This window comes from Lampetra planeri, chromosome 15, assembly GCF_965212315.1.
Source record: "Lampetra planeri chromosome 15, kcLamPlan1.2.h2, whole genome shotgun sequence".
In the NCBI taxonomy this organism is placed as follows: Eukaryota; Metazoa; Chordata; class Hyperoartia; order Petromyzontiformes; family Petromyzontidae; genus Lampetra; species Lampetra planeri.
The window spans coordinates 805,764-938,704 of record NC_136121.1 but is presented as its reverse complement, the minus strand read 5'-3'; the positions used below and the strand labels follow the sequence as shown (position 1 = coordinate 938,704).

Sequence of the window (132,941 nt, the reverse complement as noted above, 5' to 3'; positions counted from 1 at the left end):
CTTTATCTCTTTAGTTTGTGTGTGTGCCAGTGTAGCCGGGAACGGCAGTGTAGCGGTTCGCGTGTTGTGCCATGAACCTGCGGACTCGAGTTCGACTCCTGCTCAGGGACACCAGCACCATCAGTGACGATTATCCAAACCGATGCCTGGGCCTCCTCTAGGTCGACTCAGCCTCAAATGAGCACCTGGTGCGGTGTGTAAACATCGCCACTGGGGAGACAAAGGCGGCCGGGCGTGGTGTTGGCCACCCATCCCCTCGTGTGCCGTTCTCGCCTTCATAGGTGCTTGCTAACAGGAGAGCGGTACATGTGGATAACGGAATTAATTTGCCACTGCGTCTTCGTTACTGCTCTTATCCATGTGAAAATGTGCATAATAGGAGGAATTGTACAGTGCACTACAGGAAGACCACTTCCATGTAAAGCTCTATCAGGTCAACTTTGGGATAACCATGCATAATAAAAGTAGTTTCAGTCACTCTCAGGTTATGACAACAAAATCTGTGAAAATAAGAAAACATTCAAATAAATCAAAGGCCTTTCTTAAACCAACGACCCCCGATAATAGGAATGTCCGTGAATTGATTCATCATCATGGCTGGAGAAGAGCTGTCCCCGATGAGAGGCCACACACGCGACTCGACCGTGGGCATGCCACAAAGCTGAGCACAGCCCAAGGTCTAAGTAGCTGCGCATCAACTGGGATCAGCCTCGAGGTCGGCTCCAGTGCTGCGGTAAGCCGACGACGATGATGATGGTGGTGGTGGTGCACAGGGCTCTGCTGTGAGCAGTTGCGGCGTCCACCCAGGCAACGTTTCTGAAGAGGTGAATCTCCCGACCCTGACCATTTCAGTCACCGCCAGACATGCTTGTTCCCCGATGGACCTCGGCATTGGTGATGTGCTCGCTGAATTAGATGTGGAGTATTTTTATTTAAAGCTTTCGTGACTACAGGAATCCATACTCTTTGGTTATTTCGGTAAAGTCACGTAGGTAGAAATAAAATAAAACAAATCACGACGTTTTGATTGCAACACAAGCAATCGTCATCAGGTGGAACAACCACAGCAAGAAAAATGCTGAAGTAGGCGAGCGAGCTGCCGTGGCAAGAGGTTATATAGGTAAGAAAGGGGGAGGCAAGGGGGGAGAGAGAGAGGGGGGGTTGTGGGGCAGGGGAAGGGGGGCTGCGTGAGCGCTAGGGGTAGAAGGTGTGAGGCTGGGGAGGGGGAAGTGGGAAGCTGAGTGTGGGACACGGAGGGAAAGTAACTCGGAAAAAATCTACTCGTCAACGGCAGGTAGGATGGAAACCACAACCAGTTAAGGCTTTACCTGGTTAATAACATCCTTACAATGATTGCTCAATTTGTATCCATCTTCTAGGTTGAAGTTATGTCTATGTTTATATATCTGGATGGCTTCATGAACAAACCTTTGATAGTAGCCAGAAGGTTTGCAGAGTACCTTGGTCTCGGAAGAAACAATATCATGCGAGCCCACAGCGTTATAACAATGGTCAGCTACGGCAGAGGTATTGGTTCTGCCATGTTTCAGATCTGCCTTGTGTTCGCGAACACGGTCCGAGACATGGCATTTCGTTTCCCCAATGTAACTGCTACCGCAGGTACAACTCAGTTTGTAGACCCCAGGGTAAAAGATTTCCAAAATCTTAAACAAACACAAGATCCAGGTCCGATTCAATACAGTACACAAAATTTGTGATCTGTGATCCATCTGTGAAGGAGGTCATTCCTGACATGCAATACAATGGAGACTAAACAAAGAGGGATAGGGTGATAATCATCACCATTATCAATTATTGTAAGTAAAACATTTCAATTTAACTTTTTTTCTTAATATATTTTCCCTTATTCTAGTTACATGTTTAATGTGTCTGTATTTTATGTGATACCAAGTGGGGGAAATTCATATAGCATTCGTTACACAAAGACGGAGGGGATGATCATTTTAAGACTCAGGAACGCAACCCTTTTTTCCCGTAAGGTCTATTATAATTATTTATCGAACGCTGTTTTGCTAAGCAAAGCATTTTCCAGGAACGTAGCCCCACGTTCAGCGAGGTATGACTAAATTTAAACAAGTTGCCCAAAACCTATTTTATATTTTAAGTTCGTATATAATGAGGATAATACTAATATTAGAATAACCTATTGCTAAGTATAGTTTGCAATGCAAATATTAAGAGAATCCCCTTCAGCTGCATTTGAGATAACAGAGCATGCATGCTTTATATGGCTCCGTGCTATCACCAGGCGAACGGAGATAGCAATCGGCAGATCCTTACGACATTTCGACAAGCCGTGAGTGCAATCTAACTACGTTAGTTTATCTCTGCGCAGTTATCTCTTGGGTGTGTGCCATGAGGTGTGTGTTTGGAAATATATATTCACTGTGTAACATGAGGTGGTGGTACACTCTTAAATTGCCATTGCTTTTTTACAAGGCAGCGTTTTTCAGTCCAGATTTGCGAACGTGTGGAGGATACAATACCTCCATCGTATCCTCCACGTGTTGGGGGATACAATGCCTGTGGGCACTTTTGGTTGATCCTATTATTTGAATTTATCCTGTTATCTGCAGCAAGGCCGTAGCCATGGAGTCAACATTGGGGGGGACCAAATTTTTCAGGGCGTCTGGGGGTCCCCCCACCAGAAAAAAAATCTTCCACCCTTCCTCTTGCTCATGATGACACTCACTGTGAATGAAAGCTGACTGTAATAAAACTGCTTGCACTTTAATCAAAGAAACACTAATAATGCTATTTATCATAAGCAAGTACAGCTATACACTATACTATACGAATATGCAATAAATGAAAGCTACTACAAATAGTACACATGCAGCGCAACATAAATGATTGACACTTTATTCAGACTTCACGTGGGCTTTCTGACAAATATAACGTAATAAAGACATTAACGTTAGTTCAATACGCCCGTGAGCGCCATTGTTGGTCGCTGGGTGAATGTGTGGCTTATTAACTTTCCAAGTAACTTTCCAAATGGTTGATTGATTAGCAATCGCAAATCGGCCCGTTTTCACCAAAAACGTTTGTTTCAACTCGACAGTGAGATAGCCTACGTAACACTCATATTATATTCTAGTTTTCCACTTTTTAATAAATTTGAGAGTAATGAAATGGAGAGACAGCACAGTGGTTAACATTGATTGTACCTTCCCACAGCAGTCGAGCAACGGCTTCTGCTGGGGTACAGAAACACCACTGGGACCAACCACACGCAGAACTGCAGTACACCGAAATACTAGAACCGGTAGTAGTAGTAATAAGGGCAATTTGTTAAGTTTGGTTATGATTACAGTTGCTAATGATAATTTCGGATGGCGGTGCGTGGTTGCCTGTCATAGCATAGCAATTATTATGTTTTAAATATTTGTAATATCAATATATTGGGAGGGACATTTTGAGCATATTTGAATATTGGGGGGGATATGTTTCCCCCAATATATATATTATAATTACGGCCTTGATCTGCAGATATTTTCACATTCTACCCTTAGCTGTGCAAAGTAGAGTGGTTCGTTTGGAGAACGAAATACATTTTCCACCACTTCTTCCTGACTCCTTTTGTCCATGTGTAATAACAGCTATCGTGGGTTCACGTGGGGGATTGGCTTGCCGGTCCTGCTTGTAGCCAATAAGGGTTGAGATAGGGAGTGTGGGGCCGGCGTGATCACGGCATGTCAGCAGGAGTGATTGGCCCAGCCAATTGGGGCCCCAGCCAATGGGGATCCGGGTAAGAGGCGTGGTCCCGGGATTGACAGGGAACCATCGAGAACGGTCGAGATTGTCCATGAAGGATTGGCTGGGAGGACCACGTGACGAAGGGATTAAGAGGGAGAGAGAGGAAGGATCGAGGAGGAGTCTGGGAACTGAACGGGGGCGAGAGCCACGCGCGTACGGGGCTCCGGGTGCCACGTGCGCGGTGGGAGCTGGTGGGAGTCCGCTGCCGCTACGTTGCCTGCCAGCAACGGAGCGTGTGGGAGCAAGTGTACCGTCAAGTGAAAATAAAGAGGACCGATTCCGAATCCGTCTCCGGAGAATTATTACATTGGTGTCAGAAGTACTTCTGCGACTGTTTGGACGATCGTCAAGATGTCCAAGCACCCCAGAAAAAAGAACCTGCCTGTGCCTCTATCGGAGGAGGAAGTCGAGACGGATGAAGATGAGCTGTTGGGAGCTACAGCCCCTATGCCGCCTGTTGAAGATGTACCTCTCGACGTCTCTCAGCGTCGACCGAGGGCAGATGCAACCGCTGCAGGAACAAAAGACGAGTGGCGGCTGATGGCGGAGCAGATCGAATCATTACGCGCCATTCTGCTTAGTCTGGTGACCGCCGTGGCATCCTCACCAGCCGCGGGCCGCCAGATTGCCGATCAACTGGACGCCGTGGGAAGGAGTCCGGTGAAGGAACCTGCGTCCGCCATTCCTTCTGCTACGCGGGAGGACGCCGTCATTCTGGGTGGAGCAGCTGCGCCGGAGCCGTCGGCCGCCATTTTGGGCGCGCCTACTGCCACGCGGCCACCGGCCGCCATTTTGTCTGATACGGGTGGAGAGCGGGAACGCCAGTCGGAGACGCCCGCGGCGCGCGCTTGCCACCGCGGACATCGCCTTCCACAAATCAAAGAATTCATCGCCGGAGGTGATTGGAGTGCTTTCACATGGCGCTTTGAATCAGCTTTTAGATCCGTCAATTGGACGGAGGATGAAGCACTGGGAGCGCTACCTACACTGCTCGACGATGTTTCTCTGGGGGTCTTCCGTTCCATTCCGGCGGCCAAGAAGAAGACACTGCGGGACGCGTTCGTGGAGATGGCGGAATTCTATGACCCACCGACGTCAGCCACCAGAAAATTTATGTTACGTCGCCGAGCATCGGAGGAATCGCCGTTGGCCTATCGTGGGGCATTGATGGCGCTGGCCATGGCTGCCTACCCCGACGCGACGGCCGACCATTTGGATCCTCTCATCCTCTCCCGTATGCTGGAGTTGGCTCAGGAACTCAAGATTTCGCTGCCAGTGTGCGGCCACGAACCACTTACATCGCGATGGGTGGCGCGCTGCCTGGACGCAAAATTTAATATCAGGCGTTGGGACCAGATGGCGGCGTGGACGGGGAAACCGGAGATCGACGGGCCACCTTTGGGGTGGTCTCCACGACTAGTGGTCCATTGCTCCGACGACTCGGGCGACGACGACATGCTGGCTGCTGCTGTTTCGCACGAGAGTCCGGGACGGCGGCTGCGCGACCAGCGTGGCAACTACATGGGCCGTCCGCGTGCAAGGGCCGGGTCGTCCGACCGCCGGCCGACGTCGGCGGCTTGCTTCAAGTGTGGCAGACGGGGCCATTTCGCCCGTGACTGCCGCTGTCGGCCTCTGCTGTCGCCTCCTCCGACGAGGGGACCTCCATCTCCTCCACCTGCCGCGGAGCCGCAACAACCTCGGGCGAGTCGGCACACATCGGACACCCGGCAGGTCCTGTCACATCACCCATCCATTCGCACTCATTCTCACACTCCTCGGGAAAAATTTACTTCCCCCGCTACAGTTACGCGCTCTGCTACGCAGTGGAAAAAATTGGCTCGCAGGGTGGTAGCTGCGGCTTCGGGCTCGTCGACGGTACGAGGTACCATCGACGGTGTTGACGTGCGCATCTTGGTGGACACGGGCGCGTCGGCCACCATCATTTCTGATGTTATTTTCCATCTGTTGTCCATCCCTGCGTCGCAGATACGTAGGGTTAATGATGCGTGTGTCGCCGCGAATGGGGGAAGCATGGGTATCTGTGGCCAGGTGGATGTGAGCATCGCTATCGGTAATATTACCGCCGCAGGACCTGTGTTAATCTCTCGCTCGCTAGCTGTTCCATGCTTACTCGGTACTGATTTCCTGCGTCGGATGCCGCTGAAAATACGAGTCGACCAGGACTGTTTAGAAATGCCGGGGGGTCGTCGTATGGCGTTCCTGCCTTCCTTGTTGGACAGCGCGCCTACAGGTAACGCAGTCACTGCCGTTGTTGCTGCTACGGTAGAAGTACCGCCGGGAGCACAGATGTTGATACCGTTGCGTTACCGTAAACCCCTTCGAATGGGGAAGGGTGCAGAAGGCGTGCTGCTATCCCCATCTAATTCGGCATCTAAATCATTTTCTTTAGCGGCGGCGCAAACGATCGTGCGACCGGGTCAAGCACCTTTTATACAGGTGTTAAATGGGGGACCTGACCGCGTTATTGTTCCAGAGGGGTCGGTGTTGGCTCACGCCACTACCGACTTCGCCTCTTGTGACGCAGCGCCGCGCGCACGAATGCCCGCTGGTAGGCCCCCACACGATCGCTCTCAAGAACGTTGGATCGCAGATTTGTGCGGAGAAAATTCTTCCTTGTCGAACGAACAAAGGAACGCCCTGCGTTCATTATTGATACAGTACACTGATGTTTTCAGTAAAAATGATTTGGACCTCGGCCGCACGTCGCTTTTGTCGCACCATATTGACACCGGTGCGACGCCTCCCATCTCTATGCACCCTCATCGCATGAGCCCGGCGGAAAGGGATCACGTGCGCGGAGCGGTAAATGAATTGTTGGCGGCGGACATCATTTCGCCGTCCAACAGCCCCTGGGCCGCGCCCGTCGTTCTGGTAAAGAAGAAAGATGGCGGTACAAGATTTTGTGTTGATTTCCGCCGGTTAAACAAAATTTCGGTGGCGGATGCATACCCCTTACCGAGGATGGATGATTCGTTGGACGCTTTATCGGGTGCTAAGTTTTTTTCTACCCTTGACTTGTCCTCGGGGTTCTGCCAGCTTCCCCTCGACGATGAGTCAAAAGCAAAAACGGCATTCCGCACGCCGCAAGGTCTCTTTGAATTTAATCGGTTGCCTATGGGCTTGAATGCGGCACCGGCGACGTTCACGGCTCATGGAATTGGTGCTGACTGGACTGCAGTGGGAAACGTGCCTCATATATCTTGACGATATAATTGTTTTCAGCCGCACGTTCGAAGAACACCTCCAACGTCTAGAGGCGGTTTTTCAAAGAATGCGTACGGCTGACCTTAAATTTAAACCTAAAAAATGCCACCTTCTGCAACACTCTGTCCGCTACTTGGGTCATATCGTCAGTTCGGACGGCGTATCCACTGACCCTCTGAAAACGAAATGCGTACGAGAGTGGCCCACACCCACTTCGGTGGGAGATGTTCGGCGGTTTATTGGCTTCGCTTCCTATTATCGCCGCTTCGTTAAAAATTTTGCGACGTTGGCAAAGCCATTACATGTTCTGACTGGCAAAAATCAAAGGTTTCAATGGGGAGCGGAAGAGGAAAAATCTTTTATGGCACTTCGGAACCACCTCGCCACGGCGCCAACGCTGGATTACCCAGATTTCTCACAGCCGTTCATCCTCGATACGGACGCTAGTGATATCGGCATTGGGGCCGTTTTGTCGCAACGTAAGGACGGGGTAGAGCGAGTAGTGGCGTACGGCAGCCGGGTTTTGTCCCCTGCGGAAACACGCTATTGTGTGATAAGACGGGAACTTTTGGCAATTGTTCACTTTGTCCGTTTGTACCGGCCGTACCTGTATGGACGGAAATTCCTAGTTCGCTCAGATCATGCGGCTTTACAATACTCCTTGAAATTAGATCAACCGTCAGGCCAATTGGCCAGGTGGCTGGAATCGTTACAAGAATTTTCCTTTGATATTACATACAGAAAGGGGGCCCGTCATGCGAACGCTGACGCGCTCTCAAGGCTGCCGCTCCTTCCTCCGTGCGCTTGCCTGACGGGCACGCACCGCTGTGCGGCACCGGCCGCTTCGCCTTGTCCGGTTATGGGGGCGATAGCGGATGACGATGCAGGGGCGGAAGCGAAGGAGGACGACCAGCAAGGGTCGGTGGACACGGATGATATCTTGCGGTTACTGCACGCGGTTTGGCTACGTGAGCAGGAGGCTGATGCCTCGCTGTCTCCACTACGGAAATTGATAGGGAAACAAAAATCTCGATTGGCGGGTTGGAAATGGCAGATGATCCGAGGCAAGTCGGGATTGTTAATGTGTACTGACGGGTTGTCTGATCGACCACGCTTGGTCGTGCCTACTTCACTTCGCTACGACCTGCTTCGTGCTCTGCACGCTGATAAATTGATGCACCTCGGCGTCCAAAAGACTTTGGCCGCACTGCAGAAGGATTTCTTTTGGGCCGGTATGACAACAGACATCAATGACTTTATTCGCTCATGCCAGGACTGTGCAAAGAGGAAGCCGCCTCGTAACCCCTATGTACCACCGTTACGTTCCATTGAGGTGTCCCGCATTAACGAATTGGTCGCGCTCGATATTCTGGGCCCGTTTCCCCCGTCGGCGAGGGGCAATAAATACCTTCTCGTCGGGGTGGAATATTTTTCTCGATGGCCGATGGCCTGGCCCCTACCCGACCAGACGGCAGCATCCATTACTGACGCTTTCTTGAACGGGTATGTCATGGATAAGGGGGCACCTGAAAGGCTGCTCACAGATCAGGGGCGGAATTTCTCTTCCAAATTGCTTAAGGAAGTTTGTGACGCGTTGGGTACGAAGAAAATTCGCACTTCTCCTTACCACCCACAAACAGATGGTATGGTGGAACGATTTAACCGCACCCTCTCGGCTATGCTTTGTCACACGGTCAGTGAAAAGCAAACCGATTGGGACCTGCACATACCAGGCGTCTTAGCGGCTTACCGCATGGTTCCGCACACATCCACGGGATACTCACCATTCTTTTTGATGTATGGCCGTGAAAATGTTCCACCCATCGACGTGCAATTGGGTGAGCCAAGCAAACGGCCGTCCCGTTCCTTGCCTGACCACGTGCGTGACTCGCTTGAATGAGTGACGGAGGCGCGAGAGGCTGCCCGGTGTGCGACAGCCCGTGCTCAGGCGAGGAACGAACGTTATGCGCGTCGATCGCATACGCACATGTCTTGGTCAGTGGGGGACCGGGCGTGGCTCCACTGCCCCCAGGTACCGGCGGGCACATCCCCCAAACTGCACAGGCCGTGGCGGGGGCCTGTAACACTAATAGATGTTCGGAACTTGCAGAGTATCCGTGTTCAGTATGAAAATCGCCGGTGGTACGTCCACTCTTCATGGCTCAAACCCTATGTTGACGCGCGTGTCGGCCCTTCATCCCCATTAGTTGACCTGCCGGGTTCCGTCGAGCCGACCACGTCGCTTGCCACACCCATTGATCCCAAGGGGGACTGTGTTGTGCCTCCTACAGATGAACAGGTTCTGAGGGCTGAGGTGGCCCCAGCCGCCCCCCCTCCAAGGAGACCTGACCTGGACGTGACCAAGCATCCACAACCTACTTCTTCTTCAAGCCTACCACCTCCTGTCCATCCGGAAGCAAAGGGATCAGGCGCTGGGAGCGGAGGGGGTCCCGCGTCGCGTACGCGGTCGAAATCTCTCCCGTTTCGTTAACGTTTGATCGTTCGTTTAATTCCCTGTTGTTACTGCGCTGCAGGGGCGCCCTAATGTATGTCGTGATTTTGTTGTATGGGTGACTTTTTATATGTTGTAGGCGCAGGGACGCCGGTTCACCCTTATATCGTTAAACGCACCTGGGTGCCCTAATAATATGTTTCGGAATTGGTTTATCACCCTTTCCCAGCCGAGACGGCTATTTTTTTCACCGGGGGGGGGGGTGATGTAATAACAGCTATCGTGGGTTCACGTGGGGGATTGGCTTGCCGGTCCTGCTTGTAGCCAATAAGGGTTGAGATAGGGAGTGTGGGGCCGGCGTGATCACGGCATGTCAGCAGGAGTGATTGGCCCAGCCAATTGGGGCCCCAGCCAATGGGGATCCGGGTAAGAGGCGTGGTCCCGGGATTGACAGGGAACCATCGAGAACGGTCGAGATTGTCCATGAAGGATTGGCTGGGAGGACCACGTGACGAAGGGATTAAGAGGGAGAGAGAAGAAGGATCGAGGAGGAGTCTGGGAACTGAACGGGGGCGAGAGCCACGCGCGTACGGGGCTCCGGGTGCCACGTGCGCGGTGGGAGCTGGTGGGAGTCCGCTGCCGCTACGTTGCCTGCCAGCAACGGAGCGTGTGGGAGCAAGTGTACCGTCAAGTGAAAATAAAGAGGACCGATTCCGAATCCGTCTCCGGAGAATTATTACACATGCAAAAGGGTGCAGAATGGGATGAATTTATGCAGTGCACTTTAGGGACACGTCCATTTTAATCTCTTGTCAGGTCAACCAGCGGATAAGCGTGGACGAACGGAAGAAGTTTCCATTGATGCAATGCTACCGCACAAAATCTTAGATAATATGAAAATTGATGTTCGGATCAATATATCAAACGTTATATATGTAAAGGCGTCTTTCATAAAACCAAGGCCTCTGATCATAGGAATATCCACGGATTGATTCAGAAGTTTGTATCACAGGAAGAATAGTGACTGGAGGACTGATTGGAAGCTTCACTGTGTATGGTGAGCTAAACGTTACATAATTCTACTCTTTATCAATATATATTGTTCTTTAGTGGGATATTTATTGTATTATTATGCTTCTTTGCCCAGAAAAGCCTCACTGTCAAGACTTTTTTTCAGGGGGGTCCTGCCAACTTTCACAGTAGTGGGGGCGAGGTTGCTGCTGTGTAATCCCACGTGAGTAATTTGCAGGCAATTCTTTACCTGGAGGAAACCCATGACGAGCAGAGGGAGAACATAGAAACTCCACACAGAACGACACCCCAAACAGGAATCAAACACAAGTGGCTTTTGTTGTGAGGCATGACTGTCACCACTCAGCCACTGAAAATAATTAGAAAACCGCACAATAAGACACAAAATGTTCTTTTGAACAATTATTTTCCATAAAAGGTTGAATTTTAAAATGTACGTGAATGAATGGCAACTAAACGATGTCAGGCTGATAATGATTAAAAGCTGACACAATTATTTGCAAGATGTCACGATTGATGAAACATTGATAAACTCAATGATGGTGTCCTCATCCAGGGAGAGTGAGCTTAGTTGTAATGCAAGACAAGGTATTGTATAAACATATTACTAAATGTTACGTTTTATTCAGTCAGAAAATATATCAACGCAGATACAATTACAAAGGACCAAACGAAAATAGACCCTGCACCCAGACAGCAACATCCGTAGTTGCCTTAGGCTACAAAAAAAATCAGCTCCTCTTATCACGACAAACTGGATCATGTGGCTTGACCATGTATGTGTCCCCCGTGGCATTCTGTTTCCCCAAAGTTGCTGGAACTAATGAGACAAGATGCCCGGTGCACCCCGTCCTTCCAACCAGCAGAAGAGAATTTTAAAAAATCAAGAAAGCAAAAACTGTACATTTAAACTCGCAAAATACGTATGGGAAGACTTAAAAAAAACTTTTGTTAGTTGCCCACACAAAAACCTAATTATACAAATGTCCTCCTATCCACCAATAATGGCACGATGAATGTGGTGACACATGCAGTCACTATTTAACCACAGGTACAAAAGACATGTCAAGCAAAGCTGTTTTTTTTACTTTACATACAAAATTGTAATGAAGTTGAATGTCCTTAGCTGACATATTGTTTTACTGGAAGTTTATTATAAACCAGAGTACACAGCGTAGAACTTGTTTAATCAGTATGGCAAAGTAACATGCTGGCTGGCGACAGCATTGGGGATGATGCCTATTAACACCATAAAAATTGTCCTTAACCCAACTGTTCTCCTGGCTAGAATGTAAAACTTCATTTTATAAATACTCAGCATGCGCTCTCTTATCTCCCATCACCAGAAATTGGTGTAGAATTACAGATGCAGAGCCACATACGAGCTAGCTTTACTGGAACAGGTGCAAGATGTTATCGTGATTTCCACTCTCTACCTCGCTCTCTATATGGAATAGTATTCCTCTTTCCCTCCCCAACCACACCCACATGGTGAAAACGATGGTTCTACCTAAATTCTTCTACCGCCTGAGGACTATCCTTACCCGAATTGCTAGAGCCTTCTGCAAGACTTTGCACTCGCAAATTGCGTCCTACACATGGAATCACAGGGCTGCAAGGATTAATAATAATAATTTAATATTAATTAAAATGTATAAAGCGTCAACCAATCGTTCTCAGAACGCTATGCATGTGTAGAGTAATAGCGTTGGCTGCTGATGGAAAGTGGTACTGATAGTGTAAGGCAGTACACACGTCAGCAGGTGACAGTTTCTACAGGGGGGAAAGACAACTAAAGGAAAAGCTCAGGAAGAGTCCATCTGGAATCCCCGGGAACCTTCTAGTAGGCTCCAGAAGGGGGGCGTGGCCAGGGCAGAGCAAGGCCATGCTGGAAGGCAATGAAGAGGGCCCTTCCCCGTGTGTTGAGCCTCTGCATTCCTTCTTAGAATTGGTGGCAGCGGTGGGATAGTACATAACCACACCAAATAGAGCCTGAAATTGAAGGAATAGAGGACATCAACGAGGAGACTGAGGTGTCTGGAGCGGGAGGCCCTCAGAGACGCCCTGCGAGATCACCCACACGTTCACGTCGGTCCACCCAGACCACGGGGATCACGTGGCTGACCCGTGCAGTGGCCAAACGAGACCCGAGAAGAAATGTGTCCAGAGTGCAAGCGAAACTGGACAGTCTGTTGGAGGTAGTCATCGGGCTACTGCAATATCAGCAGCTGCAACAGCAACAGCTGCAACAGCCACCAGCTCAGCAGCTGCAACAGCCGCCATTGTAGCAGCAGCAACAACTCCCAGTGCAGCAGCTGCAACAGCCACCAGCACAGCAGCAGCAATGGCCACCAGAGCAGCATCTGCAACAGCCATCATCGCAGCCACTGGAGCAGCCGTGGTGCCTCGTCGCAATGAATACGTTTGTGACAACCATCAACAATTTGGGAACATTTGCCGCTTTGAAGAAATGTATAAAGCATTAGGTTGGTCAGATGCCGAGGCACTGGTTACACTACCAACAGCACTTAGAGACGAAGCACGCACCATTCTTACGGGCATACCAGCAGACAAGAAGACAACCCTGGAGGCCGTTTTCAAAGAAATGGGTGCCATCTTCCAGCCACCGCACAGCACTAAATCACGCTTCAAAAAGTGCCAATGGGAAATCGGTGACTCGCCGCTCATCTATAGAAGCATGCTATTAGCATTGGCGAGATAGGCTTTCCCGAAGGCAGTGAAACAAGACATCGATGCTATGGTAGCAAAGCACCTCCAAGAGTATACCTATCAAAACAAACATTTTTAATGCCGGGGGAGAATGATTTGCCCACTTCATAATGGCTGGCCCGTAACATTAGAGCCGCGGAAGACATGCGCGAGTCCCCACGGATGGTCACACAAGTCCCCGTCCCTGCGGGAGCCTCTACTCATGCCAGTGGTGACAACGCAAGTGCCAAATTAAACAAGCACAGGAGACAACCAACAAGACCCACTTAGAGCCTGCAATGGGAGAGATGGTTGCTGCGATACCTTACCTCCACACAACAGAATACAGTGAATCACATGCAGCGTTGGACGCCACACGACCAGGCACACACCTATCCGCGCAACCGGGATTGGATTACCTGCTTCCGCTTGAGTCAAGCAGAGCATATAGCTTATCTGTGCCAAAACAATGTTAAATATGCAACCTCACGGGACCAGGATCAACACAGTGGCAAAAACCCCCACGCCTGGCCAGTACCACACGTCCACTTAGACACACGTGCACTGACAGATACATGCATTGATAACTGTAAACAGGGAAAAACGACCCGAATGTACGCATGAATGATTGGTTCGTCCACCCATCCCGCCTCAAAACTTATGTCCATCCCCACCCAGACAGCTCATCCCCATGTCCTGTACGGCCGATGTCTGGTGTGTCCGAAGTGCTGGGGCGCTCAGTCAAGTAAACCGTACGCCAAAGAAAATGTGTTGTGTCGCCCACAGTTTCCGAGCCCCGGAGGCCCGGGGTGTCTCAAGGATATGCCACGTGGGAGGGACCGGTGTCTGGAGCCCGGTCAAATTCTTCAAAAGAAGCCAGGGATGAGCCTAACCCTTCAAGGCTGTTCTGCGAACCCTTGACGCCCAGAAAGGCACAAGATTCCGCCAAGAGCGGGGGACCGGCGCCGAGAACCCGGTCAAAATGCGTAAGGTTGCGCCATTAGACTTCACGCCCAACCCACGAGCGATGGAAGGGTTCCCTCGAGCAACGTGGGAGTGTGTTATGGTTATTGTTGGTATGGTTCTTGATGTCGGGTGAGTAGGGTCACACTGCTCACCCCTTACAGTAGACCCTTAAGATTGCAATCATCGGGTGTCGGAAAAATGTTGCTTCAGTTGCTGCCCTAACGCACGTTGCTTCTAAAAATGTATGTTAGCCAAGATGGCAAATTTTTTTTAAAGGGGGGGGGTGATGTAAAGACAGTGCGTCAACTAAGGGACAAGTGGTGACAACAGAATAGAGAGAGAGAAGGGAATGATTGCAAGCTCCAGAAAGGTTCGGCCGCAGGTGGCCGGGGGTAATCGACGACGCAGGCCGGTGATTGGACGAGAGGTATGGGTGTCTGAAATTGGCGCCGCTGTGTTTACAACAACAACGCCACGTGGCACTGGGGGCTGGGGGCGAGTAGCAAAGCGGGGGATGATCCAATTAATTAAGGGGAATTGGTTCAGGGATAAAGGCGGAGAGCTTGGAGGGAAACGGGAGTTGCTGCCTGGGACGAGTGACGAACGGATGGAGAGACGGAGTAGCGGATAGAGTGGGTATAGTATAAGGTAGCAGTGGACAAAGAGAGTATAGTATAGAGTAGCAGTGGACAAAGAGAATACAGTGTACGGTAGCAGTGGATAGAGAGAATACGGATAGAGTAGCAGTGGACGGAGCAAGTACAGCGCAGGATAGCAGCGGAGCATCGGACCTTGGTGGAGACAGCTACGATGGAGTGGGACGACAGAGTTAACAAAGAGCGACCGAGCTGGAGAGAGAGGAGCAGAGAGGAGGGTCGCTGGAGGAGCAGAAGGAGAGCGAGCGAAGCCAGCGGAGCGGAGCGAGCGAACGGAGGGACATTGAGTGATGTTGATGGGGAGTTGTGAGTTGAAGAGTACGGAGGGACATTGAGTGATGCCGACGGAGGAGATGTGAAACTATATGAGTTAATAAAGAACCGAGAAAGACAAAGAAGCTGTCGCGTCAGTACGAGTCCGACACAAGTATGGCGGTGATAACAACGCAGCACATTTGTGATTGCAAAGCAGATAATGCTGGTTTGGTGGTTTTCCTGCACAAATGTGGCTGCCTGATAATACGCGTTTGGAACAAATGTGAAATCTCCAATTTGACTAATTTCCCAGTTTACTATAATACTTGATTATGGATTTCCATCAAACATAAAAAAAACATCTTTAATTATCCCGATAAATGGTTGTTCTTTTTTCATTGTTCCACAGTTGAACAGCAAAAAAGCAGAGAAAAAAAGCTCAAATTTTCTGCTCGTCATTTATGTATTTATTGATGAGCGTCAGACATTAAGGCGCTCTCCCATTGCCATTTCTCGTGGCCTTGTGATGCAACAATCCATTTCGCTCCTGCACAACAGCTGATCTAATCGCTCCATCTCCACTGTGGACGGCCCTCTCGTATAAATTCTCGCCTGTGGGTACCTGAGTTCGATTCCTAGCCACGGTTAGCATTCACTGACCAGCGTGCTGAAGTATGGTCAAACAACACTCACGACGGGGACGATGTTAGAAGGCCTGTATCCAGAAGTGAATTGACAAATGATCATTACTAAAATTGTTTTCGGTGCACTTACACAATGTATACTATACATACACCATTTGCACACATAATAATAGACAATTAGGGTGTGTGCCAATGTTTACACTCTACAGTATGTACACATTGCCAGCACAGGATATATCATGCCCTATGAAGACAGATGTCCCCCCTATAGCCTTAACAGACTGTTGGGGCAAGTGCTGTTAGCGAGCACCTATGAAGGCCGGCATGGCGCGCGAGGGGGTGGGTGGCCGCCTTTGTCTCCCCAGTGGTGATCTTTACACACCGCACCAGGTACTCATTTGAGGCTGAGTCGACCTAGGGGAAGCCCATGACCGGTTTGGATAATTATCACAGGTGTTGACCGTGAGCGGGATTCGAACTTCGGATCGCCGGGTTCGTAGCGCAGCGCGCTAACCGTTGCGCCACCGCTCCCCACATGATCAGCGATAAATAGACACACAACCAGGCTCGATCAAGTGGAAACTCGCACAGCTCACTCGAGGGTACAGACGGTGCACACCACGACCCCGTGCCACTCAATCCGTCTCTCCGTTTACCCAGGGCGGCCTAGCAATGTCTCGTCATCATTCATATGTATGGGGCCGTCCATAAATGACGTCACGCGATTTTGGACGATTTTTTTACCTCCCCCCCCTTGTCACACGGCGTCACAAAAAGTCAGAACCCCCCTCAAATATGACGTCACAAAGTTCTGCCCCCCCCCCCCCACCATATTTCCATTTTGAAAATAAAACATGCTTCAGATCGCTTTAAACTATTGTCATTGTAGTGCGTATTTAATGTGGCGCTGCACTCTGATGTTGTAGGAGAGTTCTTCTTGGTTCTTTCGGTAAAGTCACGTAGAAGGGAAGTAATAAAATAATAAAAATAAAACATAATAAAATTATTCTCACGACGTTTCGGCCACAACGCAAGCAGCCGTCCTCAGGTGAAAACCAGGTCCGTCGAGGCGACAGAGTCTGAATGAAACAGCACACGAGCTTGGAGCATATATATAAGCTGGGCGTCTTGACAAAGGAATTTGCATATCAAGAGGAATTGAGCATATTTATGGGAAATACAGGAATGTGATTAGTACTACATATGCATGTGCATTATGCAGGATTAACAGCATCAAAGGGAGCTGCAGTTGCTGCTGCAGTTGCTGCTGCAGTTGCTGCTGCTGCTGCTGCAGTTGCTGCTGCTGCAGTTGCTGCTGCTGCAGTTGCTGCTGCTGCTGCAGTTTCTGCTGCTGCTGCAGTTTCTGCTGCTGCTGCAGTTGCTGCAGTTGCTGCAGTTGCTGCTGCTGCTGCAGCTGCTGCTGCAGTTGCTGCTGCTGCTGCAGTTGCTGCTGTTGCTGCAGTTGCTGCTGCTGCTGCAGTTGCTGCTGCTGCTGCAGTTGCTGCTGCTGCTGCTGCAGTTGCTGCTGCTGCTGCAGTTGCTGCTGCTGCTGCAGTTGCTGCTGTTGCTGCAGTTGCTGCTGCTGCTGCAGTTTCTGCTGCTGCTGCAGTTGCTGCTGCTGCTGCAGTTGCTGCTGCTGCAGTTGCTGCCTTATCCATTTTAATATAACACTATGTATTATTCTACCCACCCTAATGTGTATCACACTGCTATATATTTACTATACAATTACGACACCATACATTACTCTGCACACTGCACCATGCCAGTGAGTGGAACGCGGTCTGAAAGTCACCATAAACGTGAACACAATCAGTTAAGATCCGAAATGGTTTATTACGTCCTTCCAATGATTGCTAAGCCAGAATCCATCTTCTCGGTTGAAATTGTCTCTGTGTTTGTATATGTGGATCGCCTCATGAACGAATCTCTCATGATAGCCAGATGGCTTGCAGAGAACCTCTGTCTTGGAGAAGTCAATGTCATGTGAGCCCACTGAATTGTAACAGTGATCTGCCATGGCTGAGGTGTTTGTCCTACCGTGTTTCAGGTCTGCTTTATGTTCACGGATGCGGTCCGAGACATGTCGTTTGGTTTCTCCAATGTAACTGCTACCACAGAGGCAACTTAGTTTGTAGACGCCAGGGTACTGTATGTCTGGAACCACATCTTTTACAGACGGGACCAGATCACGGATTTTATGTACTGTGTTGAATCGGACCTGGATCTTGTGTTTAATCAGTATTTTGGAGATCTTTTTTTGTGACCCCAGCAATGTAGGGTAAGGTGATGGTCTTGAAAGGCTCCTCAACAGGATCCTTCTTGATGGTTGGAGTGATGGCCTTGCGGATTGTGTAGTCGGAGTAACCATTAGCCTTAAGAGCTTGGCGTACGTGTTTGAGTTCACTGCCAATGTGTTCCTGGTCGGAAATGCATTGGGCTCTATGGTATAGAGTCTTGATGAGGGAATTCTTCTGGGATGGATGGTGGTGGGAATCCGGTTTTAGGTAAGCATCCGTATGGGTGGCTTTCCTGTAGACAGAGTGGCTCATTGAACCATCACGTCTCCTTTTAATTAGGACATCCAAAAAGGGTAGCTTGCCATCGTTTTCGACTTCCATGGTGAATCTGATGGCTGGGTGTATGGAATTGATGTGGTCGAGAAATTGGTCTAGAGCAGGCCGGCCATGTGGCCAGATGACAAAAGTGTCATCTACGTACCTCTTCCATAAGGTCGGGCGTAGAGTGGCAGTCTTGATGGCGTCAGTCTCAAATTTCTCCATGAAGATGTTGGCTACAACCGGAGATAGGGGGGGGCCCATTGGGGCTCCCCCCTATCTCAGCTTAAATATATGCTCCAAGCTCGTGTGCTGTTTCATTCAGACTCTGTCGCCTCGACGGACCTGGTTTTCACCTGAGGACGGCTGCTTGCGTTGTGGCCGAAACGTCGTGAGAATAATTTTATCATGTTTTATTTGTATTATTTTATTACTTCCCTTCTACGTGACTTTACCGAAAGAACCAAGAAGATGAATCCCTGCAGTCACGAAAGCATTAAATCAAAATGTAGGAGAGTTGTTATAACAATTCAATATTTATTTAAAGTTGCGCATTTTGATGTGACGTCACATTTCTCCCCCCCCCCCCTCGTCACACATCGTCACAAATGTCTGACCCCCTCCCCCCCCTCTAGGTGCGTGACGTCATTTATGGACGGCCCCATAGAGTTATGTTGTGTGCTACAGCGACAAGCTCAGGGCTTGTGCAGGACGAGGGCAGCAGCAGTAGCCGCTCGTGACTTCCTCGATGTGCAGCAGCAGCAGCGGCGGTGGCGGCGGTGGCGGCGGCGGGTTCGCCAGGAACTCTACTCGTGAACTGTGAGCGGGTGTCAAAGTCAACGATGCGCGCGTGTGTGTGTAGATGTGTGCACGTACCTACACACACCTACACACACACGCCTACACACACAAACCTACACACGCGCCTACACACGCGCCTACACGCACCTACACACACACACGCCTACACACGCGCGCCTACACACACATACCCACACACGCCTACACACAAATACCCACACACGCCTACACGCACGCCTACACACACACACGCCTACGCACACACGCCTACACACACACCTACACACGCCTACACTCACGCGAGCGCTGTTGTACGTGTCGCTGTGTCTGTGCGTTGTTTACATACTGCCTACGTATGTGGCCTTTGTCTTCATAGGAACACATCCATCGTCAGTGCTTGCCAATAAGGACTTGCCTAGAACGGGAGTGTCATTTTGCATCCATAATACTACCCTCTTGAAACATCAACACTGTCGCCGCTGCTGCTGCCGCTGCCACTTGGATCGTATGGAGATGGAGGCGGCCGGTCTGGCTGCGTTGCTGGAGGAGGGATCGCGACCCCCAGCCCGGGTATGTGCGGTGGGCACCTCTGTGGTGGGGGGGGGGGGGCGCTGTGGTGGTGGTGGGGGGCTCGGTGGTGGGGGGGGGGTCAGCACGCTCCATTCCTCTCGTGTTGACGCTGTCACGACTGCACCGTGCTGCAATAGCGACGCCTCCGAGGAGATGGAGCGATGAAATGGGTTCCGTGTGCCGGTGCTAGGCGGCTTTAATAAATGCATGGTGAGAGATGCGGCGGGTTGGGGAGGATGTCCATCCAGCAGTGGAGTGACAATGGCTGATAACGACAGTTGCAGCGAGTATTGCTCTGTTGGCAGTTTCAGGATGATTTTGCAGTGCCATGCTGTAGGAAAATGCGGCACATGTACTGGAATGACATCGAGGTATGCATTGTTTAAGTCTGGGCACTTAAATTGCCTTTGGAAACTCATCTCATCCATACGGTGGGGCACCCCCAGTTGGCAGTTGTCCTGTCTCGCTATGCGTATATTCGATCAATGAAGTTTCAGTGTCACGAACTTTTGATTTTTTTCTACCATTATTTTACACAGAAAGCTAAAAATAAAGAAATAGATGCACCGAAATGAATGAATACATTAATTATTCGCTCTACAGCACACGACAAATAACAATACAATTATGTTTCATCATCCCTTTTATTTGTAAAAAAAAATATTTTTATATTGTGTACAGTATGAAAAATATAATTTTATTTTCAATATAAATTGTCTTTGCTTACAATCTGAATGATAAGTTATGAAGTGTTTATAGAATGAAATGGCAAGTCACGAAGGTTGGGAACGCATCCTCATCGTACTAATGTTATAAGTTATTCAATATACGTTTCGATATACAAACGAAGCTCCAGGAACGCGTCTACTTTGTATATCGAGGTATTACTGTATGTAATATTTGTGTTGTGGTGTTATTTCACACGGATAACTTATTTTTATCCTGTGTCACTTTATTCGTACAGAACTCATCACGTTAAACACCACGCATCTCCGTCACAACTCTTCCTCTTGCACTGCTCGTATGCTCCGCTCCGCTCTCTCTCGCTCCGCTAGCCTGCTATGTTGCACTCTGCTAGCTTCTCCACTGCTAGCCTTCTCACACTTAGCATTCCGCTAGGCTCTCTACTGCTAGCCTGTCTACCCTCACTCCTCCGACCTCGCCCGTGCCTCCAGCGGGGGATCAGCCAACACCGCTGGAGAGGACGCGGTGTGGAGAGCGAGGTCCCGGACTTCTCTTGAATTCACTCTTGTCTTCACTCCAACCAACTCAACCCAACTGCCTCACACGTTCCCCTTTTATCCTCCTCCTCATTAAGTGCCCCCAGATGGCCCTCATTAAGCCCGCGTCCTCCCCACGCCTCACGCACGTGTTCTCCCCCTTATCGCCACTATCTCTCGCCTCCATGGCGCCTACTCCGCATTTACAGCCAGCCAATCACTGCCTCTTTCCCTAATTGCTGACATCTCTCTGTCTGCTGTCACCCAGGCCACCCGCCTGCACCTGCTTATCCTTAGCTGACCTCACTGTCTGCAACCCCGTACATAATGCAACTGCTGTTTGCAAACTCTGCACGCATTACGCCACTACATTTGCATTTGTAGAGCGTACATCCTATTGCTGTTAGTAGCATCGTCTTCCAATAAACAGTGGATTACCTCTTGCAGAAAACAAGGGTAATTTGTTTTGGGGTTTTTTTCCCCCTTGTTACTTTGAGCGACTTGTTAGGATGTGGGTGAGGTTCCCTTGGTGCGGGGAGGACGCAGCGTGACACGGCACCATTCATTACTCTTGAAACGCATTTCCTCATTTGTACTGTGCGGTTCACGTTGTGCACGATCTTCAGCTGAAACGTGTTTATGTTTTATACTTCACTTCAAATGGCACCTTTTACCCGCACAGGCTGCGTAGCAACTGCACAAAACACAGCGAAACTCCTCCTGTCTGTGAACCTCTTATACTGTAAATTCTACTACAGTATTCGCAGCCACAAATGTATTCCGCGTAGAATCCCGTGAGCCTGCAGCTTGATTCTTCCTATGATCCACAGTATTTTACGGCAAAGAGTATTCGCCAGAAGCGCTTGTGGCTGGCAGTAATGTCCGTGCGGTTGTGGATGAGAGAAGCTTGGTCGTTGTTCAGCAGGCCATGACACGTTCCGTTGTTCATCATGATGCTGCGGACAACCGGGGAAGAAGATTAGGTCACCCTGCGTTCAGCTGACTCACAAAAACGCCTCCTATTCGCGATTCCCCACAGATACGAAAGCAGATTATGGAGTGTAACTTCTGGGTAGTGGCAGAAATTATGTTCCAAAGAACCCAAAAAAATGATAACAATGACGTAATAATTGTGATGCCATTTATCCATGAAATGTTCTGTGGTCATGAGTAGCTCGTCGCCAATATATTAGGTCCCTTGCTCCTCATGGTCACTTACGTACAGTACTCTCAACCACACGACTGAAATTGCTCAAGTAAAGTTAAATATGCAACTGAGAGTCTGAATCGCTGGTGGACCAGCTCAGGTTTCTTACATACTGGAAGAAAGGCTTCACATTTCAGTGAGTGAGTGTGTGAATTTAAATGCTTGAGTGTTAAACTCCACTTTTTTTTCTGTGTTCACAGTATCCGTGGTTGCAATGCGTCTGTGCGAAACGTCATGGGGCGCACGTAAGTACTGGGCCCCGTGTTCATTCTGCGCGCACACGCACACAAAGTCGTGTCTCTCTTATTCCAGTACCGCGAAAACCACTGCACAGTATTTCATTTCTCTATGTTGACATAATAGGCACGGAAACAAAAAAATTAGCAAGACTAAACCGACTGAATAGAAAACGCCGGGTTGGCACATTCCATTGCAGTTGATGATGGATAAAGTGAAGAGACGTCCTCCTTTGGCTGGGACAACTGAGGGCAGCCCTCGGCTGTCGTGAAGAGAAGAGGCTGTTGCCGGTGATGTCCTGAAGCAGTTGTAAACAATCTGGACTTTGTCCCATTTTAAAGTTTGCTGGCCCCCGGGCGAGTAGTGTTGGTGGCTTAACAAGAGCAACGAAGTTTTTCACGTTTAAAACATTGTACCCTCTTCTTGAACGCTCCGCCTTTAAATCTAATGGTACAGCACTTGTTGTGCTTTACAGATGGGTAGATGTGCATATGTACCTGTATGTTCAACTTCTTTTGCACCATACATAGACAACCGTGCTAATCGGAGGTGTGATAGAGGCAGTGGTAATGAATAAGTAACGAAGCTGCCTCGACTTGACTTGCTTTTAACCCTCCGTGATATTTAAGTATTATCAAGGATTAGAAAGTGTTCAATGGTGCTGCTGCTGCTTTGGCAGTAGTGCACCAGCACACAACAGAAGAAAAAAACCTCACATTTGTCAATAACGCTGATTGACACAACAATATATCATAGGCGACGTTTTGGGTAATGGCTCTTCTTCCTAGCACATACAATCACATTGTCAAGGAAGCTTAGCTTTAACCTGTGCGAGCATGAATCTGCGCAACATCGTACGTTATGCCTAATGGCAGTGGCGTGTTCATCATAGTGGCAGCATTAGGGTTAAGGCCTCCATCGAAAAACAAGGACTGACGTCTGTTGAATGCAGTGTAGAGTAGAACCCCTATTGACGACCACCCCTCTTAACGACTAATCGCTTAACGACGGGCCTCCATAGAGCCCAATGTGTTCGCTTACTGACCAGTCCCCTGTTAACAAGGGGCTGTTGTAAGTACAGTAAATATTAATTAATGCATTGATTAACCATGTTTATTTTAATATTATGTGTGTAAAATTCTGTTAGTATCTTTATGTATTAATTTCCATTGTTTAAATATTATTAAGTACGTTTTTTGGGTGAAAAGGGTAACTTTCGATGCTATCGAAACGAATTAAGCCTTTAACGTATAATTCCTATACTTGTTTAACGGCCAAATCACTTAACAGCCGGCTTCATGGAACAAATTACCATTGTTAAGAGGGGGTCTACTGTTCAGGGAGTCCTCGACTTACGAACGGCTCGACTTACGAACGGGTCGACTTACGAACAGGTCGACTTAAGAACGGGTCTCAGAAACGAACTAGGTTCGTGACCCGAGGACTGTCCGTACTGTATATAAACCCGGTAGCACGTGAGCGAGTATTGTAATATTTGCATGGCTCTAAAAAGAGGAATGCCACTGGTCTGGTTGTACGCAAATTGTCAGTTTTGAGTGGCTGAGAGTCACTGCACTAAGGGTGCCTTGACATTTTTCTTGCTCAATGTGAGAGCAGCTTCCATTATTTCACAATGTATGTCTGTAAAAAAAGCCATGTTGATTTAAACACAGTCACCTCACAGGTACATTATGTGCTCATAAAAGTAAACTAAACATGTTTGTGCAGATGAATATATTTTTAAACGTGAATCTGCAAACGTGAATCTATATATACAGGTATCTAAACGATTCTGCTGTATCAAGGATGAGATTAGATCTCGATTGCTTTCCATGTATTGGGCATGGAGTACTCGGTAAGTATTCATTGGGATCACTCTGAGATGGACAGGGTCATGCGAGTGACGTCATGTAAAATGGTGATGTGAAAGTCTAAGATGAACAATTAAAAAGATGTCTTGAGACCCACACAACTTATTCATTTGACGAATAAATAATGACGCGGTTTAAGCTTGCACAAACAAGACGCGTTAGCAGTGGGTGAGAGGTGGTTAATGGTGGGTGAGTGGTGCATTGATACTGAGAGGTGCAGCGGGTGAGTGCTGGTGAGTGCTGGTGTGTGATGGTGGGTGAGTGCTGGTGAGTGGTGGTGTGTGGTGGTGTGTGGTGGTGAGTGGTGGGTAAGTGGTGGTGTGTGGTGGTGTGTGATGGTGGGTGAGTGCTGGTGAGTGCTGGTGAGTGGTGGTGTGTGGTGGTGTGTGATGGTGGGTGAGTGGTGGTGTGTGGTGGTGTCTGATGGTGGGTGGTGGTGGGTAAGCGCTGGTGATGGGGAGTGGTGGTGTAGCGGTTAGAGCGCTGCGCTACGAACCCGGCAACCCGAGTTCGATTCCCGCTCACGGCCAACACCAGTCACGATTATCTGAACCGGTCTTGGGCATCCCCTAGGTCGATTCAGTCTCAAATGAGTACCTGATGCGGTGTGTAAAACCATCGCCGCCACTGGGGAGACAAAGGCGGCCGGACGTGGTGCTGTTCACCCACCCTCTCTTGTGCTATGCCGGCCTTCATAGGTGCTCACTAAAAGCACTTGCCCCAACAGTATGTAAAGGATACAGGGGGATCTTTGTCTTTGTGGTGGTGAGTGGTAGGTGGTGTACGTGATCGACGTGGTAAGGTCGCTGCAGACAGAGAGCTTCCTCCTCCCGTCAAGTCCTGTGTGCTGCCCCGTGTTTTGTTTCTTGTTGTTCGCCCGCAGGTTGAGTGCGTGAAGAGTTGTTTGAGAATGGGCACGTGGAGGTGGCGTTGTCTCCTGTGGGCCCTGACCGCGGTGCTGACCCTCGCACTCACCGGCTGCATCGTGGCCCTAATGCTGCCGCCACGGGCAACAGGTTCGCCAATAACCATGTCCCCTCCCACCACCTTTGTCCTTTCTCAGTCTTCGTGTCGGTCGTGAGGGATGTTTGAGCGCACTTGGCCACGCTCGTCAATGCCGGGGTTGGTTGGCGGAGTGCCCTGCGCCACTTCAGTTATCGCTCGCCACTGAGATCCGTCGTGACATTTGCAAAATGACGACAAAACCCATTGCAAGAGAAAAATAAATATATTTAACAATACGCAAGGATGTGCATTGTGTGGACAAAAGCTTTCGGGCCTTATCCAGACCAGAAGCTCAAAAATAACTGCATGTGTGGAGAATTTGTACTTTTAGACCACCAACTCAAAAGAGTTCAGAAAATATGGCCGTCCCACCAGGCAGCAGTTAAACAAAAACTGAACTGCAGACCAGTTTTTGTGATTATTACGACTCATCAGTCGTCACCCCTGCTGCCCTATGCCTCTGGGAGCCTCCTAAGGAGAGGACGTGTACCTTTACACTGGGGACACCAATGGCTTAAGCATCAATCAGTCAAATCTGTAATGAGAAAACTCATGGAGAAGAGTTAGGAGAATTAGCGAGGCTTTCCTGGGCAAACAAGCGTAATAGTAAGAGATATTCACAGGGACAATTTAGTTTTATATATATTAAAAGTCTTTGTTCACAGACTATGCATACACTCAGGTGTCGACCGTAAGAGCCAGTAACTGAGTATGAACACTCCCTGGGAACACGATGGCAAGACTTGTGAAGGATGAAGTTCTGGTTGGACTGCTCAGGCACGGCAGCGTGCGCTCATCGTGATCACACGTTGGACACGCATAGTGTCATGTTCCCAGTAGCGGGAGGGAAGTGGTGTATCATGGTGTGTTTCAGTTCCTCAAAATTAATTATTGCTGGCTCTTCAGAATTGTAACTGGCATTATTACGACTAGGATAAACGTGTAAAAAAAACTACCTCATGCAAATGTAAGCGATTCTTGACGTGAAAATGTTGATTACTTAACGAAACCCCCAACAGATGGATCACATGAAACGTTACCGTCATAGTTTTTTTTACATATCATTTTTTTATATATAATTTTTTTTATGAACGTTACTCACCTTAGTCCTGTAACCGACCGATTGGTGGACGAACAGAGTGCGCAGCAGCATTTAATGTAATTAAATTTGATTTGAAGCTTTCGTGACTGCAGGAATTACTCTTTGGTTCTTTCGGTAAAGTCACTTAGAAAGAAAATAAATTAAATAATAAAATTCCACGTCTAGATTGCAACACAAGCAACCGTCATCAGGTCGAACTACATTTGAGAGAGAGACAAAACACAGACACGGAGACACACATACAGACACACAAGCAGAGAGAGACCACACAGAGAGAGACACACAGAGAGACACATAAAATAGACACACAGAGAGAGACACAGAGAGAGACGCAAGCAGAGAGAGACAACACAGAGACACACAGAGAGAGACACACAACATAGACACACAGAGACCCAATGCCTCTGTGTCGAGGCCTTAAATAGAGAGAGAGAGGGGGCAGAGAGAGGTGGGTCTGCTGGTGGCTGCTGCTGGAGCAGAGAAATTAGCATGTCAATCCACCCCGAAGCGACCGAGGGAAAGAAGATATGGCTATCCGTTAACTGTGTGTTAGCCGACTCTCTGTGTTGCATTACATTACATTTCCAAAAAATTTGCAAAGTTTTTTTTCTCAAACTATTTCTTTCTCTAAAAATTTACCAGGCTCTCGTAGGCCCATTCGATCTTCTTTCTCTGCTTGTGTGTCTGTCTGTGTGTCTCCGTGTTTGTGTTTTGTCTCTCTCCCAAATTTAGTTCTACCTGATGACGGTTGCTTGTGTTGCCCTCGAAACGTCGTACTCCATTATTACATTTATTTTCTTTCTACGGGGCTTTACCGAAAGGACCAAAGAGTCATTTAACGTAATTGGCCAAACGTCTTTTTTATTTTGTCAACAATCGTGAAGTGTTTTTATTTTCCCCACAAGCAGGCGTCACTGCCTTGATGGTTTGGGTTGTATTCACAATCAAAGCTCTAGCTTTGATTGGTGGTAAAGTGCCACATTATATGCCATACAGCGATATATAAACTATGTATGCAGGTGCACGTACCATATTTTTTATTTATATGAAACTTATGGGTTCCAAATGGTTTTACAATTGTTTGGCAATCACGTTTTTATTTCATATCTGGCCTTATCTTTCACAGGCTTTTTCTTGCTTTCTTCTCTTCTGCTTTGCCCTGCACTTTCAGTACCCTGCCCATTACGATGCAAGCGACGTTATTGTTCAAAGCGGTGAGACGCGTTTACTTCGTCTGCGTTCTCCCACCGCGCAGAGAAGATTTGGAGTTTGGCCACCGACCTTTTGCCCCCGCCTGTTTTTATCGGGACGCGGTCTTTCGTTGGCAGTGCCGAAGCGTTAGTCGGATCGCAGCTGCCTGTGACCACTTCCTGCTGCTTCGAGCGTGACAAGGAAAGGGACATTGTTGACAGTCCGCGCACTTTGTCCGGGAGAAGGAAGCTCACGGGACATTTTTTTGGCAGAAGAACAGGAAGAGGGGGGTTAGCTGTTGACGGCCGCTTGTGTTGCGATTGAAACGTCGTAGTTTTTTGTTATTTTCTTTGAACCTATCTACGTGACTTTACCGAAAGACTCCAAGGAATATGAATTTCTAAAGTCACGAAAGCTTTAAGTCAAGATTATATGCATTTTCTTTGCAACTGATTAATCCACACCAGAGACAGCTTTCTTTAGAGCCTCGTCTCACACAGTGTTAGACCAGAGGACGCCAAAAGGCGACCAGCACAAAGACAATTCCACGATCAGGACATTGAGAACTAGGGGTGAGCAGCTACATCATGGGACAGCATGTTTTTTTTATCTTAATGTTCGCCATAAGTATATATGTGGTTAATGCAGACATGATTCCTTGCAAACGTTTTCTGTTTGGTGTTTTAACATCCTAACACAGCTGTTTTATTGCCAGAAAGGGTCAAACTTATCCTTAAGTCGCTTCTCTCAGCCGTATCACGAGGGACGAGTGTGACGCGCGGCGCTGCCCCTTGGGTTTCTTTCGTGTCCACAGCTGGAGACGTACAGAAGTGGCGCACGTGCACGACGAGCCACTGCATGCAGGCCGTGAGCGCCATGTGGGAGGCTCTGAACTCGTCGGGCGACCCCTGTGAGGACTTCTACGGCTTCAGCTGCGGCCGATGGCTCCAGGGGAGCGAGCAGCCCACGGGGAAACCTCACCGGGGAACCTGGCAGGAGCTCGACAAAAATAACCAGTTAGCCATGCACAGATTTCTGGGTAATAGCCGTTGCCCCCCCCCCCACGCCCCTACCCCCGTGCAAATGCGTTAGTCGATGACTGAAAGCCATAGCTCTCTATGTGATAATGAAAAGTTAATCTTCAAATAAGTTGGAAATAATGTGTGATTGTCAGATCAGGATCGTAGGTGGCACACAATGCACTTGAGTTGCCTGATTACGCTGCAAGGGCAGGATATCCGAAAATTTGTTAACTTTTCAAAATATAACCATAAAAAACGATATGCAATCCAATCACGTGGATTATGTTGAATCGTACAGCCAGGCTCACGCAATATCACTCAGGTCATGTGTTCCCAAGTTGATGTCAGTGCTGTGTGTGTGACGACATTGTTCAGAAAACGCTACGATCAAGGAGACTGACGCGGAGAGAAAAGTCCAGCGGTTTTACCTCTCATGTCTGAACAACAGCAGCAGCAGAACTCGGCTTGGGAGCCGATCACTCAACGGCATCATCAGCCAGGTAGCGGGGCACTGCCGTGCGAAGCGAGGCGTCCGTGGCGCCACTCTGAGCCTCACTTCGATGAGAGTGGATTTCAGGCAAGAGTGGGGGCACCTTCGCTGCGCTCCGAAACACCTGCGAGATGTGTTCGAACCAAATCTCCAATCGAGTTTTATATGAGGCCACTGTGGATTGCTTTTCAAATACAAAGGTGTGACTTCCCCCTACTCGTAGCGATTTAGAGTATGCATTTTGTTGCACGTACACTTTCAAAAGTGTCGAGTTTCACATGCGAAGCAAACGAAATTAAAAAAATTAACTCATTGCTCCGCCGCAAGCCACCGAAATTTTATTCCCAGAGGAGCCCTCGCGAATTCTGTGGTGTGGTCTGGCCGCCGGGTTGCTGGAAGCGCGAGCACGCACGGTGCTGCCTGTGTGTGTGCTGCCAGCTGGGCGGGTGGCACGGCGGGCTCCCCACCACCACCACCACCACCGGCGCCACCACTGGCGACGCGGAGCTGCAGCAGCTACTGCAGCTCCTCGGCAGGAACTTCTCCCTCGGAGCGTTCTTCAAGCTGGGCGTCGGCTCCCTGCCGTTCGACTCCAAGCAGAGAGCCCTCAGGGTGAGCGCTCGCTTCACGCGACACCCACAATGCGTGCCATGAAACCCGTCGGTGAACGTCTCTCCCGTGTGGTGTGGTGTTGGTGAACGTCTCTCTCCCCCGTGTGGTGCGGTGTTGGTGAACGTCTCTCTCACGTGTGGTGCGGTGTCGGTGAACGTCTCTCTCCCGTGCGGTGCAGTGTCGGTGAACATCTCCCGTGTGGTGCGGTGTCAGTGAACGTCTCTCTCACGTATGGTGCAATGTCGGTGAACGTCTCTCTCCCATGTGGTGCGGTGTTGGTGAGCGTCTCCCGTGTAGTGTGGTGTCAGTGAACGTCTCTCTCCCATGTGGTGCGGTGTCCCTGCCAGCCGTCAGTTTTAGCAGAATATTTCAGCAAGTAACACCTCTACACACAGTGCAGGTACTTGTAAGAGCGATAATACTCAAATGTTCGATTGCGACCATAGCTTCGGTCCTTCAATCACGTCACGTGACATCACCTCGGACGTCACGTGACACCACCATGTTGCATATGTAGTGTAATAGCGCCGGCTGGTGGACAGCGGCGGCAACTGTGGTGGACAGACAGTCCACACGCCGGTGAGCGTGAGCACGGGTGTGTTGGGAGAGCGGAGGAACGAGGGTAAGGGTCACGGAGGACCCCATCTGGAGGCCCCTGGACCCTGCTGGCGGGTTCTAGAAGGGAGGCGCAGTCAGGGCGGAGCCAGGCTGCACTGGGAGCATAAAAGGATCTGAGAGCGGGGGCTCGAGGCTGCCGGTTCTGGGAGTGGACTCGTCTCGTCCTTGCTGTCGTCTTGTCGCCGTCATCGCTAAACGTCTCCGCTAGATATTGCGCTACGAAGAACAGTAGTTGGATATCTCAGTCAGTGTTAGATGGCTAGCGTTGTGTACAGGCTCGGCTGAGCTCATGTGGAGAGTGCGGACGAGACCATGCAAGTTGATAATTAAGAAAGTGCCTCCTAGAAACTCTGTCTCTGAATCGTTGACACTACACATGTAAGCCGTGTTTTAGACTGCCCAGATGCACCCAGTATGGTGTTGTCATGTGACATGTATGACATGATGGGAGGAGAAGATAGGTGTAGGATTATTACGGTGGATTTTCCGGCCCGTGTGCACATCTCTGTCTGCTGGGTATCGCAACATGTTCAGAATGTGTGGGAATTGGCTTACTTACACACACTTGTGTTTATTAACCTTGCAGGCACAGCTTTGTGGAATGTATTCCCATTTTCTTCGCTCTGGCTTTCACGACTCACATGCAGTATTCCCCCGTTACCCTCTGCTTATCGGGGAGGGTACAGGGCTTAGCCACTTCAGAGGGCTCTACCCATAATGCCGATGTTCAAGCCCTGACCTGAAAGTCGAATCGTTTTGCACACTTCATCGTAATTTTATGATTGTGTGTAAAATAACAAGCACACAAATGCATACACATGCGCTTTTTGTAAGATACAGAGGCGTGGCGTGACACACATCTTATCGACCGTGCTGACGCCGCGTGCCGACTAGTGGTGGCTACGCACGCGGCGTGTGATCACCCAGCCCTGTGGAGGCACCAGCTGGGTTGGTGGATCACCACACAAACGTTGCGAAACTCCCTTACTGTGGGCACTGAGGAGGAACCGTACCCCGCCTCGTCAGGAGATGGCGGTACAGCTAAAATGTGGACTCCACCTGTTCCATCTTTATAGGATAGAGTGTTTCCCCCTCGCACACGTGAGTTTTCTCCGGGTGCTCCGGTTTCCTCCCACATGTAAACACTCGTTAATTGGCCGATGACACCTGAATATATAGAGGAGCGTAGAGCTTGGGCAGTTGTTGGCTCCGTCTCGTCGCGTGGCCGCCCTCCCGCTTGTCCGTGGCCACTCGCCCCTCTGAGTCGTCCTCTGTCTATGGCAGCGAGCGACTTGCTATGCGCGTTACGAGTTGAAATAATTAATATAGATAAATTGTAATTTTTACCATCCGTGGCGTAATTATCGTTATCTGGTTCCACTGTGGGAGGAAAACATTGCCGGCCTTGCTGACTCATCGTGTGCGGCCCTTATGCGCGCACGCGCGCCCGTGCGTGCGTGCGTGCGCATTTGACATTGGCCCTGTCATTTATTCCATTGGAAGAGTTGCTCACGGCACAGCAGATTAGCGTCATTAAACACGTGGTATGAAAAATAAAGAGTAGGGTTTTACCCTTTCTGGAAATAAAACAAGCGATAAGATTTTGAAACGCCAAATATAAATATATCTTTTGCAAGGAATCAAGTCTGCATTAGCCACACGTACTTATGGCAAAAACATGCATAAATAATTATCATAGCATGATTTGTTTGCATATTTTACCACAAGCATGCGTGGTTAATGCTGACTCGATGCAAGGAATCAAGTCTGCATTAGCCACACGTACTTATGGCAAAAACATGCATAAATAATTATCATAGCATGATTTGTTTGCATATTTTACCACAAGCATGCGTGGTTAATGCTGACTCGATGCAAGGAATCAAGTCTGCATTAGCCACACGTACTTATGGCAAAAACATGCATAAATAATTATCATAGCATGATTTGTTTGCATATTTTACCACAAGCATGCGTGGTTAATGCTGACTCGATGCCTTGTGATGGGTGTCTATTTGATGTCTTAACACCTCCTGTATTCTTGGCGGAAAGGGTAAAGCCTAAAATGTTACCTTGTTTGAGCAATTTTACACGTATAAAGACTTTCGCGACCAATATTATTCATAATAGAGGTTTTTGGGTTAGATCGCGTAAATTTTATTTGAACAAGTTAACATTTACCTTCTTTGAACAAGATAACATTTTATTCAGGGTCCAGGGACCACCCATTGCGTCGGTAGATTAAATTACGTTAGCGTCTTCATGAAGTTCCGTGGACAAATGTAAACTTCACCAAGAAATTACATGAATAATAATAGCGTAATAAAATATGTTATGGGTCTCATTCGACACCTGCAGTAGCTCCCGGAAAGCATTTCACTTCCAGATAGAATTGGTGTAGCGCTTGTAATGTTCATAATTTCAACTCGTAATGTGCACGGTAGTCGCTCACTCTAGTAGAGAACGATTCGAAAGGTGCGAGGAGGAACCACAAACGAACGTGAGGGCAGCCACAACAATTGCCCAAGCTCTGCGCTCCTCTATATATATGTGAAGGTGTTTTCGGCCAATTAATGCGTGTTTACATGTGGGAGGAAACCGGAGAATCCGGAGAAACACGCTATTTCGTACAGACAGAGCAGGTGGAGTCCACATTTTGTGCTGTACTGCCGTCTACTGGTAAGCCAGAGTACGGCACCTCGACGCCGACGGGAAAGGAGTTTCGCAACATTTGCGTGATCCGCCAACCCTCACTGCCTCCAGAGTGTTGGATTACAGGCCGCGTGCACAGCCATTACCACTGCCCAGCTAAACACGTGACATGTTTTGACGAGCCGGAGTGCTTATTTACGGCAGTACAGCTTACGATCTTTTTTTTTGCAATTTCCATTCACAGCTTTCAGTTCCAGACCTGGGCCTGCCATCTCCTGACTATTACCTTAACAAGACGGCAGATGATAAGGTACATCTGCGCACATTTCAGGGAATTAGTATTAAAGCTCAGATTTACACGAAGCTCTTGAACATACATACATGCGAACATACATACCTCCGATTAGCACTGTCGGCTATGTATGTTGCGAAAAAAGTTTAACATGCATACGTACAAAATGTGACTACACTCACACCTACTGAAACATGGCGCTTAGAACTGTGTTTGCAATGAGATGATCTTGTGGCAAGCAGCTTACACAATGGGACGTACACAATCCGGACGAGGTTTGTGTTGTCGCAATGGCTGATCATCTGTTTAATGCAGATCATGGTATTTAACTTACACATGGGTTGTTATTTTCATAAAATAAGGGATCTTTCTCTCCACTGAGGGTATTTTCAAACGCATGGTTTTGAATCATCACGGCTAATTGCTTGTCAACATGAAGTACACGAGGCAAAGGTTTAATCTGCTATTCACAGGGTCTCTTCATGCCTAAGAGCCTTCTTGTGCAAAATACATATTTGATCATCGTGATCAAGTATTTATCACGCGACGAAGATATTTTAATTGATTCTAGTGTTGTAGTCTTTTTTTACCCTCTCAATTGCATTGAGGTACGACAATGATTCAGGCCTCCATCCATTTCAATTCACGTTTCATTAATTCCCCAAGTGTCCTGATTAAACATACAGACAGCCATGAACTTGGTGCTATGCCGCACATAGCACAGTGTGCAAATCAGCAGCCGAATTTATTCCGTTCCCTCGCAGAAGGTCGAGCAAAACGTCAGACATTGTGCCAAACAAAACGTAAATACCATCGAAGGGCTGTATGGCAGCACAACCGCGAATACTTACTGTGTAACAAGACACAAACACTGCCTGGGCACGGCATTGTGGGCAACGAGGAATGCTGTGCCTGTGCTCTGGGTGAAGGGGAATGCTGTGCCTGTGCTCTGGGTGAAGGGGCATGCTGTGCCTGTGCTCTGGGTGAAGGGGCATGCTGTGCCTGTGCTCTGGGTGAAGGGGAATGCTGTGCCAGTGCTCTGGGTGAAGGGGAATGCTGTGCCTGTGCTCTGGGTGAAGGGGAATGCTGTGCCAGTGCTCTGGGTGAAGGGGCATGCTGTGCCTGTGCTCTGGGTGAAGGGGAATGCTGTGCCTGTGGTCTGGGTGAAGGGGAATGCTGTGCCAGTGCTCTGGGTGAAGGGGAATGCTGTGCCTGTGCTCTGGGTGAAGGGGAATGCTGTGCCAGTGCTCTGGGTGAAGGGGCATGCTGTGCCTGTGCTCTGGGTGAAGGGGAATGCTGTGCCAGTGCTCTGGGTGAAGGGGCATGCTGTGCCTGTGCTCTGGGTGAAGGGGAATGCTGTGCCAGTGCTCTGGGTGAAGGGGCATGCTGTGCCTGTGCTCTGGGTGAAGGGGAATGCTGTGCCAGTGCTCTGGGTGAAGGGGCATGCTGTGCCAGTGCTCTGGGTGAAGGGGAATGCTGTGCCAGTGCTCTGGGTGAAGGGGAATGCTGTGCCTGTGGTCTGGGTGAAGGGGAATGCTGTGCCAGTGCTCTGGGTGATGGGGAATGCTGTGCCAGCGCTCTGGGTGAAGGGGAATGCTGTGCCAGTGCTCTGGGTGATGGGGAATGCTGTGCCAGTGCTCTGGGTGAAGGGGAATGCTGTGCCAGTGCTCTGGGTGAAGGGGAATGCTGTGCCAGTGCTCTGGGTGATGGGGAATGCTGTGCCAGTGCTCTGGGTGATGGGGAATGCTGTGCCTGTGGTCTGGGTGAAGGGGAATGCTGTGCCTGTGGTCTGGGTGAAGGGGAATGCTGTGCCAGTGCTCTGGGTGATGGGGAATGCTGTGCCTGTGGTCTGGGTGAAGGGGAATGCTGTGCCTGTGGTCTGGGTGATGGGGAATGCTGTGCCTGTGGTCTGGGTGATGGGGAATGCTGTGCCTGTGGTCTGGGTGAAGGGGAATGCTGTGCCTGTGGTCTGGGTGAAGGGGAATGCTGTGCCTGTGGTCTGGGTGATGGGGAATGCTGTGCCTGTGGTCTGGGTGAAGGGGAATGCTGTGCCTGTGGTCTGGGTGAAGGGGAATGCTGTGCCTGTGGTCTGGGTGATGGGGAATGCTGTGCCTGTGCTCTGGGTGAAGGGGAATGCTGTGCCTGTGGTCTGGGTGAAGGGGAATGCTGTGCCTGTGGTCTGGGTGATGGGGAATGCTGTGCCTGTGGTCTGGGTGAAGGGGAATGCTGTGCCAGTGCTCTGGGTGAAGGGGAATGCTGTGCCAGTGCTCTGGGTGAAGGGGAATGCTGTGCCTGTGGTCTGGGTGAAGGGGAATGCTGTGCCTGTGGTCTGGGTGAAGGGGAATGCTGTGCCTGTGGTCTGGGTGAAGGGGAATGCTGTGCCTGTGGTCTGGGTGAAGGGGAATGCTGTGCCAGTGCTCTGGGTGAAGGTGAATGCTGTGCCAGTGCTCTGGGTGAAGGGGAATGCTGTGCCTGTGGTCTGGGTGAAGGTGAATGCTGTGCCAGTGCTCTGGGTGAAGGGGAATGCTGTGCCAGTGCTCTATCTGACTGACAAGTTGTCACAGGTGCTGACCGCCTACCTGGACTTCATGGTCAGGGTCCGACAGCTGCTGGACGGTGCGGACGAGCGGGCCGCATCGTCCGACATGCGCCTCGTGCTGCAGCTCGAGTCGAGGCTCGCTGGGATCATGGCTCTGACAGGCAGCAGCAGGAATCCCGGATTCATCACGTTCAGGGACCTGCAGGTACACACCCTGCCCCTCTGAACAGTGAAGGACCAATCCGCAATGCTCGACTACACGGCAACATGAACACATTTTGCTGGGTTTTTTTTTACTGGAGGTATATCACACCTAATTTGCTAGGAAAATGAAAATCTACCACGTGGTTGGCTGAGGCCACCAAGGATCTAGCGTTGATTGATGGATTGAGTAAGGGCATTTTGGTGGCGAGATTTTATCTCCCTCGCCTAGTATGCGTGGATTTTTCTCCAGATCCTCCGTTTTTTCCCCTCCACATTTAGACTCAATGTGCGTTTACAGTATTTGCCTGCTATACATTTTCCACATCATTAGCCACTTTGTTGAGTTATTGTTTGTGGCCAGGTCACTTCTGAAAAAGAGCTATATAGCTCAGTGGGCCTTACCTGGAGAACACGCAAACTCCAAATATACAACAGGCGTCGTCATGGTCGGGATTGAACCCACGGCCTCCTGTATACCAGGCAAGGTAGCTAACATATCCTAGCCACTGTGATGATGATAATGATAGAGACACGCAAACTCCAAATATACAACAGGCATCGTCATGGTCGGGATTGAACCCACGGCCTCCTGTATACCAGGCAAGGTAGCTAACATATCCTAGCCACCGTGATGATGATAATGATAGAGACACGCAAACTCCAAATATACAACAGGCATCGTCATGGTCGGGATTGAACCCACGGCCTCCTGTATACCAGGCGAGGTAGTTAACATCTCCTAACCACCGTGATGATGATAATGATAGAGACGCACACTCCAAATATACAGCAGGTGTCGTCAGGGTCGGGATTGAACCCACGGCCTCCTGTATACCAGACGAGGTAGTTAACATCTCCTAGCCACCGTGATGATGATAATGATAAGAGACACGCAAACTCCAAATATACAGCAGGTTTCGTCAGGGTCGGGATTGAACCCACGGCCTCCTGTATACCGGGCGAGGTAGTTAACATCTCCTAGCCACCGTGGCACCGTCTATTGGCTTTGGAAACGGATTGGCATTGCCATTATCCTACAGCTCAGTTGAATGCACCTTTCACATGAGGGTGAGCACTTGAGTGCGCACAGTGGATTGCATTTGTGAGCAATGTCCCGCGGTTTTATAGTCTGCTTCAAACAAACAGCTGTGATGCCCTGTAACATTCCGCAGCAGTCAATGACGCTCACCCTCGTGCGGTGTGGCTCACTGTGGCTCACTGTGGTTCACTGTGGCTCACTGTGGTTCACTGTGGCTCACTGTGGTTCACTGTGGCTCACTGTGGTTCACTGTGGCTCACTGTGACTCACTGGACAATGCAATGGCTGTCAGCCTGCCCAGCCAGTTCTGACAAAAAGCATCATCACAGGACCCCTTCACAAAGCACCACAAACCCCCGACGCTTCCACTCACCCCAATCCCAAGCTTCAAATATTATGGAAATTTGTTCCCAAGTAATGCATCGTCATGGACACGTGTCAATGTGGTCATCTGTCAAAAAGAGCTTCACAGCTCATCGGATTCCTCCAGGATAAATACAGATCATGAAAGTAAATGCATCGGGAAGATTACTTGCTTTTGGTCACATTTTTATTGTGGAGGGTAGAACTTGAGCTTTTACAATCCATGTGATAGATACAAAGTATACAAATCGTGTGCCACACACACACACATTCCGTTTACTGTAAGCAATAAATGTCTTGGTAAAGTTTGAACAAAAGTGATCATGTTGTAGTTTAATATGCTTGTTGTTTTTTTCATTTTATTTTTCCTTCCCCCTTAAGGATATGTTACCATTACTGGACTGGACCCAGTATTTCCGTGAGGTGTTCTACCCACTGGCTCCGTACGGCCAAAGAACCGTGGTGATCGATAACAAGGAGTACTTCCACGGCGCGTTTCACGTCATCAACAACACAGACAGAAGGTGAGCCTCCCCAGCAGGGCCACGCGGTGTCGGACTGTAAAGGTAGCACCGATATGAGTGTCACGTATCACTTGTGCGTTTGCGTCGTGCAGTAATTCCTTCCCCTTAAGAGCAAGTTTCAGCCCAGAATCAAAACGCGTGTGTGGTGAAGTGTTTTCACCGCACAAACCAAGAAGTTCCCTGGGTTTGATCTTCCACGAAGCTCATGGTCCACCCTAAACCGCAGATGCGGATACCTGACGCACAAATGGAAAAACTTTCTAGTGTGCGACTGAGGTTATCCAGAAAAAATCGTACAACGTATAATGGCGCAATGCCCCAAACCACAAATACGAAGGAGACAATTATATTTGATATCGAGTTTATTTATGAATGTGTAACACTTGCTGACGTGTCTGCTGGCCGAGCACCGTTGAAAGAGAGCCGCATGCCTCTGTGGGTTATTTACTCCGAGAACAAACTCCTGATCCTGATTCTGAAATTAACTTCGTAGAGCGTGTGGTCAGCTTGGCAGCGCTTGGTGCTGACGTTGTACGGTCAACAGAAGCGCACCTGACACGCGACACACACGTGTGCGTGTGTCTGTGTGTTGGCAGTGCAGCGGTTAGCGCGCTGTGCCACGAACCTGACGACCAGAGTTCGATTCCCGCTCACGGCCAACACCGGTGACGATTATCTGAACCGGTTCTGGGCCTCCTCTCTACTCAGCCTCAAATGATTACCTGGTGTGTAAACATCGCCACTGGGGAGACTAAGGCGGCTGGGCCACCCACCCCTTCTTGCGTCGTGCCGGCCTTCATAGGTGCTTACTAACAGCACTTGCCCCAACAGTCTGTTTAGGCTATAGGGGGGATCTTTGTCTTTGTGTTGTCAGAGTGCTGCGTCTGTATGCACTGTGGAGCCTCGTCCGGCAGCTGTTGCCCAGTTTGGATGGGAGGTACGAGGACGCCAAGCAAGACCTCATGGTGGCAATCCACGGAGCGGACAATGTGAGTTGGTTGAGTGGCTGCTGTGGTGGCGCTGTAAAGCCGGAGCATGAATCGGTGAAATATCGATGCTTCCCATTGGTCGCTGACCGCGTGGCATCGCCTCCGATTGGCTGCATTAGGCATGCATTCTGTGACACCATAGCCTGCCTCCTGTAATGAGTTCTTTAATCGTGTAGAATAATCAGGGGTGGGGAACGTACGGCCCGCGGGCCGTATAAGACCTGCAAAATCATTTGGTGTGGCCCTGCCAAGGCAACCGCAGGCGGGACTCGAAATTCAATAATCTAGGACCAAGCTGGAAAAAAAGTTGCGAGTAGCAACATCATCAACACCAGCTAACATCACACGCCTCACCAAAGAGAAGCAGTTCCAGCCATCGCATTAGGGGTGAGTTAATTAAATGTTTGACCAAATATAACAGGCTAATTTTTAAGTTGATAATTTTGTATGGCCTGCGAATGAAGTTATACATATCCAAATGGCCCTTGGCAGAAAAAAGGTTCCCCACCCCTAGGGTAGATGATTGTATAGTTTGTTGTAACATTCTTACCCCGTGCCGCTACTGGACATCTGTGAAAAAGAGCTTCATAGCTCATCGGATTCCTCCTGCAGTCTAAATAAAGATTCTCCGTTCTGACCTCGGGACATCGAGATGGCCGAGCCATCGCGCCTCTTGCAGAGGTCCGCAATGGGAGCCGCGTGCCGCCCTGGTTAATACCGCGGGGTGCATTTTAGCGGTACAGCACGACTCGCCTACTACGTCTTCAGAATGAACATTAACGACCTCGCCACGCTCTTCAGACACGAGTGTAGCGTCACTGCCCAGTTTGGAGAATTTACGCTTCAAATGAATTCCTCAATTGCAAGAATTGACGGAAACCAGTTTCGGATTAAGCTAGTGCGGGGCCTGCAGCATCTGTTATAAAGGGGCCATAAAGAAATAAATATACACTAAAATATTAAAACACATAAATGTTGAACTTGCATAATAAAGTAATTGTATTTTTTCATTTGTTATACAGCCAGATAATACGACAAATGGCCAACCTTAAACACCCAGTCGTTCATAAAAGTTGAAGGCATTATAGTACTATAGTAATAGAGCAAGTGCAGAATCACTGAACCGCAATTGATAGCTTGAAAGCATTTAGCACAGGGCCTTGAAAGTGCGGGGCCTGTACTGGGATACTCCGGCACTGACGGCAACGTCGCCTTCTCCTGCAAAGTTTACGGCAGGACCCTCCCGAAAACTACTCTTGAGACTCGGTGAGCGTTAAAAAAAATCAGTCTCATCGAATTAAAACATTTATACCACGTTCACGGTCACTTGTTGCCGCACTCTGCCGTGCAGTGTGAAACTCCGCGATAGGCTTGACATTCTTCATTTTCAGCCTCCAGTGGGCGGCACACTGTGCGTCTACATGATGTGAATGTTGATCATTTATGGCAAATGTTCACGAATGCTGTCCTGAGCTCATCTCGTCCACACATCAGTGGCAGTGGCTGCGGCACCAGGCAGCTGCTGGTTTCTGTCCCCCTGTGGCTCCGCTCGAACCTGCGCGCTGTTTGTGCGCTCGAAGGTCGAGTCGCGAGCGCGCTGGGAGTTCTGCGTGGAGGAGACCAACCGGGCCCTGCCCCTGGGCCTGGGAGCTCTCTACGCCAGGGCCACGTTCAACGCAACGCAGCGGCGCACGGTACGAGCCACAGCGCACGCTCTGCAGCAGTGGCAGCAGCAACAGCCAGGAGCAGGCAGCAGCCAGCAGCAGTAGTAGTAGCAGCAGCCAACAGCAGCAGTAACAGCAGCAACAGCAGCAGCAGTCAGCAGCAGCAGCCAATAGCAGCAGCAGTAGCAGCAGCAACAGCAGCAGCAGTAGCAGCAGCAACAGCAGCAGCAGCCAGCAGTAGCAGCGGCAGCATCAGCCAGCGGCAGTCAGCAGCAGCAGTCAGCAGCCGCCAGCAGCAGCAGCAGTCAGCAGCGGCAGTCAGCAGCCGCCAGCAGCAGCAGCAGCAAGCAGCAGGAGCGGCCGCCCCCCACGAGTAGCCTGCGGTGTCGCGGGGCTTTGCTTGCCATGCTGATGTCGTCGCGTGTGACACTTTGTAACTGAACACCAAAGCAAACTTCAACTTGGGCTTTAAAATAAAAAAAAAAGGATTTCCCTTTTTTGGCAGGAATACAGGAGGTGTTAAGATGTTCAAACACCAAATCGACAGCTATCACAAGGCATCAAGTCTGCATTAACCACACATGCTCGTGGTAAAGCATGCATACATTATACTAGGATGTATGTTTGCGTGCTTTACGACAAGGATGTGCGGTTAATGCAGACTTGACGCTTTGTGATAGCTGTCGATTTGGTGTTTGAACATCGTAACACCTCCTGTATTCTTGCTGGAAAGGGTAAAACCTTTTCTTTTTTCTTTTCTAAAAATGTTCATCATCTTGATACTGGCAAAAAGGGTCCCGTAAACTCTTAACTTGGTTTCCCTTCTCCCCACGAACAAACGGTCAATGAACCTCGCAGGCGGAGGACATCGTTACAAGGATACGAAATGCATTCGTGAGCAACCTGGACAGCATCGCGTGGATGGACGGCAAGACTCGCGCAGCAGCCAAAGAGAAGGTAGGGGGCGTGCACGGCACCTCGCGGGCAAGGGCGGCTGGGCTGTTGGTGGGCGTCAGCTGGTGGGCGTCAGCCGGTGGGCGTCAGCCGGTGGGCGTCAGCCGGTGGACGTCAGCCGGTGGGTATCAGCTGATGGGCATCAGCTGGTGGGCATCAACTGGTGAGCTTCAGCTGGTGGACATCAGCTGGTGGGCATCAGCTGATGGGCATCAGCTGGTGGACATCAGCTGGTGGACATCAGCTGGTGAACTTCAGCTGGTTGACAACAGCTGGTGGACATCAGCTGGTGGGCATCAACTGATGGCTGCCCACCTTTGAGCAATGATATGAAGCTGATGGGTGATGTGTGAAGCAATAATGACAAGTTTCCATCCAAACAGTGAAAGGGAAGTTAGCACCGAGGGTTGGACTGGGCCACGAGCCCTTGCCCAGTTAATCCGGCCCTGGAGATGCGCCGCAACACTCGGTCCAACGTGAATCTGAACTCCAATCAGCTCCCAAATGGCTCGGGTTGGGCTGGGTGCGTGTCGGCCCAAATCCAGGATGGGCTTACTGGGCACATTCCTGAGAGCCGAGTTGCCCAGCCAAACAAACGCAGTGAGCACAGATTTAACGTAATTTCTAACAACAACAAAAAAAACACCATCTGGACCTTCAGACAGGACAATACCGCTACTGCTCCCTGGCCTTCAACCCTTCATCGTTCCGATGGAGGAGACAGTTTTTCCTTCGGATTCCGTTTTCCGATGACGTACAGTTACGTCATCGAAGAACGAAATGGAATCGCAAGTAAAAAGCCACACGGGAGGTCGTGTGGCACGGTTTGGCGGCAGTTATCGTAGAGTGCGGTCGTGTCGCTACGGTTCTCTGCGGTGAGTGACAATGTTATTAAACACAGCGGCGCTACTACGCCTCACTGAATAAAATTCACGCCGAGCCACTTGCGCGTTCGCGAGTAATTCAGCGGTGAACGGAACCACCACCACACCCTGCAATTCGCGGACGTCTCGGAAAGGGAAAGGGTTATAATACGTGCAGATGTGCTTCAGTCGCACTGATGTGATGCCATTACCACCGTGCCACGCCATGTCACCGTTATGGTAGACGCGTTTTGTGCCTTTTCTCCACAGTCCATGTCCATCAAATTTCAAGTGGGGTATCCCGAAGGGATGCTTGAGCCAGGATTCCTGGATCGATTGTACGCCAATGTAAGTGGTCGCTCAGATCGGGACCCATTGCTTCTCTACGCCCAGAGTCACTTTGATGCCTCAACCCTCAGTCAACGCATGCATCATGGGGTTGAAAACGATGTTTTTGTTTGAAACAACATTGAAAATATAAAGTGAAAAATAACAAGAAATAATCTTACGGGGATTCCGATTACTCGCGAGAAATCCGAAACGGTTAAACGTAAGTTCAACGCAAGTTCAGACCGTAGACGCACGGCGGTTGCGTTGTGACGTCGCCGACCGGAGCGGATCTGTTGGAAAACCACGTCCCTCTCAGGTCACGGTGTCGGGAAGTTTGTTTGAGAACACGCTGGAGCTGTACCGGACGCGGAGGGAAACCCTGCAGCAGCAGCTGAGCGCGCCCGTGGACAGCAACGACGACAACAATGGGTGCGTTGTGAGGCCCCTGTCCTCCTCCGTCCGGAACCCTGACTGCCAAGGGGGCCCACTGATAAGCGGCGTGCAGATACATTCACGATTCATCGTGGCTTTCAACTCTTTTTTTTACTCTCGTTTAAAATTTTACCAGGTTAGGGGCCCCCCCTGAGCTGTGTAGCTCTTTTTTCCGAAGCCGACCTGGCTATCACGAACGATAGCTCAACGAAGGGGCCTTTCGTCGCGTGGAAATTATAGCAGTAGCTAAATACTCTGAACACGCATTTGATTCGAAATGTGGAGGGAAAACCCGGAAGACCCGGACGTTGAGCGTCTTTCGCACCGTACGTAGCCAACCGTGCTAATCGGAGGTGCGACTGGCTGATAACATAAACAAATGTGTGCCAGTCACATTTTGAGAAATGGTTCAGAAACGTTAGCCCCACATGCGCGTGCGCTTCTGCTGTGATGCAGTGGCAAGGGCCATTGGTTCTAGATTTGAAGCTTTCATGACTGCAAGGATTCATACTCTTAGGCTTTTTCGGTAAAGTCACGTAGGTGAAAAAAAAAATAGCTGTGACGGTTCCACCTGAAGACGGAGACTTGTGTTGCCTCCGAAACGTTGTGATTTAATGTAGTTGTTTTTCATTTATTATTATTATTTTTACCTACGTGACTTTACCGAAAAAACCTAAGAGTATAAGTGCCATTGGTGCCAGGGGGGTTTTAATTTGTTCACCACTGCCAGCATAGTCCATCGCTGTGTTGTGTTTATTGACCTTTTGCTTAGATTTATCACGAAGGGGATTGTTGTGTGTTTTTTTACCCCCCCCCCCCCCCGAGAAATTCAGCAAAAGTGCGACTGAATAGTTGAATTAGCCTTAGTCTGGGTGTGCGAGTATGTCTCACAAAAAAGCCACGCCCAGGTGGAGCATTATTACTACACATTACACATGAACACTCATCCATTGGCCCGATAACATCTTAATGACTGCAGAGGAGCAGAGCTCGGGAAGGGAATTTGGCGTGGCCTCACCGCAGCTTCTGCTTTCCCGCCCGTCTGTGGTTCCTCTCTCCTGCCGCCTCCGAGTCTCGTGCGCGGCGGCGCCTTACATGCCGACATCGTCATTGCTGTATGAAGCGGACCCTCTGTGCTCGCTGCTTGCCATACCTACACTCGAGCGTCTGCTGCCACGGCGTGCGCGTGCGTGTTCACGCTCGTGCGTGCGCGTGCGTGTTCACGCTCGTGCGTGCGCGTGCCCGCCCAGGTGGAGCATGAACCCTCAGACGGCCAACGCGTACTACTCCCCGGAGGAGAACACTGTCGTCCTCCCCGCGGCGCTCTTCCAGCCGCCGCTTTTCCACGAAGACTTCCCCATGTACGCCAGCCAGACACCCCTCGGCGCACCGCATGCCCGCCCGCCCGCCTGCCTGCAGCGCGTGGCGTCTCGGGAGACGGGGACCCCGTGCTCTTTGAGTCGATCGTGATATTTAGTGTTGGCAGAACGCCGGAAACAAAAAGCTTTTGACTATAAAAACCCACAAATGGCGGTTGAAACCGATGATCACCAGCTGTGTCGGAGCACTGCGCCAACATCGCTGGGGGTTTGCGTTTTGAATTCCAGCAGCCACTCGTGATTGACGTGGCTTCCAAGGTGTAGCGAAGTTGATGGCCTCAACCCTGGTCACCAATGACCGAACCACCAAACTCGACTCGGCCTTTTCACTTTGGCGTAATCACTGCCTTGAGGAATATAAATGTCAGCTTTGAATTCCGTGAGACGAACGCTCTCTGCAAGGGAATTGGAGTCCCGTCGAGTTCTCGATGTGAGAGGCCTCTGGAGGTGACTTCTGATGCAGCGCTGTGTTATCTGCAGTGTGATGCACTGCTTACTGTGAGAGCTAATTTACTCGTGTCGTGACACAGTGCCGATAAAGCATTTGGAATAATATTGGGGGGAAAAGTCTAAAAAATAATATTAAAGATTTCTTCAATGACCGCTAAGTGATTGAGAGTGTGGATAGGCCAGTGGACTAAACATTCTTCGTGATATGTGGAGACACACAACAGAGTTTCTGATTGTAAATGCGTGTACCCTTAATGCACCACAACGCGCGATTCCACATGCACGGTTGATTATGATTTTTGGGTTAGGCCACGTCTCGATATTGACCACATCTCTGTCATTAGACACCATAATATTGGCTGAGAAAACCAGCGTGCAGCGGTCATAATTCACGTTGTTATACCATTGGTGGGAGACATCATTTGAGCTCCCATGCTTCGCTGCTGCGAACGGCATCCAGTGGGCCAAGCAGAAGGCCCAGTGCCGCCACTGTCACAAATATTCGCAGCTCGCGATGGGCACCACCATCACTGCCGCATCACCAGCGATGCCGACATCCCGAAGAAAATATATATTTTGAAAAAATGTATTTAATGCTGTGTGCCCACCTAAGATTACATGCCTGTATTTATGGGACAATCTTTGGTCGACGTGTTGACGTGTCGGAGGTTGATGTGTTGTGTACGCTCGTCTAGGATGATAGAATTACGTGTGATGACTGTAGGATAATGGAGGTCTGTGCGTCGTTCTGCTCGTGGGTTTCAGGGCGGTGAATTTCGGCAAAATTGGCGTCGTCATCGGCCACGAAGTGACTCACGCGTTCGACGACCAAGGTGGGGTGCAATGCCAACTTCCGCACGTGCTTTTTGATCAATGACGAATCCAACGTGATCGTTATTAATTCACGCGTGGACCGGTAAAAGCGTAAACTAGCGAAAGTCAAGAGTGTGGCAACGCGTTGAGATCCGGAGAGGCACCGAGCCTCGGCAAGAAGCTGCACGAGCCGAGCTCACGCTTCTGGACCATCGACACTCGGGGCGCACGGATCGCGTTTGGTTGCCGGTCGGAGCTTGGCGCGGTCATCGCTCGCGACGCCTCCTCCTTGCCCTTTCTTGCGTAGAACTCCAACCTTGGTTGTACTCGGGGAACGTTCACGACGAGATGGGCACAGGGTACGGTCCCCATGGCATCTGCGGATCCGTTGCTGGCATTTATCGAAAACTCAAAACACCTCTGTGTTATAACCAGCGTATCGAACGCACGGCATTCGTAAAAAACTAGAGCACCCTGGCAGGAGACGCATGCCGAACAACGCTGCCCCTGAAACATAAAAAATGTACGGAGATCACCAACACGATCGTCGGCTTCGTGTCGCGACCGTGATTGCGCGTGCAGGCCGGAGGTTCGACGGCCAGGGTCGGATGCGTGCGTGGTGGTCGAGCGCGTCGCTCGCCGCCTTCAAGCGGCGCAGCGACTGCCTGGTGGGGCTCTACGAGCGCTGGGCGGCGGGGGGCGGAGAGGAGCGCTTCAGCGGCCGGCAGACCCTGGGGGAGAACGTCGCCGACCTGGGCGGCATCAAGACGGCATTCCGGGTCCGCAGCACCACGGCACCGCACGGCGGTGGCCTCCGCTAGGTTGACTCGGCCTCAAAATGAGTGCCCGGTGCGGTGTGTGTGTAAACATCGCCACTGGAGAGATAAAGGCGGACCGGGTGTGGTGCTGGCCACCCACCCCCTCGTGTGCCACAGTGCCGGCCTTCATAGGTGCACCTCGCTAACAACACTTGCCTCAACAGTCTGTTACAAGCTACACGGGGATCTTTATATTTGTAGGCCTGTGTGTGGGGAGCGGTGGTGTAGCGGTTAGCGCTACGAACCCGGCGAACCGAGTTTGATTCCCGCTCATGACTAACACCAGTGACTATTATCTGAACCGGTCCTGGGCCTCCCCTAGGTCGACAGCCTCAGAATGAGTACCTGATGCGGTGTGTAAACATCGCCACTGGGGAGACAAAGGCGATCGGGTGTGCCGTGCCGGCCTTCGTAGGTGCTCGCTAGCAGCACTTGCCCCAACATTCTGCTAAGGATACCCGGGGGATCTTTGTCTTTGTAGGCCTACGAGATGTGGACAGAGGAGAGGGGCGAGGAATGCTTCCTACCAGTGAGGAATCTCACCGACCGGCAAATCTTCTTCACAGCCTTCTCTCAGGTAGGATGCGGTCATCACGAGCCCCCGATTCGGCGTTTCACGCAACGCCTCGTACGGCACCGTGACCACACAACTCTCGTCGCCGCCGCTCACCTCCAACCACCGTCCACCTCTCAGCATCGTAATCTTCCCTCTTATTTCCCTGCTAATGTTCAGCTTTTCATCCACGTCAGTGTTGTCAATTTCCTCTTGACGCATAATAACCTGCACCCAGAGCCACTCGGCACACGCACACAACACACGGGGGACGCCGAGGGGCTTACACAACAGGCCCAAAAACCAACGCACGATTCACCACCCTGCACATAGCCGAGGGCCGGGGGGGGGGGGAGCCCACTTAGCGCCGACCAAAAGCAGCCTCAGCGCCGCGCGCTTCGTGCCGCAGGTGTGGTGCTCCGTGGAGACGGCGGAGGACCGCCGGCGCCAGCTCCTGCCGCGGGACACTCACAGCCCCGCGCGCGTCCGGACGCTGGCGTCTCTGTCCAACTCTGCCGAGTTCGCCGCCACCTTCAACTGCCCCGCGGCGTCGCCGATGAACCCGCGGAACAAGTGCGACGTCTGGTGACCCGGGGCGGCGCCGGGCGCCCGTTTCACCATTGGGAGGCGTGCGGGTACGGAGCTTTGAGAGCCCACTGGCAAGCCCCCAGCGTGGAGTTTGCGACTACGAGTTTTCGGGATCCCACAGTGCCCAGCCGGCGTCTTGGAGAGTGGGAACGAGCGGCTTTGTGTGTTGCGTTGTCATCGAACAGTCTGCCTTGAACGTGCGGTCAAAATGTTTACCAGTATTTACCAGTGTGTCTATACCAATGCAGCAAAAAAAGCATCAATAACACTGTGGCTTTCATCAGAAACGGTGTACAATAGGTGACGGTGTCGCGAAATGGCCATTCTTCACAGCGCAAGAGAGAGGCCCCCCGCTGCACCTCTCCAGCCCCTCGACGCACTGTGAAACATCGCCCATTATCCACCGTCTCTTACTTAGAAGGTCACACGGCAATATTGAAGAACGCGTCGAGGTTTTTATGATTATTACTGTTTGAGCTTGTGCACCACTGCCAGTGCAGCGTCGCCAAAGAATTCGTTTGATACTCCCATGTGCTTAGCCGCTTGAGAATAGAGGGGGCAGACGAGCAGGGCTGTTGAGGGCTATTGAGAGCGGGGAAGCCATCGCGTGATCAGCAGCCACGGCCGGGGGAGCTGCTGTGAGCCGGGGCGTTCACGCGCTAAACAATCGCTAAACAATCGCTAAACAATCGCTAAGCAATCGCTAAGCAATCGCTAAGCAATCGCTAAGCAATCGCTAAGCAATCGCTAAACAATCGCTAAACAATCGCTAAACAATCGCTAAACAATCGCTAAACAATCGCTAAGCAATCGCTAAGCAATCGCTAAGCAATCGCTAAGCAATCGCTAAGCAATCGCTAAGCAATCGCTAAGCAATCGCTAAGCAATCGCGCGCTTTGCGTATGGCGAGCGATGCTCACGAGCCCAGCAACGGGCAGCTCAAACGCCGTGAGGTGGCACAGTGGGGAGGGGGGGGCACAGGTGGTGCATCTGCCGGTCATCTCGGTCAGGCAACCCATAGCACCCGCTGCGTCTGTCCCTGAACTCCTGCCAGCGGGCCTCCGTCACGCAATTGCCTCAAGGTGCACCTAGCCTGGCACAAGCGCCTTGCTGACGTCATCGCTACTTCGTGGCAAACAGCGGTTGTTGTACAGTATATAGTTTATATTATTTGTTTATAAAAATACGAAGTGATATTTCACTGGGAAGAAAATAGGATCCTTTGACAAACCCATGATTCACATTTTCTATGCTAATTACAGTAGTTTATCTTGCAGAAAATTTAGTTGACACTTTGTACAAATTTTTTAACATTTTGGAAAGACGCTTTTCAAAAGGTAATGACCGAATGAATGTGAAAATCAGATGTTTTTTAGAATACAAATATTGTTTTAAATGTTTGTGCTTAATAGGGGATTGTGCATGAGCTGTGTGTTTGGTACACAGCGGCGAGAGTCGGATGGCCGCTCGGTAATTTTATGCAAGGATCAGCTTGGTGCTGCCGAGATCAGAAATCTAGATGACGGTCTCCCACCCAGCTAGAAGCCAGAGTCCTGTCGGACGTGCGTGTGGGAGCCTCCGCCTGGAATGTATTCAGTCACTTGCTCGTGCATTCGTTTTACAGGTAAAGTGCCCGGGCGAACCTCTGCACATTTATAGAGGGCCCAGTAAGTTCTGGGTAAAACAGACCCTGAAGACTATCTGGCTGGTTGTTGTAAAATAAATAAATAAAACCTTTTATTTGCAAGTTACCATTTGTGGCAGCTCTCATAGAGGGTTCTGTAATAGAAATCAAAGTCCCGATGCCCATATAATCGCACGGATAACATGACACATGCCATGCTCTTCTGCCGTTTGTGTTGTTGAACCGTATTCGGGCGTTATGGAACCAATAAACTTGTACACAGCAAGGGTTATAGTGGGGTCAGTGGAGATGGATGGAAACAGGTGCAGAATATTGTGCGAGGGAAGGTTCGAGAAGGGAAGTAGAAGACAGTAGAGTCTGCTGGAAGAATCTACCGGGGGAAAGTGCTGGAAGTTACCATGGCGTGGCCGAGCGGCTGTATAATGGGGAGCAAGGCCCACGATCGGGGCGCTGGCTTGGGGACTGAAGGACGACTGCAGGTGAACGACTTTGGGGCCGACTGTTGGAGATCGACGTGGTGGAAACCATCAAGAAGGACTGTTAGAGATGAATCTCGTGGAAACCACCAGAGCTGAAGATAGTCGTACTCTCGCCTTGTAAATACGTCATCGGGAAATAAATCGTCTGGAAAATGGAACCTGCGAAGGAGCTTCTTTACAAACTTACTGCCGTCAACACGGTAATGATGTCTTGATCCTGGGACTAGGGTCGTCCTGAGCCCTACGTTAAAGTCAACAAACCATATATTTATGCATTGTTGGCAAATGTCCCTTTTTGTCCAATCTTTGGCAAAAATGCATTGACGTTTCCATTACTTAACGAGGCAAATCGCTAACGTTTCCGGCGTCAATCCGTCTTCCTGCTTACACAGGCACTTGTGGTATTTACATCTACCATGGCAGCCCCAAGCAACAGTAGATGTATAAGAATGTGTAATTGCTTGAAATTCCACATTCCTATGGCAAGCATCAGTATCTGCAAAGGACAACTTCTGTTGACTCCTCAAACAGCGGTACGCCCATCAACCCTGCAGGGAGGATGGGCCTAGCCGACCCGACTGGGGTTTGACCGCGTGCTCTTCAACTGGATCAAGCGCCCTCCAACTGCAGCACGCCTCTGTTATTGTCTGCCCACCCCGTGGACCCATCGGCACTATCGAACTCCAGTCCCACGTTTTTCACGCACAGTTGCCTGTGTTTACAATGAACAAATCGAAATCATTTTTGTTTTTCTTTAATAATTGTAGAGCCCTTTTAACAATCCGCTCGTGGATGAAGGTGCCCCTCCACTGTGTAGAGGGGTTGGTTGCAGGACCGGTTCAACCATCACTCGCCACTCATGTCCAGTGTCTGGGAATCACTCGGAATTTCGGGGTTCACAGAACAGAAACTCCCCCTCCCCACCTTCCCAATACAATTAAATGAATAATGGTCTTCACGAAGAAAAGCCTCAATGGGTCTCAAGACTCTTTTCAGACAGTATTTTCCATTGAGGATATTTGTCCAATCCTAGTCAAGTTTGGCATGTGGGGGTTGAAAATGGAGAATCCGTGAAAAAAATCTGCCCACAGGAGTGGGACAGCACTCAAAGCAGGCGGCACAAATATCACGCGGAGCCATCGTGGTACCGCCACCTCCTGGCCACGTCAACTCACGCCACTTGGCATCGCAGGAGGCAGTTTCCTATCCAAGCAATAAGCCAGGTCCCGCTAGGCTCCCGAGACCTAACACGAGAAGGCACCGTGAGGATGATTTCATCATAAGTTGTGTTAGGTAGGAGCCATATCTGCTCGCCGATTCAAAGTTCTATATTTTAGTTCTACGACTGATGCTTGCAAATCCCAGCAACATGATGAAGCCTCGTCCTAGGCATTCTTACCAAGAGTTACTCTTTCACTGGGGCACAAACACGAGAGTGTGGGTCCTTTCACTTTGTAAATCAATCCGTGTGTAGCATTCACAGTCCAAAGTGCTCGCACCACACCTAGCTTGACAGCATGTCTTTGTCCAAATGTATTTTCTATTAACGCTTTGTGCATTTGTTGGATTTTCACAGCCTCAAATGACCAAAAAAGTGAAAACTTCAGCGTCAGGTCTGTTAGGCCACGGTCTATGTAACATCTCCACGGCAAATTTAGGAAACGCGGAGGTGATTAACAGAAGGCACAGTGCCACAATCCTCTGCCCATTAAATTCCACGTCATACATTCACTTTAAAAGGTCGGGTCACAGAAATTATGCCGACATGCACGCAGGAGGCGACCGGGCCAGAGGGTTAGAGGGTCGTGCACAGGGTGTCGTCTGTAGGAGGATTCCACTTGGACTCGTTACGACGATTTTATTTTGTTACGATCGTGTTGCCAGGATTTCCAATCTCACAGATGCGCTGAGCGCACGTTTTGTTTGAATCGCGTAGCAGAGTCCACGCTCGCGTTGTTCCGCTTCAATGTTTATTTTCGTGATTGCACTTCGGAGAAACCACTTGACGGGTATAGGAACGTTATACTTAAACAATCCGTAATAACACCACACAGACTTTTACATTTTAACTCCCAAGGTACAATAACAATTAGTAAGTATTTCAATTTGTACTTCCAAAAGTTACACGTAGTGTTGTGAAATCTGCAAGCATTAGGACTTACGGCATTGTGATGAGGGCGAGTGGAAGTTGCATTGCGACGTTCTAATAAAGAAACCAATCGTCGTAGCCACCGCAGCCGTGAGCAGCCTTCCGGCTGCGTCACAGGGCCAGTCCCTGTGAAAACCACCAGCGATTGAGGGCTGCGAGCTGCAGGGATTCTACCCCCCCCATTGCCCCAGGTGAATTGTGTGCAGAGCGATGTTGGTCAATGAAGCGCACGGCTCGTCCGGGATAGAATCGTCCGGGGCCACGAGCGGGGTAGGGAGGTGCCGTAGCGCCATCACGTGATGCCACCCGTAGGTTACGAGCGATTGCCGTGCGACGGTACGCAGCGTGCGCCGGGCACAGCAGCTCGGGAAGTGCAACACGTTGGATGGCTGCCGCTCGAGGTGCGAGCCGGTTCCAGGGGGACGACGGGCGCTGGTCACGAGCGCTCGCGTCGGCCCGTGCGGTCGCGCCAGCTTCACTCGCGCTCACGTTCTGCTCGTCAGCGACACGGGACGGGACCGAGGGCATCTCGACAATTGCAATTAAGTGGCCGCTACCGCACAGGTGGAAGTATTTGTTTCTAAGGAAGCTAAGCGACGTCGGTCCGGCTCTTGGTCACACCCGCGGGTGGCTACTGTCTGACTCAAAGGCCCCATTGTCCACTCCCGTGGGTAGCGTCGCGCCGCTCGCGACAGCGCCCGGGCTCCAGCCCCCCTCCAGGGAGCGGCCCGCGGCACCGCCGCCGCCGCCCTCCCGCTCGACCCCCACGTGCACCTGCACGTCCTCGGCCGCCAACGCCTTCCAGCCCGACGAGGCGGCCTCCAGCTGCTCCCGGCTCCGCTTGCGGTACCTGCGCAGGTGACGGCAGGCGACAGCGTTGATCGGCAGCGGTGCCGTCGTCATCGTCGTCATTCGCGCACCGAGCAACGCCGAGGAGACGCGGGGAACGCATGTGGATTTGCGTGTGTTCAACTTCTTTCGCACCCTACGTAGGCGACTGTGCTAATCCTTCCTAGGTAGTGAACGCCGAGCCATGAAAAACATTGTCGGGGGAACAATTGCACAAGTGTAGGTAGCTGTGTGCGCTCGATAAACAATGCACAGTGGACTGCTTCTCCTGAGTGTCGTGGCATCGTTGAGGCTCACACAGCATCTGTACGACCTCCACACCGGCATCGCGGCCGCGTACGGAGAACAAGCGAGGAGGAGACCGCTGTTGTGCCCTAAGTCGTCTTTAAGCAGTGGCTCTTAACCTGGGGTGCAGGCACCCCCTGGGGATGCGAGATGCCCTTTCTGGGGGTGCGGGACATGCCAGATTTTTTTAGAAGGTAAATTCATTCCATAGTTATGATATATCTTTGCTTTAAAGAAGTGAGCTACTTCAACGATGTTTGATAAGGGGTGCGAGAACATATTTTGAGAACCAAGGCTGCAGTAAAGGCTAAGAACCACTGTGTTGCAGAGAAAATACACAAACAGAAAAATACAATCGCCGATGCTCGACACCGATAGCCTCCGCATATTCAAGCAGGCCGGGGGCAGTAGACCGAGCCCGCCTTGATAATGGCAGGCCTAGCGCCTCTTAGTAACTGCCGTGCTCAATCCTCCACTTGACTTGGAGTAGAGGCAGTCCCCCCCCCCCCTCCATGATTTGAAACTCTTTAAATGCTGCTCTTTGACAAAAATAAAATCGTAAAGCGTGTCTGTGTGTGTAGAGCCACTCAGCTAATCGGCATTTATAACATTGATGATCCAAACCAAACCACCACAAATTCTTGACTGGGCACACAAAAATTTTTGGCCAGGATGGTCAGTCACCCTCACCCATTGGAAAGGCTCAAACTAGAGTTGTCCATCGCCCTCGGTCTCTCGTGCTGAATGCCCACAAACGCACGACGCCCATCACTCGTGAGCGAAGCAATCCAAATCCCGTCGGAGCTTGACGCGAAACGTCGTGCGGAATATCTAACGTGCCCCAGTGTGGCACGGAGCGCGACGGGTGACGGAGCCCCGATCCCAGCTTTGAGTTTTGGTCTCAATCCCAGTGCGACGGCGACAAACGCGCGCGCGCCCGTGAGCGCGTTCTGCCGCTTCGTCTGGGCGGGGTGAGCGGTGGGGGGAGACAAACTCACAGGCGCAGGAGGAGCGAAGAGAGCAGCACGGAGACGGAGGAGGCCGCCATGGCGGCCGAGGCCATCCACGGCTGCAGCACGAGGCCCACGGGCAGGAAGACCCCTGGGGGCACGGGGGGGCGTGGGAGAGAGGCAGGGCCCGCAGTGAACGCTCGCGCCTCGCAGCAGGAAGGGCCTGCGTTTGATTGCTGATTGAAGAAGCTTTCTGCGTGGCGTATGTATGTTCGCCCCCTGGTTCTTCATGGACTTGCTCCGGGTTCTCAGAATTTCTCCCAGAGATAAGTTTGTATCCCGTACAGAACCATACTTCCCCGTATCCCATACAGAATCACACTCTCGATTTAAAGCTTTCGTGACTGCAGGGATTCATCTTCTTGGTTTTTTCGGTAAAGTCACGTAGAAGGGAAGTAATAAAATAATAAAAATAAAACATAATAAAATGAAAAAATTCTCACGACGTTTCGGCCACAACGCAAGCAGCCGTCCTCAGGTGAAGAATGAGACAATACAAGCTAGGAGCTTACATATAAGCTGGGTTGGGGGTGGGAGAAGAGCGCCTTAACAAAAAGAATGTGCATATCAAGAGTGTAAATGCGTTTGGTATTACCTTACAGTCGCGGCATCTCTTCAGAAAGGTGAGAGACTCGATGAGCTGAGCCTTCTTATCACGGAGCTTGTTGAAGGATCTCAATGTTATGTGGAAACCCTCCCCGTAGAGGCGGTTAAATTTCGATTTAAAGCTTTCGTGACTGCAGGGATTCATCTTCTTGGTTTTTTCGGTAAAGTCACGTAGAAGGGAAGTAATAAAATAAAGCTTTAAATCGAAATTTAACCGCCTCTATGGGGAGGGTTTCCACATAACATTGAGATCCTTCAACAAGCTCCGTGATAAGAAGGCTCAGCTCATCGAGTCTCTCACCTTTCTGAAGAGATGCCGCGACTCTAAGGTAATACCACACGCATTTACACTAACATCTGCTGCTGTAACTTCTTCTCCTCTTGATATGCACATTCTTTTTGTTAAGGCGCTCTTCTCCCACCCCCAACCCAGCTTATATGCAAGCTCCTAGCTTGTATTGTCTCATTCTTCACCTGAGGACGGCTGCTTGCATTGTGGCCGAAACGTCGTGAGAATTGTTTCATTTTATTATGTTTTATTTTTATTATTTTATTACTTCCCTTCTACGTGACTTTACCGAAAAAACCAAGAAGAAGAATCACACTCCCCCGTATCCCGTGTAGAACCATACTCCCCCGTATCCCATACAGAGCCACACTCCCCCATATCCCGTACAGAACAACACTCCCCCGTACAGAACCACACTCCCGGTATCCCGTACAGAACCACACTCCCCCGTATCCCGTACAGAACCACACTCCCGGTATCCCATACAGAACCACACTCCCCCGTATCCCGTACAGAACCACACTCCCGGTATCCCATACAGAACCACACTCCCCCGTATCCCATACAGAACCACACTCCCGGTATCCCATACAGAACCACACTCCCCCGTATCCCGTACAGAACTACACTCCCCCGTATCCCATACAGAACCACACTTCCCCGTATCCCATACAGAACCACACTCCCGGTATCCCATACAGAACCACACTCCCGGTATCCCGTACAGAACCACACTCCCCCGTATCCCGTACAGAACCACACTCCCCCGTATCCCGTACAGAACCACACTCCCCCGTATCCCATACAGAACCACACTTCCCCGTATCCCATACAGAACCACACTCCCCCGTATCCCGTACAGAACCACACTCCCGGTATCCCATACAGAACCACACTCCCCCGTATCCCGTACAGAACCACACTCCCCCGTATTCCCGTACAGAACCACACTCCCCCGTATCCCGTACAGAACAACACTCCCCCGTATCCCATACAGAGCCACACTCCCCCGTATCCCATACAGTACAACACTCCCCCGTACAGAGCCACACTCCCCCATATCCCATACAGAACCACACTCCCCCTATCCCGTACAGAACCACACTCCCCCGTATCCCGTACAGAACCACACTCCCCCGTATCCCGTACAGAACCACACTCCCCCGTATTCCCGTACAGAACCACACTCCCCCGTATCCCATACAGAACCACACTCCCCCGTATCCCGTACAGAACCACACTCCCCCCTATTCCCGTACAGAACCACACTCCCCCGTATCCCGGGCAGAGGCACACTGCCCCCTCCTGCACCCAGCCCTGCACCTGCAGCGATGGGAAGGCCCAGCAGGTTGTAGACGAGGGCGAAGACAAAGTTGATGCGGATGCGAAGCACGGTTTTCTTCGAGAGCTCGATGCTCGACACGACATCCAGGAGGTTGCTCTGTGGAGACGCACGGTGCAGACGGGAGCACGAGCAGAGGCGACGGGACGGCACAGAACGAGAGAGCGCAGCAATGAACTTCAACGCTTCGTGCTCAAGTGCAGTACTGATTGGTTTAAATAATAATACAGTATCGCAATAACCTACAGCCATTACAGCTATGAATACAAAATAGAGTCACGTGCTTTGTCTATGAAAGCCTCGAGACATGAATTATTCAGGAGGGTTGTGCATTAGGATGTTGGACAGTTTATTTTTAAGATCGAGCGTTTTGCATGTGGCAGGAAACTGGAGTACTCGGAGAAGACCCACGAGTACAAGGAGCTGACACGCAAAGCTCCGCACAAATAGAGTCAAGCTTTCATTGCCGTACTGCCCGGACACATTACAGCCCAGCGGTTTTTAGGAGATGCACAGCACACACAATGCTCCCTAGGTGACCCACAAACCCTGCCTCCAAAGGTTTGCAGAGGTGTGCGCCACCACCGCACCACAGGAGGTGAATGTCCCACCTTAGTGGCAGCTGTTAATTTAGCGGCCATATAAACGACAGCAGCAATGGCTGACGCCCGGGGGACGGCACACCGCGTCGCCGTACGGAGGAAGCTCCCCAAGCCAAGTAACGTCTCGCTAAAGCAGCGGAGCTGCGGGCATGCGGCCGGTGCAATTGCACCGGGGCCCACGGGGAACGGAGCGTCCGAGGCCCTGGGGGAAGGCGGAGAGCGGAAGGCGATGGCCTCATCTAGGTCCTCGCGCCGCACGCTGCACCCACGCGGATGAGGACGATGTCGGCGGCGGCGATGGCCACGTCGGTGCCGGAGCCGATGGCGATGCCGACGTCGGCCTGGGCGAGCGCCGGCGAGTCGTTGACGCCGTCGCCGACCATGGCGACGCGCAGGCCGCGCCGCTGCAGGCGCTGCACCTCGCGCACCTTGTCCGCCGGGAGCACCTCGGCGTAGGCGGTGCGCACGCCCACCTGCACGCGGCCGACGCAGCGAGCAGCAGCAGCAGCGCTTCGCGTCATACGATGGGCTGTAAATGGGGAAGGAATCACTGGGGGAGCTCACGAATACGTCACTCCTGCCCCAGATCTGCAGCATACCAACTGAGCAAGGGGGGTGGATGACATGAGCATCAATGCATACATTGTTTTCCTGCTTCAGCAACACACTCAATAAAGCAATGTTATATATTTTTAATATATTCTTTATGTTTATTCGCAGATCTTTTACAGAACTGTACACGTGTTTTCCCCCCACATAACGTTTGGGAGATCCAGAGCATGATGGACAGACACTTGTGTATTATAATATAGATAGATATAGACACCCGTGAACCTGCTGTAACCACGGGTGCCCCTTGGCACCAAGCTCGGCACTGCGAGGAACGCAGCTGCTCCACCAGCCACACAGGAACGCCACCACCCATTACAAATGGAGCGTTGCGCTCTCCCCCTCGTCGGCTGGCAGCATCTGGTGTCGCCGCGACTGCAACGGCGAGGTCGGCGAGGTCGGCGAGGGTGGAGGGTTTGGGGGCGGCCGTGCCGGCCTGGCTCACCTGCGCAGCGATGGCGCGCGCCGTCCGGCGGTTGTCGCCCGTGAGCAGGATCACGTGGAGCCCCATGGCGGTGAGCGTGCGCACGACCAGCGCGGCCTCCTCCTTCACGGCGTCGGCGATCGCCAACATGCCGCACAGCTGGCCTGGCACACGCAACGGCAAGGCCATCACGCAGCACGCCGTGCCGGCAAGCCCTTTCAGGCAGTGGTATTGATGCACGCATATTTTCTTTTTGCTTTAGTTATTTATGCTCAAGCAGCACTGCTAATGCAAGCAGCAGATGCAGCATCACCATGTAACCGGTGTAAATTGGTTGTGACTAAAGTTTTTGCCAGGCACGGCTTCAGCCCTTCTCTGATGGGAGGTGGGGGTACAGCTGTTGCCTGGGGGGCCATCATAACAGTGATGGAGAGTGACCTTGGGTGAGACGAACGGACACTCGGTGGTGCGGGGCCCGGCCCGTCGCCCCCCAAGCGCAGTGCCCAGTTTTCCCGGAATAGGAAACGGCCCCCGGCAAACGTGCGTGCGTGGGGCCCGTACCGTCAACGGCCACCAGTACGGCCGTGTGGCCCTGCTCCTCGTGCTGGGCCATGGCGGCGTGCACAGCGGGGGCCACCTCCACGCCGCTGCGCCCCATCCACTCGCGGTTCCCGATCAGCACGGCGTAGCGCTGCGGCTCTGCACGCGATCCAACAACCACCGACACCGACATCGCCACGGCAACGGCCACCGCATATCGCAGGATTACGGGAACACTGCCTGCAGCTTATTAGAACAGAATTATTGCAGCGTTTGTTTACCCAGGAAAGCCTGATGGAGTCCCAAGACCCGTTTTCTAAACTAAACTAATTTTAATTTCACCGGGTAAGGCTCACTGAGCTGTATAGCTCTTTTTCAGAAGCCACCTGGCCACAAGTTATAGCTCAACTAAGTGGCTGATCACGTGGCAATTTATAGCAGCCAAATACTCTAAACGTGTGTTTCTAAATTGTGTAGAGAAAAACCGGAGAACCCGGAGAAAAATACACGCTACCACGCGGAGAGAGACACGCAAACTCCAAACATACAGCAGGCGTCAAGGGTCGGGATCGAACCCACGACCTCCTGCAACCAGGCGAGACAGACAACATTCTCGCCACCGCGGCGAGACGACATATCCTGTACCGCGGCGAAGTTTACGGACAGCCGATGACACCAACAACCAACTACACGTTTGCACCGAGCCGCCGTTGCTTACCGTGACGTGTGGCCGTCGATTCGTCACCGTCCATGATGATGTGTGGCGCCGAGCGGTCGGCTGGCGCGGAGGGAGAGGCGTTCTTCTCGTTCTCCTCGTCGACGGCGGTCAGCGCTGCATCTACGTTCGACACCTCGCAGGAGATCCCAAAGCCCGGCACCGCCTGGAAGGCCTGGCAGGAGCCCAGCCTCTCCGTGGACAGCTCCTGCACGTGCGGACAAACGCCCGAGTCCGGCCGACGTCGTTGGGCCCCGGTGAGAACTCAAGGGGCCATGACAGGGGTCTCACTTGCACGAGTGACCCAGGTCCCCGAAATTAAAGACGCAAAACAAAATGAAATAAAATAGAGAACAGCAAATTAAGCGAATAGAAATAAATAGCAAAATAATAACTGTGTCACATGGGAATTGGAATATATTGCACGAATGTAAAACAACGTTAAGTAATACATTCTCTGTGGCGCAAGTCGGCTCGGGCAGATGCAATGTAGACTGATCGTTACACGGTTATACAGTTGTCACAGACACCTCGTATACATCAGATTAACGCCTGTCACTATTCTTCTGATATCCCCTAATAGCTCGTACACTTAATGGACAAGAGGCCACCCTGTTATTCAAGGCACAGCCATTGATCGCAGGAAACAGCGGCATCCACAGCCTACAGGGAGCACCGTGTACAACATTATTGCGTTACGGCTAAACGGTCCAACATTGTGTCCAGAACCATTTTCGGTACCGAGGAGCGGTTCCCCGAGCGAAGCAGGCCAAGGCTCTGTCCGGTTAAGAACCAACGCACACCGCACCACCGCAAAGCTCCTCTTCTGGCGGGGGCGTTGAGCCGCCGCGTGACGTGCGAGTCTACATCTCCCTTTGCTCCGCGTGTACCCCGGAGCGCCACGTGCCTGCTTGCAGTGCTTGGTGATGGCCACTCCCAGGGGGTGCTCGCTGCTCGCCTCCGCCGTGCCCACGATGGCCGTCAGCCTCCTCGGGGAGACGCGCGCTCGGCTGCCGAACAGCACGAATCTCAGCACCCGTGGCATCCCATGAGTCAGCGTGCCCGTCTTGTCGAACACCACGGCCTTGATCTGCGAGCGCACGGTGGATGCGCTGCACGTGAGCTCAATTCTGGTGCCTGGCCACGGCTTTCATATTTGGGTGGTTTCCTCTAGCAGGCGGGGATTATAGCAGAACACAAAATAATCACGAGCACCGTTGTTGAGAAAACAGGGAGCAAAATAAATAAGCAGACGATATGCCTCGTTTATAGATCTGTCCCTCCACATAAAACCACACTTCAAGTTAGTCTAGTTCAAAGAATGTTTGTTTAGTTTAATCACCAGGCCTTCTGGGAGATGCACAATTTCAGCAGCGATTAAGCGGTGCAGGGGGCTATGCTAAGCCAGCCCTGCACAGCTCAGGAGGAGCCATGTCATTTTTCAACGCAGAAACCGAGCCGCACGATGCCGACATCGGACCCAACGAGTGGAGACGCATGTAGACGAAGGGGTGACACTCTGTTTGACTTGCACAGACGGCCACGCGCGCACTGAACTCGTCATTCGACTCCCTGTCCCTGGCCCAGCTTGGCCACGGGCCAGGATTTCTCGTGAGGCAAAAATCCCCAGTGGAAAACCACCCCGTGCCAAGAGGGATGGCCGCACGCTGGCTCAACTGAGATATGCAAGCAAAAGAAAAGGAAAGTACAGTCTATTCTCCTATAACTTGGGAGTAGTTGCGCATTCCTGAAGAACACTGCGTTGTGTAAAAATCGCATCATAATATATAATATAGGGTACTGCACAGTCTGTGATAACACATGAGATGCGTACTCAAGCTGAGCAACGATTGAGACGGTGTGGGTAGCATTTAGAAGCATCCAGCAGCATCCCGCCTTGTGCGATGCTACGCCGACGCAGCCGTACGACCGCTTATTCCTACTCGCACGATGTAGTGCTGCTCGCATCCACGTTCTAACAAATGTGTTCCTCAACACATTCGTCGTGTTATATCCAATTCGCGTTATGAGAACAGACTGTAGTCCTTGAAAACAACACAACAATCATACACCGGGTGTCCTTCCGCATCGTCTCACAGGTTGGGCTACGCGACACGGGGCGCGGCGTCGTGCGTCAAGCGAGGCAGCGTCCCCGCGAAAGCGTACCTTGTGAGCCATCTCCAGCGGCTCTCCGCCCTTGATGAGGATGCCGTTCTGTGCCCCGATGCCGGTGCCCACCATGACAGCCGTGGGCGTGGCGAGGCCGAGAGCGCACGGGCACGCGATGCTCAGCACCGTGATGGCCGCCTGGAACGCAAAGCGCAGCACCACCTCACCGTGCGGCAGCGACGGGTCGAAATCCTGGAACGGACAGACAGGCAGGGAGGTGCAGCAGGGGGGAAGCAAGTCCACGACAATGTTAGCGAGTGTGCGGGAAGCAGACTCGTGGGTGGCAGCAGCAGCAGCCATGCTTCTGTGCATCCTCATCCGCCCGTTGCTGATGAACCGTTAAGAAATGCCTGCATGCGGATATGGGGTGGACAAATTTAGAGAAGGCTGTAACGTATTATTATATATGGGTACGGTAAGTCCTCACGTAATGCATTTTCACACAACGCGTTTTTGCTATGACACGATTCTTGAATTGGTCACACACAATGTGCCCGTTACAGCGCAGTTTCTGAGTGGCCAACGATGAACTACTTTCTTCAGCTGCACAGCTGGTCGGTACGGGAATTCTGGAAAACCATGCGGAGTGATACGGTACGTGGAGGACGTAACCTCATCTAAGTTCTTTGTCCCACCATGGGATGGCTGCAGCCTGATTTTGATAAGAATGCACGTTATTTATGCCCTGCAATGTGTATACAGTAATTTCTCGTTGAACGAGGCACTATTCAGGAATGCATCCACCGCGCTAAACAAGGAATTACTGTGGTTTAATGGCAGTGCAGAAGCTGTTATTTTTTTGTACACATCATCAATTGGGCACCACAGTGGTGAGATGTTAACTATCTTCTTGGTTCTTTCGGTAAAGTCACGTAGAAGGGAAGTAATAAAATAATAAAAATAAAACATAATAAAATAATTCTCACGTCGTTTCGGCCACAACACAAGCAGCCGTCCTCAGGTAGACGCTGTCGCCTCGACAGACCTGGTCTTCACCTGAGGACGGCTGCTTGTGTTGTAGCCGAAACGTCGTGAGAATTATTTTATTATGTTTTATTTCTATTCTTTTATTACTTCCCTCCTACGTGACTTTACCGAAAGAACCAAGAAGATGAATCCCTGCAGTCACGAAAGCTTTAAATCGAGATGTTAACTACCTCGCCTGGTATACAGGAGGTCGTGGGTTTGATCCCGACCCTGATGCCTGCTGTATATTTGGAGTTTGCATGTTCTCCCTGTGGTCGTGTGAATTTTTCTCCTGGTGCTAAGGTTTTTCTCTCCACATTTAGAAACATCCCATCAGAGTATTCGGCTGCTATAAATTTCCACATGATAAGCCACTTCGTTGGGCTATCATTTGTGGTTGGGTCGCTTCCGGGATAGAACTATATAGCTCAGCGGGCCTTACCTGGTAAAATAAATAAGTAATATTTATGAAAACTTTTTTTAAACACGCTTTAATGAAATGTATCGTACTCGTAATGGAAGAACTCCACGACTCCAGGAAGTGGCCCCGAAGCTTGCCACAACGTAAGGGGCCGTGGTGATTTACAGCCAACGTCAGTTGAGCGTGGACAATTAGACCAAAGCCGAAACATAACATATAAATGAATGTTTTAAAATATATATTCTTTATGATAGAATATAGTATTGTCATCAGTATGACATAAGTATACCAAGTTTGCAGTCGATACCACATTGGGAAGTGGGTAAAAATTTAGTTACAAGATTTGAGGATACAACAATGACAACAACGACGACAACAACGACAACAATAAAAATAAATAAAAGCGTGTAAAAATAGTTTGTAGTTTAGTTTATGGTCGACAACTACAGAGGTCCATGCTAAGCATCCCAAGGAGGCTCCTGGCATTGGCCCACTCCCACTGGGGGGGCACCAGGGTTCACATCCTTCACCCTGGCATGTTCACCTTAAACGTGGCATAAATTAATATTTAATACTATTTATTCTGTTGTTGTTTAATATCGATGTACCTGATGTAAATTTTATGACAGAGATCGCAGATGCTCAAGTCGTCCTTTTATACCACCAAAAAAATCTCATCAATTTTTACTTTATTTTAGAACGTTTAATTTGAATGAGGTAACATAAGTACCCAAACAGCCAGACCAGTCAACAACTGCTTCAAACTGTAACTCTCCTCAAACTGACCACATTACTCCATAGCTGCTTTGTCCCTCCCGCAGCCAGATCAATCATTAGCAAAGTGCATGTCCACAAATGACCTGCCTCAGCAACTCCTCACTGGATGTTTAATATTTAACAACGCTAAGCTTGCGTGTCATTAATGATTAGACAGTTAACTTAACAGTATTTGACATTTGTGTTTTATAATTATGTATTTGTCGTGTTTGTATTAGAATAGTCTCAAGTTGATCGAGCCTTTGTATGTTCAACTGTCGCACTGTGCCTAGCCAACTGTGCTCATCGGAGGGGTGCCGGGGGAAAGACACGTACGCAGTGCCGCACCGCACACGTGCAATGGAGAACTCCTAGAATGTTCGCAGGAACAGCTCAAGGCCCTCATCCCAATCCCCGGGAGCTGTGCTGCAACCACCTCTGGTTTCACGAGCCTCAATGTATACGCCACTTTGGCCAATCAAGAGCTACCCCTAGGCCTCCCTGACCCCAGGAAGGCAGCAGCAGGAAGTGATGTCATCGCAGGAAATTGCATTGTCAGCATCATCGGACGCACAAGCACAAGGAGCGTAGATTTGACTCACTTGAACGTCCCAATGGGAACTAATGTCTTTACAGTGGTTAGCACACCACTATCAAGGGAAACAGCAGGTGTTTACAAAATGACATTTACGAATATAATTATATAAATACTAATAACAATAATAATAATAAGTACACCATATTTTATTGCAACTGCATCCGTCACAATCAGTAGCAAATATTGATCATGCCGTAAACCGCTGTAAATCTGCGCTCCCTTCAACGGAGGAGGAAAAGCAAAACTCTCGTGGGCAGCAGAACCCAAAATTGGCATTTAGCTCCTCAACGAATTGCCATTGGTGAGAATATAATTGTGACAAATGCAGCGATAATGAACTGATTGCATCAACATAACAGTCGGGAGTTCAATTTCGATTTAAAGCTTTCGTGACTGCGGGGATTCATTTTCTTGGTTCTTTCGGTAAAGTCATGTAGAAGGGAAATAATAAAGTAATAAAAATAAAACAATTTAAAAAAACTTTTTAAAATGTTTTATTTTTATTATTTTATTATTTCTATTTTATTATTTACCTTCTACGTGACTTTACCGAAAGAACCAAGAAGTCGGGAGTTCACATGAAACAAACTTTTTTTCTTCCACGAATGTCGGAGGGCGCAGGGGACACGGACCGCCCGAGCCACACACTCACCGGGAAGTACTTCTGCACAACCACAAAGTCCGCAAAGCCCAAGACGATCCAGGTGACGAGCGTGAGGGTGGACAGCAGCACGACGGTCGGCACGAAGTAGCCACTCAGTCGGTCGGCCAGCTGCTGGATGGGAGCCTGCAAGAGAGCGGACGGACCGTAAGCACCGCCGCCGTAGCTGCCTTTTGGTCGTAGCGGAGATCGCACGTGACACTGCCTATCATATCACGCAGGTGGTTGCCCGGTCACACTCGATTTCATGCAAGAGGGACTTCAGAAGAATGCCACGGCGTGTGACGGCTTCTGACGCCCGACGACTCGGCTCACCGCTGTGGTGCTGTGGCTCACGGCCACGGTTCATTGCAAAGCCCAAGTATACCATTACGAGCGTTGTCAACAAAGGCAGTACAATAGGGTTCAGAAACGCAGAAAGCCGAGGGAGATTGGTCTCTGTTCACATGATGGTGTGAAGTGTAGACATTTCCTGACATGAGCACCAATACTATCATCAACCAAGCCATCGCCTCCAAGTTTTTCAGGCAACTTAGGAAGTTCCCCGCTTCATAACTAATGCGACACGCACGCGAGACTTGCTCTCTCACAACTTTGCAATGGGTCGTTCCATTTAAATTTATAAGGTGCATGCATTTATGTTTTATATACATTAATTTATGTGCTCACCGACGTTTTTTTTTCCATAATAGACATCAAGCGGAATATTGCATGCAAACGACAAAGTAACGTATTAAATACATCTTTGAGAGGAATTTATCCAACGGAGCGTGCAAGTCCACTCGCCGCGCCACGACTGCGCGTGACCCCCGCGAGCCTCACCTTTGACGTCTGCGCCTCTTCCACGAGACGGACGATCTGGGCCAGCGTGGTGTCCGCGCCGACGTGCGTCGCCTCCACCAGCAGCGACCCCATCTGGTTGATGGAGCCGGCGATCACCAGGCTGCCTGGGCCCTTCGACACGGGCATCACCTCCCCTGCGGCGCAAGCGGCGAACGCTCCATCAGAGAACCTGCAATCACTTCCCGTGAACAAAACTCGCAAAAGTCCTCGCGTTTCTCAACGCCATCGGTGGTGCTGATGAATTAGTTTGAGACAAACTTGATTTGGCGCTCTCGTGACTGCAGGAATTACTCTTTGGTTCTTTCGGTAAAGTCGCGTAGAAAGAGAAAATAATAAATTAAATAATAGCGCACGACGTTTCCATTGCAACACAAGCAATCATCATCAGGTGCAAATGAAAACAAAACCTAGTAAACCTAGAAATGTAATGCAAACAACACAGAGAGTCGGCTAACATAACAGTCAACACCCTATCTGGTTGATTACGTTCTTCCAAAGATTGCTAAATATAATGCAATACAACACAGAGATTGCTAAATTAGCAATCTTTGGAAGTTTACTAGGTTTTGTTTTCTTTTTCATTTGTACCTGATGATGATTGCTTGTGTTGCAATCGAAACGTCGTACGCTATTATTTAATTTATTATTTTCTCTTTCTACGTGACTTTACCGAAAAGAACCAAAGAGTAGTCTGAGACAATTAAAGAAGGCGTGTCGCAACGTCGATGGTGTGAGGCTGTGGTGCGCTCCTCTACGGTGGTGGCCCGAGGTAGAGGAAGTGCACATCGCCTGCCCACAGGCTGCCACTCAGAGGGACGAGTGGCTGGGCTGAGCCCGAAGATGCCTTATCTTCTTACGTTTCACTTACAGTCCGAGTCTGCTCTGCCACAGCATCACCCATGGCCCTGTCTGTTAAAGTTCAAACACGCTTCAGCGGCACATGCCCCGATGTTGCCGTTGTAGGTATGTAATTTAAACTTCTTTCGCACCGTACGTGGCCAACCGTGCTAATCGGATGGCGCAAGGGAAGGACAAAAATCAGTTCTAAAGAAATTGGTTTACAATCTAGATGATGATTTAAAAGTACACAGCTCCGGTCCTACTATCGGAAGGGAGAGCGTTCCAGACAGTCGCAGAAGCGCATCTGAAAGCGCCACGCGATGCGGCGACCGTCTTTGTTTGATGGCTAGATCGAGGCGGAGATCAAGGCGGAGTTCGAGCCAGTGCCAGCGCCGGGCCGGACGTCCCCACAGCTCCCACCTGTGATGATCGATTCATCCGCCATGGAGGAGCCGGCGATGACGCGCCCATCCACGGGGAAGCGGGCGCCGGGCACGACGCGCAGCGCGTCCCCTCGCTGCAGCAGCTCCACCTCCACCTGCTCCTCACTGCACGCGCGCCGCACACCGCCGTGGCACTCAGCGACACAAAGACAAAGATCCCCCGTGTAGCCTGTGACAGGCTGTTGGGGCGAGTGCTGTTGGCGAGTAGCACCTGTGAAGGCCTACACGGCAGATGAGGGGATCGGTGGCCAGCACCACGCCCGGCCGCCTTTGTCTCCCCAGTGGCCATGTTTACACACTGTACCAGGTACTCATTTAAGGCTCAGTCGACCTAGGGTTCAAATAATCGTCACGGAATCGAACTTGGGTTGCCGGGTTTGAAGCACAGCGCAAACCGCTATACTAGTGTAGTGACAGAGAAAGGTCACTACTGTGTCGGCCCGTACGAAGGCTGGGGGCCCCGAGGGGGTGCCTGGGGGGTCACGTGGTGGAGGGATCCGGACCCTCCCATAGGTGGGGGAAGTGAGGCGTGTCCTGGGAAGGGAGGCGTGGCCTGAAGAGAGCCAGCCACGCCGGGGCGGAGCCAGCCACGCAAAACCAAATATAAGCGTGGTGTGAACGCAGAGCGCGGCTGTTGTACTGTACTCCAAGGTGAAGACATCTTCGGTCGTCAAGTCCCGAGTCGTCGTCCTGGGCCAGGCAGGCCGTTGCCTGCCTGGTCCAGTCTGTGTCGTGTTCCAGAGTGTTAGTGAGTTGAGGAAGGTGGTCACCACCTCATGTAGAGTGTTATATTATTTACCGTTTAATAAATAGTGTTGCCTCCAAGTTGCGTGTGTGTGCACCTAATTCGAACCTACTACATCTGGTGTCAGAAGTGGGGTAAATAAATATTGCTAGGTGTTATCCTAGGGAAGTAAAATGGGCACACGAAAAACAAATATAAAACTCACCTGGACGCCTTCGTACAACGGGGACGGTGTGACGACCATCCTTCTGACAGCCCCGGGGATGGCAGCCCCGGTGACAGAGAGAGAGAGATGGCGCTGCACGCGGAGCGGCGGGACTGTCACCACACTGCTGCTTCGCCGCCATCGGGAATGGAGCGACGGAGCCGCGGGGAGAGGACACCATCGTCGCTGCGGGGGCTGGCAGGGGAGGCCCGGCCATGCGGGCCACGGGGTTCCCGCCATTTCGGCGGCTGGTCGGGGCGCGGTTCCCGCCAAAACGCTGCTCCCGCCAACTCGAGGGCTGGTCGGGGCGCGGTTCCCGCCAACTCGAGGGCTGGTCGGGGCGCGGTTCCCGCCAAAACGCCGCTCCTGCTGCCGAAATGCCGCTCCCGCCGACATCAACGCCTGCAGAGGGGGAGTTCCAGCCTTCTGCTCGAGCGCGAGAGGTGGATGGGTTCGCAAGAGCAGGCTGTGTTCACCATGCAAGATTCTTCGGGGTGTCCCAGTGCTCCACCTTGCCGCCCTCCACTATTCACAGTTTGCCAGGCGAGTCGTGACATGACAAGCACCCGGCCTCAAGAAAAATAATAATAACTTCACCCATCTTGCGTGTGCCGGGTTGCGATCGCGGGTGTTTTTTTTTAACTCGCTGGTTTGCGGAGCGTGTTCGTCCGGTTGTGTGCGTGATAAAGTGACGCGGCGACCATGCGGGTTTCTGCTTGTAACAAGTGTTGTTGTTAAATACGGCGTCGAGATCAGTATCTTCTGGGTGTAGTTAATGATTAATTCGTGTTGGTGTCCCGAGCTCCGTTGATATCCTGTATGTTGCCGTGTTAATGACTCGTGTTGTTACATCGTTTTGTTGCGAAATCGCCGTTGTTATTGTGTATACTGTATGGAGTTTCGCTCGTGATTGCCACGTGTAACTGTAAGAAACTTTGATCGTCATTGTTGCCAAGGTACAGACCGTATGGAGCTTTGCTTGGAATTGTTAACAGTGTATGGAATGTTGGGTACTTGCTTGTGATTGTTTACTATGTACGGATTGTCTGGAGTAGTGATTGTGTGTGTTGCCATGTGGGGACTGGATGGAGCATTGCGCCAAACGATTTACTGTACGAATTTCGTATACTGCATATACTGTATTAATCAATTCGGCGATTCTTGGGGTTTGTGTATAGTTTTTTTGCTCTCAAAATTCGAATGCCCTGAGTCCCATGGTTAATGTTGAAGGGGATTTAGAAATGACAGGTTCGGTTTGTTTCAAACTCGCTGGTTGGTTCCTGTCCGTTGTTGCACAGATGATGTCTTTTGTGCGGGAATGCTCCTTGTGTTCTATATGGATCAGGGGTGCGTTTCCGTTAATTGCCGTCAAATTGCGTTGCTCTCTCCACTCGGTTGGTACAGCTGCATGCTGCAATGCGAGTCTCGGAGATGATGTGTACGGATACGGGATGTGAGGTATATTGTTGTGACCATTGAATATTCGGGATCGTCACAAATTGTGCGTACCTGTTCGGCATTGGATCAGTTCTGTGGGGGATCATAATTCAAATTGTATGTGTTGTGATGGTGTTAAATTGCGATGGTGACATGCTGCCAGGGATTTGGAATTGTGCTGCTGGTTGTCACCTATCTTGGGGCGCAGGTCCTGACCAGGATGGCCCAGTGAGTGTTGCGTGTCTAACATGAACGTTGTGGTCCCGTCATGCTATGGCTGACGGCTTGACCTGACAGCCCGGAGATTGAAACACTCCGTGGTATGTCTAGCCTAGTGGGCTGTGCGCTCACAGGGCTCGGAGAGTGTGGTCCCGTCATGCAATGGCTGACGGCTTGACCTGACAGCCCGGAGATTGAAACACTCCGTGGTATGTCTAGCCTAGTGGGCTGTGCGCTCACAGGGCTCGGAGAGTGTGGTCCCGTCATGCAATGGCTGACGGCTTGACCTGACAGCCCGGAGATTGAAACACTCCGTGGTATGTCTAGCCTAGTGGGCTGTGCGCTCACATGGCTCGGAGAGTGTGGTCCCGTCATGCAATGGCTGACGGCTTGACCTGACAGCCCGGAGATCGAGACACTCCGTGGCTTGTCTAGCCTAGTGGGCTGTGCGCTCACATGGCTCAGAGAGTGTGGTCCCGTCATGCTGTCTTGACAGCTTGACCTGACAGCCCGGAGATCGAGACACTCCGTGGCTTGTCTAGCCTAGTGGGCTGTGCGCTCACATGGCTCAGAGAGTGTGGTCCCGTCATGCTGTCTGACAGCTTGACCTGACAGCCCGGAGATCGAGACACTGCGTGGCTTGTCTAGCCAAGTGGGCTGTGCGCTCACATGGCTCAGAGAGTGTGGTCCCATCATGCTGTGTCTGATGGCTTGACCTGACGGCCCGGAGAGTGAGACACTCGGAGGTGCGTTGAAACAGTGGGCTGGAGATTTGTAAGGTTCAGGTGGAGTTGTCCTGTTACGTTGGGACTGTATCCCTCAGTTGTTAGGGTGCATGTTGTGCAATGAGTGAACGATGGGTCGTCTCAGCTCGGTCGGTACAGTTATATGCTGCGATGCGAGTCTTCGAGAGAGACTGGCTCGTCTCAGCTTGGTCGGTACAGCTATATGCTGCGATGCGAGTCTTGGAGAGAGACTGGGTCGTCTCAGCTCGGTCGGTACAGCTATATGCTGCGATGCGAGTCTTGGAGAGAGACTGGGTTAAAATCCCACCGATATGGCCGACGTGTGCTACTGGTTGTGACGCCGCGTCGGAAAGGCGGTGGGGTGGTAACATGGAAATCCCCCCCCCGATATGGCCGACGCGTGCTACTGGTTGTGACGCCGCGTCGGAAAGGCGGTGGGGTGGTAACATGGAAATTCCCCCCCCGATATGGCCGACGCGTGCTACTAGTTGTGACGCCACGTCGGAAAGGCGGGGGGGTGCTAACGGGTGACTGTCATTGCATGCGTGATTCTAACGGGTGGGGGGGCTGTGCTGGAGCGTAAGTGGGTTAGCCAGTTTTCATGTATAATTGTTGTTAATTCCCCGTTTTCTATGCGGTTCCCTTTTACCCTCGTCGATTCTGTATATATTACGTGATTGTATTTCTTATCGGTCGCCGGTCATTTATTGATGTTGTTGGTTCGGAGGCACACCTTTTCGATGTTTCACAGTTGTGTTACAGCCGGGGACGGCTGTGTGTTTATACAGGGGGGGGGTGATGTAGTGACAGAGAAAGGTCACTACTGTGTCGGCCCGTACGAAGGCTGGGGGCCCCGAGGGGGTGCCTGGGGGGTCACGTGGTGGAGGGATCCGGACCCTCCCATAGGTGGGGGAAGTGAGGCGTGTCCTGGGAAGGGAGGCATGGCCTGAAGAGAGCCAGCCACGCCGGGGCGGAGCCAGCCACGCAAAACCAAATATAAGCGTGGTGTGAACGCAGAGCGCGGCTGTTGTACTGTACTCCAAGGTGAAGACATCTTCGGTCGTCAAGTCCCGAGTCGTCGTCCTGGGCCAGGCAGGCCGTTGCCTGCCTGGTCCAGTCTGTGTCGTGTTCCAGAGTGTTAGTGAGTTGAGGAAGGTGGTCACCACCTCATGTAGAGTGTTATATTATTTACCGTTTAATAAATAGTGTTGCCTCCAAGTTGCGTGTGTGTGCACCTAATTCGAACCTACTACACTAGCGCTCCCCGCTACACCACACACACACTACACACCACACACACTCACAAACCATACGCACTGCATTATATTTGACACATAGCCTCGCCTGCTTACATATTCGGGCAACAATGATCCTAAATTTGTTTAAGTTTCTGTCACTCAGTTTTTCCTGGAAATGGCTTAAAAATCCGACCCAACTTTCACTCGAGCAAATGAAGACTCGGTCACTCGAGTTCTAACCTGGTGACAAAGATCCACTCGAATGCGACCTCTGAGGCCAGCGTGCACGAGCCCCACGGCCCCCGCGAGCCCTGTGGCCCACAGGTCCCGTGGCCCACAAGTCCCGTGGCCCCTGCGCGAGTGACCCACCTGACGAGGGAGTTGTCGGGGCCCAGCGTGACGAGCGTGGCCTCGGCCGCCTGCAAGGACATCAGCTTCGCCAGCGCCTCCGACGTCTTCCCCTGCGGCGATGGGCAGAGCAGCGCTCAGCCACGAGCTCACGCGCCACTCACGTGGCGCTTCAGGAGGCATACGAGACGGTGCACGAGGGAAGTACTGTACACATGTGTGTGTTCAACTTGATTACTGTACACGTATGTGTGTGTGTGTGTTCAACTTGATTACTGTACACATATGTGTGTGTGTTCAACTTGATTACTGTACACGTATGTGTGTGTGTTCAACTTGATTACTGTACACGTATGTGTGTGTGTGTTCAACTTGATTACTGTACACGTATGTGTGTGTGTGTGTTCAACTTGATTACTGTACACGTATGTGTGTGTGTGTGTGTTCAACTTGATTACTGTACACGTATGTGTGTGTGTGTGTTCAACTTGATTACTGTACACGTATGTGTGTGTGTGTGTGTTCAACTTGATTACTGTACACGTATGTGTGTGTGTGTGTGTTCAACTTGATTACTGTACACGTATGTGTGTGTGTGTGTGTTCAACTTGATTACTGTACACGTATGTGTGTTTGTGTGTTCAACTTGATTCGCACTGTTTACGTAGCCGACCGTGCTAATCGGACATGCGGAAAGTGTTTGTGAGGAATCTCATTGATTCGTTGAGCAAAATAAATTGTCAAGCTCATGACACATGCACTGTGTCACGCATCTAAGAAATTATCTTTTACAAGTCATGCAAACTACACGCATACGCTAATGTACATCAGCATTAATAAGCAGGCTGCTTCCGCCACCGAAAGAGTAGCGGCGATGTTGGGTACGGGGCCCGCGTTCCAAGGCAGTCTCGACCCTCACCACACGTTGCATAAATACAACTCGACACTTTTGATTTCACCAGGTAAGGCCCGCCGAGATACTATATGTTTCTTTTTCAACGACCTGGCCACAAATGATAGCCCAACGAAGTGGCTTATCACGTGGAAATGTATTGCAGCCAAATACTCTAAACGCGTGTCGATTCTAAACCTGGAGGGAAAAACCGGAGATCCCGGAGAAAAATCCACACGACCACGGGGAGAAGACATAAACTCTAAATATACAGGTGTCAGGGTTGGGATCGAACCCACAACCTCCTACATACCAGGTGAGGTAGTTGACAACTCACGATGTGCACATTTTACGTTGTGTACCGCGTCTATCCATGGTTGGAAATGGTCTGAAATTGAATGCGACTCTGTTAGTGTCTGCATCTATATAATTCACAAGTGTCTGTCCGTCATGAGGAGGACCCGCACAAAAATCCACACGAGTACGGGGAGAGAGAGACACGAAAACTCCAAATATACAGCAGGCGTCGGTGGGTCCGGCACGCTCACCTTGGCCAGGTGCTCAAGCCAGCGGCCCAGCGTGATGAACACAAAGAGCATGGGCGGCGTGTCAAAGAAGGTGAGCGGGCTGCGCGGGGCCCGCTCGGCCATGGCCACGAGGAGGATCACCACCGAGTAGACGTACGCGATGCTGGTGGCCAGCACGATCAGCACGTCCATGTTGGCCGCCCGGTGCTTGACAGACTTGTACGCGCGCAAGTAGAAGTGCCTCCCTCCCACAAACTGCCAGGGGGGACGCGACAGCGCTCGTGGCTTCCGCGGGACGCGGCGAAAGCGCGACGCGGTTCTTGCTCGGTTAATAGCCGCGTTGCGCTTTGTGAACTAAAAGCGATAAACTATTTTTTTATTTTACCAGGTAAGTTGTATTGATCTTTGTCAGAAGCGACCTGGCCCTCACAAATTATAGCCCAACGAAGCGGCTTATCATTTGGACATTTATAGCAGCCAAATACTCTCAATGCATGATGATTCTAAATGTGGAGGGAAAAAGTGGAGGACTCTGAGAAAAATCCACGTGACCACGGGGAGAACGTGCAATCTCCAAATATACAGTAGGTGTCAGGGACGGGATTGAACCCACGACCTCCTGTATACCAGGTGAGGTAGTTAACATCTCCTAGGCGAGGTAGTTAACATCTCCTAGCCACCGTGTCGTCCAAATGCATTGCTGGAACTCTCTTATAACCGTCCCTCTAAGGTAAAAGTAGTCTCAGCCCAGTAAATTGATTGCTTGTGCCACTGTCGGCGAAATTTCCTCCATTAGAGGAAGCTGTAGAGAGCCCCTCTGGAGGGTATTTGGCCTACTCTTCCACAACCTGCCAAGTGACTTAAATGTGGTGAACCCATCCACACTGCTATGTGGACAGAAGTGGAGGGCGATTTAAGAAACTTGCACCCATTGTTTCAACTTCCAAGCCAGGAGATGGAATTGAATTTGACGCCCTCTGAATGTCAAGTCCAGCGGGTGATTCGATTAACTTGTGAACTATGGTTTTACAGACGAGCATTGAGAATGTCTGGTAAGACAAAGCAGGGCCGATCACAGAGACCGACTCCTGGGAAGATGCACAAAGCGCAAGGTGCATCATCGTACCTGTACAGGGGTGCAGAGCGCAAAGAAAACCAGGTTGATTGTGGAGAGCCCAGGGAGGACCATGTGATTCATCAGATAGTTGTGCTTCTTTTGGGAGTCGATCACGATCATGTAGATCATCAGAGCCATCACCGGGGTGCCAAACAGCAGGTTCAGTAGGAAGGCATTCCACCATCTAGAGGGCAGGCGCTTGTTCTCAACGGGGCATTCGCGTTGGCGTTCAACATCCTCTCCCACCTGTCGTATGCGTTCATCTTTAGCCCGGTGTTACATGTGCAGAGCCGATGGGGGGTCACATCAACATTTCAGACCTTCGGAGTCCAAACACCCTCATTAGGAGGACAGAGCAAATCGATCCAGCGACAAAATGTACGGGATATAATAGATGAGTCTGCAAAGCATCATAGGATATATTAATATGCTACAAAAACAAAACAACAAATATATTTAAAACTAAATTATTGAACATTTCCGGCAAGAGACGTTAGTCCGGCTGCCAGTGCGAAGACGCTGAATGAGTTGCTACCTCCTTGTGAGCTCATCGTCAGCCCAGCGTCACCCGTCTAGACACCACTTGGCTTGGATGGAGCGCATTACCGCTTGACTTTTACACTAAAAACTACACCGCTGTGTGAGCCACTCTAGTTGCCTGCTTCGTAAAACATCACCACCTGTGATGGCCAACAAGCCTCCCGACCCGAGAATGAGGTTAAACGAAGATCACGCTGCGTGACCTGGGGTGGGGATGATAAATGTACACGGACGAAATTCCATCCCTTGGAACAATTCCATCCCTTTAAATTTCAATGTTTCTTGATCGCGTCCTTTTTAAAATGTACTCTTGGGGCACGCTAAATACATTTTGAGTCACATTAATGGGCCAGCAAATTTAGTGAAATGCAGTTTGCAAATAGAAAATTAAGAGTGCTGTTGTTTTTAACGACGTAAAAGAGGGAGAGAACCCGGAGTGATTGTAATGAAATTTGCTTACGGACAAAACTGCGAAGCAGAATGGAAAATTACGCCTAAGCTACTTAAGGTTATAATTGGAGCCTCGCAGAATATCACCATTAACCCCTGGTCCCTGCAGAGCAGAGGCGGACGAGATGAGATTAGTTTTGCCATGTACAGTAAAGTCCTACGGCTGACAACAACAACGCTCAGTTAAAATAAACGACGCTCGGTGTGGATTGCGACAAAACTCTGTGCAAGTGGTGTAACGCGTGCTGCCCCACACACTGCCTGATCTCGTCCGTGTGCTCCAGGTGGCTGGTGTCACGGCAATCTTGCTTGACCAGGGCCGCCGTGTAGCCCATGCGCTGTTCAGCCGCGGTAAGAGCACAAACGGGGGAACATCGCGTCAGAGACGTGGAACGCAGGCCAGCACGAGACACGCGAGCGCTTGTTCGCCCCATTACATTACGCAGTAAAAACACAGGAATGACGCGGGAAAATGTTAAGGCATTCCTGCCGCGTTATCGACTCATTGTCTTTAGATGTAAACGTGACAGAACCACGAGGAGATTCATTGAGACCATTTCCTTCAAAACATTCCAGAAAAATAACATGCCTCCATGACAATTTGGTATTGTGCTATTGAGGCATTGTGACCTCACGGTGGCTAGGAGATGATAACTACCTCGCCTGGTTTGCAGGAGCTCGTGGGTTCGATCCCGACCCCGATGCCTGCTGTACATTTGGAGTTTTGCGTGTCTCCCTCCACGTGGTCGCGTGGATTTTTCTCCGGGTACTCCGGTTTTTCCCTCCACATTTAGAATATTTTGCAGCTATAAATTTCCACGCAATAAGCCACTTCGTTGAGCTATCATTTGCGGCCAGGTCACTTCTGAAAAAGAGCTACACAGCTCAGTGGTGTCTTACCTTACAAAATAAAAATACTTGAGTTGAGCTCATTTTCTGTTGTGTAAAAAGGGCTCATGGCAGGGCTCCTGGCCATTTGAGAGAACCGACGGACGAGCCACTCCAGGTCCCTCGTTGTGAAGCCAACCGCGAGCGCACAGAGCAGCCGGCGGCTCTCACCTCGACGATGAGGATGATGCCTCGGGGTCCGATCTTCTCCGAGTCAAATTCCACGCGGGCCCTGCCCGTCGCCAAGGCGACCGAAGCGGTGAAGACGCCGTCGTTTTGGAGCAGAGTGGACTCGATGCCGTGCACGCACGACGCACACGTCATCCCCGTCACCTGGGGCGGGACGCATCCAACCAGCGGGCGCACACTCAGCGCTCCGGCACGCAGCACGGCGACACTCACACACAGCACACTGTGACACTCACACACAGCACACTGTGACACTCACACACAGCACACTGTGACACTCACACACAGCACACTGTGACACTCACACACAGCACACTGTGACACTCACACACAGCACACTGTGACACTCACACACAGCACACTGTGACACACACACACAGCACACTGTGACACACACACACAGCACACTGTGACACTCACACTCAGCGCTGCGGCACACAGCACGGCGACACTCACACAGCACCCTGTGACACTCACACACAGCACACTGTGACACACACAGCACACTGTGACACTCAGACTCAGTACTGTGACACTCACACTCAGCACTGTGACACACAGTGCTGTGACACTCAGATGAACCTTTCGCTGAATTTCGAGACTACAAACTCAGATCTAAAAGCCAACAACTCAGCAAATTCACTCATGACAGCTTGTGCAATTAGTACAGTCACAGCCCATCAAATGTCAGAGCAATGTGCATCTACATTTCATGCACATGTTGTTTATCTCTTTAAACACGAACATACGGTGTAAGTTGTACGTATGCATGTACGTTGAACTTTCTAGATTTGAAGTTTTCGTGACTGCAAGGATCCATACTCATTGGGTTCTTTCGGCAAAGTCACGTAGGTGAAAAAATAGAATAAAAAATAGAAATAACTAAATTAAATCACGACGTTTCGATTGCAACACAAGCAATCATCATCAGGTGCGGAAATCAGCTTTAGTAAAACATTTCTAGCTGTGATTTCCACACCTGATGATTGCTTGTGTTGCAATCGAAACGTCATGATTTAATTAAGTAATTTCTATTTTTTATTTAATTTAAATTGTATTCTTATTTTATATTTTATTTCTTTACCGAAAGAACCAAAGAGTACGTTGAACTTCTTTCGCACCGTACGTTAGCCAACCGTGCTAATCGAGTTCACAGATACGCAAGGCAAGACGGCATCCTATCGACGTTGCTGTCACGCGAAGCGCACCGCGGCACACACAGAGATCCGGGAGCGATCACCGCGCGGGGGTCTGCGCTCGCTTTCGGGAACTCACGGTGAGCTCGACGACTCCGTTTGACCCCTCCAGGTTGACGTCCACGACGTCGGCCCCGAAGCCCATCCACCGCACCCAGGCGGCGATCTCCTCGGGGCTCGTCAGCGCCGGGTCGTACTTCACCTCGGCCTTGCCGGCAATCAGGGCGACGAGCACCGACAGGATCCCTGCAGACGGGGCCCACCGTGCACGATGGCGGCAGCGGCACTCGCATTTGGGCGGCAGAATAGTCCCTCGATCTGCCCTGGTGTTTCAGGGTTTACCCCAACGTATGGCGAGGATACCCCCCCCCCCTCCCGGTTTAGGTCTGCCCCCCTTTACATCGTTTCACAAACACGTCGTCACTTTATGAACCCTTTCCCCTGCCGATGGCGTACGTGTGCACCATCAGTTTTTATTCCGATTTCGTTTCCGATTACGTGCTTTTTACGTCATCGGAACGTAAACGATTCTGTTTAGAGTTTTGAATGGAATCGGAGGTAAAAGGCCATGCGGGAGGGTGCGTGGCACAGTTTGGTGCCAGCCATCTCAGGGTGCGGTCGTGTCGCTACAGTCCCTTGTGGCGAGTACAGGACAATGTCTTTAAAAACAGCAACGCTACGTCTCTCAATAAATTTAACGGCGAGCCGCTCGCACGTTCCGAGATTCAGCGGTGAATGGGACATCTACCCTGCAACTTGCAGACGTCTCGGAGCGGGAAAGGGTTAACACCACTACCCAATTTGCGTCACCTCAACCTGCACTCACGTCGCTGACATCACCATTCGTCGCCTCTCAGCCTTCGCCCCCACCTACCCTGCACATGAACCACTTTGTGACGCTCAACAAGACATGTACCGTACTGTAGACTACAATACTGTATATTATTTATGTCCAGTATTTTCGCGATTTGTAAAAATATGCTTTGATGTGCGTCGTTTCGATGTTGGTCACACCTTTTAGGAATGCATCTCCCTCATAAACTGGGGTAATTACTCCATTTGCGGTCCAAACTCATTGGCGGCATTCTTCATTAACCGTGTGTTCCAGCGAAGTGGACAGTATGTCATTACAAAATAATCCAAAAGAACCCTTCTTTGGAAAAAAAATGAGATGGCAGAAGATTTTGACTGCTGTATGACAAGCTCGAGGGGGGCTCTGTGGAGATCCGTCTAGCGAAGGCCCTTCCACCAGCAGTGGCGTCAGCAAAGCATTGCAGGGCTGCACCTTAACATTCTCCACTTAACACGGAGAGAAGCCATTCGTTAGATATCAAAGGAATAGTTATTTAGAATAAGAATATATTAAGGACTGCAAATTACGTTAAAAAAAACACTTTAAGGAAATATGTTGGTCCAGTGCATTCTGGGAACCACGTGAGTGACGCCACCACCAGGATAGGCTGTTTTGTACGGGCTGGAGAGGTGGCACAGTGGTCAGCACGCTGCTTGATGAGTTTGGTTTCTGGCCACGGCTAACATCAGTGGCGTGTGTATGTATGGACGGACGCATGTTGAACTTCTTGCAGACCGTACGTAGTTAACCCCCTTCATCAAACCTGTGGTGCGGTATGGTCAACCAAGCCTCGTGGACGACACAGTGCGAGACAACTTTGACAAAGCTGTTGCTTCACAAAGGGCCGTGAGTTGTTGCTATTGTTTCCATTTTGCTATTGTTTCCATGTTGCTATTGTCTGTGAATGCAGGGATGGGGAGCAGTGGTGGAGTGGTTAGCACGCTGTGCTACGAACCCGACGACCCGAGTTCGATTGCTGCTCACGGCCAACTCCAGTGACTATCATCTGAACCGGTCCGGAGCCTCCCCGAGGTCAACTCGGTGTCAAATGGGTAACCTGGTGCGATGTGTAAAACACCACCACTAGGGAGACAAAGGTGGCCAGGCATGGTGCTGGCCACCCACCCTCTCATGTGCCATTGCGGCCTTCATTAGGTGCTCGCTAACAGCACTTGCCCCAACAGTCTGGAAAAGCTAAACTGGGGGATCTTTGTCTTTGTCTCTCGTAGTGTTCGTTCACTGCCCACAGCGAGCACCTCCGGTGGAGCGATAGCGTTGCCTCTGTAGGTAGGGTCAGGTAACAATACTTGAACACGCGACGCTAAACGCCCAGGCTCAGTTTTTAGGTGTATGGTTCCTCATCTAAACAAGTGCACAATCGTTTCTACAGTGCATTTACAGACACTAAGCAAAGACAAAGATCCCCTGTATAGCCTCAAAAGACTGTTGGGGCAAGTGCTATTAGCGAGCACCTATGGCCGGAATGGTAAACGACAGGGTGGGTGGCCGGAATGGTAAACGACAGGGTGGGTGGCCAGCACCACGGCCACCCAGCTTTATCTCCCTAGTGGCGATGTTTACTACATACCGCAACAGGTACTCATTTGTGGCTTAGTCGACCTAGCAGAAGCCCAGGACCAGTTCAAATCATCATCACTGGTGTCGGCCATGAGCGGGAATCGAACTAGCGCAGCGCGCTAACCCCTACGACCGCTTGTTTCCACAGTGCATTTGCAGATACACACACGTCATGTGCACATGGATCCGGAAATACGCATGCACAAGCAAATGTTATATATTATATCAAATCGCAGGGCAAATCCATGAAAAAATACAAGTAGCGAAAGGACCTCTCATAAAATGAATGCAATTGAACCAGTAGAGAGCCTCTGCTTTTACAGGAACTGCACAATCGGATACCTCAGGCAAATGTCATTTAGTACTAAATCAGCCAACGCGTCTCCCTGCTCAACAACTAGAGAGGTGACACTCGATTCTGTCAGTCGTCCTCAGCTAGCGGTGGAGAGGCCACATTCCCATGACAGGAGCAAGTCCCTCTGCATCTTGAACATTGTTGTTGACTGTCCACAAAGTGGTAGACGTTTGATGAGCCCAGGAGGATGACACTTGGTTGAGCCCAGGCGGCGATATGAACTCCACAATGATAATTGTTTTTTTACCCTTTTATCTGGCAACAAAACTGACACCAGATAAAAGGGTAAAAAAAACAATTATCATATTTTTTACTGGCAAAGGAGGTTCCAATGGTGTAAATGCTTACCCCGAGCTCTCATACTCTGATGGTGCATTGTCTTTGAGTTGTGCGCCTTTTGGCGTCATCTGGTCCAACACCATGTGAGACTAGGCTCTAAGAAAAGCTGGCTTGGGTGTGGACCAATCAATTTCAAGGACAGTGCATACATTATCAGAGTTGTGTTTTTTGTTTGCATTCCAACCGCAGGTATTGTAGTCTATGAAAACATGACTCCTTGTAAAAAAAGGCGTCAGCTTTGTTGCCAAATAAAAGGGTAAAAAAACAATTATCATATTTTGCTACTGGCAAAGGAGGTTCCAATGGTGTGAACTCCACAATCTCATCCGTCTCTCTCGGGTCATGCGTCTGAATGTGCACATCACCGAGGATCTTTTCACGTGACTCAAATCACAAAAAAACGGATGCCGCAGGCCGTGGTTACAATCGTCATCCGTAAGACACCGAACGTCACCCACAAAGCACGTGGGGATCTCTTGCATCGCAGCGCTCGACCACGGATTGGCTGCTGGATGCTTCTAGATGCTACCCACGTGCCTCAGTCTTTGTTCGGCCTGCGTTACGCATCTCACACGTTATCCTGCACCGTGCTTTACCCCATAATCCATATTATTTATTGTAACTTGATTGTTTTTCCATAATGCGATGTTCTTCAGGAACGCAACTAGTATGGCATTATGGGAGAACAGACTGTACTGCATGGGGAGGCGTGGTGGACGTTATTCATGACGACAGTGGCGGTGTCGAGTGTTGCCTTCACCCACCGTCCTTCTTCTTCAGGTTGTTTTCGATGTTGGCCACGCAGGAGGCGCACGTCATGCCGCTGACCCGCAGGAGGCACTTCTCAGGCTCCCGCGCGGCCTCGCGCTCCCCGCTCGGCTTGGGCGGCAGCTCGCTGATTACGTAGTCGGGACGCTGCCCCCCCTCGCACCCCACCTTGGGCGGCGTCGGCGCACCCTCCACGTCCTTCTCCCTGCACCCCCGCGGGGCCTGCACGGAGTCATGTCCATCTAGAGGGCAGAACGCGTGGGAGACTCTCAGCGTCTAGAGAGTAGACCACGTGAGCTGTAAACTCAAAATACAACTTTTGGAATTAAGTCAATATATTATAAAATTATGAACGTATAAATATTCAGCAATTAAGATGATGAATAAGTTACACTACCCAGTTTACAGGCGACCACCGAACCTACGACCTAATTGATTCCCCCCTTATCTCCCTAAGGTGAATTGGAGTTCCGTTCCTGGAAACCCATTACATACCAAAAAAATATCAAAATTGACCACGAAAATGAATTAAAATAACCCAAACACACATTTATTGTAACTTAACGTAAAAATCTAGATTGAACTTAACATAACTTTTACAAAACATGTATTAAGTAAAAACAAACACTTACATTTGAAAATCAGTAAGTACAGTGATACCTCGGTTCACGAACTTAATTCGTGAACTGACTCTGGTCGCGAACCGAATTGGTCGTGAACCGAGGCACATTTTCCCATAGGGTTCAATGTAAATCCGGTTAATCCGTTCTGACCTTTTTTTTTGGTTTTTGAAGCACAAAAATATGAAACAAATTACAATACACATTAGTACTGTACAGTATAGTAATGTATAAAGAGAGAACACTAACCTTGCTTGAGATGACTTCAGTAAGCACTCAAACGGCTGAACTGTACAATACAGTAAGTACAGTATTGTACAGTACAGTAGTACAGTACAGTACTGTATGTGCTAAAAAGCACACCAAAAAGCAAAACGTCACTGAAAGTGTCTTCACAGTACTCACAGTACTTCTTTCTGTGTCTCTTCTTCTCTCCACGATCTTCCTACAGGAAGTCACGACCATGTGACAGCCTGGAAATAGCATTAAAATGGCCGCGGCTCCCGTTCGTGAACCGAAGCGGCGTTCGTGAACCGGAGCATATTTTTATGAACTTTTCTGTTCGTGAACCGAGTTGTTCATGAACAGAAGCGTTCGTGAACCGAGGTATCACTGTACTTTTCTGCATGTGCATCACATTTCCTCTTCTCAGACATAACGAAAGGTTACAATTTTCTCAATTTGAAGAAAATTTACAAATAAAATAATTAATATTTTAAAAAACTTTTTTTAAACACGCTTTAATGAAATGTACCCTACTAGTAATGGAAGAACTCCACGACTCCAGGAAGTGGAGTCGTGGAGACCCAAGCCGAAACATAACATATGAAAAAGAATATTAACACATATTTTTAATGATAGAATATAGTATTGTCATCAGTATGACATAAGTATACCAAGTTTGCAGTCGATACCACATTGGGAACTGGGTTAAAATTGAGTTACAAGATTTGAGGATACAACAACAAGAACAGAGTGAGTTGACGTTACCGGTGAGAGAGGGGGGGAGGGCGTTACCGGTGAGAGTGGCGCCGTAGCCCATGTCCTCGACGGCGCCCTGTAGGATCTCGGGGCTCGTCACATCTCGGTCGTAGGAGACGGTGGCCGTCCCGTCGCCCAGGGAGACGCTCACGGATCTCACTCCCGCACGCTTGGCCAGGCCCCCTTCGACGTTTTGCACGCAGGAGTCGCACGTCATGTCGGCGACATGCAGCACCACCGTCGGGTTGTCGGCGCGCGGAAGGGAAAACGTGGTTTCACTTACGGGCACCGGCTCCTCCACCGCCCCCTTGGCGCACCTGCTGAGCAGGTTTCGGTACACATTTGGCGAGGGAAGATCTGTGCTCCTCAGTCCGAAGGAAACGGAGAAATTCCCAGGAGGGAGGCTTTCTATGGCTTGTTTAAAATCAGCCGGTCCTATAAGCGTTGGATTGTAACGAATATCGGCTTTACTTTCAGACAGAGATACCTCGATGCTGTAAACCGCCGCCAGTTCTCCAACGTGACTTTCTATGTTGTTGACGCACGACTTGCAATGCATGCCTTCCACACCTAAAGTTATCGTGGCACTTTCAATAACCTCGCCAGGCGGTGCAGACGATTGCGGATCCGCAGGCAACGCCCGTGACTTCTCCCTGGCCTGGATCTTTTTCAATGGCGATGTTGGCAACAGCGCAGCGAACTCCAATGCCTCGATCTGCCTCCGCAGCTCCGAGGCGTTAATCAGGTGTGATTTATAGCCGATCCGCACCTCCCGGCTGGCGAGAGAAGCTTCTACGTGCTCCACCCCCGGCAGCTTGGCGAGCGCACTCTCAACGCGGCGGGCGCACGTCTGCCGCTTCATGCCCTCAACCGCCACGACCAGCGTGGCGAGGCCCGGCTGCCGCCGACTGGCCTGCAGGGTGGCCCGGTAGCCAAAGTCCTCTATTCTCTGGCAGATCGCATTGGCGCCCGTGAGCTCCGGCAAAAAGGTCACGGTCATCTTACGGCGCGCGCCCTTGGCCTCTTCGCTCGGCGATCGGGCCACGTCCGTCGCCGTGACGCCGCGCAGGGAGGCCGCGAGGTCCGCCAGGGAGCGCCCGCGAAGCTCGGTGGACGGCGTTGCGCCGGTGACCAGGATCTCGACGGACTCGGTGTCGGCCGGGAACCTGGAGCCGTCGCCATCGAGGTTTAGTGACGCCTCGAAACCGGCCTGCTCCACGGCCTCCAGGAGGCTCTTGGGCGCCTGGCGCCGGGCGTCGTACAGCACGCGGGCGCTCATGTCGAGCAGCGACACCTGGCGCGGCACGCACACGCAGACCTTCTCACGAGCCTCGCAACAACAAACCAACCCCAAGGTAATGCATCCCGCCTGCAGCTCGTTGTTTAGGTTGACGCGCCGTGCTAGTGGGTGCCACTGCGGCGAGATGTTAACTACCTTGCTTGGTATACAGGAGATCGTAGGTTTGACCCCTACCTTGGCGCCTGCTGTATATTTGGAGTTTGTATGTCTCTCTCCCTGTGGTCACGTGGATTTTTCTCCAGGTCCTCCAGTTTCCCCCCCCCCCCCCAATATTTGGCTGCTATAAATTTCTATAGGATAAACCACTTCATTCAGCTATCATTTGTCGACAGGTCGTTTCTGAAAAAGAGCTACATAGCCTAGTGGGCCTTACCCGGAAAAAAATATATCGTTCATAAGAGTTTTTTTTGGGTTAGATCGCGTAATTATATAAATGTATTGTGAAACCCGCCACCACCCAACACAGCCAACTAGTAAGGGTTGTCACGTAAACAGAACATGACAATTTGTCACTAGTGTAGTAAGTATTCAGGAGGCTTTGACGACGGGGTCGGAGGCACACTTATTTATTAACACCAACTTGTGCACAGTAACGGGTACACACAGAACTTAACGGGGTATCGTCCCCTTCACTCGTCTAACAGGGAGACACAACATCTAACCCCGCTAACCTACGCCCGAGTCCTCCACTACGGAGCTAGGGGAGGCTACCTATCCCAGCCCTGGTCAAGCTGGGATCCCGGCACCCTGAGTCTCCAGACCGGCTCTTATAAGAACGTCAGTCTGGGCTCTCGGGGCCACGCCACCGGCTCGCCCTGGTCGGCCCTGACAAGGACAGCGAGCCAGGGGAGCTCCGGGGCCTATTCTAGCTGGTCTTCAGTCTTCGCTGGTTTAAGCTAATACCCGACCTCGAGCCCTCCGGCTCACCACCTTTTATAGTACTCGGCCCCCGGGAGGGGCCCGTGGGGGATGCAGGTGCGGACGTCGGTGTGAGCATCTCCTCTGTGTACGCCCTAACCACACCCCTTGTGTTTGTTAGCCATCCGTGCCCATACACAATTACACCTCTACATCACCCCCCCCCCCTGTACAGCTCGCAGCCGTCCCCGGCTGCAAAAAAATCAGAATAAAGGTGCATCCCTCCCCAAAACCGTGTGTGCCTCGCGTAATTTTAACAAGAACAATGACAACCATAACAACAACAACAGGAAACAGGAAGAAAAAAAATAACCCGACGCACCCCCCCGAATAAATACCCCATTCCGCAAAACCAACATATATACACGCGCTCCGGACGCCTCCCCCCACCGTCCACAAGGGCCCCCCAATGGCCGACCTCACAAAAGTCTGCGCGTTTTGGCGCGCGTTCTCGCGGCGGGCCCGTCACAAGGGCCCGTCCCGGCACGCTCAGTGGCGGTTGTTGACGGTCCGGGTGCGAGAGAGTCTGGCTTCGCTGCCGAGTGACCCCCGACCCCCCCGGGAGGGGTTGGCGGTCGTGGACCCGTCACTCCTGTTGCACCTGGAGATGGAACAGTTGATGTCAGGTTAGGCGAAAGCAGCGACGTCGGGGAGTCGGCAGACCCCTCACACGTTTGGCCATGCGTGTGTGTGTGCGAACCACGGGGCGGCGCAATGAACGGTTTCAACCTTGAGGGGTGCACGTACCACCGACGCCTCCCCCATTTGACGCATACACATTGCGGCCGCAAGACCTGTACGACCTCCACGGGCCCCCGCCACGGCCGTACCAACTTTGACGAGGTCGCCAGCGGCACCTGGGGACAGTGCAACCATGCCCTGTCCCCCGGTTTCCATTTGAACACATGTACCCGCCCCAGCCTAAGCCTCTCGTTCGCCTTCTGGCGGAGGTCAGAATTTTGCACGGCCGCTTCCCGCGCCTCAGATAATTTGCCGATGTTAAATTTAACGTGTTCGGACAATGTAGACTTCGCCTGAGGCGCCGAGAGCTTCAGCTGGGTCGTCACAGGGGGGTTAGCCTCGCGGCCATACATTAAAAAGAAAGGGGAAAATCCGGTGGCCGCATGGGGAGCCATCCTGTAGGCTTGTAACACACCGGCAATGCGAAGGTCCCAATCTGTCTGGGATTCCGATACCTGCTGGGACAGCATGGACGTGATAGTCCGATGCAGCCGTTCCACCATCCCGTCAGTTTGTGGGTGATACGGGGAGGTCCGAATTTTCTCCGTACCCAAGAGGTCGCACACCTCGCGGAGGAGTTTCCCCGAAAAATTCTTACCCTGGTCAGTCAGCAGCCGTTCCGGAGCACCCTTGTCGAGGACATAGCCCTGGACAAAGGCCTCCGCGATGGCTGCTGCCGACTGGTTGGCCAGGGGCCGGGCCAGGCCATGGGCCATCTCGTGAAGTATTCGACCCCTGTCAATAAATACCTATTTCCCCTGGGTGTAGCGGGAAATGGCCCGAGAATATCCAGAGCAACGAGCTCGTTAACCCGGGAAACCTTAATGGACTGCAGCGGAGGGTTGGACCCCCTCGCTGGTGGCTTCCGCTGCGCGCATTGCGTGCACGACCCCAGGAGATCCCCCACGTCCTTTGCCATGCCCGGCCAGAAGAAATCGAGCTGGAGCATGGCAAAGGTCTTGTGAACCCCCAAGTGCAGGAGCCGCTCATGCGCAGCCCATACCACCTTACCCCTCAATGCTGCAGGCAGCACGAGCCGTTGGCGGCGGGATTTTCCGTCCCAGTGCATTAAAAGCCCCTGGAACAACCCCCACGAGTCAACGTTCGCCACCCCCTGACCAACCCCCCCGGTGCGACGGCGCAGAGCGAGGAGGGAGGTGTCCTCCATTTGGAGGCGTCCCCACTCCGCAACCGACAACCCCAGCAACGATTCCCTCCCTTCTTGCTCGATAGGACCCGAAGCCGAAGACGCATCGGCGGCGGCCACGAGGACCGAATCGGTGGTCACGTTCGGGGGCCTACAACGCCCCGAACCCAAGAGGCAAGCGCACTCCGAAGTGGGTGGCAACCGTGACAGGGCGTCAGCGTTCGTGTGGTGGACGCCCTTACGATATGTGGTGACAAAGTCGTAGTCTTGGAGAATCTCCAACCATCGAGACAACTGCCCCGATGGTTGTTGAACCCGCAGGGCGTACTGCAGAGCCGCATGATCTGTACGGACGGTGAAACGTCGACCGTACAGATACGAGCGGTAGTGCTGAACGAAATAAACAATTGCCAATAATTCCCGACGGGTAACGCAGTACCGTTGTTCCGCCGGAGACAGTACCCGACTACCGTAAGCCACCACATGCTCTACGCCACCAATGAGCTGGGACAGCACGCCCCCAATGCCCGTGTTACTTGCGTCTGTATCGAGCAAGAAGGGTTGTGAGAAATCGGGGTAATTCAACGGCGGAGCCCCCACCAGGGCATTCCGGAGGGCGCGAAAAGCAGCCTCCTCCTCCAGCCCCCAATGAAACCTGACTCCCTTGGACGTCAAGGCATGCAATGGTTTCGCGATCGTAGCGAAGTCAGCCACAAACCGTCGGTAGTACGACGCGAACCCAATGAAACTCCTGACCTCTCCCACCGAGGTGGGAGTTGGCCAGGAGCTGACGCATTCCGTTTTGGCGGGATCAGTGGATATCCCCGAGCGTCCAACAATATGACCCAAATACCGCACCGATTCGCGGAGCAAATGGCACTTCTGCGGTTTAAATTTCAAATTGGCAGCCCGCATTTTGAGAAAAACAGCACGCAACCTCTGGAGGTGTTCCTCGAATGATTTGCTAAAGACGATGACATCGTCCAAGTAAATTAAACACGAATCCCATTGCAAGCCCGCCAAGACCAGTTCCATTAACCGCTGAAAAGTTGCTGGCGCAGAATGTAAGCCCATCGGCAAGCGGTTAAATTGGAAGAGGCCTTGCGGTGTACGGAAAGCAGTCTTAGGTTTGGATTCGTCATCCAGAGGAAGCTGCCAGAATCCAGAAAGTAAATCCAGGGTGGAAAAGAATCGCGCCCCCACCAAAGCATCGAGCGACTCATCCATTCGAGGAAGCGGGTACGCATCTGCCACAGAAATTTTGTTCAATCGCCGAAAGTCGACAAAACCGCAGTGAGCCGTCGTGTTTTTTCACCAAAACGATCGGCGCGCCCCACGGGCTGTTGGAAGGGGAAATGATATCGGCGGCTAGCATGTCATCAACGGCCGATTTGACATGATCCTTTTCGGCGGGACTCAGCCGAAAGGGATTTTGGCGGATTGGCGCGCTGTCACCCGTGTCAATATGGTGTCGCAGCAATTTAGTACAACCAATATCAAATTTGTGTTGGCTAAAAACGTCGGCAAATTCTTTCAGGAGAACTCGCAGCTGCGCACGCTGCGAGTCGGACAGGTCCACTGATCCCGCGCAAAGCGCATCCAGCCATCCGTCATCACAGTCCGAATGCGGTCGCGACGGAGGATCGGTGGTTACCTGACCCACGAGTGGTTCCTCATAGGGTGCCAGCGTTGCGTGTGCAAGCACGGTCCCTTGAGGAACCACGGCCGTTCGCGATCCTACATTAAGGACTACAATGAAGGGGTCCCCATCCCCTTTCACCATGGTCTGAGCCGCTAGCAAATCGGGGCCATTGACCCCAGCCCGAGATGGTCCCAACAAGACCCCCCGATCCGCAACCCCCTCAGCAAACGGCCGACGCAACCTAAGAGGGACGAGCATCTGAGCCCCCGGGGGTACGCGCACAGTTTTTGCCACGAGCGCCTGCACGGTTGCAAACGCCCGACGCTCCATGGGGGGGGGAAGACAAAAACGTTACACGTCGGCCCGACGGGAGCTCGATGCACCCCTGGTCGATCAAGATACGAATGGGCATTTTGGCCAAGAAATCAGTCCCCAACAGGCACGGAACCGCCAGTGAGGAGGAAACCAAAACAGGGCCGGATAATTTAATCTCTCCAATGCAAATTTTGGCGCGGATTTGCCCAATGATGCCTAGCGAGCCTCCGTTAGCAGCATAGCATGGCACGTCAATGGGGAGCAAGGGACGACTATGAACGGGAAGAATGTTATAAATCAAATCAGATATAATGGTCGCCGACGCTCCTGTGTCAATTAAAATCCGCACCTCTACCCCATCAATATGACCGACCACGACCGACGATCCCACCGACGCTGCAACGACACGATGGGCGAGCTCCGACCACTGACCCAGTTGGAGCGCTCGCCGCATTTCAGAACAATCGGACGCAACGGGCGTCGATTTGCGAGCCCTGTTCGGTTGAGCGCGTGAGTGTGTGTCGGATGTGTGCATGGGCCAAACGTGTGAGGTGCCACGACTCGCCGTATTTCTCTGCTGGAGCTTGGGTGGAGACGGTGCGGCGTCCTGACGAAGTGTCGCCCCGCGCTGACGGGGAGCCCGGCATCCTGAAGCAACGTGGCCTTGAAGGCCACAGTTGTAACAGCGTGTGAGCGCCCCAGATGGCCTGGGCTGCTCCTGGCGGCTCGGTCCGTTCCGAGCCTGTGGTGCCGCCGATCTCCATTCCCCCCGCCGCTCCACCCCGCAGACCTCCTCCGATGGGAGGGTGGTGGCCGCCATGGCATGGCCGGCCACCCCCTTGGCGGCCTTGCGACGCAGGGACCGCAAGCCCCCGTGGATGTGGCGCGTGACCAGCAAGGACGACATCTCTGCGTCGTCTTGAGCCAAGACGGCGACGTCCAGCTCGTCCGCGAGTAGCAGCAGCTTTTCAGCCACCATAGCGTCCACTCCCTCCTCGTCCATCCGCGGGAAAGCTGCCTTCGCCAGGGCCAGAAGAGCCGTCCGGAAGGCCAGAGGCGATTCGTTGGCGCCCCGATGACGATCGTGGAATAGCTGCCTGCAGTCCGAAGGCGGGCCGTAGACAGCTGACAGCAGCTGCAGCGCCAAGTGCAGCGTGGTGCGCTTTTCCTTAGGCGCCGAGGTGAGAGTAGCGAGGGCGTCGTTGTCCAGCATCGCCGGCAGCGCGCGTAGTGCTTCGGCGTCCGTCCAGTTCGCCATCTCCTGATGAGCGATGAACTGTCTTTTGAAGCCGCCTCAGTCCCCGTCCGCGCCCACAAATTCTTTGAGAGGCGGCAGTCGCTGCTGTAACGCGACGTCCGTGGCTGTGGATTGCGCTCCGTCGTTCCCAGCAGACGTTACAGTGTGGGCGGGCTGCGAGCATGGCATTGCCGGTCGCTCAGTTGTTGACGCGCTGGCCGGTGTTGATGATGTCACGGCTTGTGCTTGGCCCTCAGCAGTCACCTGACACGGGCCGGCCCCGCCCTCTGCTCGCACTGTAGTGATGGCGGGAAATTTAACCGCGAGCCGCGTCGGGGTGGCGGGAAATGTCGCCGCGCGTCGGCTGCCGTCGTCGTCCCGCGCAGCCCCTCCAGCCCCCAGCCGCGTGATCTCCTCCAACGTGGCGGCCGCAGCGTAGAGCAGCTCCGCCAGGCGGGAGTGAGCCAGCCGAAGTCCCTCGGCCGACGCATCCCCCCCTTCCTGTCGTAGCAGCGCGGGTGTACTCGGCCCCGGCTGCTCCGATCCGACCTCGGCCATCTCTGGTGGCGATTCGGCCGAGGTGTCCTCCATCTCCGACTCCCTGGTACGTGTCGTCACTCGTGTGTCCATCGTTGAACGTTCACTTCTGACACCAGATGTAGTAAGTATTCAGGAGGCTTTGACGACGGGGTCGGAGGCACACTTATTTATTAACACCAACTTGTGCACAGTAACGGGTACACACAGTACTTAAAGGGGTATCGTCCCCTTCACTCGTCTAACAGGGAGACACAACATCTAACCCCGCTAACCTACGCCCGAGTCCTCCACTACGGAGCTAGGGGAGGCTACCTATCCCAGCCCTGGTCAAGCTGGGATCCCGGCACCCTGAGTCTCCAGACCGGCTCTTATAAGAACGTCAGTCTGGGCTCTCGGGGTCACGCCACCGGCTCGCCCTGGTCGGCCCTGACAAGGACAGCGAGCCAGGGGAGCTCTGGGGCCTATTCTAGCTGGTCTTCAGTCTTCGCTGGTTTAAGCTAATACCCGACCTCGAGCCCTCCGGCTCACCACCTTTTATAGTACTCGGCCCCCGGGAGGGGCCCGTGGGGGATGCAGGTGCGGACGTCGGTGTGAGCACCTCCTCTGTGTACGGCCCTAACCACACCCCTTGTGTTTGTTAGCCATCCGTGCCCATACACAATTACACCTCTACACTAGTACAGCACACCGGTATGTTGGAGAGCCAAGCCACAACATTTACAATCTGAGTACGACATTTCACCAGTAAATTACAACTAGCTTCATCAGGCGACAGCCAGATTTGTGAAAAAGTCCACCAATACAGGTTTTTTTTTTTTATCAGAGGTGCGGCACATTGCTCCAAGCGAGGTTGAACAATTGCTTGTGATCATCGACTCTTTACCATCCTCCCTTCTCCTCCCACTCATCCATCATCTCACCTCTTGCCCACTATGCCACTCTTCCGCCTCTCCACCCTCTCACCCACCACCCCGCCGTTCCTCATTGACCCACAGCATGTGAGTGTCGGTTCGAAAGAAGTTCAACATACATACACACATACACAATTACATCTTGCAGGAATTCATACTCTTTGGGTCTTTCGTGACTTTATGAATCCCTGCAGTCACGAAAGCTTGAAGTCAAGATTGAACCGCCTCTACGGGGAGGGTTTCCACATAACCAGTAGATATGTGAACAGACTCCGAGACAAGAGGGCTCTCTAGATCGAGTCGCTCACTTCTCTGAAGAGATGCCACGTCACCAAGGTAACACCGATCGCATTTACACTCACATCTGCTGCTGTATGCTAATATCTAGCAACACAATAGCCGAGGCATACCTAGCCCTGCGATCTTACATTTACTTGCAAATTCCATCTCCAGCCCCGCCCACTTACCCTTGGGGTTGTACCCATCTCAAACCTATACAGGTCGTCCTCTACTTACGATGGAGATGCGTTACGACGATCCCATCGTAAGTCAAAATATCATAAGTCGAAGATGGCCTAGCCTACCCAGGAGTCTTAAAGAATGGTGATAATTTAGCAAAACAGAGCAATTTACAGTACCGTACTGTATAAACTATATACTGTATGTATTTATTAATTACAATACGGTATTGCACAGTAAAATGTAAAGTAAAAAAAAGGTAAATTCTTAGCCTACCTATATGAACTGCAATTTAATAGAAAGTTTTTTTCAGGAAACAATCCTATCTGCTATAAAAAAAAAACTTTTAACATGCATTGAACGTATCGTAACGTATTATATTGTACTGTACTCACCAAGATTCGTACGCTGCTGCGTTTGCCTGCCGTGCGAAATTTTAAATATTTGACAATTTTGTTGTATCGCTATCGCCAGATCGAAATATCGTAAGTCAGACAATCGTTACTCGGGGACTATCTGTATAACCTTTGGCTGCAGTAGCTCTCTCGCTACATTTCTTCCTGCCTCAGCAGTCCGCCTGCTGTATATTTTCACCTGAAGACGATTGCTTGCGTTGCGATCGATACGTCGTGATTATATTATTATTATTTTATCTATGTGAATTTACCGAAAGACACAAAGAGTACACATACGCAACTTCGCACTCAGCCTGGGTACGTCACTTCATGATGTACGATTCTCTCTCAACCCACTGCTGGATGAAAGCCTCCCCCACGCCGTGTCAGTCATGGAGGTTGGTCGACCATACTTCACTGGTTAGTGGGAGATGATGAAAGGGGAAAGGGGGGGGGCGAGCCCATCATCAGGTCAGATATCACTCGCTATCGATGCTAGCCACCGCCACGAACCAACATCGCAGGTGTCACAGAGCAGTGCGCCAACCACCACCGATCTACAACAACATCACTTCGCTGACACGCATTTGGGCCGAGCAAACTCAGGCGAAGTCCAGACCAGGTTCATATTTCAATTACCACTGGTGTTTCCTGTGGTCGAGACTGCATGATTGTGGCACCACTGAACCACCACTCCCCACTTGCAGACACACCCGCATTACACGTACGTGAAAAACAAAGACAACGATCCCCCGTATAGCCTTTCACTGACTGTTGGAGCAAGTGCTGTTAGCGAGCACCTATGAAGGCCGGCACGGCGCACGAGTCAGCGGATAGCCAACATGACTCCCGGCCGCCTTTGTATACCCCGGTGGCAACGTTCACACATTGCACGCGCGTGCAGTAAACGTGCGTACACACATGCGTGAGTAAACATGCGTACACACATACGCGCACACACGGACGTGCGCGTGCGCGCACACCACCACGCGATGGTCCACGCGGACGCACGCAGAACGCGCGGCGGTGGCGGCTCGCGGCGGGAAGCGGCGACGGCTGCGGCGCGAGCTCGGCTCGCCCGGGCCGACGACGCCGACGCGGACATCGTGCGTCCCGAGTCGGCAATGACCGCAGCGCTGTGACCAAGATGAGGTGGACACAAACCAAATGTCACAGCCACGCCACTAGCTGCGCCGGGATGGTTGCTATTTCAATGTCAGGAACGACGCGACAACGCACAAGGCTTTTACAATAAACCGTCCAAACAAATCACTTTGGCGTGGTGAGAGGGTTAAAACAAATACGTTGGACTGTTGATGAGAAACTCGGCTCTGCTAACTCAATACCGCCTGCTCGCCTTGCTGACAAACGACAGCAGCCATGCGTTTATAATTTCACAAACGTGAATCCAGGCATCCCTCTCGTAATGCGAGGGATGCCCCCCAATAGCGTGAATTCGCAGTGACGCAACTCATCTTTTAGGGACACACTTTAGCAATGCGTTTCACAGTTACGCGCTCAAGAAAAAAGAAACATTATCGTTTTCCCAAATAATTCTTTGAATGACAAAAATTAAAGTTACATAAAATATTTGGCAGGTTAACCAACTAGAATCCCAAAATGATGGCGTCACCGCATCATGGCAGCGCCCAGTATCATGGGCTGGGCGTAGCCACCCTTAGATTTGAGTGGAAGCCCTGAAGTTCATCCTCATTAACTAATGTTTCCAAGTAGTAATCTTTTTAATCTTAATTGTCATTATTCGTTCTTAACTCCTATTTCAGCAATTTTTTGTAATATTAATAATATTATTACGTTTTACATTTATACGCATTTTGGAAATCCAGGGCTAAAAAAATGTAATGATACTTAATTTTGATTCTGTAACACACCCCCTTCCCCAACATGTACAATGTCTGTGGGATAATAGGCTTCATGCAGCACAATTCGACTTGCACGCTCTATTCCAGGAACGCATGTTTCTCGTCATGCGAGGGATGCCCGGATTTTGCTCACGTGCTGTAATAGTTATAATTGACAGCACTCTGTCAATCCGCTGCCGGATGAAGGCCTCCCCATGCCGCGTCAATCGTGGGGGTTTTCTTGACCAGACTTCACCACGCCGGTCAGTGGGGGTTTGACAGAACAGGAAGGGGAATGACGTGACTGGATTCATTACAGTAATATACTTAGATCCATAGCGACGCACAACACGGCTGACGTACGTTCAGCATTCATATCAATCACAAGTTGAGCTTGGGCAGTCAGTGGCAGTGCCCACCTCTGTTGGTCGCTCGGAGCCATTTGTCTACATTTCACGTTCCTATTGTTACGGGATGCGTTGTAAATACCGGAGTAGCTGTCCACAAAATGGAACATTTAAGTGAAACTTCGGCAACCCACATCTGCGTGGAGGAGGCTACCCATGGATCCTCTCGATCGGAACAATCGCAAACCTCACCCGGAACATCTGAAAATGGGGCCTAAACGTGGAATTTCTGACGATCCAACAACAACGTAGTTCTGGGTTTTGATCGCGGACAGGAGGAGTGGAACTTCCTTCGCGCCGTACGAAGCCAACAGTGCGAATCAAATGCCATGCGGATGCAGAGCACGTGCCGTTCTGCATCGAAGCATGCGGTATATCCAGTTGCACCATACCTGCCAGGACAGGATGGTGCAAGTTTCCTTGAACCAAGTCACTCGGAATGCATCCGATCTCATCAAATCCCAGAAACTAAGCAAGTATGATCCTGGTAAGTGCTTTAAGGGGGCAACCAGCATGTACAGCAGGTGCTACAGGCTGCTGCGTGGCTACGAAGTGGGCAGCAGCAGAGGGCAGCACGGCAAAACATGTTGCTGTCATGTACTCCACACGCTCCCACGTATATGCCCCTTACTTTGGACAAATCCGCACTGAACGTCGTGAAGTATGATCAAACAAACCCCAACACCTCACGCTGCGCGGGAAGAGGCCCCCCGTCTAGTCAATGGGCTTGTGCGAGTGCAAAAACAACCTCGAGTGGACTGTAAACCAAAGGCTGTGGCTGTTCAATGGGCAGTGAAACGTTTCAGTGAAGTCCTCCATAGACAATAAAAACTCCTACTTCAAGGTACAACTTACATTACTCATTACAGGGAGCGATTCACAGCTCACCCGTCAGTGCTTTGCCAGCTGTTGTTGGTGAGAGCTCGTGGCCAAGGGCCCATAGGCAATGTCGTTTACACCGGGCCATTAATTACCACCCTATGCAGTTAGTGGCAGGCTAGGTCTGTCTGGTGGCATGTCAATGGGAATCTTCACGGATAAACAGATTCCCTGCCACTTGACGCATCACCGTGCACACTTGGCCAAGTCTACCGACGTAAGCGCTAGGCTTGCACATTTATTTTTAAAATGCGGATTTTTAAACGCAAAAAAAAAATGCCTCAAATAAAATTAACTTTTTTCTTCTCATCCATGAAACAATGCCCAACGTGAATTCCCGAGGCGTTGGTGAAACGCTACAACACCTATCAAATATCACAAAGGCAGATCCCTCCTAGAAAGGTGTTGAGCCTCAAGAGGGATTCCCGGATAAATAATTGGTTATTTATTCATTTTTCTGGGCGATTACTCGTCGCTGTGTGCTCCACAGAATCAGCCTCAAAGACACCGGAATTAGGACTGAGGCACTGCCACACCCGGCAACCCTCCCACCCTCGCAATCATGCACAACACTGTCGAGGAGCTACATGGATCGATATTAAACACTATTTTCATTTTACCAGGTAAGGCCCACTGAGCTATATAGCTCTTTTTGCAGAAGCGACCTGGCTACCACAAATGACAGCTCAACGAAGCGGCTTATCACGTGGAAACTCATAGCAGCCAAGTACTCTAAACGCATGTTTCTAAAATGTGGAGGGAAAAACCGGACGACCCGGATAAAAATCCACGCGACCACAGGGAGAGACACACAAATTCCGTATATACAGCAGGCATCAGGGTTGGAATCGAATCCACGACTTCCTGTATACCAGGTGAGGTAGTTAACATCTCCTGGCCACCGCGGCGATGTAAACAGTCGGCAAAATAAAAACGACCTGAGCAGTTGCTCAGCAAGGCCGGGAGGGGTGGAGGCGGCGTGCCAGGCGAGTTGCCCTTACCCACGCACAACGGGGCCATGGATGGAGCGAGCACATGCCGGGCCAGCGGGGCCACACGGGAGGGATCCGTGCATGGAATCAACGTGCGTTTTAACTCGATTCCTGGACTGAAAATGTAAACGTATCGATTTGGCTGAAGCGGCTATTCCTTAACGGAGTGTGTGGAAAAGTGGCCTAACCCTAACCCTAACCCTCCTGTGCAAAGGATAAAAATGCCACTGGAAAGATTGTTCCAGAGTCTTGTCGAATCTCTCTCCTGTAGCCGCTCTCACACATGGTGCGAGCTTTACAAATGAAATTTCCATTTCATGACATGTGGAAAAAAAGACCGCAAATATATATTTTTTTAATGTTAAAATAATATCTATACTCTTTGGTTCTTTCGGTAAAGTCACGTAGGTATAAAATAAAATAAATCACGACATTTCGGGCGCAACACAAGCGTCCGTCATCAGGTGCTTTCCTGCAGTCACGAAAGCTTCAAATCAATAATATCTATGTTGCCTCTCTACGCACAGAGGCCACCGCGACAGCTGGCTTACCTTAATATCGTAAACTCCTGGGAGTTGGGAAAGCTGCTCCTCAATGCTCTTGACACAGGCGTCGCAGGTCATGCCATCCACGGCCAGGGTCACACACCAAGCTTCTCCTCCAGCCATCTCGTACGGTGTGCAAGCACAGTTGCGGGGGACCATGGGCGATCGCTGTAAACGTACACGTGACAAAAAAACTCCAGATGATATCGGCGAGCCGGAGAGTTCTCAAACAGTCGCAGCATTCTCTTCGGTTTTTTCGGTAAAGTCACGTAGGTAAAAATAAATAATAACAATAAAAATAATAGAAATAATAGAAATAAAATAAATCACGACGTTTCGGAGGCATCAGGTGGGACCGTCACAGCTAAATTTACTGTATCAAGTGAGGCAAAATTCCAAGAAACAAGCTCTTAAATACAAGTTAAGAGGGAGTCACAGCATTCAGTACGCCCGTACGCAGATTTTCAACCATCCACGTTTCTATCGATCGACTCACAATGTGTACAGTTGGAGAGAGTCAGCGAAAAACAAACACATCGATAGGATCCAGCACCGACAAATGGACATTACTGACCGATGGCTACGCGAGTGGAGAAGCAAAACAGCTATTCAACTAACGCCTAATAAAAATCAGTAATCATTTACCAACTATTAGCGCTGTCAAAAATCAACCTGGATCAACCATAACCTCCGCAACACACACACCTCCGTCAGCTAGCCGTGCCGGTGGCGGCGAAGATGCGCCACCACTGATGGACCAACGTGAACTCTCCCCGTGGGTGTTGTGTGGGCAGCGCACGACCCCCTCCCGCTCCACGCACTCCGACCCCTGCTGCTGCTGCTCCTCCTCCTCCCACCGCAGGGCTCCGCGCCGACCTCGATGAATGGATCCACAAAGCTGCCAGAAAAAACGGAAAAAACAGATTTTCAAGAGCAGTGTCCCGTATGGAAAACTGCAAACTCATGCTGGTGGGGGCCTGGATTTCACGCAGCATTCTGCCATCGTTGCCAACTGCTGCTCTTTCTTTAAGTCAATGAATTCCCCCTCTTGGTTCATTATGCCGATTAGCATAACCTCATTTACCACAATTTCATAACACAACTCGGCAGAGTCCATTCATAAGCACGACAGTAGCCAGCTTGAATCTACAGCAGGAATCATACGATCGTGATGCTGTAGCACAGAGCACACTGCGGGTAACGTCAGAAGTTGCCCTGCACTCGCAGTCTCTTCTCCTATAACGCGGTGGTTGTTACGTTCCAGAAGAACACCGCGTTATGTAAAGATTCCGTCATAATAATATATAACATAGGGGGTAAAGCACAGTCCGCGGTAACACGTGAGATGCCTACGCGGGCTGAACAAAGCCTGAGGGCGCGTGGGTGGCATCTAGAATCATCCAGCAGCATCCCACTGCCTTGTGCGATGCTACGCCGAGGCAGCCGTAACGGCCGCTTAGTCCGACTCGCGTGACGGAGTTCCATTCACTCAATCGCGTTATATCCAATTCGCATCCGCGTTCGAAAAAATGTGTTCCCCAACACGTTCATTGCCTTATATCTAATTCACGTTGTGAAAACAATACGCAGCGTTATAGAACAGACTGTTTGTAGAACAGACTGTACTCTCCACGAGGCGCGTGCTTGTGTTACTGGGCACGTCCACTTCGTACGTGTGTACATCTGTAACGGATGTACGCAGGGGTCTATGATCACAAAGCCATGGGCTGTGGTCACGTCCCAACGAGCTAGCAGGCTCAGGGAATTAAGAAATCGCTCTAAATTCAAAGTCAACCCAAGCCAAATGTTTAAAATACATGCAGCAGTGCGATTGGTCTGCATGCCATTCTCCGATGACATTAATCACAATTCTTGGGGTCTTTCGGTAAAGCCACGTAGATAGAAAAAAAGCATAATGCAAATCTCTATTGTATAAAACTATGTAATCTTGGTTGTTTATTATACTGCCAAACAAATATACAGCTAAGACCTCATTCACAGCGCCGTAATAATGACACTCTCATGATGTGTACGTTTGTTTTGTGCCCTGCCATTGCTCTTCATGAGCAGAAAACTTTGCCACGGGAGAATCTGCTGCTCGCCATGCAGGTTAAATAACGTAAACACGGAGAGTCTGAGACTAGGCTATGGGCGGCATGGGAGAGCCGTGGAGCAGTAACTTGGAGACCGTAAACATCATCTCGAAGACTCGTTTTTTTATTTTACAAGGTAAAGCCCTACAGAGCGATACAGCTCTTTATCAGATGCGACCTGGCCACAAATGATAGCTCAACGAAGTGGCTTATCACGCGGCAATGTAGAGCAGCCGAACGATCGTGTTCCTAAACGGAGGGAAAAAAACGGAGGACCTGGAGAAAAAATCCACGCGACCACGGGGAAAACGTGCAAACTCCAAATATACAGCAGCCGTCAGGGTAGGGATTGAACCCACGACCTCCTTGGATACCAGGCGAGGTAGTTAACATCTCTTAGCCACCGCCGCGCCCCCACCGCCAACCCAGCCATCAGGGAGCCCGCTGCTCCACCTTGCGTCGTCGCATCCGCGGTCGCCGCCTCCACCGAACGCGAGAAAATCTCCCAACGCGACCGCGGCAACAAAGAGCGTCAGCAGCAGCGGTGAGCGAGTGTCGACTGCGAGCTATGTCCGAGGGGGTCACACACGGGTCGGGGTGGTGTGGGGGGTGGAGACGCACCTCGCTTACTGCTGCTGGGGTCCATGGCCGAGACGGGAGACTTTATCGCTGCTTCTCGTGTTTGTGTTCGCACGAAAAGGTGTTGGTGGGGGGTGGGGAAATCCATAAAACATCACCAACGTCCTCCACACACACCCCGCACGTCGTCATGCACATCTCTACGAATTGTTATCTTGGGTAAAAACTAAAAATGAAACCAACACACGTGTTATTTCATTGGCGTGTATTTAAATAAGTTCAATAAAATATACTGTACCCAGGGCGGTCCATAGGGGGTCGTGGGTCCGGGGCAAATCCCACGCTGTGTTGGGGGGGGCCGACACCATCAAACTAAACTGCAAGTATTACATCGTACCCACCCCCCCCCCAAAGTGCGGAGCCCGGGGCAGTCGCCCCGATTCGCCGCACCCTCGAGGTCGCCTCTGTATATAACCCTGGCCGACGAGTTAAAAGCTTTGATTATGCAATTGAGCAGCAAAGCGAATTATTATTATTTAAGATTCAGCAAAGCGAAGTCAAGACCGCGCCGCGGCATTGTTCCTCCTCGGACGAAATCCGCGAAGTTGAAGTAGCCCGGTGACGTCACCCGCGAAACGCGAGGGCCGGGAACTCGCACAATGGCCTCATTCTCCTCCTTCAGTCACAGCCCTCACACGCCAGAAGTCCCGTTCACTAATCACTTACACCGGCTACGACCGACAGCATCAATGTCTCATTGAATTAACGTAAAACATCTATGGGGGAGGGGGGGAAGGTGGTTCAATCCGCACGCTAATTTTAGCTTTCAACTTTTCACTCTGCATGTGGAACCTCGTGCTATTATTACGGCTGCTGGTTTTCGGTTAGGTGATATTCGCCCAATTACTCTGCACAGAAGACAATCAATGCATCTTCAACCGTAGCCGGCATGGGGTTATTCGGCCAAAGCCAGCACCACCCAGGGATGAGTAAAGACATTTTCACCAGCCCGACCTAAAGTCGACATTGTTGACCACATTATCACGTGGCGACACAATATTCTAAACTAGGCCATAATTAACAAGTCCCAAACGTGGGAGTGGTGTCGCAGTAGTGAGCAATATTGACCAGCTTGGTGAAGTATGGTTAAACAGCCCTAAGATCGACAGTTAATCGACAAAGTGCAGTCCAGTACATTTTTATTGCTCACGTTTTCAAATGTCATTTACGACGATGAACCATCTGACAATTCCTGATAATTGTAACAAAAAAAATTGCATGGCTGCGTTTACTCAAGACCAGGGAGGTCGACAACCTTTCAAAGAAGAAGAAGAATAGCCAATCTTCTAGTCTTTGACCAAAATAGTTGGAGAGCCGCATCACACGCGGAGCTACTTGTACACACAGATGGCAAATTCTGACTTAAATAAGCAAAATAGGCGATGGAATAACCTGCAGTCGAGTTTATTTCCCCCCTTCGTTATTCTTGAACAATAAAGGTTGACTGTACGCTTTGTTTAACACGTAGGCTTTCGCGACCAATATTGTTCATAATCAACGATTTTTGGGTTTAGATCGCGTTATTTATAAATGTGTCGTAACCCTCCACCACCCGACACGGCCAATCAGTAAAAAAAGTGTCACGTTGACAAAAGACAAATAGTTCACTGCTTTAGCCCACCGGTGTGTTGAAGCGTGAAACCACAACATTTACAATTTGAGTACGACGCTTTGTTGTCACCAATACATTCCATAGCGACCCATACTATCACTGTCATATTTTATAAATTGCGTTAGATTATGTTCATGATTTAAGGGTTTAAAAAACACGCCTGCACGCAAGGGGGGAAGCCAAATAGCCGCAGGTTGCCAAGCCCTGCTCAACACCCTTGCAAAAAATTAACCCGTAAAAACAAAGTTTTTCACTATAAATACTTTATATGCGTGGCGGCTAGAGTCCTCTCCTCCTCTGGCTTGAGATGGCTGCCACCTATGGGTCAGATGATTGCCTGCCACCATTAAGCAATTGGTAATTAAATATAAAAAAAAATCCTAAAAAGTGTAAAGTTATGGAAAAAAAATTTCACGAAAATAAATTGTCACGCACAACGAGTCTGTGTGCAAAATGTCAGCTCGATTGGATCACGGGAAGTGGGTTAAAAAACGACCGAAAGATTTGCACGGTCGTAAGCGCGCAAGCAAGTGAACTTAATATAAAGGATTTAAAAAATAAGTTGCCGTATATGAATATGTTCTAGTTTGGTATGTTGGATTTCAGGCATGCTATGATGAATAATTCATGTTTTTTTGTTAAATCGTGAAGGGTATTAATGCCACTACCTTAGGGCTGAGCTCGGTGCCCTGCACCACACGATACGGCCAAATAAATCAAAAGTTGTCACCTGGACCAATGTGCCAGTCGATTCAGTTTCCCAGCAATAAACCCAAAAACGTTGATTATGAATAACATTGGTCGCGAAAGCCTACGTGTTAAACTTACGCACATTTCGCCGGATTACATCCAGCATCATTAGCTCAAGCCAGTGCTCAGACCTTGAATTAAGGGTGATGACAATTCCAACCTTAATCCTTATTCCACAACTATTACAACTCACCTGCTCAAGTGTGTCTCTCTAATGAGGTGCACCTGCGATTATCTGCCGTGCGTTTAACATCGCGTAATGAGGCTCTGTGCGCCACGTTAATCCGATCCTAAGACGCTTACGCAACGTGGCATCTGGCCAGACTCGGGGGAATCTCAGCACTCACGGACTCACTCGCACACCTTCTGGCACAAAACACGTGGACGCACGCGTGGAATGGTACATAAACAAATGCAGTCACGTAGATTAACTATTTTTTTTACTTTACCAGAAGCGCGCCCTGGCCACAAATGATAGCCCAAATGAAGAGACTGGTCACGTGGAAATGTATAGCAGCCAAATACTCTAAACGCACTTTTTTTTGTAAATGTGGAAGGGGAAAAAAACGGAGAAAAATCCACGCGATCACGGGGAGAACGAAATGCAAACTCCAAATAAAACAGCGGGCATCAGGGTCTGGATCGAACCCACGACTTTCTTCGCACCGGGCGAGGTAATTACCATCTCGCCATCGCAGCGCCCTCTGACCACTCGACAAAGCACCCAGCCACAAAAGCCACCCAGGTAGGTGGTGCTGTTAAACTCGGGGGGGGCGGGGGGGGTGCTGTTGAAATTGGTTATGGCCGTTTGAGAAAAAGGAAACAAACCGGTTACCGGTTCACCGAAAATACAGATGACGTGTCGAGTCTTAAACGCTACATCGCTATCTCTTGAAGTGAGAGGAACGAAGGGAGGTGAGTGTCTGCCACAGCGGCGGTGCGATGGTCAGCGAATTGGACTTGCAATCCGGAGGGCTTCGGTTCGATCCCATCTCCCGGCGGCGGTAGCAGTTGAAAGAATGTGACTCGTTGATTGAAAGCCCCCCCCCCACCGCCACATCCCACCGGCACCCACCCACCACCGCCTCCTCTACCCACCCAACACGCTAAGTCAATGGGTGCACTGCAACAGCTCGCTCCGCAGGTGACGAGCGGCGTGGGGTAAAGTGTGGGCACGTCCGGTGATGGACTGGGGCAAAACAAGATCGACCCAGGCCTTTGTAAACACACCGGCTCAATTTCGGGATACGGACAAATATGAATGATTCTCTTTTAAATGTTCGGCGTCCCCTTTTCGTTTTTTCAACGCATTTTTTGGGCCATAAATGGGTTGTGCGACAACATGTAAACTGTGTAGTACTCGTAATAATGTGTTAGCCTTTCTGGCAATAAAACAGGCGTTAGGATATTGGAACACGTAACTGCCAACCCCTTATCAGTGCCAACCTTATTCCAGACCAATTCAAACCTTATTCGTCAAAGAGCACAAATAAACAATTTGTTGTTTTACCCATAATGAAACGGCTGTACGCCGTGTGGACCTGAAAACTCTATTTCCCTGTACAAAATACGGCTAAAGCGTGCGTGTTGACACTGTATGCGAACACCAAAAGTGACCAAATAGACACCTTTTGCAAGGAAGGTCCCATGATGTGTCGGACCCCGTAGCTCGATGTTGCGAAACGACGTATTCGCGTGATGCTGCCGTGAGATTAATTGGCCCATTTGGATCCCAAAAAGAAATGGGCAAGGCGAGGAAGAATCTTTGGGACTGCCGAATAAGGGACCTCACTCCAATTGAGAACGTAAATAAGCAATGCAGTGTACACAGTAGAGGTAATACAATACTTTTTAAAAAAAATATTACTCTGATCACATTTGCAATTTCCCTACACAGATTGGTCCACCGGCCCTCGGAATGGACCGGTCCCACCGGGCATGTGCCTGGACTGCTACCCCCCCCGATGGTCAATCCCGGGGCCTGGGTATGCCCACCTCTGCCACGGCGTCTTCTCGGCGTGAAAGAGTCGGCGACAACAACAATCCGTGGCTGCCTCGAGTGGAGGCCCTCTCCGCCAGCACGTGGAGAGCGAGCGCCCGTTGGCGCTCTCACCCGCTCTCATGACTTGTTATTACTTTGTCATCTCCCCCCCCCCCCCCGTATAGCCTTAACAGACTGTTGGGGCAAGTGCTGTTAGCGAGTAGCACCTATGAAGGCCAGCACAGGACAGACGAGGGGGTGGGTGGCCAGCACCACGCCCGGCCCGCCTTTGTCTCCCCAGTAGCGATATTTACACACCACACAAGATACTAATTTGAGGCTGAGTCGACCTAGGGGAGGCCCAGGACCGGTTCACATAATCGTCACTGGTGTCCGGTGGCCATGAGCGGGAATGGAAGCCGGGTCTGCAGGTTCGTAGCGCAACGCGCTGACCGCTGCGCTACCGCTCCCCACCCACGTGGGCAGCAGTGCAGTCGTGGATCGCCACTCCACCTCCAGCGGTGGCAGCAGCAGCAGCGGCGGCGGGGTGGCTCGTGGCATGCCCACTAGGTGGGGTGGCTCGTGGCATGCCCACTAGGTGGGGTGGCTCGTGGCATGCCCACTAGGTGGGGTGGCTCGTGGCATGCCCACTAGGTGGGGTGGCTCGTGGCATGCCCACTAGGTGGGGTGGCTCGTGGCATGCCCACTAGGTGGGGTGGCTCGTGGCATGCCCACTAGGTGGGGTGGCTCGTGGCATGCCCACTAGGTGGGGTGGCTCGTGGCATGCCCACTAGGTGGGGTGGCTCGTGGCATGCCCACTAGGTGGGGCTGCTGCGAGCGACCTGTGAAGAGACGGTGTTCTACTTGAGAAAAACCTCGTCTTGTTATTGGCCTCCACGTGGAAGTGATTTCACTGTCTTGTCTACCGACGGTGAGGAATTTATAAACAATACGAAGCAGAAGAACAAAGCACTCAAATGCTGTCCCCACGACTCTCAAGTCCACACCACACAACCCCTTTGACACTGGCAAGAGGCGAGTGGGTGCAAGGCGTGACCTGCTCGATTTGCACAGTGCCACCTCGCGTTGTGACATCGTCATTGCAGCCATGGGCGCCTTGTTCACCGCCCTGAATGGGTCTCAAACGGCGTGGCTAAAATGCGAGAAGCTCATCGCAATTGATGAAGGGAAATCTCTCACTCGGACGTCTTCACAGCCGCCCCGAGACCTCCCCGAGGCACAAATCAGACATTGGTGTGGCAGCGGTTTCCAATATGAACTTAAAATGTTATCTTCATTAGGCAATTCACGTAGAAAGAATACAATTTTAATTATTTTAAACAGAGTGAAACAATTTATTGAAAAGGTTTTTTTAAAATAATTTCTCATCTCCAGCTGCTTGTTGGGGCAGTGCCCCGAAGCCCCGAGTGGACGAAGCGCGCCTGCCAACATGGATACAGTTGTAATGCGGGCGTAAGCGACCTTCCGGATGTGACGTCACGGGGGGTGGAGTCACGTGACGTGGGTGGAAGGTTCGGGTCCTTAAGCGGGTAAACCGGAAGGGGAAATCAGTCGGGGTGTGAACGGAAAAGAGTAAGGCCACGCGAGCGAGTGAGAAGAGGGGGCACCGTCGGCCAGCGGGAGCCAACCCCGAAGACAGGAGGAAGCTACAGAGTGGTGTGGAGCTGCAGAGAAGACAGCCAGAAGGGCTGCGTGTTAGAGGCAGCGGTGTGGCTGCCAGGTGTGGCAGGAGCGAGAAGAGGGAGAGACAGCACGAGGCTGTCAGAGCTGCGGAGTGGACGAAGGAGAGAGGAGTTGCAGCGAGTACAGCCAAAGGGGCTGTGTGAGAGTAACAGCAGCGGGGCTGCTGTTGTGGACTGGGGCGACATCGGAGTCAGCACCGTGGAGAAGCTACAGAGTAGAGACAGCCGTGTGGGAATACAGTACGAACCAAATAAAGGACACTGAGCCAGACATCGTGGTCAAGTCTTTTATTACACAGTTACAGAATGCTCATGCAACTGTCCACCTATTATGGATTCCAGTGTGCTATTTACACCACTGCCGCATCCATATTTATAAATTAGCATTATAAACGTTAACATTTTATGTTTTATAATAGTAATAACAATCCCATGTAGCATATAGTCGTGTTGTAGGTTATATTGTAAATAACTATGTACACTGCAATCTTACTAACCATGGCATTCACACGCTACACAAAAATTGCAAAGTTCTCACTTTAAGACTGAAAATAAAGCTTTCATTTGAGTATCTTCTCGCTTGAATTATTTTCTTGTATTTTACCATTTACAGGATATTATACATTTGTCAGAATAATGGCAAACAGGTCATGTGGTGCACACGTGGCAATGCGTAAAAGTGTTAAACTTACAACTTTGTTATTGCCACACTTAGACTCCTTCACATTTTAACGGATGTTGAACATTTACCATTGCATAAAATCCTCCCTTTGGTACGGATAGTTTTTATTTTACTTTTCATCACTATCATAAACGGCACTGTTGGAAACTCTTTTTAACGGACTATCAAATGCTCCGTTCTCTGCCTTCTCTTCATTGTTCACAATGGTGCCACTACTAAACAGAAGAACTTTACTTTGGGTGATTATGTTCTTGTGTCTGGCACTGACACTTTCAGGGGCTAAATACCAATGTCGCGGTCTGGTGGCCACAGGAAGGCTTCAATAAAGAGTTTGTGTCTTTTTGCTCTCCGTCCTCAGTTGAAGGGGTGCAGGTCTACAGCGGTTAACGATATGGTCAATATTTATAATATGGTCCACTTTTTTGATTGACAGGGTGCCAATCATTGTGAATGATAAGTGAATGTATATGGCAGCTTATGCAAAAAAAACGTTATTACACGCTTTTATTTAACTCACTCTGGTGTTGTTGTCGTATCCTCAAATCTTGTAACTCAATTTTAACCCACTTGCCAATGTGGTATCGACTGCAAACTACTTATGTCATACTGATGACAATACTATATTCTATCAGAAAAAAACTAATTTAAACCATCTTTTTATGTTCTGTTTCGGCTTGGGTCCAATTGTCCACGCTCAACTGACGTTGGCTGTAAATCACCACGGTCTCTGACGTTATGGCAAACTTCGGGACCACTTCCTGGAGTCGTGGAGTTTTGCCATTACGAGTACGGTACATTTCATTAAAGCGTGTTTTTAAAAAGTATTTTTAAATATTACTTATCTGGTGCACCACATGCACAATGGTGTCACGAGAGGTGGAGTGAATTGACTTCAGTTGTTGACTGAAAGCACCTGGATGGGATATTCCCCGACGACATACGATGCACAATGACGCCCTGCTGACTGGTGTGGTGGGACGTTTAATTGTCTCAACACAAATGGAATATTTTGGAGATTACTGATTTTTTTATTTCAAGAGTACAGTAATACCCCGATTTACGTCTCCACCTTTTACGTTGTTTCGCGAACACGTCGTCACTTTATTATTAACACCACTACCTGATATGCGTCGCCTCAACCCACACTGCATCATCTGTCCTTTCTCGTTATCCGTCGCTGTTGTTTCGATATTCGTCGTCGCACATTTCAGGAACGCATCACTGACGTAAGCCAGGGTATTAATATATTTGCATGAGAATGTAAACTGGACACCAGGCATAGCTTCCCAATTACGTCTCTCACAGCAGCTAATCCATCAGCCTCAGTGCAGCGGCGTCGGCGTTGAGTGGGGGAATGGTGTTGGTCGATTAGGAAACGTGCGGGTGAGGAGAGTTGTCGTCCGATTGTCCGCAAGAATGTTTCGTCGCATCCACTAATCTATCCGTGGTTTGATTTGCACAATTATTCACTTTATCCGTGAATTTGTGGATAATAGGATGAGTGTTGTGTGCACGGTGGCCTGGGACGACTCCATTCCCCATGAAAGAACCCGTTAAGAGGAAGAGCCTCTCCACGGATAAGTGTCACGGATCGTTCTGGGGCACGGATAACACGTCGCAGGCAATAGGTTCGCCGATGAGAGGAGTTTCACTGTTTCAGCAAGACTCGGAATTCTCTTTCAAAACACTGTGCAGAGCACACGCTCATTGTGCACTGCTGAGAGGAGCATTGCGGGTTGAGGAATATACGTCCTCGACCTCCGGGACTGTGGTCCAGCAGTGGAGGCAGCTGCAAGGTTTGTTGGCAAATGTTTGTGAAACTCCCTTCCCATGGGTGGCGTCAAGGTGCTGTACTCCGGCTCGCCAGGAGATGGCGCCATGTCAAGTGACTAATCTCCATCTGTTCCAACTCGGTTGTAGGTGGGCGTCAAGGGAGTGCCATACCCTGGTCCGCCAGGAGGTGGTACAGCAAGTGTGGACTTATCTTGATCTGTTACAACTCCATTCTCGCAGGTGGGCGTCGCGGTGCCATACCCTGGCTGTCAAATAGAACGCAGTACAACAAAGTGTGGACTAATCTCCATCTATCCCTTCCGCATGGGACAGTGTTTCCCCTTTGCGCTCGCCGCGTTTCTCCCGGTGCTCTGGGACCCCCCCCCCCCCCACACACGTGTATAAACACTCCTCGTTAATTGGATGAAAACATCTTCATTAGTTTAACACGTAGGCTTTCGCAGCCAATATCATCCATAATAGAGGGGTTGTTTGGGTTAGATCGCGTAAATATATCTGGCTGTCGCCTGATGAAGCTAGCTGTAATTACTAACGAAACGTCGTGCTCAGATTGTAAATGTTGTGGATTTGCTCTCCAACACAACGGTGTGCTGTACTAGTAACGAATTAGCACGTTGTGTTTAAGTGAAAAGCCTTACTATAAATTGGCGGGTTTAACGAAACATCTTCATCGATACGCCTTCGTGTGTGGGTATTTGTGCAGCCTCGTGTGATGCAGCCGCACGAATGAAACTTGCCCTGTAAAAAAACCTCAATATTATAAATATACTAGCCTATAGCCCGTCCAAGGACGGGTGTATTGCAGTTAATCTGAAATATTCAATCGAAAATAATGACCCGCTCATGATTATTCTTTGGGTCTTTATGTAAAGTAACTGAGATAGGTTGAAGGAAAATAACAAAAAACTATGACATTTCGATCACAACACAAGCGATCGTCATCAGGGGGGGGGGAGCGCCTGGGTGCCCAGAGGCCACGCCCCCGGCTGCCCAGAGGCCACGCCCCCGGGTGCCCAGAGGCCACGCCCCCGGCTGCACCGATCGGGCCACTGGGGTCCGCCCTGCGCCTTGTGGCGGGGGGGGGTCCCCGCGACAGAAACCGAGAGACCTCATCCGCCAGCGGGATCCTCGCACTCGCACAGGTGAAGCCCGAACACACCCACTCACCCACACGGGTCGTGAGACACACACACACACGGGGCGTGATACTCACACACACACGGGGCGTGAGACTCACACACACACGGGGCGTGGAGACTTTCACTCACGAAGTGAGAGAGACTCTCACGCAGGGGAGAGAGGCCTTCACACGGCGCGAGCTTCACGAGGTGAGATTCCTCACACACGCGGTGAGCCTCACACGGGGGTGATGAGATTCGTTCACTTCGCACCAGGCGAGCCTCGCTCACACCGCTGCGTGCCGCGTGGCAGCCCGCCCTCCCGCCCGCGCGGCGACTCGCGCTGAGCCGCCGGGAGGCTGCGCCGTGCTGATGATTCCCGCAAGGTGGAGCCCATTGCGCTCGCGAGTAATCGACGACGACGACGTTGTTGTTGTGAACGCCCAAGAGGCCGCCGCCGTGCCGCCGCCGTGCCGTCACCGCGCTGCACAAGCTCCCGGCGTGGACTCCCGGATCCGGATTCTCGGGCTCCCGGGCTGCAGACTCCGCCTTAGTCCGGAGTGGAGTCCATGCTCCGGGTATTCACGCTCCGGGTCTTAGTTGCGACCGGCGCCGTCGCTTCTGCAGAAGGCTGCAAGCCACGTTGGGCTGTTGTCGTTGTACTGTACTACGTTGAACTTCTTTCGCACCGCACCCAGCCAACCGCGCTCATCGATTAGCGCGATCTGCTTTGCGACGGGAGCGAGCCTCCCGCGGTGTTTTGATTTCCCGTCGTTTGCGACACGAACACGCGTTTACATCGCAACAAGTCGCCCAGTGATGTATCGTCGCCAACGTTACGCGTCGGTTGCCTGCCACTGAACCGGTTACCGGCCACTGAACCGGTTACCGCTCCCTGACTTTCGGAACCGTGTCATCGATACCTGATCGATTCACCGGTTGTCGTTTTAACAACGCCCTCGTTACGCAACTCGATTGTTGCCAGGGCTGTTGTTGTTTAACCTGCTCGAGTCGCCCTGCCAGCTGCACGTGACTTGCATTCGCCTTGTGCCCGTGTGCTGATGTTGTTTACGCGCTTTCTTTTAACTCGCTCTGCTGTTGTCGTATCCTCAAATCGTGTAACTCCATTTTAAGCCACTTCCCTATGTAGTGTCGACTGCAAACGTGGTATAGTTATGTCATACTGATGACAATACGATATTCTATCATTAAAAATAAAAATTGTAAACCGGCTTGGTTCTAATTGTCCACGCTCGACTGACGGCTGTAAAGGCCCACTGGCCCTAACGTTTTGGCAAGCTTCGGGGCCACTTTCTGGATTCGTGGAGTTCTCCCATTACGAGAAGGGTACATTTGATCAAAGCGTGCTTAAAACAAAGTTTTTTAAAATGTTACTTATTTACACATTTACATCCCAGCAATAGTCCAGTGATTTAATAGGAATGTTACGCGCAATTTACCCATGAAAGCATCGCGCTGAGTCTGACGACTCTCCTTCAAGAGGGTCCTGCCAAAGGTTTCCCAGTGTGAGGACAATCGAAGAATATTAGCGGTGATTTACATTAATTTTCCCCCCGTGAAACACTCAACTTTTATCTTAAACTGTGTATTGCCCGTGCCCGTAAGTTGGAAAGTTTATCCACATGGTGTGACATTTGACGACGCGTTAGGTAACGCACTTGGTTAGATACATCAGTACGTGGTATTACTATATGACCCTGCTTTTGCCCTCGTGGTCTCATTCCCTCTGTCTCTCTCCGTGGTCTCGCAGCTCCAAGCCACAGTTGCTGATGGCCTCTGCGACGCGCATCGCCCTGCTGGGGGCCACGGGCCTCACTGGCCAGCGCCTCATGGCTCAGGCCCTGCAGCAGGGACACCACGTGACCGCCATCGTGCGCTCTCCCAGCAAAGTGCAAATCCAACATGAGAATCTCAAGGTGAGGTTTTGGGCCCTCCCAGGGAGGCACAGGGGGGGTTGCCTAACTCATATTCTTGGTTCTTTCGGTAAAGTCACGTTGAAGGGAAATAATAAAATAATAAAAATAAAACAATAAAATTATCACGACGTTTCGATTGCAACACAAGCAATCATCAGGTGGGAAAACCACAGCAAAAAAAATGTTCTTGCTGTGGTTTTCACACCTGATGACGATTTCTTGTGTTGCAATCGTTTTATGTTTATTATTTTATTATTTCCCTTCTACGTGACTTTACCGAAAGAACCAAGAATATGAATCTCTGCAGTCACGAAAGCTTTAAATCTAAAAGTTGCCTAACTCGTCAAGGATAGTTACCTTCTGGCTTGTAATACGATGTGTTTCGCTTATTGCGTGATTTATCGCCGCGATTTCAGGTGATCCAGGGAGATGTTTTCTCGACGGAGAGCCTGAAGGATGCGTTGGTTGGTCACGACGCGGTCATGTCCTGTTTGGGCTTCACTCCGCAAGAGGTCACAGCTTACGGCGACTCCGCTAAAGCCATCGTGGATGCCATGAGGCAGGCCGGGGTCGGCCGCTTCATAGCCATGACAGCCTGGTATACGGATGGTGAGTACTGAGGAACTCTAAAAAACAAACTCGCATGTTGGTGCCATGTTGTTTATATGAAGTGCGGTGGTGGAGAGTGGCTGACACACACCCCTGAGGGGGCCCACCAGGATCAAAACATCTCCCTGTGTAAACCACTACGGGGCAGCACAGGAAAACCTCGCTGAACTCGGTCTCATAGAGCGCGGTGCTTCGCCTATAAACGTTGACTTGCTCAGGTCTGTTTTCCGGAATAGGGGGGGGGTGGTGACGTTTCGGCTAGATGCAATTTGACATTGCTAAGATTGTTGTTAAGCTTGCGAGAGGTGGAGAGTGCTGCATCTTTAGGGAAGCTACTCTGCGCTGAGTGAATCGACTGTGATAACGATTTAATTACCATGTATGCTTTTATTTATTTAATGTATGGCTTTTGTGTAACACACATTCAATACGCTCACACACGAAGCAAATGTTCCCGCACGTTCCCCGCATGCATCTTGCCGTCCAGTCGTTGGGAGATTCATGTGTCGGGGGCAAGCGTCGGGCTGCCAATTCAGTGTCGGGGGCAAGAGTTGGGCATGAGTGTCGCAGTACGGAAAGAGTAACGGAGATAGGGGTTTTGTGTCGAGGTGAAATTTCAAAACAAAGTGTACACACACAAGAAACTGACAGCGCCGCAGCATCCTTTGGCACAATAACAAGGGCGGAAATCTTGTGGAAGGAGTTCAAGAGGGAGGGGAATTTTCCAGGAACGTATTCAACTTTCTTGTTGGCCCTAATCCAGCAGTATAAATTTCACATTCTTATGTCCACTGCCCAACTGTTGAAAGGGTGTCCACAGGTTGGCATGCCACAAAGTGGTACTCATTTTATTGATCCCAGAGGAATGGATTTGGTTGTTTTTTTGGCTGGGATTGATCTCATGACCAGGTTATCACGAATCAAGCTCAATTACATTGTCACCTGACCTGACACATTCACATAATCAGATGTACAGGATTGCATTAATAACGTATGTTTTCAAAAATCTCATGACTGCAATGAAACAAATGAAAAAGGTGTGTTAGTTTAACCCCTGCCAATTAAAAAATAGATGAATAAAATATCCATGCACAGGTAAAGCACACCCATAGTTACAATGTTGTATCAGTTTCCTTTGGTGAATCAGAGTTGGGCCTCCGATGAGCACGGTTGGCTATGTATGGTGCGAAAAAAGTTCATACAATAATGGTGTTTTTTTTTTTGCACAACAGTCGATTCCCAGGCCAATGCTCCTCGGTTTGTTCGTTGGATTCTGCTGCCCATGATCAGACCGATCCTTGCCAGCATGCGTGTCATGGAGCAGTTCCTGTGCACCGAGTGCTCTGACATCAACTACACCGTCGTCCGTCCACCGGGCCTGAAAAACGAGCCACCGACGGGTACGTGTGCGTCCTTATCGTCCTTACGAAACTGCCTTTTAAGGAGGGTCCCGCCAAGGTTATGCAGTGAGGGGGCGATGTGGCCGTGAATGGTGCCAATTGAGTAATTTGCAGGCAATCTTTCAGCGTTGGAATGTTTGGACAACACTGGTTACCCCGCATCTCCGATTAACACGGTTGGCTACGTATGGCGCAAAAGAAGTTCAACATACGTACAGAATAGGGGCAGGACAAACTCCATACAGAAAAGGCGCCGAGTCAAGAATCAAACCCGTTTTGCTGTGAGGCACCGTATGCTTTACGCGTTTGTGAGAATGTGCACGTTTGTGCGTCTCTGTGCCTTGTCCCGCTGTGCTCCCCACTGCCAGACAAGGAGATCGAGGTGGTGGAGGGGATGTTCGTGCCCGTGCAGGACTCCGGCTGGCTGGGCACCAAGGGCTCCCAGGTGTCCCGTGGGGACGTGGCGCGATTCATGCTGCAAGTCCTCACCTCGCACACCTGGGACCGCAAAGAGGTGGCCATGACGGTCCTGTAGGCCCTCTGGCCTTGCCGGGCAGTGGATCTGTATAGAACCAAACCCCAAATGCAGCCAAATACCAACGTGTCTTTCTTGAAAGCCATTTTTAGTGAAATATTAAGCTGTATTTGGCAGAGAGGAAATATAATTTTCTCTTTTTTGTAATTAATGCTGCTGCCGCATCAAAATGATCTTGCCTCATTCAATATAACATGAAAATATATATATCGTGGGGAAACGTAATTGTGATATAAAAGGACGTAATGTGGGGTTGTATATAATTTGTATCTGCCTTTACAAATGACCCGTTCCAAAAGGGATAGAACACAAGCGTATGGTTGCAGTGCAGACGATGAAACGTTCCCAATGCTGCCCCTTATCTCGAGACCCGTGGGGGGCACGGTGGTGGAGTGTGCGTAGACTGCACAGGCGGCACCGAGGCATGCAGTGTGAATCATTCATGTTCGACGTTCCTTTAAATTGTAGCACTTTTAAACACACGAGAGCACTTAATAAGAACGTGGTGTGTCTCGGTGAACGTTGCCCGCTGTGACATATCCACCAGAGACGTGGCCCTTAACCAATATAAACAGAACATGTGCTGAAAAGTGAGCAGACAAACACGGCGAGGTGTAAGGCAGTACAGCAAGTCCCCGAGTTGCGGAAGATTCGATGTTTGGAAAACCGATTTTATGGAAATGCTCCCAAAAATCATGTTTAAGAAAAATGGATATGCGTAAATTGTAGCGTTAGTTACGTAAGTGCAAATACTGCAACGCGGTGAGGTTGCGGATGAATACCAAAACGCCGCCTTCACCGAGCCCAAGCTTCACTCGGATTAAGGTAGATGGAATTTTTGTAGCGTCATGTAATTATTTTGTACCATTACCTAATTGTTTGTTTTCTATGCTTAGAACTATCTTTCCCCCCCCCATGTTTCTATTGCTAGTTTTCTTCATTTTAAGTTTATTTCAGGAGTTATTTACTGTGTGTACTGTGTGTGTGTTTAGACGAGCCTACTCCACCTTTGTCTTTGTGTGCATGTATATGTGTGTGTATGTGTGTGTATGTGTGGCGGAGTGGTTAGTGCGCTGCGCTACAAACCTGGTGACCCGACTTCGATTCCCGCTCACAGCTAACACCAGTGACAATCTGAACCGGTCCTGGGCCTCGCCTAGGTCGACTCAGCCTCAAATGAGTACCTGGTGCGATGTGTAAAAATATTGCCACTAGGGAGACCAAGGCGGCCAGGCGTGGTGCTTGCCACCCACCCCCTCGTGTGCCGTTCCGGCCTTCATAGGTGCTCGCTAACAGCACTTGTCCCAGCAATCTGTGAAGGCTACACGGGGGTGTTTGTGTATGTATGAACACACATTCGGAAGTGACTGCTTTCTGTTAACAATTTTTAAAATGTTTCGTGGTATTCATGAACAATTGGATGCAGTATGTGTTAGGGTATACGATGAAATTAAAGAATCACAGGCAATGTAAAGTGTATGTACAGCGATACGATATAAGGTAGCGATAGAAAACGGACGACAGCGTGAATCAGTATTGAGAGAAAACGACCTCGTAATCGGGAATAAGAGTCACAACTATTTCCGGCTTTGGGGTTTTATCTTGATTTTGGGGAAAAATTGTTCAGTTTCCGACATGTGGAATATTCGGGTTACGGATAGTTCTAACCCTTCCATAACCTGGGGATTGCCTGCACTTGGAATTGCACTGAGAAACAGGAAGGAGAACCCGTGGTTTATAGAACATAATGCAAGTTAGACTCACATGGAGAGAGAGGGAAAGTGAGTGGGCTTGGGCAGGACATGTCACACCTGGCAGGGACGGTGGATGGTGGTTAAGACTAACGCTGGAGTGGCAGCCAGAGGAGGAAACTCGCCCGAGAGGAGCTTCTGCCGTGGCCACGGAGAGATTACATCAGCTCGTGCACAGGTTCTACGTGGATTGTGTGGCCTCCATCGTGTGAGAGCTGGTGAAGGCCTGGGAACCCTTCGTCCATGCATTGGTTATGTTTGGTGACTTTTGAGCAAAGTTCTTTGTGCTCATGGCAAGGCAGTGTCAGGATGCTTTTGTTTTTTGTTTTCACTTGTACGAGCTTCAAGAAAAGCAATGCCGTCCTTATCCAGGGATGCCGCCACTTTGGCGAGATGTTAACTACCTCGCCTGGTATACAGGAGGCCGTGGGCCCGATCGTGACCCTGATGCCTGCTGTATATTTGGAGTTTGCATGTTCTCCCCATGGTCGCATGGATTTTTCTCCGTGTCCTCCGGTTTTTCCCTCCACATATAGAAACAAGCGTAGAGATTATTTGGCTGCTATACATTTCCACATGATAAACCACTTCATTGAGCTATAATTTTTTGCCAGCTCGCTTCTGAAAAAGAGCTATATAGCTGAGTGGGCCTTATCTCGTCAAATAAAAAAATATTTTAGTTTAATAACTTGCACGATACCGTGACATTCTTTTGTTGCGAACAAAAATGTAATTTAAATGACATTGTAAAATATTGAGCAATTTTACTCAGGTTGTTTTAAGGGACTAAATATATAATGGAACTTTTCGGATCTCGAAGTTACCCATATGGACATGCAACCAAAGTAATGTGGTGTTGTCTAGAATAGGTCTCCTTTTGTGATTCATGTAGGAATGATGTATGACGACAATCACGACTCAATTAATCCTCACACTTTGACCACGTCTAGAAGTGAACAAGCGGCATCAGCAGCAGTCGGTTGGTACTGCTCGTTCTATACCGTTGGTCACACGTGACATTCGGTTCGGTCACCAAAGCATCCCACAAATGTCTACTCCGTGCTCGATGCCAAATTAGCGTGTGGTGATTGTGCACGTTTCCACGCTCCCGATTCTCGGGTTTACTCTGCAAAGAAGAATAACAACACCAGTTGACACTGCTGATTGTGGACAATTTGGTCATGCCTGAGAAGGGTGTGCTTGGATGTTCTCCAGTCTGGATGGTGGGTGCAGGGGGGCTGCAAATGAAACCTCGTCTCATCATCAGTGTCATCAGAACGCCTCGGCGAGTTAACAAAAGCAGCATGGTGCCTAAAGTCACGTGCATGCCTATCAACCTTTTACATTGTGTAACCGTCTTCGTATCTCTGCATTCATTACATTCATCGTGTGGACATGCCCGATCTAAACACCGAGCATCAGATTCCTCTGTTGCCATCATGCTTTACACATGATTGTTTTGTGACATGCATAATGAATAAATATAATCTCATAATTGGTGTGTTGATGGAGTAGGTTAAGTTCATCATTTGGATGAGATTGGCCACATGTGACTTAATCATATTCAGGCAGCCTTGTTTTGTGGCTATACAGTGGAAATTGGACATAAGCACACAATCACAGTTCTGTTATAAGCAACACATTCTTACATTACACTGGTAGGGGAGGGAAACTTCTCATACAAGCACACTTTGCATATAAGCACGGTCCTTGCTCCAAAGGGGTGTGCTTATATCCAACTAATAGTGTATTTAGGTTTGGGTCAAGTGATTTTGTTGGCGGGATGAATGTGTGACAATGTCATGGCAACATGGTGGGGTGGTTGAGTGACCTTGTGACTGAGCCTGGCTAGTAGCTGGACCTGGCTGGTGGCTGAGCCTGGCTAGTGGTTGGTTGTATGTCTTCTTTGAGCGTTAACCCTAAGAAGCCACCCGTGCATTCTTTTATATATAGACAATCGAACTAAATATGAAAACGTGTCACACTTTTTATAAATTGGTTGCCCACGTCGAGAGTCCAATGCAAACTTCATGTTAATTTCTGAGCAAAAATGCATCTACTTAATCAAGAAAATGCCCTAAAAATATATACTTGAGTTAAAAGTCATACCCACCTGCTAAATGAAGGTTCTTCCATACTGAATGAAATATAAGCACTGTATAAAGCTGGTGGGGTTACATAAACATTCTACAAATCGACATCAATTGCAATTTATTCGTGGATCACTTTTCACAGAGGCTGCAGATGCTTCAGGCATGGGACTCAAACGTGCATGTTTCAAGCGAGCATGGTGGCCAACAGGATTGTCACACAGGTCACAACGCCCAAAAAGAGCACAGCAAGACGGTGTCGATTCAGCCTGCAGCAACCCATGGGCTAGGGCCTCCAACCTGAAAACAGACCACAAGCTGTAGGCACTGGAGCCCATCGCAGATCAGTGGTCCTCAATGCAGTGCCTATAAATGCGGACGGCATCTCGGAAACCCTCGGTTCTTACCTTGGAATCCAAAAGAGGGGGGCCGCGGAATTCAGGTGATGGCAGCTAATCCTGCCCACAGCCACCTCCACTCAACGAAGCGACTGGAGGAATCTGATGAGCTATGAAGCTCTTTTTCACATGTCCAGTAGGGGCGGGTCAGAAGCGGCTGTTGGTGTTGCCCCCTTAGCAACAAAGAGCTCTAGTTTAGTTCGAGGCATTAAGGGATCTAGCAGCCAAGCTCATTAAAAAAACACATCGTCCCACACCGTAGGGCCACGCAGGGCTGGTACAAGTGTGTGGGCCAAACCCTGGGCCACGGTGATGGGACTCATTCAGGAATTCTTTGATTCTGCTGCCCCTTTAGTTCCGCTCATACGCACGGGCACATGAACACACGGGCCACAGCACTGCTGAGGCACATTTGCCACCATTTCAAGGCCTTGCCAACCAGTTGGGCATCATGTGCTTACATGATTGAGTTTGATTAAGTTATTGGCAGTATCTAGTCAGGGCATGTGTTGTTTGCTGGTCGATTTGGTACAGTATATACAGTGTAATAACTAAAAATAAAAAAAAGACAAACTGTATTTCTGCAATTGCTCTTGGAAAATCACGTTACATGAGGGTCTCGTTTTTCCCCAAGGCCGGTATAATTTCCGCAATAATTTCGAACCACAAAAAAAACCCAGATTTGAGAGCCAACCTCCTTTCAGACAAGACGGCGAATTTTCAAGAAGCCACCACTGATGAGGCCGATGAGGCGCTCCCATCGTCTCCGCGGGCCCTCGGTGGGCAATGCGATGACGGCCAGCCCTAGGTGGCCTCCGCTGGCTGGAAGGCGGCCGGGCGGACCTTCATGCGCGCGGCGCGGTACGAGTACCACCAGCCGCGCCACGTGTACCACACGATGCCATTGTCCGTGCCTGCCGAGTAGGGCCCTCCGAGGTGGTACACGCCGTTCAAATTCGCTCCGTGGCATCTGGAGGAGAGAGAGAGAAGCGGCGGGTTTTCGAGATGCCGTCGCCCACCTGCCCATCCGATTCTAGTCATGGCAAGAGCAGAGGGCAGAGGAGCGTCACGGCAACAAGCAGAGCGCACGGGGCAGCTAAAACGTAGCAAGTTGGCACAGTGGAGGTGACACTTCACATGATAGCCTCGAGGTGCACCGTGCCTGACACAAGCACCCTGGTGACATCATCGCCATTTAGTGACGAATAGCGGTTGTCATGCTATAAAACTTACGGTACCTAAATCGTACTTTAAAAAAATCCTACCTTCAGTAAACCCACCTGATAGGCTTGAATTAAACTAAACAAACTATTTTTTTTCTACCAGGTAGGGCCCACTGAGCTATATAGCTCTTTGTCAGAAGTGACCTGGGCACAAATGATAGCTCAACGAAGTAGCTTATCACGTGGAAATGTATAGCAGCCAAATACGCTAAATGCGTGAAGTTTCTACATGTGGACGGCAAAAACCGGAGGACCCGGAGAAAAACCCAGGCGACCACGGAGAGAACAGGCAAACTCCAAATGTAAACGTGTTAGGGTCGAGATGGAACCCACGACCTCCTGTATAACAGGCGATGGAATTAACATCTCGCCACTGCAACAGCGGAGGACAGAGGAGCGATGTTCATGGCAACGAGCAGAGCGCCGGGCGGCTTAAACGACGCAAGTTGACACACTGGAGGTGACTGGTGGTGCATCTGCCAGATATCTCAGTTAACCCATAACGCCTGTGCCTGTCCCGTGACCTGCGGGCGTGCATTCGACACTTCACATCAAGGTGCATCTACCCTGGCACAACCACCCTGGTGACATCACAGCCATTGAGTGACGAACGGCGGTTGTTGCTGTCATGTTATAGAACTTACGGTATCTAAGTCGCACTCTCCTGAAAAGCCTGAATGAATGTGTCAACAGAATCAACACAACTCCCCCAACTCTGGACTGTCCACTGCACAGTCCAGTATTATGATTCTGCTAATGAATCTCAATATTACCTGCAGAAGGCCCTGTCAATCATAAAAGCTGAGATTTTCCTTTGCTCTGAGTTTCAGTAAAATTCGCTTATTTTCAATAAACTTGTTTGTGATTGTGCAAGTTTACCGAAGCAGCAGCGCTATACTTTAAAACGGGCCTGACACGCTCGGTGGGACATTTAAAATGGGACCCTACATTTCTCAAAATGATGGAATTCACACGTGTTTATGGGTGAGCGTAAATTGTAGAAACACCTCCGCATGCTGGGTTATATGCTTTAGCAACGTTCAATTGTGCATTTGTTTTCCTTGCCCGAATTATAAATAAGTGTGCCCATTTCACATTGCTTCTCAGCGTACGTATGTGTGTTGAACTTATTTCACACCTTACGTGGCCAACCATGCTAATTGGAGGTGCGGAGGAAGGACAACAAACTCAATACAACTCGGAGGCGCAAGGAGGAACCACGGACAAGTTGAACTAGTGCCAACAACTGCCCAAATTCTGCGGTCCTCTATATATTAAGGTGTTATCGGTGTTATGCGGGAGGAAACCGGAACACCTGAAAGAAACCACGCGTGCAGTGGGAAACACGATCCCGTACATATGTAACAAGTAGAGTTTATTGCTGTACTGGCGTCTCCTGGCAAGCCAGAGAAATAGGACCTTGACGCCTATGGCATCCACACTATGGCATCCTCTCGCTGCTGGTTCCAGTGCTGCTGGACGACAGGCCACGGGCATAGCCACCTTGCGCCCGGTCAAAATCCACGCAAAAAGATACTGCGCGGAGGCCACGTGGCCGTGTCCCGTTGCGCGAAGCCCTACGAAAATGTGATGAATCGCGCATCGCGGTGCAGCGCGCGTTCGCGTTTCGCGGGGGGAGAGCTTCGAGTTCTTCTGTTCGGGGCAGCTGCTCTGGGGCACGCGTGCCAGACGTGCGTGCGTGCATTGCTGCTCGCGCGGCGCACCTGTTGAACCACCAGCCGGCCGTGTCCTCGCGGGCGCACTGCCCCTCCTCGTAGCGGTCGCTGTCGCGGTCGCGCGTGCTGAAGGACATCCCGTTGAGGTCGGCCCACCAGCGCGTCTCGGGGTGGAAGCCGCCCGACAGAGCGTCCCCCGCCGTGCCGCCGCTGTAGGCGCCAAACGTCAGCTGGTATTTTGCCTGCAGACAGAGGGGGGAGGGGGGGGGCCTCGGCTCAACACGACGTACGCCTTAAAATCACGTGCACTGGGCCAGTCATACCCGAATAAAGTTTCGGCATTCATTTCCATCAAGGCTATGCAGAAACTTCAAATCAAAAGAAAATACTCTGCGGTGCTGGAGGAGATTTGTCTGCGATTCCTCTACGATAACCCCGGGGTATGCCGCTGCTGCTGGAGTGCAGGAGCACCCACAGGACTAGAACGTGCCCAACACCCACACACTGCTGATCGATCTCATTTATTGAGGTAATTGGAATAACTGTCTCAAGTGCGGTGAGCTGATGAGTCTGGTTACCAATGATTGCAACAACAAAAACATTCGTGACATTAAATTTGGCTCTGCACTTAATTTGCGACAATTCCAGCTTCCCGCCGACAGCACGATCGTGGTCAAATTTGGGGGGGAAATTACATGGAATTAAAACATCTCCTAACATAGCACTGTCATGGAAATGTTCATGGTGATCACCAATGTGCACGACTCCGGTAACTCGGTTATGCTGTGATCGTGAGCGAGTGACTGTGACGCACGCTGCCATTTACAGCAGTTTGTGTCCGCACTCAAATGGGCAATTGAGTATTAAGTTATTGGTCTATTTTATCCTTTCATTAGCAGAATCTTTAAAAGAAATACATTTTCGAAAGCAAACATCCACAGATATGGCAAAAACTTGAAGAAGGAACAAAAAATGTACGCACGTCACAAACTTCCAACAAATGAATGCTCACAAATGCTTTGGACAGTGGTTACGACGACGCGGCGTTTTGTGCTCCTCCGGTCGGACCTACTTTCTCATCTGCGACCTGGAACCTCTGGTACTGAGCGTCGCGCTGATCGCCGTCCCAGTCGGTGAGGTCCACCTTCAGGATGTAGTCACCTGTAGGGCAGCACAGCAGCGCTCAGCCCTTGCCCGCTTCCAGCCCCAGGCACACGCGGCAGACAGCCCAGCGGCAAGCCCGCACGAGGAGGCCCGAGACAAAGTGAGATGGGCGCATTCGTGTCCCCATGAAGCCCGTGGCCTCGTCTTGTCTAGTTTCCCCGCCACTCGCTGTCCACGTGCTCACCCCTTCCCTCTGTACGGCCCCTGGAGGGGACGCCTTCGCAGGACATACATCGAAGGCGCATCTGACGGGGGTGGTGGTTTAGAAGTGATGTAAAAAAAAAAACTTCATTCTCCGAGGTCACTTGCAGAGATCTCAGAGGTAGCTCTTTGACATCCGCTGCCGTGGTCCGCTTGCTAACACCGCTCTGTGTGAGCTCGGAATGGAACCTGCATTTCGTGGCACGTGACATCAAGAAACTCATTTTGGATCAAAATTTGGGAAACGTTACAATTGACAATCTGGGGTCAGATTAGTCTGTGCCTAATATTTGATGGTAGTTGTAAAACTAACGATGGCTCCTATAATGCTACAACTGTGGGGTTTACCTGGTTCAATGCCCATGACACAAGCTGCCAGTGAGATATGACATTGATAGGGCTTCTTAAGCTCGTGGACAATATATCCGTCAGGGAACAATGAATAACATGACCAGCAGGGCACTAGCAGTGCTTGGAGCGATCACCTACCTTGAATGGTGAGTTGGTGTATTTTTTCATTGCCCAGCCAGTATTCGCTGTTGTCAGTCTTGAAGTTCCCAAATCCATCCTTGTATTCCTTCCATGCTCTGCAATGAAAAGCAAGAGAAGCGGTTATGTGTATATGTTCTATGAATGTGTTGAACTTTTTTCGCACCGTACATAGCCAGCCGCGCTAATCGGAGGTGTGGGGAGGAATGATAACAAACTAAATACAAACAGAAGTTCTAAATTTATTTTTCAATTTATATTTTAAAGTGCACAGCTCCAGTGGCTTCTGAATATCGGAAGGAAGAACGTTCCAGACGGCCGCAGAAGCGCATCTGAAAGCGCCACGCGGTGAGCGTCTTTGTATCTCATGAAACATGAACGTGCACTATAACCATGGCACAGTATGTAAACTTAGTGGCCGCGCGCCGTGGCTCTGGCTCGTACTTTGAGCGCACTGCGATAAAAAAAAACCGGTGACCCGAGTTCGATTCCCGATCACGGCTAACGTCAGTGTCGAGTGATATTGGAACTGCTGCTCGAGTCCCTTTACCAACCCGCAACCACCATGGCTGACAATGTGTGGCAAGACCATCCAGCAGTGAGTTGACAACGGATTGATAGCTGTTCTTATGATTCGTGTCTTAAAAAAAGAACATTACATACACTTTGCTGTGCAGATGCTGGCTGTCACCATAGCCATGATGAATTTCCACCGCTAATGATGCAGCACATCAACACTCAATTGGCCATGGAGAACAATTTGGCTCTCATCATTATGACTGCCATTGTTACCTTGGTGGCATTTTCAGTGATGACCTCTTGACCTTGACATAATTTTTTTTTATATATTATATTTTGTATATGACCAGGTAAAGCCCACTGAGCTATGTCGCTCTTTTTCAGAAGCGACCTGGCCACAAATGATAGCCCAACGAAGTGGCTTGTCACGTGGACATTTATTGCAGACACATACTCTTCAACTCGTGACGTTGATTCTAAATGTGGAGGGTAAACACCGGAGGACCTGGAGAAAAATCGACGCGGCCACGGGAGAGAGAGAACATGCAAACTCCGAATATACAGCAGCAGGCGTGAGGGTCGGGATCGAACCCACAACCTCTTGTATACCAGGCGAGGGAGTCAACATCTCGCCATCCGTGGTGCCGGTGTTTCTACGCGGCGAGTGTGGCCGCTGTGCCCGTCCCGGCACGAGTGCGCCGGGAGCCACCTGTTGAAGTCCACGGCGCCGTCGGTTCGACGCTGGAGCACGGTCCAGCCGCCCCCGTCGGACATGTCGCAGTAAGCGGTGAAGGCGTCCGGCGCGCTGCGCGGGCGCACGCGGTAGTAGCCGCTCCGCACGCGGCCCGCGTTGAACGCCTCCGCGCAGTCTGCGGCACGGCAAGCACGGGCCCCTCGCGCTCTCAGCCGCGCTCACCACCACCACGACCACCACGACACCAAAGCCCTGTCTGGCTCGTTCAATTAGCGCTGAAACGATTATTCAATTAGCTTACGAGTCCCCCCCCCTCTTCCCTCCGCTCCCTCCACTTTCTTAAGTTCTTCTTCCTTCACCTTCCCATATAAGAGGACAACGAGCTCCCCGCTCTCGGGGTCCCCACTCGGGGCAGCAGCAAGCTCAATCTCCCCCCTTCTCTAAACTCGGGTGCACAGCGTTGGCGACTCGCGGAGTTTCTGTCTCGCCCCTCGCCACGTCGCGGCTTGTGCTCTGTGCCGGGCTCCTACTGAAGTAAAATGTACAATTTTTGTTGTAAGTTGCTCACAAGTAATCACATAGCACTTGAGTGTAATGTCCAGTCAAGTTTGTTCCGCGTGTTATTACATTGCTGGTTCTATCCTTGCGTGCGGCAGGAATACGTGTAGGAGCTCGATGCCAATGTCGAGGTCTGCTGGCGACCACGAGAGGGCTTCAGCAGAGAGAGACTTGGTGTCGTTTTGCTGTTCCTCCTCCTCCATTGAAGGAGCGCAGGCCACAGTGGTTTAGAATATGGTCCATAGTTTGAGTTGTGTAGCCACAATCGCACGATTGTGTCTTGAGTGTTTAACTTTCTACGTGTGAGAGACTGAGGGCCATGGTTTACGTGCGATTTGGCATGAGGGTGTTTGACCTCACTCTGAACGCACACGCTCGTGATGGCTGCCGCACCACTTTGGCATTCTCACAACTTCACTCAAAAACGATCGTGGCCGAGCACAGGGGCACACGTCACCACGTGCGGAATTTTATGAAAATGTTTTTTCATTCAAGCTAATTCTCCAAATTTGCCAATGGTACCAGCACGCACAGCGTCACAAACACCAGCGCGTGAAGTGGTCACCGCCACCCTTCACTCGAGGGGGCACAATAAATGATCCGTGGTGCTTTGACTCCCAAGCCCCTGTGACGATCGCAGAGGAGGAGGGGGGGCGGGCAGGCAGGCGGGCGGTACGCACCGGCGTACTCCCCCTGGGAGCCGAAAGCGGACGCCGACCGCGGCGGCGGCTGTGGTGGTGGCGCCGTCCTGGCGGCGCGCTCCTGCAGCAGGGCGTGCGCGCGGGCGTGCGCCTCCCCGAGCGCGCGCTCCAGCGCCGTCACCTGCCCGCGGAGTCGCCGCACCTCGGAGTCGTCGCACGGCCCCGGCTCCCACTCGCCGCCCTCCTCGGCAGACAAAGACAAAGATCCCCCGTGTCGCCTTCAAAGACTGTTGGGGGCGAGTGCTGTCAGCGAGCAGCAGCTATGAAGGCTACCGCACTGTGGCACACGAGGGGGTTGGGTGGCCAGCACCACACCCGGCGGCCTTTGTCTCCCCAGTGACGATGTTTACACACCGCGCCAGGTACTGCTCATTTGAGACTGAGTCGGCCTAGGGGGGGCCCAAGACCGGTTCCGATAATGGCACCGGTGTTGCCGTGAGCGGGAATCGAACTGCGGTCACCGGGTTCGTAGTGCAGCAGCGCACTAACCGCTGCACCACCGCTCACGGCCAGCGACACTTACACGCGGAGTTGGAAAAAACGCGTCGGCGGCGACGATTCTTGAGCGTCGTCAGAAAACCGCGACCGCATCGCACCCTTGGCGGTGGTGGAGGAGGGTGGAGCGATTCTCGCACGCGCTCCTCCTCGTCACCATGCACGTTTCGCAGCGAGTGTCCCAGATTGGACCGAGTCCCACGGGGTAGTAGGCTCGCTCCGTACGCGAGTGGCGAGCGTGCCGACAAACGGTGCGCACCTTCCGTAGCCACTGATCGGCCGTGAGGTTTTTCAGGGAGATGGGCAGACATGTTTATTTTTTATGAATTTTATTAAATCACTTTTGTGGAATTTCCAGCTTAATGCCGAAATTTTGCTAAAATGTAAAAAACAAATAGTTTCCTTAAATGTGGCTGTTTTCCCAGTGACGATTCAGAGATATGGGGTTTCTGCTAATATGTCCATGTGTGTTGGTTCTATGGCATATGCTTTTAGCAGCATTTATGCAGTTTCAGTATTAATATTCAATGCAGGTATGACATCCCCCTGCCATTTAGCTGAATATTAAACTAAAAAGTATTTTAGTTGCTCCGAAAAGGTCGTATGTACTTGGGCACATTATATTACCCACAACTCCAATGGATGGCATAACTGCTGATGGGTTTGATGGGTATGGTTAACATCCTATAAAAACGAAGCATATTAGACCGAGAACCCTACGTTAATATGTAATGCTGAACTTATTTCGCACCGTACATAGCCAATAGTGCCAATTGCAGGTGCGGGGAAGGACAACAAACTAAACACAAAAAGTAGTCCATAACAAATGAGTAATAGAGACGTTCCTGGCAGTATGGCAGGGCCAAAATCCAAATGATGCTCAAGACTTGACTTTCAATTTGGATTACCACGTCTGCTTAAACTCCTCGTTTCAAAAGGGACGTTGGTGCATCAGAGCATGTTGGTGAGCCTGCCCTGTGCTCCAGTCGTCATGGTTACCGTGTGAAGATGCTGTCCACGCGACACAGCGATCAGCACCAGCAGCAGCGACATCGACCGCAGGCCGGTCATGTCTCCGGGTGCCCTGCATGCGACCACACATCGTCGCTCGATCAGTACGGCAAGACGGTCGAAGGCCACCCACGAGGCTTGCACGAGGGCATTGTGATGACGTCTCACATTCCATTGTGACATCACTGTGCTGACAGTGTTCGTTGCACGTGGTGCATCTCCGCGCCTGTGGACCAGAGTCCCCTCTGTAACACGGTCAGCACTGACAGCGTGTGGCGATGCTGCGGAAGAGGCCTGGAAAAGAGCCGTTTCAATGCTGCGACTCACCACGGAGGTCGGCCGAGTGTGTCGATTGATTTGATTGGCACTCACAATGACGCAATTGTAAGCTAGACTGCCGAGACCCTCTTCCGCAACTACATCGCATCTCCACTCGGCTTCTGCAAATCTCTACGGCCTCCCAAAATTCCTCACTTTCTACCAGATCATCCAAAACGTCACCGCCACACCCGTCATCCGCACCCACGAGCACATCACTCCAACAGTCCAATCCCTCCCACCGGCTCCCGTATCGCATCCATGACAAGATTGATCTCAGCCTTCAAGATCTTCCCAGGACTGGCGCCTGCCTGCCATCTCCCTCTGCTCCCCCTGCCGAGGTTCTATCCACTCCGCCAAACAGGTGTGGACAGTACGCACGTGGAACTTCTTGCTCGCCGTATGTAGCCAACCGTGCTAATCGGAGGCGCTGGGGGAAGGACAACCAAGGCCTTCTGTGAAAGCCTCCAGTCAACCTGCACTCGCTGGGAGGTCACGCTTCCGCTGCTACCCGCGTCGGTGGGAATTCTCCAGGCTCGAGGCCTTCCTCGTTTCCTCCGCCTGCCTGCGACCTCCTTGTCTATGTTCATGAATACAGTGCAGGGGATATATACGGCACGTGCCTAATTGTTACCCGAGATGTGCATGTCCCACTGGTTTGTGTAACACATTGTGATGCGATTGCATTGAGACCCCGTGTAAATAACGCATTGTACCTTTTTGCTTTGCTTGAAAGTTTAAGGTTTTAGCCAATGTGCTCGCCATGTTTCTCCGGACACGGCCGGTGGTGGAGAGTGGACCTTGTGGGCCTCTTGCGGGAGCTGCGCTTAAACTTAAACTATTTATTTTTTAACATTGGAAATAAACTTTTTTTTCCCCAAGGTAAACCCCACTGAGCTATGTAGCTTTTTTTCAGAAGCGACCTTGCTATCACAAATGATAGCTCAACGAAGCGGCTCATCACGTGGACGTTTATAAGCAACATCCAAATACTCTGAACTCGTTATTCTAAATGTCGAGGGGAAAACCGGAGGACCCGGAGAACAACCAACGCGACCACGGGGAGAGTGACATGCACACTCCAAATATACAGCAGGCGTCAGGGTCGGGATTTAACCCACGACCTCCTGTAGACCAGCCGAGGTAGTCAACATCTCGCCACTGTGGTGCCCTGTTGAGCTCATGAAGCCTTTCCTCTGTACACCCGGTCAGGATGCACCCACAAGACAAACCTCCATCAACGTTCTGTGCTCAAATGTAACAATTTGGTATTCTGAATAAAATGTATGTGGACCCTTATTTCAGTAAACATAAAAAGCTCAAACTCTCTGTAAGAGAATATTTATTTATCTCAACCATCAGTGGCTCTGCTGAGCACTAACATCAGTCTTTACCAGCGAGATATATGAACGACTGTATTACAAGTACAAGCAGGGGCTGCCCTAGACTAGCTGCCAACATCTGACGCCCGAGGCGAACCACGCAATAGGCGCCCCCACCAGCAAACCCCGAGGGCAGATCTCGGCTGAGGTTTTTTGGTAAACTGGGAAACATTTTGCCCCTATTTTTCCTTTCATTTTTAAAAAATATATATTGTCTCAACAGAGGCATGATTATTCGGTTTGTCCGTCCCTCTGTCCAAACAATACATTCTCAGAAATGTTAAGAAATGAATTATAATTAATATTCCTTCTGTACGCGCACGAGAAATTAAATAATTACATCTTGGTAATTTGTATTTCTATTTGTTTCTATATTTCCACCTAACTTGGCGCCCTCGGCGACCGCCTACATAGTTCGCCTGCATGGACGAGCCGCGCCTGTGCACAAGATAATCCAGCACGGCACTCGAGTGGGCACTCAGCCGGCATGATAACGCACAGCAATCCTATTGCTCTATAATCCTATTGCTCGACATGCTTTTAGGATTTGCATAATCGAAATGTATTGCCGAGTCCTCTTCACGTTGCAACCCAAGTGCGATATTTTATTGAAGAGTTATATAAGCTCCATAAGAGAGGTTTTCTTTTTTGTTTAGATCGCGTAAATATAAATGTGTTAAACCCACCACCACCCGACACAACCGATTAGTAAGGTTAGTCACTTAAACAAATTTGTTACAAGTTCAGCACACCGGTGTGTTGGAGAGTAACTCACAACATTTACAATTCTAGTACCGTGACAACAACCAGCATCATCAGGCGATAGCCAGAATTCGTGGAGAATCCCTCCTGTTTCGCGAAAGCCGACACGTGTTCAACGCTGTAAGCTGTCTGTCCGTAGTCCCTCCAAATGCGTGAATTCTCAAAGAACGTCTCCGCCTCTCAGCGATCGTGAGCGGCTGTGGGGCCGCCGTGGGCTGTACCTCACGGAGCGGGGTGCGACTTCTGCTGAGCTGGAGGAAGAGGAGCAGCGCCCCGGCCGTTGCTCTCCGATGTGACCACAATCGCCCGAATAAACAGCGAGGCCCAGATCTCCCCCCCAGAGCAGCGTTAATAAAAACTTGTTTGGCCCCGCCAATCACTCGGCCAATGCGAACATTTCCACCGGACCACCCAGCCTCCCCCCCCACTCCCCTGGTGATGAAACGCATTCACTACTCCTCTCTCGCTCTGGACACCAGGAATACAAAATGATTCGTGATGGAAACGTAAGAATAGGTTTTACTCTTTTCTGGCAATAAAAACAGGTGTTCAAACACCAAATAGATCCCTTTTGCAAACTTAAACGTTGTTCATGAAAATCATTGCACAGAAAATAAGTGTTTTTTTTATTTTCATCGGGGTAGCTTCCCGGAACTTAATTTTGAAATTAAATATCACGAGCAAAATATGAATCCATGTCCGAAACTAAAAGGTATAATACACGTCATTATTAAATCTTGATTTAAAGCTTTCGTGACTCCAGGAATTCATATTATAATAAGGGTTTTCCTATTTTTTCTGGCAACAAAAAAGTGGAAGAGCCCTATTATTATATTTTGGTACTGGCAAAGGAGGTCCCATGATGTAGATGCTCACCCCGAGCCCTCATTACTCTGATAATGCATTGTCTTTGAGCTGTACGCCTTTTGGCGTCCTCTGGTCTAGCACCAATTGAGACGAGGCTCAAAAGAAAGCCGTCTCTGGTGTGGACCAATCAGTTTCAAGGACAATGCATATATTATCAGTGTGTTTTTTGTTTGCATTTTGACCACAAGTATTGTGGCTGAGTCGACCTATGGGAGGCCCAGGACCGGTTCAGATAATCGTCACTGTTGTTGGCCGTGAGCAGGAATTGAACCCGGGTCGCCAGATTAATAGCGCAGCGCACTAACCGCTACACTACTCGACAACAACAACAACCGCCATTCGCCACTAAGTGGCGGTGACGTCACCACGACGCTTGTGCCAGGCCATGTGCACCTTGAGGCTACTCGACACACACACAGTCACACTCACACACAGTCACACACACAGACAGTTCTACCTTAGAGACACACACTGATCTGTGTGTGCGTGATCTGTGTGTGTGAATTATCTGTGTGTGTGTGATTGATTTGTGTGTGAATTATCTGTGTGTGATCTGTGTGTGTGATCTGTGTGTGAGTGAATGATGTGCGTGTGTGATTGATTTGTGTGTGTGTGTGTTTTCAGGGTGTTGTGTATGTGAATTATCTGTGTGTGCGTGAATGATGTGTGTGTTAACGGTGTTTGTGTGTGTATGTGAATTATCTGTGTGTGTGTATGAATGATGTGTGTGTGTGTTAACGGTGTGTGTGTTTGTGAATGATCTGTGTGTGTTTTGTTTTCCGACTGAAGCCGGATCGTCGCCATCGATGAGATGTTGCACAACTCTCTGCCCATTCCCTCTCCAAGCGGGGCTCGTCAGTCTCCATTCCTATGGTCACACTACATTGTTGACATAATTATAACTTAAAGTGCAATTTAACTTGTTATATTCACGTGTAATATACCTTTACATTTCATCTCCATTTATGTTTTATAAACGATTGTGTTCTTAAACTTGCTCTTAATATAACCTTACAGGCTTTTGCCCGTGCAAAATAAGCAACGTGGTGCCATGCTTTTCAATGGGTTCAGTTAATCTCCTGGTTAAATAAAGGCTGCTGCTGCTGCAACAACCGCAGCAGCAGCATTACGCACACAGTGGAAGGCCTTGTGGCTGCTGGCAGAGATGACACGCGATGCACAAAGCCAGTGATGGTGCTAAAAGCCACGAGAGAGAGCGAGGGATCCTTAGCCATTGTGTCCTGAACACAGCAAGGCCAGATGCCACCCTCTGTCCGCTTGGGACGGTTCCCAAGTTTAGCCGCGACCCATTTCGGAGCAGGTGCAACTTCAACAAACTCAGAAGGAATGTAGCTGCCCCCCCCCCCAGTTCTGTCAACATTGCGAGCACAGACAGAAAAATCCACGTTTGTAAACAGCAGTGACACAATACAGCCTCGCCAGTGCACTGGTGGAAATTGAGGGAAATGCATACACATGTCACGTAAATAAAAATGTGGAGAATGACCATTAAAATAATGGTGACCATTAAAATAATGGTAATTCTTCCGCAAGTGAAAACAGAACGAAGTGCTTTGCTAGTCGTGTTTACCAGTGGAATGTTGAATCTCGCAGCGGATTCCATTCTCTCTGTTTACGTTGAGGGGAGAGAGGGGGAAAAAATGCTCGCAAACAGAGAAATGTCAGCGAATTTCAAAGATTTACCATGTTTGCCCTGCACGGGAAACAAATCATTAACCCGCTGGTTTAGCGAGGCCCTCCTGGGCTTGCAGCTCCCCCGAGGAGCGAATCAATGGGCGAGCCGCCTCCAAACAACCATGGAGGAGGAGGCAACTGCATGCAGTGCCGGATTATCGCAGTAGCATAAGTAGCTACATCATATGTAGTAGTAACTACATATGTAGTAGTTACACATATGTAGCTACATCACATGTAATAGCTACGGGCCCCGCACTTTCAAGGGCCCTGCGCTAAATGCTTTCAAGCTATCAATTCCGTTTCGGTGATTCTGCACTTGCTCTATTACTATAGTACTATACCGCCTTTAACGTTTATGGACGACTAGGTGTTTAAGATAAGCGATTAGTCGTATTATCTGGCTGTTAAAAATGTGTGTTTTAATACGTATGTGTTTTTTCTTTAGGGCCCCTTTATAACATCACATGCTACAGGCCCCGCACTAGCTACGTCCTGCACCGACTGCGGTGCAGCCCAAATCGCCGAGAGCTCAACAACGGCACGGGCAGGAATCCTCCTCCTGCTCCTTTGGTGCGTTCCCTTGAATTAAGACGCCCTGCGGAGAAGGTGTGTTGCCTGAAACGTTACGTAGATTTGTGTTTCTTTCGTGCAACTGCAATC

General features: G+C 50.6%; 4 protein-coding genes across 14 annotated transcripts; 2 read left to right on the top strand and 2 right to left on the bottom strand.

The window, feature by feature from the left end:
- The first annotated feature begins 18,952 nt into the window (after positions 1–18,952).
- Positions 18,953–47,724, top strand: LOC144722582 (endothelin-converting enzyme 1-like). 4 transcript variants are annotated; one of them, XM_078600786.1, is made up of 19 exons: positions 18,953–19,096; positions 19,455–19,648; positions 22,276–22,320; positions 25,067–25,199; positions 28,296–28,520; positions 28,879–29,003; positions 29,432–29,605; positions 33,120–33,185; positions 35,732–35,911; positions 37,694–37,836; positions 38,711–38,825; positions 40,406–40,519; positions 41,348–41,446; positions 42,577–42,654; positions 42,953–43,065; positions 44,319–44,429; positions 45,663–45,730; positions 46,293–46,489; positions 47,010–47,475. In XM_078600786.1, the coding sequence occupies exons 2-19, from the start codon at positions 19,586–19,588 to the stop codon at positions 47,412–47,414; spliced, it is 2,454 nt and encodes an 817-aa protein (XP_078456912.1). In that variant the 5' UTR covers positions 18,953–19,096; positions 19,455–19,585; the 3' UTR covers positions 47,415–47,475. The 4 variants fall into 4 exon arrangements, with proteins under 4 accessions (XP_078456912.1, XP_078456913.1, XP_078456914.1 ...); XM_078600788.1 differs by lacking the exon at positions 18,953–19,096 and adding an exon at positions 47,491–47,724 and having other exon boundaries at positions 19,200–19,648; positions 47,010–47,105; XM_078600789.1 differs by lacking the exons at positions 18,953–19,096; positions 19,455–19,648 and adding an exon at positions 21,266–21,324 and having other exon boundaries at positions 47,010–47,474.
- Positions 47,725–51,746: 4,022 nt separating this feature from the next.
- LOC144722581 (copper-transporting ATPase 1-like) lies at positions 51,747–100,766 on the bottom strand. 4 transcript variants are annotated; one of them, XM_078600782.1, is made up of 24 exons: positions 100,402–100,766; positions 100,146–100,196; positions 98,137–98,329; positions 97,438–97,599; positions 83,178–84,435; positions 81,537–81,782; positions 77,727–77,893; positions 76,434–76,595; positions 75,633–75,712; positions 74,394–74,568; positions 73,289–73,522; positions 71,870–71,961; positions 66,888–67,015; positions 65,607–65,761; positions 64,776–64,910; positions 61,380–61,574; positions 60,121–60,303; positions 59,217–59,421; positions 58,520–58,657; positions 57,980–58,122; positions 57,195–57,398; positions 56,305–56,422; positions 54,075–54,177; positions 51,747–52,792 (listed from the first exon to the last, which is right to left on the bottom strand). In XM_078600782.1, exons 4-24 carry the CDS (start codon positions 97,588–97,590, stop codon positions 52,558–52,560), a joined length of 4,509 nt encoding a protein of 1,502 aa, XP_078456908.1. In that variant the 5' UTR covers positions 97,591–97,599; positions 98,137–98,329; positions 100,146–100,196; positions 100,402–100,766; the 3' UTR covers positions 51,747–52,557. The 4 variants fall into 4 exon arrangements, with proteins under 4 accessions (XP_078456908.1, XP_078456909.1, XP_078456910.1 ...); XM_078600783.1 differs by lacking the exon at positions 100,146–100,196; XM_078600784.1 differs by lacking the exons at positions 100,146–100,196; positions 100,402–100,766 and adding an exon at positions 99,978–100,051.
- Positions 100,767–109,608: 8,842 nt separating this feature from the next.
- Positions 109,609–117,530, top strand: LOC144722579 (flavin reductase (NADPH)-like). Of its 5 annotated transcripts, none has more exons than XM_078600777.1 (5): positions 109,609–109,827; positions 111,575–111,740; positions 112,157–112,349; positions 113,582–113,749; positions 114,118–117,530. In XM_078600777.1, the coding sequence occupies exons 2-5, from the start codon at positions 111,594–111,596 to the stop codon at positions 114,282–114,284; spliced, it is 675 nt and encodes a 224-aa protein (XP_078456903.1). In that variant the 5' UTR covers positions 109,609–109,827; positions 111,575–111,593; the 3' UTR covers positions 114,285–117,530. The 5 variants fall into 5 exon arrangements, with proteins under 5 accessions (XP_078456903.1, XP_078456904.1, XP_078456905.1 ...); XM_078600778.1 differs by lacking the exon at positions 109,609–109,827 and adding an exon at positions 109,834–110,013; XM_078600779.1 differs by lacking the exon at positions 109,609–109,827 and adding an exon at positions 110,420–110,462.
- A 699-nt stretch (positions 117,531–118,229) lies between these two features.
- Positions 118,230–130,082, bottom strand: LOC144722578 (fibrinogen-like protein 1). Its single transcript, XM_078600776.1, has 8 exons — positions 129,938–130,082; positions 127,243–127,327; positions 125,728–125,932; positions 124,505–124,664; positions 123,277–123,374; positions 122,495–122,583; positions 121,471–121,664; positions 118,230–119,493 (listed from the first exon to the last, which is right to left on the bottom strand). The coding sequence occupies exons 2-8, from the start codon at positions 127,312–127,314 to the stop codon at positions 119,328–119,330; spliced, it is 984 nt and encodes a 327-aa protein (XP_078456902.1). The 5' UTR covers positions 127,315–127,327; positions 129,938–130,082; the 3' UTR covers positions 118,230–119,327.
- Between the last annotated feature and the right edge of the window lie 2,859 nt (positions 130,083–132,941).

Bases quoted from the DNA above. Each gene is read 5' to 3' on its own strand.
- LOC144722582 (XM_078600786.1), top strand. From the start codon at position 19,586: ATGGAGATGGAGGCGGCCGGTCTGGCTGCGTTGCTGGAGGAGGGATCG. The intron at 28,521-28,878 runs GTAATAGCCGTT...GACATTGTTCAG, and splicing joins AGCCATGCACAGATTTCTGG to AAAACGCTACGATCAAGGAG. The intron at 37,837-38,710 runs GTGAGCCTCCCC...TTGTGTTGTCAG, and splicing joins ATCAACAACACAGACAGAAG to AGTGCTGCGTCTGTATGCAC.
- LOC144722579 (XM_078600777.1), top strand. From the start codon at position 111,594: ATGGCCTCTGCGACGCGCATCGCCCTGCTGGGGGCCACGGGCCTCACT. The intron at 112,350-113,581 runs GTGAGTACTGAG...TTTGCACAACAG, and splicing joins GACAGCCTGGTATACGGATG to TCGATTCCCAGGCCAATGCT. The intron at 113,750-114,117 runs GTACGTGTGCGT...CCCCACTGCCAG, and splicing joins GAAAAACGAGCCACCGACGG to ACAAGGAGATCGAGGTGGTG.
- LOC144722578 (XM_078600776.1), bottom strand. From the start codon at position 127,314: ATGACCGGCCTGCGGTCGATGTCGCTGCTGCTGGTGCTGATCGCTGTG. The intron at 125,933-127,242 runs GTAACCATGACG...TTGTCTGCCGAG, and splicing joins GTGGACAGCATCTTCACACG to GAGGGCGGCGAGTGGGAGCC. The intron at 119,494-121,470 runs GTGCGCCGCGCG...TCTCTCCTCCAG, and splicing joins GCCGGCTGGTGGTTCAACAG to ATGCCACGGAGCGAATTTGA.
- LOC144722581 (XM_078600782.1), bottom strand. From the start codon at position 97,590: ATGGTCCCCCGCAACTGTGCTTGCACACCGTACGAGATGGCTGGAGGA. The intron at 56,423-57,194 runs GTGGGTGCAGCG...GCGTCTCCACAG, and splicing joins CCGACATCGTCCTCATCCGC to AGCAACCTCCTGGATGTCGT. The intron at 54,178-56,304 runs GTGCAGGGCTGG...CCGTGCCCCCAG, and splicing joins GGGCCTTCCCATCGCTGCAG to GGGTCTTCCTGCCCGTGGGC.